The 116,832-nt window shown below is 43.1% G+C and overlaps 5 protein-coding genes across 10 annotated transcripts; all 5 read left to right on the top strand.

Moving 5' to 3' along the window:
• Nucleotides 1–25,858: 25,858 nt before the first annotated feature.
• Nucleotides 25,859–30,590, top strand: LOC120045559 (matrix Gla protein-like). Of its 2 annotated transcripts, none has more exons than XM_038990463.1 (5): nt 25,859–25,959; nt 27,963–28,057; nt 28,161–28,190; nt 28,427–28,529; nt 30,053–30,590. In XM_038990463.1, the coding sequence occupies exons 2-5, from the start codon at nt 27,997–27,999 to the stop codon at nt 30,201–30,203; spliced, it is 345 nt and encodes a 114-aa protein (XP_038846391.1). In that variant the 5' UTR covers nt 25,859–25,959; nt 27,963–27,996; the 3' UTR covers nt 30,204–30,590. The 2 variants fall into 2 exon arrangements, with proteins under 2 accessions (XP_038846391.1, XP_038846390.1); XM_038990462.1 differs by having other exon boundaries at nt 25,886–25,959; nt 27,966–28,057.
• Nucleotides 30,591–34,578: 3,988 nt separating this feature from the next.
• On the top strand, nt 34,579–36,340 carry LOC120045558 (osteocalcin-like). Its single transcript, XM_038990461.1, has 4 exons — nt 34,579–34,725; nt 34,948–34,995; nt 35,171–35,264; nt 36,008–36,340. Exons 1-4 carry the CDS (start codon nt 34,665–34,667, stop codon nt 36,108–36,110), a joined length of 306 nt encoding a protein of 101 aa, XP_038846389.1. The 5' UTR covers nt 34,579–34,664; the 3' UTR covers nt 36,111–36,340.
• Nucleotides 36,341–37,094: 754 nt separating this feature from the next.
• LOC120045557 (WW domain-binding protein 11-like) lies at nt 37,095–43,517 on the top strand. The gene is made up of 12 exons (XM_038990460.1): nt 37,095–37,263; nt 39,376–39,462; nt 39,720–39,751; nt 39,845–39,938; nt 40,056–40,252; nt 40,377–40,510; nt 40,608–40,759; nt 40,869–41,108; nt 41,264–41,386; nt 41,599–41,880; nt 42,005–42,190; nt 42,467–43,517. The coding sequence occupies exons 2-12, from the start codon at nt 39,399–39,401 to the stop codon at nt 43,114–43,116; spliced, it is 2,154 nt and encodes a 717-aa protein (XP_038846388.1). The 5' UTR covers nt 37,095–37,263; nt 39,376–39,398; the 3' UTR covers nt 43,117–43,517.
• Nucleotides 43,518–43,836: 319 nt separating this feature from the next.
• Nucleotides 43,837–46,909, top strand: LOC120045556 (probable ATP-dependent RNA helicase DDX47). Its single transcript, XM_038990459.1, has 11 exons — nt 43,837–43,985; nt 44,315–44,408; nt 44,561–44,749; nt 44,842–44,913; nt 45,007–45,197; nt 45,316–45,432; nt 45,532–45,678; nt 45,812–45,949; nt 46,075–46,145; nt 46,241–46,370; nt 46,458–46,909. The coding sequence occupies exons 1-11, from the start codon at nt 43,851–43,853 to the stop codon at nt 46,641–46,643; spliced, it is 1,470 nt and encodes a 489-aa protein (XP_038846387.1). The 5' UTR covers nt 43,837–43,850; the 3' UTR covers nt 46,644–46,909.
• A 2,118-nt stretch (nt 46,910–49,027) lies between these two features.
• On the top strand, nt 49,028–110,797 carry LOC120046403 (myosin-10-like). 5 transcript variants are annotated; one of them, XM_038991605.1, is made up of 40 exons: nt 49,028–49,374; nt 63,650–63,806; nt 82,672–82,699; nt 84,940–85,042; nt 85,428–85,460; nt 88,733–88,825; nt 89,228–89,291; nt 90,124–90,222; nt 90,449–90,592; nt 90,678–90,773; nt 91,724–91,842; nt 91,992–92,144; nt 92,276–92,449; nt 92,544–92,717; nt 93,518–93,632; nt 94,218–94,280; nt 98,559–98,752; nt 100,158–100,279; nt 100,570–100,639; nt 100,869–101,029; nt 101,187–101,295; nt 101,457–101,588; nt 101,944–102,150; nt 102,293–102,430; nt 102,543–102,666; nt 102,759–102,930; nt 103,826–104,183; nt 104,326–104,532; nt 104,618–104,722; nt 105,303–105,455; nt 105,606–105,854; nt 105,990–106,202; nt 106,381–106,593; nt 106,728–106,889; nt 107,001–107,129; nt 107,253–107,465; nt 107,659–107,867; nt 108,151–108,259; nt 108,790–108,962; nt 109,101–110,797. In XM_038991605.1, exons 1-40 carry the CDS (start codon nt 49,030–49,032, stop codon nt 109,255–109,257), a joined length of 6,039 nt encoding a protein of 2,012 aa, XP_038847533.1. In that variant the 5' UTR covers nt 49,028–49,029; the 3' UTR covers nt 109,258–110,797. The 5 variants fall into 5 exon arrangements, with proteins under 5 accessions (XP_038847533.1, XP_038847537.1, XP_038847535.1 ...); XM_038991609.1 differs by lacking the exons at nt 85,428–85,460; nt 94,218–94,280 and adding exons at nt 87,535–87,537; nt 87,596–87,613 and having other exon boundaries at nt 84,940–85,048; XM_038991607.1 differs by lacking the exon at nt 94,218–94,280.
• The last annotated feature ends 6,035 nt before the right edge of the window (nt 110,798–116,832 follow it).

Genomic DNA, 116,832 nt, shown 5'->3' with positions numbered 1-116,832 from the left:
TCTCCTTCCTGAGCGGTATGACGGCTGCGTGGTCGCATGGTGTTTATACCTGTGTACTATTGTTTGTACAGATGAACGTGGTACCTTCAGGCGTTTGGAAATTGCTCCCAAGGATGAACCAGACTTGGAGGTCTACAATTTGTTTTCTGAGGTCTTGAATAATTTATTTTGATTTTCCCATGATGTCAAGCAAAGAGGCACTGAGTTTGAAGGTAGGCCTTGAAATACATCCACAGGTACACCTCCAATTGACTCAAATTATGTCTATTAGCCTATCAGAAGCTTCTAAAGCCATGACATAATTTTCTGGAATTTTCCAAGCTGTTTAAAGGCACAGTCAACTTAGTGTATGTAAACTTCTGACCCACTGGAATTGTGATACAGTGAATTGTAAGTGAAGTAATCTGTGTGTAAACAATTGTTGGAAAAATTACTTGCGTCATGCACAAAGTAGATGTTCTAACCAACTTGCCAAAACTATAATTTGTTAACAAGAAATGTGTGGAGTGGTTGAAAAATAAGTTTAATGACTCCAACCTAAGTGTTTGTAAACTTCCTACTTCAACTGTATATGTATACAGATTGTGTGTTATGTTAAAGCCCTTTGTTTGCATACACGCATACACGCATACACGCATTCATTCAATATGTTTCTCCTCCCTCAGTTAGTTTTGATGGACGTCTGGAGTGTGTCTCCCAGACACTGAGAAGAACACACCATGTCTTAATATGGTCCAGACTGGGAGGACCTGACCTACGGCTGGGCGATATATTGAATGAATTCGATTAATTTGAATGTATGTTTTTGCGCGATATTCCAAATGCCTGTATCGCAGAATCGATATATATATATTTTTTTCGTTTTTATTAGCGTTTATGTTCGATAGTTCTCGTGTTGTGTTTTTGGTCTCGTCCCGTTCGCTCCTTCTGTGTTGAGCACCTTACCATTTAAACCAGAGATCTGTATATAATGACGAGATGCTAATGTCTCCACCCTAACAATGGGAGTCATTGTCCCAAAGGAGGGAAGGCAGGCGACAAGCTTGGTTAAAAATAAGCGCATATAAATTCATTGGAGTTATTTTGGACAGATTTTGGAGAGAGTGAAACCTATCGCTTCGCCTCTTTCTCTCACCCACAACAACGAAGATAAGAGATCACTTCCTACTCTCTGACACATAGTTTCAACTCGCTATTTGCATTTGAGGTTTGGTCCAACAGAATCGGTCATATTGACACTGAAACACATGGATACATTATTTTACTGTAATAAAGGAGTTAACCTTTCGAACCATACACTGTTTATGTTTAAACTCCTCAAATTTCGAGCAGAGCACGGATGTACCAGTGGACAGTTATTCTGGAAAAGTAATACTCAGTTTGTCGCGCGCGCATTACGGTACCATGTATCGCTAGCAGCATTTTTGTCAAATAAAGATTGTTATACTAGTTGTTTAGTATGTGTTTAAAAATGTACAATAATCATAAAACAATTATATTTGTCAACTCGTTCTCATTCTGAGAAATAAGGTAGGCCACTTGATTTCAACATCTGAATAAACTGGACAGGCTAGCATGCTGTTCAAACAGTTGGAGACGGACAGAAGGTTGTGTTCATAACAGTTCAACTGTTTAGCCTTGTTAGCTGAATTCAAAGCTTGTGATTATACCTAGATCCAATTTGGCTAAACTTGAAATAAACATATTAGCTGGCTACTCACTAACGCGTGGGCTTTTGCGTGAGAGATTGTTTATGAGACCGGTGTACATTTTCTATAATGCCTGCTGCATTATTAGTGAATGTGCAGTATGTATGGTTCTGGTTAAATTCTTAACAAAAAGGCACTTTTTATAGACAGACCTGAAAACCAGATCAGTGATTATTGCACAAAAAAGCAGGTACACTATTTTGATCAAATCAAATCAAGTTTATTTTATATAGCCCTTCGTACATCAGCTAATATCTCGAAGTGCTGTACAGAAACCCAGCCTAAAACCCCAAACAGCAAGCAATGCAGGTGTAGAAGCACGGCGTCTAGGAAAAACTCCCTAGAAAGGCCAAAACCTAGGAAGAAACCTAGAGAGGAACCAGGCTATGAGGGGTGGCCAGTCCTCTTCTGGCTGTGCAGGGTGGAGATTATAACAGAACATGGCCAAGATGTTCAAATGTTCATAAATGACCAGCATGGTCAAATAATAATCAGGAGTAAATGTCAGTTGGCTTTTCATAGCCGATCATTAAGAGTATCTCTACCGCTCCTGCGGTCTCTAGAGAGTTGAAAACAGCAGGTCTGGGACAGGTAGCACGTCCGGTGGACAGGTCAGGGTTCCATAGCCGCAGGCAGAACAGTTGAAACTGGAACAGCAGCAAGGCCAGGTGGACTGGGGACAGCAAGGAGTCATCATGCCCGGTAGTCCTGACGCATGGTCCTAGGGCTCAGGTCCTTCAAGAGAGAGAAAGAAAGAGAGAAGGAGAGAATAAAATTATTAGTGGGTTTTATGGTTGTGGAAGGCATATATTCAGCCTATGTATAATTTTACAAGCTCTGAATTCAAACATTATTGCTGACTGTTTTAAATGCAGTGTATTTGACATTTTAATTTTACAACAAAGCTTATTTAGAGAAAACACTTTTTTTTAAATGTAGATATACAGTACCAGTCAAAAGTTTGGACACACCTACTCATTTTTGGGTTTTTCTTTATTTTCACTATTTTCTACATTGTAGAATAATAGTGAAGACATCAAAACTATGAAATAACACATATGGAATCATGTAGTAACCAAAAGAAGTGTTAAACAAATCAAAATATGTTTTATATTTTAGATTCTTCAACGTAGCCACCCTTTGCCTTGATGAGAGATTTTTTACCCTCGTGGCATTCTCTCAACCAACTTCACCTGGAATGCTTTTCCAACAGTCTTGAAGGAGTTCCCACATATGCTGAGCACTTGTTGGCTGCTTTTCCTTCACTCTGCAGTCCATCTAATCCCAAACCATCTCAATTGGGTTGAGGTCGGGTGATTGTGGAGGCCAGGTCATTTGATGCAGCACTCCATCACTCTCCTCCTTGGTCAAATAGCCCTTACACAGCCTGGAGGTGTGTTGGGTCATTGTCCTGTCGAAAAAGCAAATGATAGCCCCACTAAGCGCAAACAAGATGGGATGGCATATCGCTGCAGAATACTGTGGTAGCCATACTGGTTAAGTGTGCCTTGAATTCTACATAAATCACAGACAGTGTCACCAGCAAAGCACCATCACCCCTCCTCCTCCATGCTTCACGGTGGGAACCACACATGCAGAGATTATCCGCTGTTTCTCACAAAGACACAGCGGTTGGAACCAAATATCTCAAATTTGGACTCATCAGACTAAAGGACAGATTTCATTCGGTCTAATGTCCATTGCTCGTATTTCTTGGCCCAAGCCAGTCTCTTCTTATTGTTGCTGTCCATTAGTAGTGGTTTCTTTGCAGCAATTCGACCATGAAGGCCTAATTCACGCAGTCTCATCTGAACAGTTAATGTTGAGATGTGTCTGTTACTTGAACTCTGTGAAGCATTTTTTGGGCTGCAATCTGAGGTGCAGTTAACTCTAATGAACTTATCCTCTGCAGCACAGGTAACTCTGGGTCTTCCTTTCCTGTGGCGGTCCTCATGAGAGCCAGTTTCATCATAGCGCTGGATGGTTTTTGCGACTGCACTTGAAGAAACTTTCAAAGTTCTTGACCTTTTCTGGATTGACTGACCTTCATGTCTTAAAGTAATGACGGACTGTCATTTCACTTGTCTTATTTGAGCTGTTCTTGCCATAATATGGACTTGGTCTTTAACCAAACAGGGCTATCTTCTGTATACCACCCCTACCTTGTCATAACACAACTGATTGGCTCAAATGCATCAAGAAATTGCATAAATGTACTTTTAACAAGTCACACATGTTAATTGAAATGCATTCCAGGTGACAACCTCATGAAGCTGTTTGAGAGAATGCCAAGAGTGTGCAAAGCTGTCATCAAGGCAAAGGGTGGCTACTTTGAAGAATCTTAATTTAAAATATATTTAGATTTGTTTGACACTTTTTTGGTTACTGCATGATTCCATATGTGTTATCTTCACTATTATTCTACAATGTAAAAAATTGTAAAAATAAAGAAAAACCCTTGAATGAGTTGGCGTGTCCAAACTTTTGACTGCTATTGTATATCGTTAATCGCCCAGAAGTTTGAAAAAACCAAGATATGAGTTTTTAAGCGATATTGCCCAGCCCTAACCTGACCACAAGCTAACATTTAAAAGCAGTCACAGGTGTCTCTAACTCATCTGCCGACATAGGTCTAGTGTAGTCAACCAGTTTATACTCTTGATATCCATTATCCTATACACCAATTTATATGGCACTAGTCAATTATAAGGCTGGAATCTTATGCCACTGTTCCTCTTTAGTGGAATTTTTTTGTGGAAGACAGTGTTGGCGCAACCTGCCGCACAAAACAAATGAAGAAGAGGAACTGGGTGCACTGGTTTGTTTTTATTTAGTCTCATGTTCATTATGTGTGTAGTGTATAACATTGCCAAATGGGACATAGAACCTTCATGGATTATGCCTTTTAAGTAAGCCCTGTATCATACAGTATATCCTTTTCAATAGGTATCAACTTCAACTGTATCAACCAATATCAACATATTAGACTGTCTGGAAGAGAGGAGCTTTGTTTCAGCTCACCCAGTTCTAGACTAAAGGTGTCTGGACAGATAGACCATGTGAGATGTGTGACACTGCATATAATCCTTCGCATTCCCCTTAATCGCCAAGCAACCCTGAAATAGAATACCAACACTGACCTGTCACCTTATTGACACATTTCGTAACTGGCACACTTCCTAGAGAGAGAAAGAGAGAATTGCCTTTAATAATGCTGACATTTTTTATCATATAAAAAGGAATTTAATACCGTGCCTTCAGAAAGTATTCATACACCTTGACTTATTCCACATTTTGTTATGCTACAGCCTATTTTCAAAATGGATTCAATAATTTTTTTTCTCACCCATCTACACACCATAATGACAAAGTAAAAAACATGTTTTTAGAAATGTTAGCAAATAATGAAATATATCATTTACATAAGTATTCGCACCTCTGAGTCAATACTTTGTAGAAGCAAATTAGGACGCAATTACAGCTGTGAGTCTATCTGGGTAAGTCTCTTCGAGCTTTCCACATCTGGATTGTGCAACATTTGCCCATTATTCTTTTCAAATTCTTCAAGCTTTGTCAAATTGGTTGTTGATCATTGCTAGACCGCCATTTTCAGGTCTTGTCATAGATTTTTAAGTAGATTTAAGTCAAAACTGTAACTTGGACATTCACTGTCTTCTTAGTAAGCAACCCCGTGTAGATTTGGCCTTGTGTTTATGGTTATTGTCCTGCTGAAAGATCAATTCATGAAAATATGGAGAGGGGTACTCAGTAATGTGTTGCATTTTTCACAAACATAACACTTTGTATTCAGGACAAAAAGTGAATTTCTTTGCCACATTTTTAGCAGTATTGTGCATTGTGCATTGTTGCAAACAGGATGCATGTTTTGGAATCTTTTTTATTTTGTACAGGCTTCCTTCTGTTCACTCTGTCAGTTATTTTAGTATTGTGGAGTAAGTACAATGTTGTTGATCCATCCTCAGTTTTCTCCTAACTCTGTAACTGTTTTAAAGTCACCATTGACCTCATGGTGAAATCCCTGAGCGGTTTCCTTCCTCTCCGGTGAATGAGTTAGGAACGACAACTGTATCTTTGTAGTGACTGGGTGTATTGATACGCCATCCAAAGTGTAATGAATAACTTCATCATCTACCAATAGGTGCCCTTCTTTGCGAGGCATTGGAAAACTGCTCGACTGAGGGACCTTATAGATAATTGTATGTGTGGGGAACAGAAATGAGGTTGTCAATCAAAGATCATGTTAAACACATATTACACATAGCGTGAGTCCATGCAATGTATTATATGACTTGTTAAGCAAATGTTTACTCCTGAACGTATTAAGGCTTGCCATAACAAAGGAGTTGAATACTTATTGACTCAAGACATTTCAGCTTTTAATTTTTTATTAATTTATAAACATTTCCAAAAACATAATTATGTGTTATTGTGTCTAGATCAGTGACACAACATCTCAATTTAATCCATTTAAAATTCAGGCTGTAACACAACAAATGTGGAAAAAGGTAAGGGGTGTGAATATTTCCTGGCACTTTATGTTTGAAGCTTTTAGGCTATTTTCATGTACATTTATCCCAATAAATATATAAAAGAAAATAACTAGCAATTTTTCATTCAAAAACTAGATTGTTTAAATATTTTATTAAATCAATGAAGCTCCTTTTCGCTTTGTAGTGTGGAATCCCAAAATCCTCACCCCCTTCAGTTCTGGACAAAATCTCTTGCTACCATGGCAACAACCAAATTATCAGGATTTGCTGTTTTAGTCCTAGAAGGTATATGTCCCTAGAGTTGGAAAATGTGCAGCAATGAGAGCTCGTTCTTTCATTCCTCCATCCCATACATTTTTCCAATAGGGATTTTAACCTATGAGAAACTATGTCAGTATACAACAAGTTATTGCTCACATAAACCCTTAAATCATATGTAATTTGAAAGAATTCTATGTAGTGAAGCAGATATAAGCTAAGGTTTCAACATCCTAATGTCAATGGCACAAAAAAATGTGTCTGATGGATAACTGTGGATCTAAACTTTCCAATGATATATGATTAAAAGGTATACGTGAGCAATAACTTGTTGTATACTGACATTGTCATAGGTTAAAATCCCTATGGGAGAAATGAATGGGATGGAGGGATGAAAGAAAGAGTGATAACACAGAGAAAGCTCCCATTGCTGCACTGCTATCACACATTTTCCAACTCAAAGGACATTTCAAGAAAATCACTATGAGATATCGTCAACCCAAGTGAGCCTGACCAACCCCCCTGGCTCATGGATTATTTGTCATTTGTTTGCATTATAATTTTAAGCACTGCAGTGCACCACAGCTCCAGAATTATACACATTGTTGTTAAAAATCACTTGTCGCGCAGACAGCGTCTTCACATCTTTTTCATTCTTATCACAATATTGGGCTGATTTGTATGTGGGCGTGGATCAGATATTGTGTTGCCTATATTTTGTCAGTAGTAGGCGAATCAACATAATTGTATCCAATTTAAAATCACTACAAACATGCTAGATGCAAGTCACCAATGCTTTAACCCCATTAGGATGACTTAAAAATATATATATATATAACTGAAAAATTAAAGATGCACTTTGTAGAAATCGCTCCGCCATTTCCTGGTTGCTAAAATTCTAATAGTCCGCCTAATTTCAGTTTGTGACAGAACAAGCAAGTATAGTGTAGAGAATCATTGTACCATCTAAACCGCTATAAAATATATTTTCCATAACCAAAAATATTGTATTTTCAGCTGTTTGAAGCTGGTGTACAAACCCGAAAGTAAAAGAAGTGAAAACAAAATTTAAGACTAGGAAGCAAAGAAATAGTGCACATAGAACAGATCTACCGCTTCTTAGACTTGCTTTCAAAGAGAATGACAGCTCTATAACTTACATTTCTATGTGAATTTGTTTGGGTTGCCCAAAAAGTGACATATTGCAGCTTTAAAAGCCACTGTTAGAGTTATTATTTAGCTTATGTTGATTATGAAGCTGTAGTATCAATATAAGTTATCACTATAGTGTCAATAATCCTCCCAAATGTATGTGTCTTGTCGTTATGTCATTCTTAATCGTGTCATTGAACCAGTTCAGACACCAGTGTAACAAGTTGACTCTATGGGAGAATCACAATAATTAATAATTAATTCATGACAGGGTCACAAATTATTTACAGAATGGTCATTCAAAAATGTTTAATTAGACTAAAACTGTATTTGACAAAATTCTGCACTTAAGTTGTTAGTTGCCAGTTGTGTTAATGTCCATATTAGGCTGTGTGAATGACACCTGCAATATTGAATTCATTCATTTGTCAGGGAGCATGTGACAGTTTTCACAAAAGTGCACACATTTCATACATTACACAGGATTTAGCGCAAGCTCATTTTGATCTGCAGCCCCTGTTGCTCAAATTACAGAATGACAAAGACATAGATCTACTGTGATTGATACAAGATACACTGGAACAATAGAAATAGCCCTACTGTGAATGATACAAGATACACTGGAACAATAGAAATAGATCTACTGTGAATGATACAAGATACACTGGAACAATAGAAATAGATCTACTGTGAATGATACAAGATACACTGGAAAAATAGAAATAGATCTACTGTGAATGATACAAGATACACTGGAACAATAGAAATAGATCTACTGTGAATGATACAAGATACACTGGAACAATAGAAATAGATCTACTGTGAACGATACAAGATACACTGGAACAATAGAAATAGATCTACTGTGAATGATACAAGATACACTGGAACAATAGAAATAGATCTACTGTGAATGATACAAGGTACACTGGAACAATAGAAATAGATCTACTGTGAATGATACAAGATACACTGGAACAATAGAAATAGATCTACTGTGAATGATACAAGGTACACTGGAACAATAGAAATAGATCTACTGTGAATGATACAAGGTACACTGGAACAATAGAAATAGGCCTACTGTGAATGATACAAGATACACTGGAACAATAGAAATAGGCCTACTGTGAATGATACAAGATACACTGGAACAATAGAAATAGGCCTACTGTGAATGATACAAGATACACTGGAACAATAGAAATAGGCCTACTGTGAATGATACAAGATACACTGGAACAATAGAAATAGGCCTACTGTGAATGATACAAGATACACTGGAACAATAGAACTAGATCTACTGTGAATGATACAAGATACACTGGAACAATAGAAATAGATCTACTGTGAATGATACAAGATACACTGGAACAATAGAAATACATCAACACAACCTTTAAAAAGGAATATATGCAAATAGATCGTTTCACATACGTTTTTATATCATCAATTTAGATTCAAATTGGAAACGGTTTCTGGCTGTGATTTTAAGGTACTGTATAGCCTTGCAGTTGCCCTTGTGATTCACATTGTGTCTTCAGATCTTACTTTGTCTCCTTACCGCATTGAAGGCCTAGCAGAAGAGATTCACTTGATGTATAAATACCACTTTTCTCTGACCAATTATAGCTACTAGGTACTTGGAGTCACAGAATCCTTTTGGGGTTTTAACTCTCCAGTGAGAGTGGACGTGTGTGACATGTTCATTTGTGTGCAGTAATGTGAGGGTTTGCAAATAGCTGTGCTGCTACCAACATTTTGAATTACAAACAGGGAAATCTACATTGAGATTCAGGTTGTCATACACTGAGATTTCATGAACGTGACCTTGGCTTTGAAGTTAGAAATCAACCGCAAATTGATAAAAAATTAGAGAGGGAAGAAGCGGGAGATTAAAGATACAGAGGGAGAAGATGAGAAATAGATAGGAGTGAGTCACTGCAGTATGTCGTTTGGATCAGCTTGGGATCTGATAGCATGCTTGTTTTAAAGGGCACTTCACAAGGGGACTGTCTTATCATTCAACGCCCAATCCATCTCCTACACTCCCAAAATAACAAGAACCACTTCTTAGCATCAACATGGTAACCATGACTGGTTGAACAGAAAGAACAATACTTAGGAAATCAGTGTGACCCTAATCTCAAGGGAAGTCACACAGTGCATGGATGAGGCAGCACAGAAAGGTGTCGATTCTAGAAACATGGAGAAGGGGAGAGAAAGGAAGAGAATTGAAGAGAAAGCGTGATGGAGGGGTGAAGTTGAAAAAGGTCAAGTTGAAGAGATGAGATAGAGCAAAATAGATAGAGAGCAGCAGTTGTAATCTGGGCTTTAAGGCTTTCTATGGGTATTAAAGCCAGGGCACTTATTAGATTGGACTGAGTGTTTCCCCTCAGCGCAGGCACTAATTGGATATGACAAAATCAGGGCCCTGACGTCAGATCAGTGGTGGAAAAAGTACCCAATTGTCATACTTGAGTAAAAGTAAAGATATCTTAATAAAAAAAGACTCAAGTAAAAGTGAGTCACCCAGTAAAATACTGCTTGAGTAAAAGTCTAAAAGTATTTTGTTGAAATATACTTAACTATCAAAAGTAAATGTAATTGCTAAAATATACTTAAGTATCAAAAGTAAAAGTAAAAGTATAAATCATTTCAAATTCTTTATATTAATTCTTTATATTATATATATTTTTAATTTACAGATAGCCAGGGGCACACTCCAACACTCAGACATAATTTACAAACAAAGGATTTGTGTCTAGTCAGTCCACCAGATCAGATGCAGTAGGGATGACCAGGGATTTTCTCTTTAAGTGCACAAATTAGACAATTTTCCTGTCCTCCTAAGCATTAAAAATGTAACAAGAACTTTTGCGTGTCAGGTAAAATGTGTGGAGTAAAAAGTACTTTAGGAATGTAGTGAAGTAAAAGTTGTCAAAAATATAAAAAGTAAAGTACAGTTACCCAAAAAAACTACTTAAGTAGTACTTCCAAGTATTTTTTACATAAGTACTTTACACCACTGTGTCTGAGAGCCTGGACCTGTGACAGAGAGATGATGTGCACACCATATGGAAATGATGCTAAGCCAAGCCATGTATACACGGTGGGCTAATGATGCTTTCTAGCCACAAATAGGCTCTTAATCCAAGCTATGAGAAGAATATGAGAGAAAGGGTTTCTCTGTGTGTCTGTGTGTATGTGTTTGTGTGTGTGTGTGTGTGTGTGTGTGTGTGTGTGTGTGTGTGTGTGTGTGTGTGTGTGTGTGTGTGTGTGTGTGTGTGTGTGTGTGTGTGTGTGTGTGTGTGTGTGTGTGTGTGTGTGTGTGTGTGCGCTCGCTTGTGCGTGCATGGATGAAGGTATGCATGCATGTTAATTCAATTAACGGCTCTCTGCAGAGCAAAGAACATTCAAGGTGAACAACACTAACACTGCATGTGCCTTGTAAATTGGTTCATTGGTTGTAACAAATATAGTAGGTATTTATGAGAGAGAAGAAAGAGAGAATAGAGAGAAAGAATGAAACAGAGAGAGAGAGTATAAAAGTGGGTAACTTTTGATGAGAACCAGAGAAATAAACAGCATGAAAGACGTTATTCAGTGTGGCAAAAGTTCAAAGGCAGCGCTGAGAGGCTTTCACAGTAACATACCCCAACATGAAGAAACAGAACACTGAGGGGGAAATTATGCCTTTCATTTGATCTGATATGATTTCTCATGTTGCAGTCTCATTTAATTTTATACACTTGAGGTTCCCCGTCGTCTCCTTACATTCTGCTTTTACATCTCTGAGGTTTTCTCATGTAGTCTAAGACTTTGGCTACCCTTTAAATGTGGTAAAAAATGCATTCATTTGGATTGAAATTAGAGATTTATACTAAAATCCTATTTCAGAGCCATATTCAGTTTAAACAGACCAACCTAACCCACCAATAAAATATAACTTTAATGAGAAATAACAGTTCATTTTGGTAACATTTCTGATCATTGAACATTACAGCAAATAGTCAATGTATTTACTTGCCATATGTAGACTTTTACTCTTCAATCTAATTGGTTACAGATTTTGTTATTTTCCATGGTACACATCCTCAGATGTTGGGTTCAAAACATAATGACTGGAACTGAATTGAACCCGCTATAGCATAAACACTGGGTATACAAAACATACTTTTTCATGACATAGACTGACCAAGTGAAAACTATGATCCCTTATTGATGTCACTTGTTAAATCCACTTCAATCAGTTTAGATTAAAGGGAGGAGACAGGTTAAAGAATAATTTTAAAGCCTTGAGACAATTGAGACATGGATTGTGTGTGTGCCATTCAGAGGGTGAATGGGCAAGACAAAAAATGTCAGTGCCTTTGAACGGGGTATGGTAGTAGGTGCCAGGAGCACCGGTTGGTGTCAAGACCTGCAACGCTGCTGGGTTTTTCCACACTCAACAGTTTCCCATGTGTATCAAGAAGGGACCACCACCCAAAGGACATCCAGCCAACTTGACACAACTGTGCAAAGCATTGGAGTCAACATGGGCCAGCATCCCTGTGGAACACTTTCGACACCTTGTGGAGGACATGCCCTGATGAATTGAGGCTGTTCTGAGGGCAAAAGGGGGTACAACTTAATATTAGGAAGGTGCTCTTAATGTTCGCTATACTCAGTGGATATAACCACGCCCACATGACTTATTCTGAAAACTGGAAGAGGGGGGTCTACCTGGAGGGAGTTTTACAGTACCCAAGACCATTACGTCATTTAATTTGATCAAGGGAAAAAATAGCTTTCACAAGTGGGTTCAGTTGAATTGTGAGAGCGTTAATGCATGCTCCTCCCTCAAACACAGACACACAGGTCATTGGATGACTATTCAAGCCCAACTCTTTGCAAAACAATTACACATACAATGTGCCATATGTCTAAATACTTTACATCAACAAAATATTTCTTAAAAGTCCACCTTTCGTTCTCCAGCTCAAAGTCCTTTAGATGGGTCTGTCTCTTTAAAAACAGAGGGAAATGGTTGACAGGACTTGTCAAGTGTCATTATCAAATCCTGTATCCAGGGTATTTCTTGGCTCGCCATTCACTCTTTCCTGGTAGTGTTGTCTGCTACAGCACAGGTTCTTTCTAATCCAAACAAAGAAGCTATAACGACCCAACAACTTCCACATTTAGGCTTCAATGTAATAAAAAATGCTATGTTTACTTTTAATCTGTGGCAGACAATACCTGCAGTGCAACAGTAAACAAATCATGAGAAAACAAACTCCGTGAACCTACAGCAAAGATTTTCTAAAGACCTTTGTAGGCACAGTAAGTCTTGCGTAATGTTTGCGAAGTCTGCCCACGAGAGATTATAGACACAGTCACAGCTAAGCATACCCTTAGCATACCCCTATTACACATGTATCTCTTACTGAATAGAACACACCAAGGAACGAATCATATATACAGATAATATTATGCTATTCTATTTACTTACTGCATATGTAATTTTTTATAAGCATGTCAGACAACACTGGGTATATTTATCCCCCTGTCATTCAGGCTTTTTGTGTGTTAAGTGCAGGGTTGGGTAGGTTACTTTCTAAATGTAATCGTTACAGTTACTAGTTACCTGTCCAAAATTGTAATCAGTAATTTAACTTGTGGATTACTCAAACTCAGTAATGTAATCTGATTACATTCAGTTACTTTTAAATTACTTTCCCCTTTAAGAGGCATTAGAAGAAGACAAAAAATGTATGTTACCAATTGAACCACATCTATTGCAGGATAAATGTTAAAGTTTACATAGCTGGCCATATATGGATGTTACATTTTACTTTATGGCTTGGTTATGTAGGCTTCTTCTAACCCATCACTTTCTACTATATATAATAATACGATTCAATTATATCCTTACATTAAAAACCAAAGTCTATCAGAATTCCTGTCATTCCAATAAATGTTATACCCCTTGATCTTCAAGAATAGGACTTGGAAATATGGAAGCATAGATTAGCCATAATGTTTTACCTGAGCACCAAAATGAAGGACTTATTAGCCAGCCCTACTCTGTTGTTTAGGATTTTGTTGTCATGGTGAACTGATTGGGCTCATTGATTCGAGTTGAAAAATGAATGCTGTGCTCATGGAATGGCATGCTTTGATCAATAATAAATTATATCCGTGTCACCTCAGACTACACCACTGCTGTCATCCTTACCTCCAAGTGTTTATTCAAATTGGATAATCTTTGGATGCTGACAGCAGTCGTACCATTGGAAGACATAGCTTGGACTGTTGTCTACAAAAGCCTATTCCTGCTCTTTTCCCACGATCCATCAAACACATTTGGTGTGTCATCATAGTGGTCTTCGACTTGTGGTCAGACTCGCTCGGGTGGAACAAACTTAAATGTGCGCCTTTTTTCAATGCTGATTTGAATGTCATTAACAAAGAAGTGTCAAAGATTTGTTTGTCATAAACATCCTTTCTGAATGTAATCCTTGAAGTAATCATCTAGTTTTTCAAAAGTATCTGTAATCCGATTACAATTTTTTTGCTTGTAACGTTACGGATTACAGTTACCGTGTTTTGCAATCCCTTACATGTAACGGACTCCCCAACCCTGGTTAAGTGGATGTTCAGACTGTTGGCTCATGGAGCGTAGAGTCTATATTGAACTTCCCCAGATTTCCTCCTCCTCCCATACTTCAGTCCAGCCTTGTGGTTCAGTGGTCTTGGTCTCACTCTCAGTGTCACATGCACACAGTTGAAAATGTACAGATAGATGGAGCGAGAGAGTGAGATAGAGGGTGTGTGTGTGTGTGTGTGTGTGTGTGAGAGGGAGAGAGAGAAAGAGAGAAATGTTGCTGAGAGATGAAATGAGGATAGAGAGAGAGAGAGAGAGAGAGAGAGAGAGAGAGAGAGAGAGAGAGAGAGAGAGAGAGAGAGAGAGAAAAACTAAAACGTGACAGGGAGTGATGGGAGGCAAAGCATCAGATGGTGAAAAGAGAGGAAAACGGGGAATAACCTTTAAGCCACTCTCAGATTGTCACTTACAGCTGTTTACTGATAGCTGAGAAAAGGATACACAGGCAATTAGGGAGAGGTTGGGAAACACTCATAGTGAAAGCGAGAGACTGGTATGGAAATACTCATAGGAAAACAGTGATATACAGTTCATTATTCCTAGTTGCTGTCATTATTATGTTGCTATACCATTCATCTCTATTCTGTTTCTCTCTCTGTAACCATATGTTTGGCACAGGACCTTTCTGTCGCTGTGGCAATGAGGCTATGTAGGCATGGGCCTCCAAGTGCCAAGCCCTGTTGGCTGGTGATCTTCTTGGCGAGGGTAGGGGAGTTGGAGCTGGAGGCTGGAGGGTGCATGCGGACAGGAAATGAGGCCGCAAGCGAGGAATTATGGGATTGGCAAGCACCCCAAAACCACCGTAAATGAAAGAGGCTCAGAGCAAAAGGGATGGTGTTGAAATAGCCTGCATACTGTACAAATCTGTTCTGTGTGTATCTGCCTAAGATCTGAGATCTGTCTGATCTAAATACATTTTATTTTACAACTAATTTATATTTCTCCCAAATTGTACTGTTATTCTATTTTTGTAAACATTGCTATACAATGTCCAAATGTTCATGTCCTTCATCGACTTTACTCATCTGTGGCATCCTTGTTCAAAGTAAAACCTGGTCAACAGAAGGACGCCATGGGACTGTTTGCAAAAAAGGTTCCACTGACCACATGCAGACACCTCCCACTATCCACCTGCAGAGGGCAGACTAACTCTACTGAGCAGGGACTGTAAACGGCGTTATACCGTACATTGACTACAGCTAAGAGATTAGGGAAAAGATGATCAGGGCTTTGCGGTGTCATATAGTTCAAATGCAGCCCATAGGTTTATGCTGTCTAATTCACAAGTGAATATGGCCTGAACATAGTTCATCTCCATGGGTTAACTAACTCACTGATTACATGTAAAAATGCTTGTGCTCTGTGCTCTGTGTATCTGTCTGTCTGTGGACTGGCTGTGTGTCACTTGCTGGTTCCATTCTGTGTTGGCGTGTTGTGTTAGTGGCTCAACACATGTTATTACACAGACCTCAACAAACCACAGACAGACAGAGGGAGTGAGGGGAGAGAGAGAGGGGTGAGAGAGAGGGGGTGAAAGGGAGAGGCGACAGAGAGGGGGCGAGAGAGAGTGTCAGAGGGCAGAGAGTGCACCAAAGGTGGGAGGTAAATTAAATTGAATCTGAGACTGATCAAATATAGATGAAAAGCAAGAAATCATAGGAAATATGAAAGCGCAAAAGTGTCCCAGTAAAAAGTACAGGTGTTTAACTCAGACATGATGAGGGGTAGAAGGACTAGGATTATTATAAAACCTGTTATACCCTACATAGACAGAGAAATTCAGCTATAAAGTTCAAGTATAGATTCCAAAAAAGAGAAGACAAACTGAGCTTAGAGTTGGTTGTGGATAATTAGTGGGGAGCCTATAGCCAAAGGAAAGGGACTCCACAGAAGAGAAAAGTACTGTTGTGCTGAGGCAGGAAAAAGAGAAAGAAAGAGAGAGGGAGTGAATAAGATTGAGAATTATTTATAGATGAGCAGACTGTTGCATTTAAGTCTTTGTGGTTATGCATAACAATCACTATGGGGATTTGGTTTGAGGAAATGCTTCTAAAACAGATTGCAAAGGGCAGAGTTTGCCTGTTCACTGCTTTCATGTCATTGCACTCAACACCCTTTTATGAAAGCCATGATTCTGTATGTGAATGTGCAATTTTATGTACAATACCAGTCAAAGGTTTGGACACACCTACTCATTGAAGGGTTTTCCTTTATTTTTATTATTTTCTACATTGTAGAATAATAGTGAAGACATCAAAACTATGAAATAACAAATATGGAATCATGTTGTAACCAAAAAAGTGTCAAACAAATCAAAATATATTTTATATTTGAGATTCTTCAAAGTAGCTACCCTTTGCCTTGAAAACAGCTTTGCACACTTTTGGCATTCTCTCAACCAGCTTCACCTGGAATGCTTTTCCAACAGTCTTGAAGGAGTTCCCACATATGCTGAGTACTTGTTGGCTGCTTTTCCTTCACTCTGCGGTCCAACTCATCCCAAACCATCTCAATTGGGTTGAGGTCGGGTGATTGTGGAGGCCAGGTCAATCTGATGCAGCACGCCATCATTCTCCTTCTTGGTCAAATAGCCCTTACTCAGCCTGGAGGTGTGTTTTGGGTCATTGTCCTGTTGAAAAACAAATGATAGTCCCACTAAGCGCAAACCAGATGGGATGGCATATCGCTGCAGAATGCTGTGGTAGCCATGCTGGTTAAGTGTGCCATGAATTCTAAATGAATCACAGACAGTGTCACCAGCAAAGCAACCCACACTATCACACCTCCTCCATGCTTCACGTGGGAAACACACTTGCATAGATCATCCGTTCACCTACTCTGCGTTTCACAAAGACATAGTGGTTGGAAACAAATATCTCAAATTTGGACTCATCAGACCAAAGGACAGATTTCCACCGGTCTAATGTCCATTGCTCATGTTTCTTGGCCCAAGCAAGTCTCTTCTTATTATTGGTGTCCTTTAGTAGTGTTTTTTTTGCAGCAATTCTACCACGAATGCCTGATTCATGCAGTCTCCTCTGAACACTTGATGTTCAGATGTGTCTGTTATTTGAACTCTGTGAAGCATTTATTTGGGCTGCAATCTGAGGTGTGCAGTTAACTCTAATGAACGTATCCTCTGCAGCAGAGGTAACTCTGGGTCTTCCTTTGCTGTGGCGGTCCTCATGAGAGCCAGTTTCGTCATAGCGCTGGATGATTTTTGCGACTGCACTTGAATAAACTTTAAAAGTTCTTGACATTTTCCGGATTGACTGACCTTCATGTCTTAAATAATGATGGACTGTTGTTTCTCTTTGCTTATTTGAGCTGTTCTTGCCATAATATGGACTTGGTCTTTTACCAAATAGGGCTACCTTCTGTATACCACCTCTACCTTGTCACAACACAACTGATTGGCTCAAACACATTAAGGAAAGAAATTTCACAAATTAACTTTTAACAAGGCACACCTGTTAATTGAAATGCATTCCAGGTGACAACCTCATGAAGCTGTTTGAGAGAATAAGAGAAATAAAAAAATCTTTGAATGAGTAGGTGTGTCCAAACTTCTCTGCATGTGTCTCTGTGTGTTTACTGTTCGCATTTTACACCATATGTTATCCTGTCTTGTGTCAGTGTATCTCTGTTACAGTGAATGTGTGTGTTTGTGAATGTACCAAACGTGTGATTAAATCCATGTACAGGATGTGGTTAAATATTCTTGTGACTGTACTGTCTGTTAGGTATTTGATATGTCTGAGTGTGTATGTACGTACCTCAAACTGCTGACAGGGTAGAATGAGTGTTGGCGTTGTGCAGGACAGTTTGTTGATATTGGTACTGAGGAAGTGTAGGGGAACTGAGGCAAGAGAGACTAAGATTACTTAAAAAGAGAAAGTTGGATAGTGATCTCAGACAAGGAATAGAATCAGATTAAACTGTGGAATGCAGACAGAACTATACTCGCACACACATACTGTATGCACACACACACGCACACACACACTTACTTTTCAAAGTCTACTTCTCTCCTTGACTGACCCCACTCATTGATACAATTAACCCCATCCTTGAATAAACCTTAACAGCTTGCACATGTATCCTATACACAGACATGCTGTCACGTTGACAAATCCAAACCGTTGTCTAGCGAGCCCAAACAGCCAGGAACACCACAATATTATGGTAAATATTATGAAAACAAGTATCATAATTGTTGACAAAGCTGCACAGAGATATTGCTGTAATAAAGAGTTTTTCCTCCTTGATTTTGTATAATTCACAAAGGGCGTATGCAAGAGAATGTAGAGCAATTAATTTCAAAGGGAATGGCAGACAAAACACAATGAATTAATTCAGGAAATAATTTATAATTGGTGTTTAAGTAATAATCCGTTGGGCGGTGGAGAGAGAGAGAGATGTTTGGATTTGGCAATGTTCAGCTAGCTGCCTGTTCCTCCTTCCCACTGACAATTAGAGGAGATGTGTTTGTTGCTGAGATGCGGGACTGAATAAACATACTTTATTGGCCAAGCAAGAGGAGAAATAGCACACACCAAAGAACAACTCTGGCATAACAAGTACCTGTCATGAATGCATATTCTACAAGAGCCAGCTGAAATGTTAAACCTGAAGAGCATATACTTTACAGTTCTGATGAACTGAAGAGGTAACTTACCAAACTTTCACTACACCCGGCACAAGGCCCACACAGGCTTGTCACAGGCCAGCTAGGGACAGGGACAGTAGTGGGACCATTGTTGGCTCATAGGGAGACGGTCTTGAGTAATGTCTGCATACGTCCAGTCTCGTAAAATCCCCCACTGGCTGACGTACTGGTGGAGCTACGACATGACATCACACTGTTGTTTACTGTTTGTATTTCCTCATTTTATTGAGTCATTTTCTAAATGTGTCTGCAGCTAAATGTGTCTACTGTCCTCTAATAACTTGAGACAGTGAATCATAGCAACGACTATTACAAAAATATGTTGGAAAAATAGCTGGAAAAACACAAGTGTTGGCCAAGATAGGCTTTACTATATAAGTTTGGTTATGGGTTTGGGTTTGGAGTGAATGTTAGCCAGTGTTTTCGTGGGTTCTGTTTTCCCACTAGCCAGCAAACCAGCTGATAGAGCCACAAAGTACACCTATACCTGTTAGACAGCTTCAAATAGAGAGAAGACTGTCTTGAGTGTGAATGTTTAGGGACCTGATGTTTTGGGTTACGGTAATCCAATTTCCACATTGAGTGTGTGGCATTGTCAAGAAAACAATTTCTCTCTCCCTCTCCCTATGCCTGTCACTGGGTCTTGGTCCAGACGCTGGCTTTAGAGCCAGACACACAGGTGCACTATGTTAGTCACAACTGGACCCGTCGGCTCGGGTGACTGTCTCTCATCCTGTTTTTCATTTATACAGTAATTTATCAGTGCAGCGTGCATCTGGCACAGTTTGTTTTGTGGCTTTTTTTAGGAATGACATCCAGAACATTTCTCCTGAGTTCCATACAACACTCCTTCCGTGGCCTCCAACGGCTCTTAAACGCTAGTAAAACCAAATGCATGCTTTTCAACCGTTCGCTGCCCGCACCCACCCGCCTGACTAGTATCACCCCCCGGACGGTTCCGACCTAGAATATGTGGACAACTATAAATACCTAGGTGTCTGGTTAGACTGTAAACTCTCCTTCCAGACTCATATTAAACATCTCCAATCCAAAATCAAATCTAGAATCGGCTTTCTATTTCGCAACAAAGCCTCCTTCACTCACGCCGCCAAACTTACCCTAGTAAAACTGACTATCCTACCGATCCTCGACTATAATTCTATGCTAGGTAAAGCTCCACCTTATCTCAGTTCACTGGTCATGATAACAGCACCCACCCGTAGCACACGTTCCAGCAGGTATATCTCACAGATCATCCCCAAAGCCAACACCTCATTTGGCCGCCTTTCCTTCCAGTTCTCTGCTGCCAGTAACTGGAACGAATTGCAAAAATTGCTGAAGTTGGAGACTTTTATTTCCCTCACCAACTTTAAACATCAGCTATCTGAGCACCTAACCGATCGCTGCAGCTGTACATAGTCCATCTGTAAATAGCCCACCCAATCTACCTACCTCATCCCCATACTGTTTTTATTTTATTTACTTTTCTGCTCTTTTGCACACCAGTATCTCTACTTGCACATCATCATCTGCTCATTTATCACTCCAGTGTTAATCTGCTAAATTGTAATTATTCGCTCCTATGGCCTATTTATTGCCTACCTCCTCATGCCTTTTGCACACATTGTATATAGACTTTCTTTTTTTCCTACTGTGTCATTGACTTGTTTATTGTGTTATTGGCTTGTTTATTGTTTATTCCATGTTATTCCATGTGTAACTCTGTGTTGTTGTCTGTGTCACACTGCTTTGCTTTATCTTGGCCAGGTCGCAGTTGTAAATGAGAACTTGTTCTCAACTAGCCTACCTGGTTAAATAAAGGTGAAAAAAAAAATATATATTTAGATTGTAAAAAGACAGAGGGTGATAGGTGAAAACAGGACAGCAATTGCGTAAGAGAGAGTAAAAGAGAGGGAGAGAGTAGAGAAAAGACAAGAGGAGAGAGGGGGAAATATACAGCTAGTTTAGAGTAAAGAAAGACAAAGGGAAAAAAGAGCGAGAGATGGTGAAAAAGCATGGACACCGCTGTCAATATTTCCATGCTCTCACTCTCTCCGTTTCTTTCCGTTTCCTGCCTACTCTCTCTTTCTGCCTCTGTCTTTCTGTCTCTCCCCTAGATGTTTTGAAAAAAATATCTAAATCAAACAAGACTATCTTGGCACTGTAATGAGCTGGCCGTGTTCCAAAGCTCTTAAATCCATATAAATACCAGTGAAAGCAAGACAAAAATAACATAAATACACATATATGCTCCCTCTCATGTTTGTCTTGTTGCATTCCTCTCTCTCTTATGATCCCTCTCCCTTTTCTTTCAATCTCTCTCCTTCCTGTTGATGTTTGTAGAAGGAAATAGGATCTTTAATATTACCATTAGATATTCAACTTCAGCACGACTGCACATGCCCAGTGTTGCAACCCTAATATGACCACATCACTAACCCTGTATGAACCAGAGCGCCAAACGTCTGTTTGACAACCTGTGCCTACGCCCCTGCCTTAATTTTGACTGTGCCTTCGGAAAGTATTCATACCCCTTGACTTATTCTACATTTTGTTGTGTTACAGCCTGAATTCAAAATGGATTAAATAGATGTTTTCTCTCTCGCCGATCTACACACAATACCTCACAATGACCGAGTGAAAATGTTTTAAGAAATGTTTGCAAATTTGTTGAAATTAAAATACAGAAATAGTCCATTTATATAAGTATTCACACCCCTGAGTCAATACTTTTTAGAAGCACATTTGGCAGTGATTACAGCTGAGTCTTTCTGGGAAAGTCTCTATTAAAGGGTGTTTCACACTTGGTCCCTTTCAGCCAATTGTTGTGAACTTAGTGCAGTTTGCTTAACTTCGTGTGCAGTGAAAACACTCCAAAGGAACTCAGACCACAAAAATGAGCCCCCGAAGAGAACCCAACTGAGAGTTCAGTTCGCTTGAATTCCGGGGTCCTGTTCTCCTTTTTAGGGAAATGTGAACACAAAGCTCCACAGGTTCGCTTGTAATTAATCCCGCATCACACACTAACCTACCCTGCCATAGCCACTCACATTGCTGCCACAAAAGAAAGAAAATAACGATGCGCATGTTCGCGGAAAATATGTGTGCTGTTTTTGGATATTGATTAGCGATTGTCAAGGATGCACAGATATTCCAAATATGTGTGGAGTTTTTAGTTCAGATTATTTGTTTTGGATATGTGATCTGTAGGTTAAGAGAGCTTCATAAACGGTTTGTTTGATTGCGGGGTTTGAATAGCATAAGAAGACAAAAACATAACGTTACTTGGTAAGAATCACAAGATTCAAAATCTATTCTAGCTCTTAAAGGGGCAGTAGCCTACATTGGGTGTACATTTTTCAATTATAGCATTATTTAATCTGCATTTATTATTCTGCTATTTATTCTGTTGCCAATAATATTTGCATATTAATAGTATCTTCTGATTACACTTATTATGTCTCACCTTTTAACAAAATGCAATCTATTAGCTTCCAAAATGTAAGTAGGTATATGGTAGAGTATATCTAGCTGTCCAATAACACATTCTGATGTGGAATGGCTTATCCTGCACTTTGTAAAACCCACAGTGCATTGAGGGAATGTTGGAAAAAGATCTTGGTTCCTTTCTAAACATAGCAATGAGAATGCAAAGAAGATTTGGACCACAAAATAGGTGAAGTGAACTGGAAAATAGTTCAAATCAAATCAAACTTTATTGGTCACATACACATGGTTAGCAGATGTTAATGTGAGTGTAGCGAAATGCTTGTGCTTCTAGTTCCGACAGTGCAGTAATACATAACAAGTAATCCAACAATTCCCCAACAACTACCTAATACACACAAATCTAAAGGGATGAAATAAAAATATGTACATATATGGATGAGCGATGCCGAGCGGCATAGGCAAGATGCAATAGATGGTATAAGATACAGTATATACATATCAGATGAGTAATGTAAGATATGTAAACATTATTAAAGTGGCATTGCTTAAAGGGACTAGTGAGTCTCTTTGTAGGCAGCAGCCTCTCTGAGTTAGTGATTGCTGTTTAGCAGTCTGATGGCCTTGAGATAGAAGCTGTTTTTCAGTCTCTCGGTCCCAGCTTTGATGCACCTGTACTGACCTCGCCTTCTGGATGATAGCGGGGTGAACAGGCAGTGAACAGGCAGTTGAGTCCTCATTCAAAGGCAAGGGCAGTGTGAATACAACGAGAACTGAGATCTAGCCCTTTTTTTACCCCAGAGTTCACTTTAAAGAGGGCTGAGATAGGTTATTTTAAAGAGGACTGATATAGGTTATTTTAAAGAGGACTATATGTGAAAACTCTAATTAGAGATTTCCACACCTGGATTGTGCAACATTTGCCCAATATTATTTTCAAAATGTTTCAAGCTCTGTCAAATTGGTTGTTTATCATTGCTAGACAACCATTTCCAGGTCTTGCCATAGATTTAAGTCAAAACTGGAACATTCACTGTCTTCTTGGTAAGCAACTCCAGTGTAGATTTGGCTTGTTTTAGGTTATTGTCTTGCTGAAAGGTGAATTGTTGGAAAGCAGACTGAACCAGGTTTTCTTCTTGGATTTTGCCTGTGCTTAGCTCCGTTCTGTTTCTTTTTTATCCTGAAAAACTCCTGTTATGAGAATTTTGTTATCAATGTTCATAAACTTCAATTGATCTACCCAGTCTGCAACCCAGAATTTGTAAGGTTCTGGTTTAAATGAAACAGATAGAGTTCCCAGCTTACAATAGTCAAAATGTTTATTCACGAGAGCACTCATCCATTTTATACCTTGCTCCTTACTTACGCACATACTTCCACACAAACAGTAGATATCCTACTGTTAAAAACGTAAAAAATGTAAGTGTTACTTACAGCTTAAAGTTTTTATTTTTTTTATTTTTTATTTCAATACTAAATGGAAATTAGTTCCCGGCTTTAGTGTTTAGTGTTTAGCATGAGCAGTAGGTGAGTTGTATCCTTCTCCAGAGTTCTCACCACTGTGTATCACTACCCAGCCGACAGTTCCATTCCCCCGAGATTAGGGAAACCTTGAGAAGTACTCCCTGTCCTATCATAAGTTTCTCAGAGTTCTAGCCAGGTCGGGTCAAACACAGTTTAATTGATCTCTGTATTTTCTTAGGCACACACATACACACACATTTCTCTCCCTCACAGGTATCTTCTGAGCCTAGTTGGACTTACGTTTAATACTTTAATTATTCCTTAAACATGCTACATAAACTATAACCCCTAATAGTTAGGTTTCAGGGTGGAATTATTTAATCATTATCTTTAAACATATAAATTATTTTATCAACTCCCCAGTCCTGAACGATTAGAAGCATACCCATAACATGATGCAGCCACCACTATGCTTGAACATTTGGAGAGTTGTACTCAGTAATGTGCCACGTTGTCTTGCAAACAGGATGTATGTTTTGGAATAATTGTGTTCTGTTCAGGCTTCCTTCTTTTCACTTTGTCAATTAGGTTAGTATTGTGGAGTAACTACAATGTTGTTGATCCATCCTCAGTTTTCTCCTATCACAACTGTTTTAAAGTTACCATTGGCCTCATGGTGAAATCCCTGAGCGGTTTCCTTCCTCTCCGGCAACTGAGTTAGGAAGGATGCCCGTATCTTTGTAGTGACTGGGTGTATGGATACACCATCCAAAGTGTAATTCATAACTTCACCATGCTCAAAGGGATATTTACCAATCTACCAATATGTGCCCTTCTTTGCGAGACATTGGAAAAAACGTCCCTGGTCATTGTGGTTGAACCGTTGTTTGAAATTCACTGCTCGACTGAGGGATCTTACAGGTAATTGTATGTGAGATGAGGCGATGAGGTAGTCATTCAAAAATCATGTTAACACTATTATTGCACACAGAGTGAGTCCATACAACTTATTACATGAGTTGTTAAGCACATTTTTATTCCTGAACTTATTTAGTCTTAGTTATTGACTCAAGACATTTCAGCTTTTCATTTTTTATTAATTTGTAAAAATGTTCAAAAACATAATTACACTTTGACATTGTGGGTATGGTGTGTAGGCCACTGACAAAACATCTACATTTGATACATTTTAAATTCAGGCTGTAACACAATCACATGTGGGAAAAGTCAAGGGGTGTGAATACTTTCTGAAGGCACTGTATCCGTCCGGCTCTTCACCTTCTGTTTGTTTCCCTTTGGGCAGGTCTGGTTTCACGGAGTTATTCCTAGAACATTCCAACTTAAGTGAGGTTACATAAGGAAACCTTAAGTGAGATTGCATAAGGGATTTATATTCTCATCTGAGCTGAAATCTAAAGAGGTTATTACATACAACCAACTATAGAACTATACTCAAATAGCCTTAGATATATGATTAGTATAATAAATGCATCACCCCACTATGCAGTTAAGAACAGTTTTGGCAGTCAAAAACATGAAAGGACAAGGACTGGTACTACAGTACAAATTCTACATTACATTTTTGTAAAGTGTTGATGATAAATAGTGGAGTCAGTCCGTGTGGAGTTTGTATGTTACTTGCTCTTTTCATACCATGCTGTCATGTTGGTAAACAGCAGTAAATATTGTCAGGTAGCTGTGATAGAGCAGGTAACTCCGCTACTGGCCTTCCTCTCTATTCCTCTCCTCCATCCCTCTCTCGTTCTCTGTTTACACCCTGTCTGTTTTGCTTCATTCCACTCCACCTTTCCATAATCTGTTTTTCAGCGAACGTGTGAGTATGTTTATAGAAGAGAGAGGGAGAGAGTGAGTTGTGTGGTCTGATTGAGGAGGTGGAATGGGCTGATAGTAAGAAGAAGGGAGGAGAAAGAGAGAGGGAGGGCTGAGAAAGAGGGAGTAGGGGGAAACAGACGGGTGGGGGGAGAAGAGGTATAAAAGCCTTGCTATACAGAATAAAGAAATATCCCCAGAGAGAAAGAGAGAGAGAGATTGTGAAAGAGACTTTACCAACAGAGTTGACACCATAACTACCTTCTTAGGGTAAGTACAACTATCTCATAGGTTTATAGCTACATAACAATATACTATCCACAATATACTAAAAACAAGATATACATTTGATATTGGTAACTTTGACATAACTCTAACAGAAATCCCATAAAGGAGGTTAATGTTTAGGTGTAAATACTGGCTGTCACTTTTTGCAGCCTAGAATTAAGTGTAACTGTAAATAACAAAACATACAGACTTTGATCCATTAAAATAGTGATACAGTGAGATGCATGGGTACAGCCTTCAGTTTGTTTGATGTGCTACTGAGTGCTGAGTGAATAGGGGTCATTAGCCTGGTGGTGCAGTTCTGTGGGTTCGTAGCATCCTGCATGGTAAAGTTTTTTTCCAGTGAGGTGAGCACATTCTGGCCTGGGGGGAGGTCTCAGGGCCTACTGTGTGCCCGCCAGGCTGCAGACGCGCATAAAAGGCTGCAGACGATGCTGTCAGCACCTCACTAACACAGACACACACCCACTCCTTGATATCCTCGTAACCGTTTTGCCTGTAAGGTCTGTGAGCGCCCTCCCTGTGGGCCAGCTGTGCCCCATGCCTGGGGGGTGACGTGTGCCGTTGGGTATGTAAAGGAGGGGCGTTGCACCAGGTTGTTATCCAAACCCTACAAACACAGGAGGCGACAGAGAGGGTCTGCCATGGGGCACATGGATGTGGGTGAATGTGGGGGTTTTTGTTCAGAAGGTTGGGGTCTTGTTGACATCTGGGATGGCTATTTGTACAGGTGTCAGAAACCTGGCAAGGTCACTGTGTGTGTGTGTGTGTGTGTGTGTGTGTGTGTGTGTGTGTGTGTGTGTGTGTGTGTGTGTGTGTGTGTGTGTGTGTGTGTGTGTGTGTGTGTGTGTGTGTGTGTGTGTGTGTGTGTGTGTGTGTGTGTGTGTGTGTGTGTGTGTTTGGTTTTCGCCAGACATAATGGGAACCATGCTGACACCAACGGTCAGCATGGTGGTGGTAGTGTGATGGTTTGGGGATGCCATGCTGCCTCAGGACCTGGATGAATTGCCTTAATAGAAGGAACCATGAATTCTGCTAAGTATCAGAGAATTCTACAGGAGAATGTCAGGCCATCCGCCTGTGAGCTGAAGCTGAAGTGCAGCTGCGTCAACACACAATCAAATCTACATGAAAATGGCTAAAAAGTAACACATTTGAAGTTTTGGAATGGCCTACTCAAAGTCCAGACCTAATCCCAATTGAGATGTTGTGGCAGGACTTGAAACGAGCAGTTCATGCTTGAAAACTCACAAATGTCGCTGAGTTAAAGCAGTTCTGCATGGAAGAGTGGGCCAAAATTCCTTCACAGCGACGTGAGAGACTGATCAACAACTACAGGAAGTGTTTGGTTGGAGTCATTGCAGCTAAAAGTGGCACAACCAGTTGTTGAGTGTAAGGGGGCAATTACTTTTTCACACAAGGGCACTCACTGGGTGTTGCATAACTTTATTTATGAAATAAATTAAATATGTATGTAAATGTTTTGTTATTTGTTCACTCAGGTTGCCTTTATCTAATATTAGGTTTTGGTTGAAGATCTGATAACATTCAGTAACATAAATATTCCAAAGTAGAGAAAATTAGAAAGGGGTAAATACTTTTTCACACCCTCGTATGCCCATAGAAACTCTGTCTGTACTTCCTGTCTGTACATCACGAGGGACCCTAAAATCCAGTCACACAAAAATAACATTGGTTTTGGGAATTTGTTTTGCCCTCTACTCTAGAAATACATAAATGTATAGGCCTATATATTACTATTTTTGTTGACATTGAGAAATAGTGTGTAGTCAATGGATTTATGGCTGCGTTAACATGTACATGAACCCACATACAGACCCATGTAGAATCTTTACCTCCAGTTCACTTGTTTATAGCTGTCACAGTCCCTAACGTACAGTAACGTCATGCGTTCCCTCCATGCCTTCTTTCTCTCATGGTGGTGGTGGTATTATGACACATTTTAACATCAGTCTTCTCTCCAGCAGACCAAAAGACCGACAGACAGCCAGAGTGAGGATGAGGACTCTCCTCCAGTGTGTGGCCCTGTGTGTCATTATCTCTCTCTGCATCTGCTACGGTACATTTCAACAAATCAACACTACGTCAATTCAGAATCTTTTTAGTAAACCTGGTGATCTACAGTGATAAGTCACTAATAACTTTCCTCTTATTTTCCACAGATTCTCAAGAAAGCACAGAATCCTTTGAAGGTGATTGACCTTCAGATTCTTATGGCAGTAAAACATTCCCACACATTTGATGTATTATAAAAGCACTATATTTGTACATTTTTTATTTTATTTCATCTGATTTAGAATTCCAGACTAACTAGGCCATTCAGTGAATTCAATATGATTTTGTCAATGAAATCTGTATGCCCGCCCCTGTTGAGATGGGGGTAATTTCTTCTAATAAAATGGTTTTATTTAATTCCATTGCATTCCAGATGTGTTTGTCAGTCCATACCGAGCCAACTCATTCATCAACCCACAGAGTCCACAGAGGGGAAGTGCCTACAACACTCCATCAAGAGGCAGCACTTACAGGAGGTACCACACACACGATCACTGGCCTACACACAATACCCCATAATGTCAAAGCTGAAATGTCTTGAATCAATAACTATTCAACCCCTTGTTATGTTAAGCCTAAATAAGTTTAGGAGTAAAAATGTGCTTAACAAGTCATGTAATAAGTTGCATGGACTCACTCTGTGTGCAATAATAGGTTTTAACATGATTTTTGAATGACTACCTCATCTCCTTACCTCACACATACAATTATCTGTAAGGTCCCTCAGTCGAGCAGTGAATTTCAAACCCAGATTCAACCACAAAGATCAGGGAGGTTTTCCAATGCCTCACAAAGAAGGGCACCTATTAGTAGATGTTGTTTTTCTGTTTTTAAAGTACACATTCAATATCCCTTTGAGCATGGTGAAGTTATTTATTACACCTTGGATGGTGTATCAATACACCCAGTCACTACAAAAGATACAGGCGTCCTTCCTAACTCAGTTGCCGGAGAGGAAGGAAACCGCTCAGGGATTTCACAATGAGGCCAATGGTAACTTTAAAACAGTTACAGAGTTTAATGGCTGTGATAGGAGTATCTGAGGATGGATCAACAACATTGTAGTTACTCCACAATACTAACCTAATTGACAAAGTGAAAAGAAGGAAGCCTGTACAGAATACAAGTATTCCAAAACATGCATCCTGTTTGCAATAAGGCACTAAAGTAATACTGAAAAACAAAGCAATTAACTTTTTGTCCTGAATACATAGTGTTATGTTTGGGGCAAATCCAATACAACACATTACTGAGTACCACTCTCTGTATTTTCAAGTATAGTGGTGGCTGCATCATGTTATGGTGCATGTAATCGTTAAGGACTGGGGAGTTTTTCAGGATAAAACATTTACGGAATGGAGCTAAGCACAGGAAAAAAATCCTAGAGGAAAACCTGGTTCAGTCTGCTTTCCACCAGACACTGAGCGATTAATTCACCTTTCAGCAGGACAACAACTTAAAACACAAGGCCAAATCTACACTGGAGTTGCTTACCAAGAAGACAGTGAATGTTCCTGAGTGACCAAGTTACAGTTTTGACTTAAATCTGCTTGAAAATCTATGGCAAGACTTGAAAATGGTTGTCTAGTAATGATCAATAACTCTTTTGACAAAGCTTGAAGACCTTTGAAAAGAATAATGGGCAAATATTGTACAATCCATGTGTGCAAAGCTCTTAGAGACTTACCCAGAAAGACTCACGGCTGTAATCGCTGCAAAAGCTGATTCTAACATGTTTTGACTCAAGGATGTGAATGCTTATGTAAATTGATATTTTTGTATTTAAATGCCAATATATTTGCTAACATTTCTAAAAACATGTTTTTAGAAAAAATATCAATTTAAACCATTTAAAATTCTGGCTGTAGCACAACACAATGTGTAAAAAGTCAAGGAATATGAATACTTTCTGAAGGCATTGTAGGCCTCTGTGTTCTTTGTTTATCTGTGTTTCATAATGGTTGACTGTGATTGTAGTTGACTTGTGTCTGTGTTTCAGAACAGTGAAGTCTCCAGCGGAAAGGCGCTCAGAGACATGTGAAGACTACTCTCCCTGTCGCTTCTTTGCCCATCGCTATGGTTACCAACTGGCCTATCAGAGATATTTTGGAGCCAGGAATCCAGGCACGACGGGGAGCCGTGGATTCTGATTCCCTGTCCATCTTATCATAGCAATTATTCCTGCTATTGATTTACTGTACGCTCATTCAACACACTCTGACATTACGTAACAGGATATTGGTTCGGTGATGTAACAGTAAAAGAGATGTGACAAATATATGAAAACATATCAGTAAATCAATTACGAATATAGTGAGCAATATTCTTGCGTATTTATATAATTCAAGCTCCATTTATTGTATAACTTTATGGCCTACTCACAATCACCACACCCTCAAAGAATAACTGCTTTCAGAAATCTGTTCGTGAAGATTAGCTTCACACCCAACTCCATTGTTCCCTTTTTCCATCCACACTAAGACAACAGTCTTTGTCTAACCCATATGTATTTATATGTATTAAAAAGTGTTTTTGAAGAGTTTCTTACATTCATTGTCTAAATCCTATGGGGTCACGATATTCCTCAGAGGGGATTAGTAACCTTACTTGTGGGCTACAGAATTCCACCTCATTTGGTTCCACGTGTTGTCAAATTTCAGCTGAATATGATTTTGAATAGGGAGCAGATGTGTGAACGCTAATAGCTGTCCCAGTTTGACTAGTGTGGTAGCAACAAATCAGAAAAATGTAGTGTGGAAACAATAAAAGCCAAGGGAAGCTACATTTTTGCACCAGCATGACAACGTTTGCACCTGTTTTTAAACTGTAAGTGTAAATGATGTTCAAAGTCAGTTACTATTTGTTTGATTATCCAGTAGTTTGTATGGCCTCATCTTCCACTTTTGGAATGTAAATTTATATATTTTTGGCCATTTTTTCCCTAACTTTTGTAAATGGGAGCATCAATGGTATCAATAGAAAATGTTCATTTCCAGGTCACATACAAAAATAAGTAGTCAGCTGGTCACTGTTTTTGTAGACAAGATGCAGCTCCTTAACCTACCATAAGAACCAGAGGTCATCTGAACACAGTGAATGTCAGTCTCTAGAAGAGGAGAGAGACACAAGCATCACACTGGATCTGGTCAGGCACACCCACGAACAGTGGTGTAACGTACTACTTAAGTCGTTTTTTGGGGTATCTGTACTTTACTTGACTATTTATATTTTTGACAACTTTTTATTTTACTTCACTACATTCCTAAAGATAATATTGTACTTTTTACTCCATAGATTTTCCCTGACAACCCAAAGTCCTCCCTACATTTTGAATGATTAGCAGAACAGGAAATTGTGAAACTCACTCACTTATCAAGAGAACACGTGGCCATCCCTACTGCCTATGGTCTGGCGGACTCACTAAACACAAATGCATATTTTGTAAATAACGTCTGAGATTTGGAGTGTGCCCCTGGCTATCCGTACAATTTAAAAACAAGAACATGGTGCCGTCCGCTTAGTTTATTATAAGGAATTTGAAATGATTTATACTTTTACATTTGATACTTAAGTATATTTTAGCAATTCAATTTACTTTTGATACTTAAATACATTTAAAACCAAATACTTTTAGACTTTTACTCAAGTAGTATTTTACTGGGTGACTTTCACTTTTACTTGCGTAACTTTCTATTAAGGTATCTATACTTTTACTCAAGTGTGACAATTGGGTACTTTTTCCACCACTGCCCACGAATGGGCAATCATATTGATGTTTTTTGTGTGATTCCGCAGAACCAAAATGTTCATAATTAAGGCTTTGCTAGGATAGATTTCTGAACTTTGTCCCTACATGGAGGAACGACACCAGCACTGACCCAGACGCTGAAATTACACCCCGAATTGTCAAGGCCACTTCAGTGGCCCAGAAGTCCGACATGGAAAGAAAGTGAGAGAGCAAAATATAGAGGGAGATTTCCCTTAAGGATTGAGGTCTATACATAACGCTACATTCTGCAATGCTGTCAAGCAATAATGTGCTACTTATTAAGAAGTGGAACATGAGTGAGGAAAAGGCAACGAGTAATAGAATAGAATGGAGCAGAATATAATAGAATGGAGCAGAATAGAATAGAATGAAGCAGAATAGAAAAGAATGGAGCAGAATAGAATGGAGCCGAATAGAATAGAATTTTGTTCTACTTCAGTAGTTGAACAATTTATGTGTTTTAGTTTTTATATGCCTATCAATGCTCCATACAGGCACTGGATATACCATACCATGTGTATTACTGGTGAATGAATATACAATCAACAATCAATCTAAAAATTGCTTTCAGTTTCTTCACTGTGGTTTGCTATAAAAAAGCAAAACCTCTGATCAAAAGTCTGTCACAAAATGACGGATGGCGTTTTCTCTTCTTGTTCAAATAGTATCATATGGTTTTATCAACCAGTAGTTAGTGGTTTGAATAGGATGTCGTGTGGGCATGCTGTAAAACTCGGACCTCTTGAGGTTGTTTGGTGGTACTGCACATTTAAAGGAGTGTTGTCTTTATACAGTGGGGTCTAAAATTATTGACACCCTTGACAAAGATGAGCAAAAATGACTATAAAATAAATAATTCAAATACTGAGCTATATTGTATGCTAAAAAAAATTGGGACATTTTCAATCTCTATTTTCATGTCATCCAACAAATGTAAACGCCTGGAGTTTGCTAAACAGCATTGTCACTTGTATTGGAATCAGTGCTATGGTCAGATGACATGAAAACAGAGCTCTTTGGCCACGTACACCAGTGGTGGGTTTGGCGTCGAATTGAGAATGCATTAGCAGAAAAGAACCCCATACCAACTGTAAAATATGGTGATGGATCTTGAAGGTTATGGGGCTATTTTGCTTCCACTGGTCCTGGGGCCCTTGCTGAGGTCAACGTCATCATGAACTTTACCCAGTACACAGACATTTTAGCCAAAAACTGGTTGCCTCTGCCAGGAGGTTGAAACTTGGCAGCAAGTGGATCTTCCAGCAAGATAATAACCCCAAGCACATGTCAACATCCACAAAGAAATGGTTAATTGGCTACAAAATCAACATTTTGGAATAGCCATCTCAGTCTCTAAACTTGAAATCCATAGAAAACCTGTGGTTTGAATAGAAGAGGGCCGTCTATAAGCACAGAGGAAGGATATCAAGGATCTGGAAGGATTATGTATGGAGGAATGGTCTAAGATCCCTCCCAACATGTTTTCCAACTCATAAAATAAAATGCCTCATTGCCATTATCCTAGCAAGGTGAGGTATTGAAAGGTATTGAAAACAGGGATGTCAATAGTTTTTAACCCTACCTTTTTGAGAAAAAAAGTATTACTTTAAACAAAATCTCTTTCTCTGAAGAATTGTATTAGCATTGGTGTAAAGTACTTAAGTAAAAATACTTTAAAGTACTACTTAAGCAGTTTTTTGGGGTATCTGTACTTTACTATTTACATTTTTGACAACTTTTACTTTTACTACATTCCTAAGGAAAATAATGGACTTTTTACTCCATACATTTCCCCTGACACCCTAAAGTACCTGTTACATTTCAAATGCTTAGCAGGACAGGAAAATTGTCCAATTCACACACTTATCAAGAGAACCCCCCTGGTCATCCCTACTGCATCTGATCTGGCAGACTCACTAAACACACATGCTATGTTTGTAAATGATGTCTGAGTGTTGGAGTGTGCCCCTAGTTTTCCGTAAAAAAAATCTAAATAGTGCCGTCTGGTTTGCTTCATAATATAAGGAATGTGAAATTATTCATACTTTTACTTTTGATACTTAAGTATATTTTAGTAATTACATTTACTTTTGATACTTAAGTATATTTAAAACCAAATACTTTAAGACTTTTACTCAAGTAGTATTTTACTGGATGACTTTCACTTTTACTTTAGTCATTTTCTATTAAGATATCTCTACTTGTACTCAAGTATTACAATTAGGTACTTTTTCCACCACTGTCTATTAGTATAAAATAATAGCATTTCCAAATTTTTTTTTGCATACAATTTAATTATTTATTTCATCTTAATCAAGGGTGTAAATTTCGGCCCCCACTGTAGGTGTGGGAGTTATTAGAGACATGTACATATGTTTTTACAACAGTTAAGTATAAAAGGTGTAACACAATTTTTTCATGGGGTTTTTAATTTTTTTTTTTTTAAAGCATGACCTCACCAAAAAATATGATGAAGCATAAATGTAGAATGTTTTTTTGAATGTTTAGAATATATGCAAAATGATTTGAGAATTCAGGGTGTGTGTGTGTGTGTGTGTGTGTGTGTGTGTGTGTGTGTGTGTGTGTGTGTGTGTGTGTGTGTGTGTGTGTGTGTGTGTGTGTGTGTGTGTGTGTCTGTTCACTCGTGCCAGTGTACATTTGCTGTTGTTGTGGGTGTATGATACATGATTCCTCAACCAATCACAAACTCAAGATATTGTGAGGGTCATAACTATAAACTGAGTGTGTGTTCATGTACTGGTGAGAGAGACAAGCAAGACAGAACAGTCTAAATCTTATACTTGTTGATCGTCCAGATCGTGAACCAACAGCAAAGAGAAAGATGAAGACCTTGGCCATCCTTGTCCTCTGTGCTCTGGCATGTGTGTGCCACTCTATTGGAGGTAAGAGCAGAGATAGAGCGACAGCGTTAGTCAAGGTTTTGCACCTTTGCAAAATGTGCAACTATTTTTTGAATTTCAGCATACATGGAATAAGGAAAATAATCAAATAAATAATGAAACTTCATATAAATGTTAAAGAATAAATAAAACATGTGCATGTTGTAATTGTGTTTTCAGATCGAGATGATTAATCATGTACAATACTGTTTCCTCTCTACACAGACTCCTCTACCTCCACTGCCTCAAAGCCTGCTAGTGACAAAAGAGTGGGTAAGAGACATCAGTAGGATAATTGGTACCAGAATGGCAGTGGTCTGATTGTGTGTACTGTAATGTTGATGACCAGTCGTAGATGCACTGAACATGGTTATTCTAAGTGCAGTGTGATTACACTTGTTTATATTTCTCTCGTTTTAAAAAGTGAATATGTTCTATGACCTTACAGGTGTGTTTGTTAAGAAGGACCTGGCCTCCACTTTGGTGCGACAGAAGAGAGCCGGCACTGCCCTTGCAGACTTGTCCCTGACTCAGCTGGAGAGGTACAGTACTGTTCTGTTGTCCCCCGTCTGTCATATGATAGCCTGGCACACAAGGTTGTTTTTCTACAAGGTGTCGAAAGCGTTCCACAGGGATGCTGGCCCATGTTGACTCCAATGCTTCCCACAGTTGTGTGAAGTTGACTGGATGTAATTTGGGGGGTGGACCCTTCTTAATACACACTGGAAACTATTGAGTGTGAAAAACCCTACAGTGTTGCCATTCTTGACACAAACCGTTGCGCCCGGTACCCTGTTCAAAGGCACTTAAATCTCTTGTGTTGCCCATTCACCCTCTGAATGGAACACATACACAATCCATGTCCCAATTGTCTCAAGGCTTAAAAATCCCTCTTCCCCTTCATCTGCACTGAATGAAGTGGCTTTAACAAGTGACATCAATAAGGGATCATAGCTCTCACCTGGATTCACCTGGTCAGTCTATATCATGGAAAGAGCAGGTGTTCTTAATGTTTTGTACACTCAGTGTATGTGTTTTGCTGTTAATCAATGTTTGTATGGGAACAAGCATAATTTCCACTTTATTTAAGATTCATTTAAGATTAAATGTGCTCAAATATTCAGGGAATTTGCTGTTGTTATCATGGAGTGAAATGTTAATTATATAAGCCTATTTCTTCACACTGGATAATATCCAGATTTTCATCTGGGGTTTTTTCTTCCCCCTTTCTTTTTTCACCTCTTCCTCTTATTTTATGGAAACTGCCCAACCCCTTCGTTCCCAGTCTGAGGGAGGTGTGCGAGCTTAACTACTGGTGTGAGAACATGATGGACACAGCTGGGATCATTGCTGCCTACACCGAATTCTATGGACCAATCCCATACTAGATGTCAACCCACTGCACAAACCAACTTCCATTCTGCAAGGCTTTTTGGAGAGAAATAGTTGTAATGTTCTGAGGATGAAACATCTGAATAAATCTAAATAAATGAAGTATAAATTGATACGGTGTTAGAGGGAGAGCGAGAGAGAAAGAGAAAGCGGACAATGAGAAGTTATTAAAATAACTATTTTGGTAATATTCTGTAGTGTAGTACGGTCAATAAAATTATCTAACCAATGTGTCTTTCATTAAATTATTTCATATTACATAACAATATTCTAACAATGTTATAACATGATACATTGTGTGAGATCTGTCATTTCCTTAAGGGAACAAATGAGAAACAGATTAGGCTACACACGAATGGCGACCTGAAGAAATGACCTCTGTGGTATCAAAGGCTGGTAAAGACCTTGATACAAAAATAGTGGAGCAAAAAGTTCCATTGGCTTGACATTACTGACTTTGTTTATTGAAATATTGAAAGAGAAAAGTTACATGTACAGATCTTCAGCACCTTCATGAATATGACAGCTGAAAACATTTAGACTACATTGAATTTGATATTGCATGAACAAACATATCTATCTATCTGTGGTGCCTCTGTCGAAACAAAGACAAGTTCAATTGCATAAATGATCCCAAGGCTGGAGCATTTAACTTGTCATCACTGTCAATAATGTTCGTATTTATGTAAGGTCATCTTGCCTTAAGATTAGTGTAACCTAGCCATTCTACCCAAAAAGATATGTGTAATACAATGCAAAAGGCACTCACCTGCAAGAGAACTTGGTTGAAGCGTAGGCTATTCGTAACAGTAGCAGTAGCAAAGGTAGAATGTTCACCCAAAACTGCAGACATGAAGCAAAGACTTTGAGTGCAAAACTGCAGTCTACTTGGTCAGCCACTGGGGGGGGCTGAGCGTATTTTGTTTGACCTTTTCTTTGGCGTTTTCGGTTTATCTCACACGAGACTTCCGCCCTAGCTCGCGGCATTCAAAACATGGCGGACTGCATTAATTAGCCAAAAGCGTTTATGTCTAAAAGGGTATTACATAAATTAGTTTGATACAGGCAACGACATTTATAGTTGACCATTTACCCGATTGGAAAGTAAGAGAGGGGAAAGCACTGCCCACAGTTTTCACGTGGATAAAGGTAGAGTCAATTCAAGTTCATCGAGCTAGTTGACTGTCTAATTTAGCTAGCTAACGTTATGCTGATGTGACATTTGCAGACTTTGGTGATATAGCTACCGTTGGTTACAACATTTGCCAGCTAACTAACTATTTAACATTTAAGTAAATTAATATTGGCGAGTATTTGCATCGTCTAAAGCTAGCTAACATTAGAACTTGTACAGCTTTGCTAGCTAATTTAGCTAATGTTGTTAGTTTGGACTAGTTAACGTATACTTCTGACTAACTGCTATTCAAACAATAATTGTCTTGTGACATTGTGCTGGGAGACGAACTTGTATGTACAAGTATGTTTCCCAGCACAATGTCAAAAGGCAATTCTTTATTGGTTTAATCGCAGCAAGAGAGTGAAAGTTATTTATAATAAGGACCTCTCTGAAATGGATGGCCCTCCCTAGAGCAAAATATATTTTACCTAAACCCTCCCTGAACGCAAAAAACGAGTGACCCTCCCCTATACCCAAAATAATAATTAAAACAAAGTGGATAGCAGAGAACATGTCTACCGTTTACTCTCACTTCTTGGACAGACCAGAGCATTAAAGATGAATATTTTTTAAATTACGGGCTAAGAATGAACATATGTGTTTATCTCATCATATTTCTCCAATGCCAAATCAATGTGTCTTGTTTGCAATGAAACTGCCCCCGTTTGCAAATAATAAAATCTGAGACCTCATTAGGAATCTGAGCATGGTGCTTTCCAAAGTTAGGCCTAATTTATGACCCCAGACAGAGTAGACCTACCGACTCAGAAAAATGGAAGCTTTAACTGCTCGCTACTCTTCTTCTGTAGCTCAACCCAACGAGAGGTCAGAAGTGTTTACCTAAAAGCTGTCTGGTTTTAAACATCTTATATTGTATAGAAAGTGAATAACTTAATCAATTGATAGTGACAGAATTAGATTACTTCCCAAGCAAAGGAATTTATTTGTGTTCTTTATGCTAGAAACAATGATATCCCCATATACATCGGAGTCACGTCTTTCCTGGATATTTTACAGCTTGTTTCTAACGTAAAGCATCGTGGACCAAAGCACTCGTATAGATCACTTTATATAATCATATTTGTTTTTTCTTTTCTGCCATTTTCTTTAATAAAAAGCAGGCCTATGGCATACCGTCTCATACCCCATCAATTCGAGTCTTGGTTTTAACTTAGCCTACCTCCGTGTCAGTGAAGTGCTGTTATTTAAAGAGTGGATGGAGGAATCGACCAACAAATCTATTGACATAGCAGCCTATAGCCTAAGTGAGTCTGCCAAACATGTAGGCCTACCTCTTATTTCTTAAATAGGCTCCAACACAAAGCCCTCTTGTTGTTATTAAACTAATTAAAATTAAGAATGTTGAAATGAATGCCTACTCGAATTTGCCTACTTTCAGCACAATGAGCTGTCCATTTTCCGATTGATTGTGCCGCTGCTTCGTTTCAGCACCACAATGTAAGTTACTCAAATCTGGCTTATTGTGAGGTCAATAACTCTGATAAATAGGCCTACTTCATCATTAATCAAATCAATTATAGTAGTAGCAAGCTATAAAGGTTGACCTCCGGTCCGCCTCATCTTCTCGCTCTCCTTCTCAAACTGAACTGAACATAGGCTATAGCAGTGTTTCCCAAACCTGGTCCTCTAATACTCCCAACAGTACACTGTTTCGTTGTGGCCCTTGACAAACGCACCTCATTGAGGGCTTGATGATTAGTTGACAAGTTGAATCAGGTATGCTTGTCCAGGGTTACAATATAAATGTGTACTGTTGGGGGTACCGGAGGACCAGGGTTGGGAAACACTGTTCATGCGCAAGAGTATGTTTTTTGGAAGAAGCTTCTGACTCTCCCTCTGAACTGCCACTGTAGGCCTACACAGCACAGCATTGGTTAGGCATCACACAAAACGTTTTTTGATCAGCAAGAGCAGAGCAGGCTGGGGCTCATGGTTGGAATATCCATTGCAGTGTGTAATGCAGCCTAGTTTTATTTACACCATCCCAGCAGCTATCTTATATAACTTATAGATTTTTATTTTCTCCTGATTCCAATAAGTTGATACTGTATCTTCCCTGGCAGGGTGAAGGAGACGCGCCATCACCATGGGGCGACGTTCAACCTCCTCCACCAAGAGTGGGAAGTTCATGAACCCCACCGACCAGGCCAGTAAGTAACGTCATACCCTTTCCGTCATCATGTGACCTCTCACATCATACGTTCACCTCAACTTGCGCATGAACACATCAGTGGACACCCATTGTTACTTAAGCTTCAGGGGATCTCATGTATGTGAAAGGAAAATCATTTCAGTGTCTGTTATTGAGCTCAGCAGCACTATGAACAATAGTAAATGCATCAACGTAGAGGAGCTGTCAGGTAACAGTTTCTACATCAAACTTAATGCGGTGCCTTTTCCTCTTCAGGGAAGGAGGCCAGGAAGCGGGAGCTGAAGAAGGTAAGACCTTGGCTGACAAGTTGAATGTCAATGACAGGTTGACTTTGTATTCTGTCTATAAAACTCACTGCGCTCTTCTTTGCTGCGCCACAGAACAAGAAGCAGAGGATGATGGTGAGAACAGCTGTACTGAAGATGAAGGACCCCAGACAGATCATCAAAGATATGGAGAAGCTGGATGAAATGGGTGAGCCATTGCAAACGGGTTTTAAACAAGGTTGTGCATTTATTTGTCTTCCAGAAAGATCTTGCTAATAATTTTATTTTCTCCTGTTCACATCTGTTCTGTTTTTTTCTGTGACAGAGTTCAACCCTGTGCAGCAGCCGCTGCTGAATGAGAAGGTGCTGAGGGACAAGAGGAAGAAGCTACGGGAGACGTTTGAGCGCATCGTACGTTTGTACGAAAGAGAGAACCCAGACACTTACAAGGAGCTACGCAAACTGGAGCTGGACTATGAGAGCAATCGCGGCAAGCTGTCACTCTACTTCGACTCAGTCAAGGTGTGTATGCTATGCTGATGAACATGTATAAATTGCACAGATAAACCGAGCAGTGCTGAGATCATGTCATAATTGTTGCTGTTGTTCACTACTCACTCTTTCTATTCCTCGCTCTGTCAACTAGAATGCTGAACTAGTGGAGGTGGATAGCATCCCACTCCCAGAGATGCCCCACGCCCCCTCCAGCATCCTGATCCAGGACATCCCCCTGCCTGGGGCCCAGCCTCCCTCCATCCTGAAGAAGGGCTCCTCGTTTAGGTGGGCAGTCCCCTGAATTTACAGTGCTGTCTCAGTATCATTCCTGTGAACCATACCACAACCCTACCAACTGTTCTGTAATCTCCCTCTTTCTCAGTAAGGGGATCAGTGCCTCCATGTCTGCAGCAGTGGCAGGCGTCCCTCGGTTACCCCCTGGTAGGAAACCCCCAGGTCCCCCACCTGGCCCCCCACCGTCTCAGGTCCTGGCGCTGTACGCCTCACGCAGGGCCCAATTCGCAGCAGATGCAGGTACTGCACACACACCTCACTACTGCATGTTTGTACATGGGATCAGGAGGAATAAATATGCTTCATTCTACTTTCTCATCCAAATCCACCTTTCTCTGCCTACAACCAGATCTGTCCAACCAGGCCTCTGACATGGAGAAAGCCATGGACACTATGCTGATGGGAGGAGAGAGGGACAGTGGGAGCGAGAGCGAGGGAGACGATGGCGAGGAAGACGACAGCGACTCTGAAGAGGACAGTGAAGGAGATAGGGATGAAGGAGACGAGGTTGACAAGAGGATGATGGTGGACCGGCAGGAGGTCGATAGAGAGAAGGGCAGAGAGGAGGACAGAGGGGACAGACATGCAGGTGAGAGGCGGAGCCTTGTCCGCATATGTGCTTGCTTGATCACCCCAAGTGTGTTGGGTTCTGTCTTCAAGTCTGTGCACTGCTTGGTGTTGTAGTTTAAAGAATGACAACACAGATATGGCGTTTTACACGAGGTTGTGTGATATGTTTTACAGGACGCAGTGTGCGGTTTGCAGACATGCCCCCCTCAGCACCCAGGGAGAAGAGCAAGAAGAAGAGGATTGTGAAGAAGAAAAAGGCCATCACTCCTCTGCAAGCTATGATGCTTAGGATGGCAGGTACTGTATCTTCTTCAGTCTGCACACAACACCACTACCACACTTCAGCAGGACTTGTGATGCAGATGAATGATTGGATTGTTGACACTATTTTGGAGAATGACCTTTAAAGAGGTTTGTATTCGCTTGAGGATGATTTCTCCATGGGAACTAGGTTATACTTTCTTCTTTCATCCCTTTCTCACTCATCCCCCTTTATTATTTGTCTACAGGGCAGTCCATCCCTGAAGATGAAGAGGAGGAAGAGGAAGTTGAGGAGGAGTACACTGACTCTGACTCAGACATCGAGGATAGGGGACCACCAGGCGACAACCAATCTCATCTTATACCCAATCAGCGCATGCCTCCACCCTCTGGACCAATGGGAGGACAGCAACCACCTCTACACATGCAGGGTCCACCAGGAACAGGGCCTCCACCGTTGGGACCACCCCCAGCTCCTCCAATGAGGCCTCCTGGTCCGCCCTCTGGCCTGCCTCCCGGCCCTCCACCCGGTTAGTTGGTTTTATGTGTAGTAATGATTGGAGTACAGTATCATCTTGTGTGACGTTGCTTCATTACTATTAAATTACTTAAACAAAGCACTATGATGTGATATGTCTTGTTTGCCATCCTAAGGTGCTCCCCCGTTTTTGAGGCCACCTGGTATGCTAGGTGGTCCAAGGGGACCGATGCCCCGCCTACTGCCCCCTGGACCCCCACCAGGTCGTCCCCCTGGCCCTCCCCCAGGCCCCCCTCCAGGTCTCCCTCCTGGTCCTCCACCCCGGGGACCCCCACCCAGACTGCCTCCCCCAGCTCCCCCAGGTATGTGTGGATGCGTGGATGTATTTTTGTGCCTTTTATAGGAATTACATATGACTTTGTCCCTTCTCCTTAAACACGGAACATTGTCAAAACATACATTTTTTTTTAACATAACTACAGTTCAGCAGTACGCAAAGTTAACAGTAATAAAAATATATGTCAGCATGGCACATACCTCAAGCTAAAATAAATGTAAAATGTATTTTGGGCCGCAAAGCATGGGAATAAAGCAGGATTTTCCCCCACTCTAATCTCCTCTCTTCTTCCTTTCTGTAGGTATCCCCCCTCCACCACGATCTGGCCCCCCACGCCAACTCGCCCCTCCCCTCTCTCTTTTCCCCCCGCCGCTTAACTCCAACATACTCAGCGCTCCCCCCAGCATCGTCCACCGCCAGAAACCAGGCTCCAACCCAGATGGCTCCCATAGCAACCCCAATGCCTCCATGCTGCCCCCTCCTTCCATGCCTATGTCCATGCGCCCAGGGATGCAGATGCCCCCTCCCCCGGGGACAAGTGCCCCGCCGTCGGGCACAAACCCCACCAGCCACCACCATGCACCAACCATCGAGAAGCGGGCCAACATCACCTCGGTCTCAGCCGGAGGCAGCAATCTGGCAACAGGCCCGGGGAGTGGCGGAGCCACCATCTCAGCCAAACCCCAGATCATCAACCCCAAGACAGAGGTCACCCGCTTCGTGCCCACGGCGCTGAGGGTGCGCAGGGATAAAGGGGCTGGGAGTGGAGGAGGGCCTATGGAAAAGAGAGGAAGAAGAGAGGAAAGGGTGGGAGGCCAGAAGCAGCAGTCGATGGCTGCCCCCATGGGGTCAGCCAACCCTACTCAGATGGGCCCAGTCTCTCAGCCCAACATGAAGACCAAGGACCAGATGTATGAGGCCTTCATGAGGGAGATGGAGGGACTCCTCTGAGACTGACAAGGGCTGCGGGGTGAAAAGGGTGGGTGTGTTGAGAAGGAATGAACAGTAGGGGCCATGAAGAAAGTGTTAGTGATACCGTCAAGCAGATGCTGTTCAGAAACACATTGGTTCCTCTAAATGAAGCAGAAAGGCTTTGTTTTTCACAATGAGACTAGAATCTCCTCCCTACCAACTTACTGTACATGGCTATGATAATTTGGCTCAATCTTTGTGAAAAAGCTAGTGTTTTTTTATGACTGTCAAATGTTTATTTTATTGTTGAACTGAGAAACGGGATGGATTTCATAGAAAGAAGGGGGGTTTTGTCGGGTGTTTGTAGGAAAATCCAAATGAGTGTGTATATGCTTGTCTGAAATGGTTAGACCTGCAACTAAATAAATACTTAAACTCAATTAACTATTTTCAGTCCAATATTTTTTAAAGCATATTTTCATAAATCAGACTACAAATTCATAAACCACCATGATGAACAGGCTCGTTCAGCAGGATGCAACGTTTTGGATCATTCAGATGGAAGAACTATGTAGGATAAGGAATCACATCAGCTCTATTCATGGAATTTCTATCTGCAACGTTCGACAACTGAATATAGTCTAAACATAGCAATTAATTTAATTGATTTATGAATTCAGCGGGGAACATCAAGTCCCAGAAATCTTAGCATTAAATCTTATCCATTTCCGTACATGCGCACTTTAGCGTAGACGGCACGTTGGCAAACAAGCATGGCGGACGACTCGGAGAAAAGTGTTGAGATAAAAACAGATGGTGCAAAGGATGAAGATTCGAGTAGAGATGATGATAACAGTAACGTCAATATCGCTGAAAAGAATGAGCCAGTGAAGACCTTCAAGGATCTGGTGAGTAACGTTAGCTAGCTAAATGGAAATGGTGGTTAAGCTTGCCGGCTTGGAAGCGAGCTAACGTTAGTTAACAGCACATCAACAAACCAACCTACCGCTGATAAGTTAGCAAGTTAACTGTCTTTCAACCACCAACATACAGTTCAACATCCTACGGTTCACCAGGTAGAGAGCTGGGTACAGCTGTGAGATGATGTGATGTCATTGACAGACATTTAAAAATGGGGCGCGCATTCAGCCATGCGATTTGTGTAGATGTGTAACATAAACTCCATATTCTAACGCGTTTACATATTTCTGCTATGGCATGCATCTGTTTAATATAGGGTGTAACTGAAGTGCTGTGTGAAGCTTGTGAACAGTTGGGGTGGAAGACTCCTACAAAGATCCAGGTAGAGGCTATACCTGTAGCCTTACAAGGTGAGTTAAGTTGGATGGAGGTGGTTGAATGTTCTTGTTTGTGCCATGTATAAAACGGTTGGTAAAGACCTGTCTTCTAGGCGGAAGGTCTCATGTCTGTCTGTACAATCACGATGCACTTTCACGATGCACTTTCTTCTCTCCTATCTCAGGAAAGGATGTAATTGGCTTAGCAGAGACCGGCTCAGGGAAGACCGGTGCGTTTGCTCTGCCCATCCTGCAGTCACTCCTCGCTTCCGCTCAGAGGCTGCACACACTCATACTCACCCCCACCAGAGAGCTGGCTTTCCAGATAGCAGAGCAGTTTGAGGCCCTGGGCTCCAGCATCGGAGTCAAGACTGGTACGTGGGCATTGGAAGGAGTAGAAACATATTTGAAGGAACTCAAGTGTCATGTGACTGTTTTAACTCGCTTGTCTTTTTTTCTGTTTCAGCTGTTATAGTTGGAGGAATTGACATGATGTCCCAATCCCTGGTCCTGGCCAAGAAACCTCACATTGTCATTGGTGAGAAAATAACTTAATCCCTTTCAGTTGCATAATATGGTACCCTCTTTTAAGTGCATTCCTGGTTGATACTAATCGTGTATGTCATAACAGCCACCCCCGGGCGGTTGATAGACCACTTAGAGAACACAAAAGGCTTCTCACTGCGAGCGCTGAAGTTCCTGGTGATGGATGAGGCAGACCGGATCCTCAACATGGACTTTGAGACTGAGGTGGACAAGATCCTAAAGGTTATTCCCAGAGACAGACGCACGTTTCTCTTCTCTGCCACCATGACCAAAAAGGTACCCACATAATAGCCCCTATTATCTATTCCTTTTAGTTCTTCATTTGAGACTTGTCAGAGTATCCCTAACACCTGGCCTGTCACACTAACCCTTCTATGTCTTTATATTTACCAAGGTCGCAAAGCTGCAGAGGGCAGCTCTGAAGGATCCAGTTAAATGTGCCGTTAACACCAAGTACTCAACAGTAGAAAAACTGCAGCAGTACTACGTCTTCATACCCTCCAAATACAAGGTACTTGAAGTTTGATGTTCTAATGGTAATTGTTCTTGGAGAAGTCAGAAGCTGTGTATGGTTAGTGTTGGATTGTAAGTTAACTGGCTGTGTCTCCAGGATTGTTACCTGGTATCCATCATCAACGAGCTGGCTGGGAACTCCTTCATGATCTTCTGCAGTACATGTAACAATGCCCAGCGGGTGGCGCTGCTGCTCAGGAACTTGGGCATCACTGCCATCCCCCTGCATGGGCAGATGAGTCAGGTACCCCCCTTATCCAAACACTACTGTCTACCAACATACTCACTCCAAATATCATACTCTAACACTTCCAAATGTTTTACACATCAGTGGAATCTGCATGTATAGATAATAAATGTCTTTCTCTGTTGGTCAGAACAAACGTCTAGGGTCGCTGAACAAGTTCAAGTCTAAGTCTCGCTCTGTGTTGCTGGCGACGGACGTGGCATCAAGAGGACTGGACATTCCACATGTAGACTGTGTTATTAACTACGACATCCCAACTCACTCAAAGGTATCAGTCTTGCTTGTGTGGATGTTTCTCCCTGGTCTGCAGTCTCTTCAATATTATCACAAATGAGGGACCCAACCGAGCAACTTTAGTGGCATTTTATCATGTGTGTGTGTGTTTGTACTCAGGACTACATCCACAGAGTGGGGCGAACTGCAAGAGCAGGACGGTCTGGAAAATCCATCACATTTGTCACACAGTAAGGGCCACCTTTATGCTCGCTCTCAACCAATCTTATTAAAATTGGTTACTTCGTCCAAAGATTTTCTTCTGGTTGACATATTGACCTCTCAGGTATGATGTGGAGCTGTTCCAGCGAATCGAAACTCTGATTGGCAAGAAGCTGCCTGCCTTCCCCACGCAGGAGGAGGAAGTGATGATGCTGGTGGAGAGAGTGAGCGAGGCGCAGCGATTCGCCAGAATTGTGAGTCTCAATCAGTGTCTTTTCAGCAATGTCGTCATCCATTGTAATAGCTCTAAAGTCAGTCACGATAACCTCTTTCCCTCTCAGGAAATGAAGGAACAAGGAGAAAAGAGGAAGAGGCCCAGAGGAGAAGAGGGGGATGACACAGAGCAGTCCAGCGGTGTGAGGAAGAAAGTAAGAGGTGGTGCTGGTAGTGGTGGCGGAGGGGGGGGAAGAGGTGGAGGAGGAGGAGGAAAAAACCGTGGCGGAGCAGCATGGAGAGGAGGACGTTAAAGTTGCCAGTAGAGTAACACAATACTGTACATATTGTCAGATACTATGTCATTTTCTCCTTGATATAAAACATCTATGGTTATTAACAGAGGCCGCTTTCTTTACAACCACCACATCATGGAGACAGGCTATTTAATTACCAATGACTTGTTCAATTTCCTAATCAATATTTCCATTTGTAATAAAATGTTTATGTAATATCAAGATCATGTTCAGTGAGTTGTGTTGTGTTCACAATTTGATAATAAAGCTTTGGTCAACATGAATGGAATCCTGATATGAGAATATCTTCATGAATTTGTATAAAACCTTTTGAAAGTAGATTAGCAATGCAAGTGACATGAACAGGGTTGAACTATATTTGTGGAATAATGGTGAAAATAGACTTTAAACCAACAATGACCTATATTTCCCGGAAGATAATGGTACAAATATGCCCCACCACTTTGAACACAAGATGGGGGTGTTGCATATCATGATATCTAACCAGTTACTCTGTGGTAGCTTATTGTAACATTTGTACCATGTCAAATATCACTCCATGCAATACCTAATGAACATACAAAACACTTTAGATCGTTATTTGCATCAACAGCGTGTTAATGACAGAAGGGACAAATACGTGCCCTGATCATAATGATTTAATTGAAAGGAAATTAATTAGAACACTTTTTTTTTTTTTCATGTTGAGGGTCCGGTTGAAGATGGTGTCAGGAACAGGTGGAACGATGGACCAGAAATCATTCCTCTGAAAATAGTTGGTTTTCTCTGGGGGTCGTTATTTTTAGCCAATAGGAGGCGAGGGTGCTAGAGACTGCAGTGTGAGAATCCAATTGTGTTTTAGCCGCATCTAGTAGGCGTGTGCAGTGCATAGACTTTCATAACTAGATATTATATTCACCACATGTGGCTTCAGAATAAAACATGATTTGTATTTGTTTATCATTAGACGTCTGTTTGTCAGAGGATATCAACACTGTAGAAAATACAGCACGTAAAGCGTCACAATGCGCTATTGGTCAATATTCATGTCTGCACAACCCATCGTAGGCGGAGTAACAGCGGTCAGATCTGTTCGGTTGAGGGGCCCAACCATAGGGGCAGTGTCTTTGGTGCATACCAAAGCCTAGACAGATGCCTGAATATCAATTGTGTTGTTGCACAAAGTGTTATTACAGAGGGAGGTCGGTCTATTCGTGTGAACAGTTGTCCTCGTTTCTTCCCTCACAGCACCAGGTAAATTACCAGCTCTTTTAGGAATAATTGTAATTCTACATGGTTACATTAGCAACTTGAAGACTGTGCGGCTGGATGGATTTAGGCTAAATAGCGTAACTGTGGAGGTACTAGCAATGATGTCGATATTTTACGTTCAGGACTATTACCCAGATACATTACCCAGATACGTTGAATTAAAATATGTTAAAGGCATATATTGCGTTATATTTATTGAAGATTTTAATTGAATGAAATTGAAATTATGACTTTAGAGATGTTGCTACACCAAAATTGACTCCCTTGACCAGTAGAGCTCTGCATGATTTCAGATGGTTTTTGTTATTATCAAAGTGGTTAAATGTCAGATAACGTGCAGCTATCTGAATCTATGTGATCTATAATAGCGATATAGGTTGTTCAGGGACCAGCTGATCTAATAAATACATGTTTATTGTCTATGTTGATTGTCATGTGTGGCAAGATTGCGTACCATTCACAACACCGTTACACCAGCGCGCGAGATGGCTCTAGTCAAGTCAGCGTAAGACTCGTGTTATTAAACGAGTCAACAATGTAGCCACCCTGTCAGGCAAATCAACAACAACAAAAATACAATTGATTCTGTTTGGCACTTACTTTATTCTGAATACATTTCTTCAACACGTTGAATACTCTACCTGAAGGTGAGGAATTGCTTTCCATGTTTGGCTGCAAACGTCTACTTGGATGAGGAACTTGTGATAAATTTTGCTGTAAATAACAATGATGTTGTAGGCCTATTTTGGCGTGTACAGATTCTTTACAATGTAGCAGTAGTTCAATCTTCTTGATGTAACAGTTGGGATAATGGGACAATTCTCAGAGTGCAATGCATTTCTCATCCCTGGATTGAGGTACGTTTTCCCGAGCCATATTCGTGCAGGCTCCACTGTGTCTTAATCTACACAGGAATGCTGTCCGACCCCAGTGCAGCTGTAAGCAAGTGGCTCGGATCTGCTGGCTACACCTAGACTTGAAAAGGAGGTAGCTTTAATGTCACAAAGGAATGCCACCTTGATAAGTGCCATGCCTGAGAGTGCTTAACATTTCATGACAAACATGTTGCTATACTGAGTCTCTGCCTGTCTCTGCCTCTTCCAGGTGCCACTCTTGCTCTGGTACCCCCAAAATGGCTCATCGAAGTGGGCAGGAGGACCCGGAGCGGTACTTGTTTGTGGACCGCGCTGTCGTCTACAACCCGGCCACACAGGCCGACTGGACAGCCAAGAAGGTGGTGTGGATCCCTTCAGAGCGTCATGGCTTTGAGGCGGCCAGCATCAAGGAGGAGCGGGGAGAGGAGGTGGTGGTGGAACTGTCAGAGAATGGCAAGAAGGCCGTTGTCAATAAGGACGACATCCAGAAGATGAACCCGCCCAAGTTCAGCAAGGTGGAAGACATGGCTGAGCTCACCTGCCTGAACGAGGCCTCGGTGCTGCACAACCTCAAGGACCGCTACTACTCTGGCCTCATCTACGTGAGTGGTTGTGTTGTTGTACACTGTTAGAAAAAAGGGTTGCAAAAGGGTTAGGATAACCCTTTTTGGTTCCAGGTAGAACCCTCTGTGGAAAGGGTTCTACCTGGAACGAAAAAGGATTCTACAAAGGGTTCTCCTATGGGGCCAGCTGAAGAACCCTGTTAGGTTCTAGATAGCACCTTTTTTCCCACAATTTTATTATACGTCTATTCACCTAGAAAGAAGATTTAACCATACTCACACATAGTGCACACAACAGACATTGCTCAATAGTTCAATATTTTAGCTGTTTTTCAGCAACTCTGGTGACGCATACCTTAAATGAGACCCAGACCACAGACCATGTATTGGACTCTTGATAATGTTATAATGTTGAGACAGGGTTGTTTGAGATTTTTAATTCTGTGTCCCTAACCCACTCCTTACCAAACACACCCCCTCACCTACCCCCCACACACTGACACAGCCACCGATGGATCGGAAAATAAAATATATTTTTTAATTACTCCTTCAAACTCCCTGTGTCTGTCTGCTCTGCACACATCAAATCATAAAGGCAGCGGGTATAAAATATACCATGACCTGGCTCACCTACAGAACCTAACCTCTGGGGAACTCTGAGGAAATAGGGTCTGACTCTGAATAAGTACTACATACTTAAACTGCATACTAATTTTGACATTTGATCTAGTAGAATTCACTTGTCTTTTCTGACTCACGTGTCTGACAACAGCTGATAATCAGATAAATTGACTCGCTGTACCAAAATGAACGAATGGCGGGAGTCAACGCAATCACGCATTAGATTACTAATTTAGAGTACTATTTTAGAAATTGCACATACTACAACACTTTCTTTTTTCGTGTACTATTTAGTACGCTAGTATGGGTATTCGGATACGACCACTGTCTTGTGGCTTGATTGAAGTAAAAAAACACATACTGATCACACTCTATAACCGTTTCCAGATAGTTCAGACCGATGGTAAATTCTCTCTCTGTATCTAGATTACCTGCCATCTTCTTTACTTTCACCTTTATAGGTGACATTTCTACCATAAACACTGGTGAGTCAGTTTGTTTGTACGACCCCATTCCTCGTGGTTGCCCTGTTTGATCTCTGAGCTGTCTATGGGGCTCTCTCAATGGGGTCCCTGGGTATTAAATCAAACACATTTGGCTCTGTGTGTGGACTGTGGAGCCCCAGGGCAGGGTGGCAGGCTGGGAGAGGCGCTGGCCCACCTCCTGTCACTGCTGCTGCTGTGCTCTATGGCCCAGACTGGCTGCATTAGGTCTGATTAATTTTTATACTCGTGAGCCTTTGTCCTCTCACACATGAGCCGTCAGTAGAAAAACCTCCTAAAATCCCAGAATTCCATTAGATGATAGCCAGTGTCAATGATGTATATGATGTCACGTATTTAGGGAGATTCTAAAGCTACCCTTTGCTGTTGGTACCCCTTCAATGTTTTCCATTCTGGAGTCCGTGAACTTTTTTTTATCTAAGCACACGTGCAATAAAATCCAACGTCCGAGTTTGCAATGGTTTAAACTGGGTGCTTTCACTGTGTGTGAGTTATCTGCAGCTATGTTTCAGTGCTGATGCGTCTAGTTAATGATGTCCTATATACAGTGTATCGTTGTGATCTTGACCCATTTAGTGACATGCGCTCCAGGAATAGAATGTGGATTGGTTATCACCAGAGACATGGTGAAGGGGATTCTGGAGGAACTGCAGTCTTTTTGATTTATCTTCTTTACCAGGCTTGATGACGAATTCCACTAGCTAGTAGCTTTATGTTTCTCCATGTTTCTTGAAGGCTCTCTTCATCTGTGTGTTGTTGAATATTGGCCGTAGTGAAAATTAAACTACGCTGACCAAAAATATAAACGCAACACGCAACAATTTCAAAGATTTTACTGAGTTACAGTTCATATAAGGAAATACGTCAATTGAAATAAATTCATTAGGCTCTAATCTATGGATTTCACATGGCTGGGAATACAGATATGCATCTGTTGGTCACAGATACCTTTAAAATAAATAGGGGCGTGGATCAGAAAATCTGTCAGTATCTGGTGTGACCACCTTTTAGCTCACGCAGCGTGACACATTTCCTTCGCAGAGATTTGATCAGGCTGTTGATTGTGGCCTGTGGAATGTTGTCCCACTCCTATTCAATGCCTGTGCAAAGTTGCTGGATATTGGCGGGAACTGAAACGCTCTTGATCGATGTGTACGACAGCGTATCTCAAACATGCTCAGTGGGTGACATGTCTGGTGAGTATGCAGGCCATGGAAGAACTGGGACATTTTCAGCTCCTGGAATTGTGTACAGATCCCTGCGACATGGGGCCGGGCATTATCATGCTGAAACATGAGGTGATGGCGGTGGATGAATGACACAACAATGGGCCTCAGGATCTCGTCACGGTATCTCTGTGCATTCAAACTGCCATCGATAAAATGCAACAAAAAAATGTGTTGTCCGTAGCTTATGCCTTCCCATACCATAACCCCACCTCCACCATGGGGCACTCTGTTCACAACATTGACATCAGCAAACTGCTCGTCATATGCCCGGGACATTTGAAATCGGGATTCATCCGTGAAGAGCACACTTATCTAGCGTGCCAGTGGCCGTCAAAGGTGAGCATTTGCCCACTGATGTCGGTTATGACGCCGAACTGCATTCAGGTTAAGACCCTGGTGAGGATGACGTGCATGCAGATGAGCTTCCCTGAGATGGTTTTTGACAGTTTGTGTAGAAATTCTGCGGTTGTGCAAACCCACATTTTCATCAGCTGTCTGGGTGGCTGGTTTCAGCCGATCCCGCAGGTGAAGAAGCCGGATGTGGAGGTCCTGGGCTGGCGTGGTTACACGTGTTGTGAGGCCAGTTGGACGAACTTTCCTCCCTGCTACACTAACTTCCTCGATGCATACAAAGTCCTTCCCCGCCCTCCCTTCGGCAAATCTGACCACGACGCCATCTTGCTCTTACCGTCTTCTAGACAGAAACTCAAACAGGATGTACCAGTGACTAGAACCATTCAACGCTGGTCTGACCAATCGGAACCCACGCTTCAAGATTCAAGAAAGGTCTGGGAATATGACTGAATATAAACAGTGTAGTTATTCCCTCCGCAAGGAAATCAAACAAGCAAAATGCCGTTGCAGGGACAAAGTGGAGTCTCAATTCAACAGCTCAGAAACGAGACGTATGTGGCAGGGTCTACAGGAAATCATGGACTATAAAAAGAAACCAGCCATGTCACGGGCACCGACGTCACGCTTCCAGACAAACTAAACACCTTCTTTGCCCGCTTTGAGGATAATACAGTGCCACCGTCTCGGCCCGCTAACAAGGACTGCGCCCCCTCTCCTTCTCCTTGGCCGACGTGAGTAAAATATTTAAACTTGTTAACCCTCGCAAGGCTGCTGGCCCAGACGGCATCCCTTGCCGCGTCCTCAGAGCATGCGCAGACCAGCTGGCTGGTGTGTTTACCAACTTATTCAATCGCTCCCTATCCCAGTCTGCTGTCCCCGCATGCTTCAAGATGGCCACCATTGTTCCTGTACCCAAGAAGGCAAAGATAACTGAACTAAATGACTTCTGCCCCATAGCACTCACTTCTATCATCATGAAGTGCTTTGAGAGACTAGTCAAGGATCATATCACCTCCACCTTACCGGCCACCCTAGACCCACTTCAGTTTGCATACCGCCCCAACAGGTCCACAGACGATGCAATCGCCATCACACTGCACACTGCCCTATCCCATCTGGACAAGAGGAATACCTATGTAAGAATGCTGTTCATTGACTACAGCTCAGCATTCAACACCATAGTACCCTAAAAGCTCATCATCAAGCTGGAGGCCCTGGGTCTCAACCTCGCCCTGTGCAATTGGGTCCTAGACTTTCTGGCGGGCCACCCCCAGGTGGTGAAGGTAGGAAACAACATTTCCACTTCGCTGACCCTCAACACTGGGGCCCCAGAAGGGTGCGTTCTCAGCCTCCTCCTGTACTCCCTGTTCACCCACGACTGCGTGGCCATGCACACCTCCAACTCAATCATAAAGTTTGCAGACTCGGAGTGGGGTGTCAGGAAAACCACCTCTCACTCAACGTAAACAAAACAAAGGAGATGATCGTGGACTTCAGGAAACAGCAGAGGGAGCACCCCCCTATCCACAGTGGAGAAGGTGGAAAGTTTTCAGTTCCTCGGCGTACACATCACAGACAAACTGAAATGGTGCACTCACACAGACAGTGTGGTGAAGAAGGTGCAACAGCGCCTCTTCAACCTCAGGAGGCTGGAGAAATTTGTCTTGTCACCCAAAACCCTGACAAACTTATACAGATGCACAATCAAGAGCATCCTGTCGGGCTGTATCACAGCCTGGTACGGCAACCGTAAAGCTCTCCAGAGGGTGGTGCGGTCTGCACAACAACTACCTGCCCTCCATGACACCTACAGCACCCAATGTCACAGGAAGGCCAAAAAGATCATCAAGGACAACAACCACCCGAGCCACTGCCTGTTCACACCGCTACCATCCAGAAGGCGAGGTCAGTACAGGTGCATCAAAGTTGAGACTGAAAAACAGCTTCTATCTCAAGGCCATCAGACTGTTAAACAGCAATCACTAACTCAGAGAGGCTGCTGTCTACATTGAGACCCAATTACTGGCCACTTTAATAAATGAATCACTAGTCACTTTAAACAATTCATCACAAGTTACTTTAAACAATGACACTTTAAATAATGCCACTTTAATAATGTTTACATATCTTACATTACTCATATCATATGTATATACTGTATTTATACCATCTATTCCACCTTGCCTATGCCGCTCGGCCATCGTGCATCCATATATTTATAGGTAGATATTCTCATTCACCCCTTTAGATTTGTGTGTATTAGGTAGTTGTTGGGGAATTGTTAGATTACTTGTTAGATATTACTGTACTGTCAGAACTAGAAGCACAAGTATTTTGCTACACTTGCATTAACATCTGCTAACCATGTGTATGTGACCAATAACATTTGATTTGATTTGGTTTTCCAGGAGTGCGTAATGCGGTTTGCCAGTACCCGTGGTTAGTAGAACGGCGATGTCGAGCACCGGAGAGAGGGAAGGGGAGTAGGCGTGATATAAATGAAGAACATGTTTGTGTCAGTGGGAGAGTGCCCCAGCCCCAGGAGGTGACCTCCCCCCACAGTGGGGCATAACCCATCCCCAGCTGTGCTGTACACTGCTGCCCCAGGCTTTGTGTCTCTGAGCTAGGGTTGGCGTGCAGAGGGAGCCCCCTGGGTAATGTGGCTCTGTGCGTTGTGGTCAGTCCCTCAGTGAGGCCCCAGTACGGCACGGTGGCATAGCCTTGGCTCCATGTGAAGTCAGGGAGTTGAGCCAGTCCAGTGGGTAACAGGCTAACCGGAACGCTAGCTAGCAACGCTACAACCAGGCCTTTGTGTCAGCATATAATCCCCAGCTGTCAGAAAGCCTCAGCATTCTTTCATGAAAAAGCGTCCGTCTGTCTCCCGCCCACTTCATTGCAATGTGTCTGACTGTCCTGTCTCCTTTCCCGCACTCACTCTCTAATTTACGATTTCTCTCTCTTCTCTGTCCTAATGCTCTGGCCAATGCCAATAACCTTATTCCTGCACTTCTTTAGGTGTTTCAAATGTTTGATTGTTCAAACATTTAATAAATGTAATGCAGTCTTGGCTGTGCTTCTGTACTTGTGAAGGCCAGCTGCCTCTTGGTTGACAGGATGTAGGTGGTATCACTAATGGAAAAACCCTACTAATTAGCTGTCTTGTCATTCTTGTTTGGCTGATATGTTTCTTTGAGGTTCGAGAACAAGCTTTCACTCGCTATGTGCATGCATAAAGGGTACATTAACTCTCTCTCAAGAGTGGCATTGTGTTCAGGCCTCCCACATAGTCATATCTTGAGTGCTTTGTTGTTGTCATGGCATTGCCATTGCTCCATGGAGAACTCTTTTGCATGTAAACAACTTAGGTGTTACCATGAACTTGGCAAACACACACACACACAAACACCATGGATACCAAACCAGCACCAGGCTTTTCATGGATCATCATGCAGTTATCAGTGGTTGTTTTTGAAATAAATTATCCAGAAAGAGTGAGCAACAGTTTCTTTATTTGATAAAAAATCTTCTGTTTTGAGAAGGTCTGAGTAGCTTTGTGTTTAAGCTGGTGGTTAAGGTCATGGGTTAAGAGCTATGCAACGTTAGTGCCATGCATTTACAGTATATGCCACAATTCCACTTAAGGCATAGCTCTCTTTCTTTCAGTTTCCCCAGGTATTATTAATATGATTATGTTAAAGCCCATTGCATTATCAAATCAAGATAGTTGAACACTCTGCTATTGGCTTGAAACTCTTTTTCATTCAATAGCTCTGCGCAAAGAGTATTGATCATATTTCAAAGCATACTTTGAAGGGTTATTAGCTTTTATGAATATGCACTGTCAAGGTCATTCTCCACAGATCAATGGACTAGGCCGTCCTCACCTTGCGGCAGTAGGGGTGCTATTAATTCCAAATGGCAGATGAAGGTGACTGTTATGTCTGCTGTTGCCTGTGTGTTTCTCAGCTGTTACTAAGCCACTGCATCCCTCCCCGGATCTGATTTCACAGTGGAAATATCCCCTTCCCTGGAGCATGGTGCCTGGAGAGCAGGATAACCTGACCCACTTCCTCCAGCGGCAGGCCTGGCCTACCACTCCGTCCTCCGCTGAAGAGGCTGCTGCCTCCAACCCCTCCTGAGAGGGAGGGAGAGTGGGGAGGGAAGGGGAGAGGGATTCACATTTTGGTGAGAGGGAGAAAGAGAGGCCTCCTGTGTAACGATCTTCGTCTTCATCGGATGAGGAGTAGGAAGGATCGGACCAAAATGCAGCGTTGTAAGCGTCCATGATAATTTATTATATCAGAACACGAAAAATACAAAATAACAGAGTGAATGAAAGAAATTAAAATCGAAACAGTTCTGTATGGTGAAAACACAGACACAGAAAACAACCACCCACAAACAAAAGTGGGAAAACAGGCTACCTAAGTATGGTTCTCAATCAGAGACAACGATTGACAGCTGCCTCTGATTGGGAACCATACCAGGCCTAAACATAGAAAACAACACCTAGACATACAACATAGAATACCCACCCACATCACACCCTGACCAAACAAAAAATAGAAACATACAAAGCAATCTACGGTCAGGGCGGGACATCCTGAGTAGACTGTACTGCAGAATGCATTTATTTGCGTTCTGCAACGTAGCTGAATTTGTAACTGGAGACAAATTATGCATCTATGTATAAGGTATTGTAGGTCTACCCAGAGTAATGGCAAAATGACACACAAAAACTCTCCTGCAATGTTGACAGTGTTAACTCGCTATTAACACACACTCACATTTAGCCTGAAAGTAAGCATAATCAGTATGTTAGGAAAGTGTTATTTTAAATCAATACTGTTGATTATGTTATTATAGAGTTATTATCAGGAATAAACAAGATAAACATTGTTGTTTCATCCTGGTCTGGTGTCTAACCATCTCGGCCCTGCTGCAGTCTGGTGGGATGCTACAGTAGGCTCTGAGACGATTGCTGTGGGTGCAGCCAGGTAGCTCTGCCTAGCCAGCTGCCTGGGTCCTGCACGTCACGGAGGCACTGCCACACTATTAATAGCTCCTGCTTTCAGATCAAGGGAATCCATTTTTAATTAGCTACAAAATGGAGCTTCAAGTTAGAGTTACAGAGGGCTGGCTTTTCCTATTCACCTCCTCTAAGGTTTAGAAGGAGTGAGAGGAGGCTGATATAATCATTATGCCCTGCTTCTCTACCAACAGGGATTCTTGTCAGCTCAGCTGCCTCACAGACCAGCTCCGATTTACTGAGACCACCTCTCTCTCTTTCCTTTCCCCTCTCTCTCTCTCCTTACAGCCTACTCTCTCTCTGTTTATCTCTCTTCCTCTCCCTATGTCATTGTCAGTGTTTGGCAAGGCATTCCCCTGAAAGGGCTGACTGGGCTCCTCTTACATCATGAGCATGCTCTCCAGGGCCGCTTGTCGGTGGCTGGGCTGCTGAGTCATTATCCTTCTGCCTTAATTGCTTGGCTGACTCCTGATTGTTAGACAGGGTTGCATCTTATGGCTCACAAATAGACAATCCATGGGCTTCACCCCTGGGGTTTAGGATAAGGTCTAGTATGCCATATATTTTGGTGGTCTCATAAAAGTATAACTATTTATTATTATATTTCTATTGTGGTCACCTCTGTCCATTGCCTTATCCAGACCCCTTGGAAGAGGTGAATGGAGCCACTGGGCCTCAGGCATGAAATGAGAGTTCTTAGAATTAGAAGCCTTTTAAACAGAGGCTCTGTCAGTCATGTTTGGTGTGTTATAGATACCTCTGTGTGTTCTATGAACTTAATCTCTCTCTCTCTCCCGCTCCCCAAAGGGGTTAATTGGCATGGCCAAAGCAGGTGAAATGGATAAGAGAAATAAACAATCAGAAATTAACAGTAAACATTGCACTCACAAAATATTATAGCCTTGTACAGTTAAAGTACAAAAGGGAAAATAAATAAACATAAATATGGGTTGTATTTACGATGGTGTTTGTTCTTCACTGGTTGCCCTTTTTTTGTGGCAACAGGTCACAAATCTTGCTGCTGTGATGGCACACTGTCGTATTTCACCTAATAGATATGGGAGTTTATCAAAATTTGATTTGTTTTCAAATTCTTTGTGGGTCTGTGTAATCTGAGGTAAATATGTTTCTCTAATATGGTCATACATTTGGCAGCTCAGCTTCCACCTCAAATCAAATTGTATTTGTCACATGCGCCGAATACAACAGGTGTAGGTAGACCTTACCGTGAATGCTTACTTACAAGCCCTTAACCAACAATGCAGTTTTGAGAAAAATAAGAGTTAAGAAAATATTTACTAAATAACTAAAGTAAAAAGAAAGCAACACAAAAAAAAGAACAAAAACGAGGCTATAATGTGCGGGGGTACAGGTTAGTCGAGGTAATTGAGGTAATATGTACATGTAGGTAGGGGTAAAGTGACAATGCATAGATAATAAACAGCAAGTGGCAGCAACGTTAAAAAAACGTGTGTCAATGCAAATAGTCCAGGTAGTCCTTTTATTAACTGTTCAGCAGTCTTATGGCTTGGGGGTAGAAGCTGTTCAGGAGCCTTTTGGACCTAGACTTGGCCCTCTGGTACCGCTTGCCCTAACCCTATGACTAGGGTGGCTGGAGTCTTTTACAATTTTTAGGGCCTTCCTCTGACACCGCCTTGTATAGATGTCCTGGATGTACTGGGCCATATGCACTACCCTCTAGAGCCTTGCGGTTGGATGCCGAGTAGTTGCCATACCAGGCTGTGATGCAACCAGTCAGGATGCTCTCGATGGTGTAGCTGTAGAACTTTTTGAGGATCTGTGGACCCATGCCAAATCTGCCTACGGCGCCATCTCTCAATAGCAATGCTTACTGGGTCTGTACATAGTCCAAGCTTTCCTTAATTTTTGGTCAGTCATAGTGGTCAGGTATTCTGCCACTGTGTACTCTCTCTTTAGGGCCAAATAGCATTCCAGTTTGCTCTGTTTTTAGTACATTTTTTCCAATCTGTCAAGTAATTATCTTTTTGTTTACTCATGATTTGTTTGGGTCTAATTGTGTTGCTGTCCTGGGGCTCTGTGGGGTCTGTTTGTGAACAGAGCCCCAGGACCAGCTTGCTTAGGGGACTCTTCTCTAGGTTAATCTCTCTATAGGTGATGGCTTTGTTTGTAGAAGGTTTGGCAATTGCTTCCTTTTAGGTGGTTGTAGAATTGAAGGGCTCTTTTTTGGATTTTGATAATCAGCAGGTATCGTCCTAATTCTGCTCTGCATTCTCTCTCTCTCCCCCTACTCTACTCTACTTGGCGTGTGTGACAAGGGCAGTAACATAATTGCGCTGATCTTTCACTTAAAATGTATGCCAAACAAAAACCATTGATTTCAAAGTTTAAGAAACCATAAAACTCTATGTTTGATAACAGAATTTTGGTAACATTTTCTTGTTTCCACGTTTTTCAAAAACCCTGTTATATCTCTGCTCAAAGTGTAAGATTCAATGATGTATGCAGAAAGAATGGGGTGTCAGCTAGGACATGACACATTGAGTTTGTTATTGAATAGTAGTAAGTGAAGTGTATCTACACCCAGTAACGGAATTGCGGGTCCCTGATACAGTATGTACTATACAGAAATGCATAATTATGGACATGAATGTCATTCTCTTCATGGTGATGTATCCTAAATAGGTACATACACGTATAAATATACAATATCCTTCTTTGCATATTTGGGTATTATTCTAAACACTGGCCATTTATTTTAATGAGCTCTGCCCCCATACAAGACCAAATGCGGTTGGTCCAAACCAGACCAAATCTGAACCAATCATAGACATCTATGTTTCACAAGTTTGGACATCAAAACACAGCACAGTAGAGCTCAGTACAGCACAGAACAGTACAATAGCATACAGAACATTATAGTGTACTCAACTCTAGTGTGCTGTAGTGTACTGAACTATACGCTACTTTTCTTTGCTGTGCTGTACAGTACTGTGCTGTCCAAACTTGTGAACCAAACTGTGCTTTGTGACTACTATGATTTCCCATTTTAGACAATTAAATTCCAGAATTTCGTTACCGATTTCTCTGAAATTCCGTTACAGATTTTGGTAATGGAATTTAGAGTTTTAATCACTTAGTAATTCATGGGGGAAAAAAGAATCATGAAAAACACTAACTAAATGCTAGTCAACCTTTACTTGTTACTTCTATGAACTTTCATTATCCTCCCTCCTCATGACGGAGAGAAAGGAGAACATATCTTAAAGATATGTGGGGGGTTTTGTAACGGAATTCCAAGGCACAAGGCAATGTTTCTTACAGAAGGCAGAACAAGTTCTCCAAAATGAAATATAAGTGTTGATATTAGTTGGCAGGGGTCTTTATCTCAACATTAGTGTGTTTTGATGTATTTCTAATACCTTAAGACTCTTTCTTGTTTGTTTTCTAGGACTCCTTTTCCATCTGTTTGACCAGAAATCTTAGCTTATTACAATTTGTTTGTATAGAAAATGGTTGAAAAATTGATATATGCCTTAATTTCCCAAAAATATAGACTCTTCGCTTTCATTTGACACCCAATTTGATGTGCTCCTGTGAACTTAGCAAGTTGGTGCTCATGGGTCCTTTTACATGGAAATGGCCTTGTGTCAAATCAAATCAAGCTTTATTTGTCACATGCGCCGAATACAACACCTTACCGTGAAATGCTTACTTACAATCCCTTAACCCGCAGTTCAAGAAAGAGTTAAGAAAATATTTACCAAATAAACTAATGTAAATAATAATAAAAAGTAACACAATAACAATAACGAGGCTATATTCAGGGGGTACCGGTACTGAGTCAATGTGTGGGGCTACATGTTAGTTGAGGTAATTTGTACATGTAGGTGGGGGTGAAGTGACTATGCAGATAATAAACAGCGAGTAGCAGCAGTGTAAAAAACAAATGGGGGGGGTTAATGTAAATAATCCGGTGGCCATTTGGTTAATTGTTCAGCTGTCTTATGGCTTGGGGGTAGAAGCTGTTAAGGAGCCTTTTGGTCCTAGACTTGGCGTTCCAGTACCGCTTGCCGTGTGGTAGCAGAGAATACAGTCTATGACTTGGGTGACTGGAGTCTTCCTCTGACACCGCCTAGTATAGAGATCCTGGATGGCAGGAAGCTTGGCCCCAGTGATGTACTGGGCCGTACGCACTACCCTCTGTAGCGCCTTACGGTCAGCTGCCGAGCAGTTACCATACCAGGTGGTGATGCAACCCGTCAGGATGACCTCCATGGTGCAGCTATATAACTTTTTGAGGATCTGGGGACCCATACCAAATCTTTTCAGTGTGTGAATTGGAGTGGGTCTAGGGTATCCGGGAGGATGCTGTCGATGTGAGCCATGACCAGCCTTTCAAAGCACTTCATGGCTACTGACGTGGGTGCTACGGGGCGGTAATCATTTAGGCAGGTTACCTTAATTTCCTTGGTCACAGGGACTATGGTGGTCTGCTTGAAACATGTCGGTATTACAGACTCGGTCAGGGAGAGGTTGAAAATGTCAGTGAAGACACTTGCCAGTTGATCCGAGCATGCTTTGAGTACACGTCCTGTTAATCAGTCTGGCCCCGCGGCTTTGTGAATGTTGACCTGTTTAAAGGTCTTGCTCACATCGGCTACCAAGAGCGTCATCACACAGTCATCCAGACAGCTGGTGCTCTCATGCATGCTTCAATGTTGCTTGCTTTGAAGCGAGCATAAAAGGTATTTAGCTCATCTGGTAGGCTCGTGTCACTAGGCAGTTCGCGGCTGGGTTTCCCTTTGTAGTCCGTAATAGTTTTCAAGCCCTGCCACATCCGACGAGCGTCAGAGCCGGTGTAGTAGGATTCAATCTTAATCCTGTATTGACGCTTTGCTTGTTTGATGGTTCATCTGGGGGCATAGCGGGATTTCTTATAAGCGTCCGGATTAGTGTCCAGCTCCTTGAAAGCGGCAGCTCTAGCCTTTAGCTCAGTGCGGATGTTGCCTGTAATCCATGGCTTCTGGTTGGGATATGTACATACGGTCACTGTGGGGATGACGTTGTCGATGCACTTATTGAGGAAGCCGATGACTGAGGTGGTGTACTTCTCAATGCCATTTGATGAATCCCGGAACATATTCCAGTCTGCGCTAGAAAAACAGTCCTGTATCATAGTATCCGCGTCATCTGACCACTTCCGTATTAAGCGAGTCACTGGTACTTCCTGCTTTAGTTTTTGCTTGTAAGCAGGAATCAGGAAGATAGAATGATGGTCAGATTTGCCAAATGGAAGGCGGGGGATAGCTTTGTATGCATCTCTGTGTATGGAGTAAAGGTGGTCTAGAGTTTTTTCCCCCCTCTGGTTGCACATGTGACATGCTGGTAGAAATGAGGTAAAACGAATTTAAGTTTGCCTGCATTAAAGTACCCGCCCACTAGGAGCGCCGCTTCCGGATGAGCATTTTCTTGTTTGCTTATGGCCTTATACAGCTGGTTGAGTGCGGTCTTAGTGCCAGCATCGGTTTGTGGTGGTAAATAGACGGCTACGAATAATATAGATGAGAACTCTCTTGGTAGATAGTGTGGTCTACAGTTTATCATAAGGTACTCTACCTCAGGTGAGCAATACCTCGAGACTTCTTTAATATTTGACATTGCGCACCAGCAGCTGTTATTGACAAATAGACACACACCCCCGCGCCTCGTCTTACCAGACGTAGCTTCTCTGTCCTGCCGGTGCATCCCACCAGCTCTATATTATCCTTTTCATCGTTCAGCCACGACTCGGTGAAACATAAGATATTACAGTTTTTAATATCCCGTTGGTAGTATAATCTTGATCGTAGGTCATCCATTTGATTTTCCACTGATGACATGTTGGAAAATATGTGTTATTGTATTATTCTAGCATGGCAGTGGTGAATGTGTGTGTGTGTGAGGGTAGGGAGGGATCATTCCACTCTTTAGTGGGAATGTCAAGCCCCAGTCACATGAGAATGAGCTAATGTCCCACCAAGGCCTCTGTCATTTCTCAGAACATTAACCACAGGGCTTGATAAGGAGGCACTCACTATGGCTGTGGAGTTCAAACTGTTTAATGGGGAGGCGTCACTGTAAGGAGCCGCCAGATCTTACAATCAACTGGATAGTTCATGATAAGCTAGTCTACCATTTGACTGCCTTTCCCACAACTATTTCTCTCACTTGATCTGTTTTCTACTATTGCCTCTATGCCATTGCATGCTCAGTCTGCCCACTATGGTGACGTAAGGGACCAAAATGTAGCATAATGATGACCGCTCAATTGCACTGACGTTTTGCAGACCACTTCAGAGCCCCTCTAGAGTTAGAAAATTATGATTGAGTAATTATTTTGAATTATGTATGATGATTGAGTTCAACCACATAGAGAGAGTTGATCACTTCTCAGACTAACAAGTGTTTATCCCCCTAGATCACAGTACAATGGAAACTCCTCTTGAAAAACCTTCGGTCCCATATTAACCTCTTCTAGAGATAAAATCTGCATTCATAACGTACTCTTATTTTGTGGATTTACTGTATTTGTGTTTTGTTTCTCTCTCCCCCCATAGACTTACTCTGGGCTGTTCTGTGTGGTGATAAACCCCTACAAAAACCTTCCCATCTACTCAGAGAACATCATAGAGATGTACAGAGGGAAGAAGCGTCATGAGATGCCACCACACATCTACGCCATTTCAGAGTCAGCATACCGCTGCATGCTCCAAGGTAAACCTCCTCTCTCACTCTGTTTTATGCAGTGTTTGGGAGGTATAGCTCCTTCCTCAGTGGTCTGTTTCCGTCTCTCTCTTTTGCTGCGACGCAACATGCATAAAGTGTGACTGGCAGGTGCCCTACTGAGTTGTGGATTGTGTGGGTTTTGCTGCATAATCCAGGAGATTAATGTGTGAAAGGTTCCAGAGTCAGGGAGGCAGTGGCATCATTAGTCATGGTTGAGCTGCCACCCTGCCTCTGCTAGCCATAGTGGTCTGACAGACTACTTATTGATGTGGATCTACTAAGACAGACAGACTATACTGTACCACTTACAGACTACCTAATGTGTAAAAGCTCAACAATAGGCTTGTAGTTTCACAAACCACAAAGAGTACTGTCTATCTGCAAGTTATGTACATTGTCTGCAAAACATGAATGCCTCAATTTCAGACCCTGGCATGTATTTGTTTGCGTTAAATCAAAAACCACTTGGCGCTCATAATTAGCCTTCCTTAATGGCCACCTGCAGTGTGTTAAGGGTCGTCCACTGCCCTGCCGACTGTCCTGTATCCCAGGTAGGGACCAAGACCTCACTGGCTCCTTTGCAGATAAGAACCAGTTTAATTAGAGGTGAAAGTTCAGCCTGTTAACATTGATGGCCACTGACTGAGGGATTTGGAGAGTGTGAGCCCAGGATCAAGACTTAGGATGCTATTAACTCAACCTGTGATCCTAGGGAAATGCACGACTCACTGTTAATCTTCCTCCTTCGGTGAGAAATTCCATCTATCTCTGGCTCCTTGGAAAGGGACACTTTTCAATAGATACAGTGTGTGTTCAGTTTCAATGAGTTCAGAGTAACGTCAGCCTTCTGAACAGTACAGTCTCTGTGGGTCTGGTTTTGCCTCCTCAGCTAAGTTAGATTTGATGGAGCCTGGAGCCTCTCTGTCATTACAGCTCCTCAGGCTGGCCCTAACTGGATATATCCAGAACTGTGGCCTGCTGCTCTGGCTGTTCTGGCTCTTAGTCTTCCACCCTACAGTACTGCTGTCACTATCACTGCTGCTGCAGCTCAGAGCTACAGGAAGAGAAAGAATCTCAGGTCTTTTCATCTTCAGGAAGAAGCTGCGCTATTCTCTTTGTACCGGGAAGGGTGCTGGACACATGCCCCCTTAGCAGCCTCGTCCCTGAGTTAGAATCTATACATTTTTCTTTATTTTTACTATTTTCTACATTGTAGAATAATAGTAAAGACATCAAAACTTGGAAATAAAATATAAACTCATGGAGTAACCCAAAAAGTGTAATTTAGAATTTAGATTCTTCACAGTAGCCACCCTTTCCCTTAATGACAGTTTTGTACACTTTTGGCATTCTTTCAACCAGCTTCACCTGGAATGCTTTTCCAACAGTCTTGTTCCCAGTCAGTTTCCACATATACTGAGCACTTGTTGGCTGCTTTTCCTTCATCTCAATTGGGTTGAGGTCGGGTGATTGTGGAGGCAAGGTCATCTGATGCAACACTCCATCACTCTCCTTCTTGGTCAAATAGCCCTTACACAGCCACATCATTGTCCTGTTGAAAAACAAATGATACTCCCACTAAGCGCAAACCAGATGGGATGGCGTATCGCTGCATAATGCTGTGGTAGCCATGCTGGTTAAGTGTGCCTTCAATTCTAAATAAATCACAACAATGTCACCAGCAAAGCACCATCACACCTCCTCCTCCATGCTTCAAGGTGGGAACCACACATGCAGAGATCATTCGTTCACCTACTCTGCGTCTTACAAAGACACAGCGGTTGGAACCAGAAATCTCAAATTTGGACTCATCAGACCAAAGGACAGATTTCCACCGGTCTAATGTCCATTGCTCATGTTTCTTGGCCCAAGCAAGTCTCTTCATCTTATTGGTGTCCTTTAATAGTGGTTTCTTTGCAGCAATTCGACCATGAAGGCCTGATTTTCACGCAGTCTCCTCTGAACAGTTGATGTTGAGATGTCTGTTACTTGAACTGTGAAGCATTTATTTAGAATGCAATTTCTGAGGCTGGTAACTCTAATTAACTTATCCTCTGCAGCAGAGGTGACTATGGGTCTTCCTTTCCTCATGAGAGCCAGTTTCATCATAGCACTTGATGGTTTTTGCGACTGCACTTGAAGAACTGTTCAAAGTTCTTGAAATGTCTCTTTGCTTATTTGAGCTGTTCTTGCCATAATATGGACGTGGTATTTTACCAAATAGTGCTATCTTCTGTATACCACCCATACCTTGTCACAACACAACTGAACACAAAGAAATTCCACAAATTAACTTTTAACAAGGCACACTTGTTAATTGAAATGCATTCCAGGTGACTACCTCATGAAGCTGGTTGAGAGAATGCCAAGAGGGTGCAAAGCTGTCATCAAGGCAAAGGGTGGCTACTTTGAATAATTTGTTTAACACTTTGTTTTGGTTATTACATGATTCCATGTGTCATTTCATAGTTTTGATGTCTTCACTATTATTCTACAATGTAGAAAATAGTAAAAATAAAGTAAAACCCTAGAATGAGTAGGTGTGTCCTAACTTTTGACTGGTACTGTCTGTGTCTGTATTTTTTTTTAGCCAGAGCTTGAAGCGATGAGCAGTAATCCTTCCTGGTTCTTAGTTCTGTTGAGTAGTGTTATGATATTGGCCAGTGGCCACACGTATACAGTAGGTCAAGTGCTTTACTGGTTGGTCCAACTCCAACACCTCTATCCCCCCACCTCACCCAACGTCTCATCACTTACTTCCTTTTGTGACCCCCAACCCCATATTATGGTGTCTTAACCAGTGATAGCCATGAAACCCTTGTGACGATCACCCCCCCCCTCATCATACTTTCCATGAACTAAATATAGGCTAAGTCCCTGCACAGAGCCCTCACCCATTGTGGCCAGCCTGCTTTTCAGTTTCAACATGAGAGGTGTTTGAATTGGGGCCCCATGTCAAATCTACCCCTCTCATTGCCCCACTGCCCACAGTCCTGCCACATAGTGGTCATTGTGTACACTCCCTAGGGGGTCTACTGTGGAATGAGGTCATCCCTTGTCTTAGCGATCCGCAGCATGCTAAGTACTGAGTCATTGTGGTAGTGTCATGGCCCTCAGATCACTGCGGAGTGCAGACTGTCCGGCTGCCTGAAGAGGGATGCCTCACTATGGATATGAGTGTGACCAAAATAACATTCCCGCACTGGCACATCACACAGAGGAGTTACAGTGTGTCAGCTCACTTTCTGAGTAGCTGACCTTATATTGACAGTATATTGTATCTTGCACAGTTGAATAACTTATGATCTGCGTAGTGCTTACAGTGTGTTATACAGATTATTTCATTTGGGAGTGGAAAGACTGCCTCTATTGATGTTTCAAAAGCCATTTCAGGCTTTTAGGGATCTCCCACTGTTCTGTAATGGCTCTCTTTCTTCTGCTCTCAGGAACTAAACAAGCCAACCTATCTCATTTCCACTCTTCTTTTCTTTCATTCCTTATTTTGTTCTGTCTTTTTTTTCTCCCCTTCTTTCCAAAATGATCTTGCTCAGAGGACGTTGAAGGAAAAATTCCACTCATCCCGCCAGGGCTTTTCTGGGACCCTTTCACTTATGGCACTGTTAACTGAAAAATACGACCGGGTGGCTTTGTGCGGTCTCTTTCCCCAACGTGGTTCCTTCCTTTTCCTGCTTTGTGAGGAGAACACAGGAGGACTGTGACTTCTGACTTCAGCCCAGACTATGGCTCTAGCATTGCTATGGAAGGTTCACAGACCATTCTACAGTTTATTTTCTGCCTCAAACAATGACCATCCCTCTCTCTCCAGTCCTATTCTCTTCTTCCCTCATTTACAGTAACAGCGTCCCTGTCTCTGGCCCTCTGGCTTCAGTCAGGGGGTTAGTCAACCGAACCGTACCGAGGCCTCACTGCACCTAAGCTGTCAGCAGGAGCAGAGCTTGAATAGTTCTAGGTGCTTATTATGGGCTGTAGCCTTTTCCTCAGGTCATTTGTTTGTGTTTAACACTCTCTGTCTCTCTCCGACACATGTTTGAGTCTTAGGAACTGCTACAGACGAGGCTCCCTCTCTCTGCTCTGACCCCCTAGCCGAAGCACGCCCTGCTGCTGACATGTAGGTCTGGACGTGCTCCTGCACTCCAGAGCAGACGGGAGAGAAATGGGGTGGCCTGTATTGTGCCTCACAATGGGGGCTTTGTGTTGCCTGGAGAAGGGGCCAGGGTGCAGTATGGGGAGGCCCGGACCGACAGGGCTCTTCCCTAGGAATAGGGGGTCTTGTGTTGGGGCAGAGAGTGTTGACTGCAGGGAAGAGGTCAGGTCTGAGTGACAGGACATGTGTGAAGGGCCAGGCGGGACGGGGGTATGGTGGAAGGGGGGCACCCCAGGGGAGATAGGGGTGTGTCTGTTAGGGACCCTCTCTCTATAGTGAAAATAACTCTGTGTTCCTTGGTGAATGTACTAGAGTTTCAGACAAATGGCAGTGTACACACACACACAATCCCACTCATATAGACACATGTTGGCAGATGCTCCCCTAATGGCAGACAGCTGTGGAGTTCATTCAGTATAAAATGGTATTTCTGTTGGCGGGCTCTTGTCATAGATCTCTGATCTCAGACAGCCATGAACTGTTGAGTCTCCAATAGGGGGAAAGAATGCACCCTTAATAAACCAGAGACATGAACATGTTATCCTCAGTTCACTGGTTTTTAGAGGTTTCACTGGTGGGAGGGATCAGAGTCTGAGATTACAGACCGGGGTTGAATGGAGACCCCATGAAAGCCCTTGACGATGTGGGGAGTTTGCTCAACATATAGTTGAAGTCAGAAGTTTACATACATATACCTTAGTCAAATACATTTAAACTCAGTTCTACACAATTCCTGACATTTAATCCGAGTAAAAATTCCCTGTCTTAGGTCAGTTAGAATCACCACTTTATTTTAAGAATGTGAAATGTCAGAATAATAGTAGAGAGAATGATTTATTTCAGCTTTTATTTCTTTCATCACATTCCCACTGGGTCAGAAGTTTACATACACTCAATTAGTATTTGGTAGCATTGCCTTTAAATTGTTTAACTTGGGTCAAACATTTCGGGTAGCCTTCCACAAGCTTCCCACAATAGGTTGGGTGAATTTTGGCCCATTCCTCCTTACAGAGCTGGTGTAACTGAGTCAGGTTTGTAGGCCTCCTTGCTCGCACACACTTTTTCAGTTCTGCCCATAAATGTTCTATAGGATTGAGGTCAGGGCTTTGTGATGGCCACTCCAATACCTTGACTTTGTTGTCCTTCAGCCATTTTGCCACAACTTTGGAAGTATGCTTGTGGTCATTGTCCATATGGGAGACCCATTTGCGACCAAGCTTTAACTTTCTGACTGATGTCTTGAGATGTTTCTTCAATATATCCATATCATTTTCCATCCTCATGAAGTCATCTATTTTGTGAAGTGCACCAGTCCCTCCTGCAGCAAAGCACCCCCACAACATGATGCTGCCACCCCCGTGCGTCACGGTTGGGATGGTGTTCTTTGGCTTACAAGCATCCCCCTTTTTCCTCCAAACATAACGATGTTCATTATGGCCAAACAGTTCTATTTTTGTTTCATCAGACCAGAGGACATTTCTCCAAAAAGTATGATCTTTGTCCCCATGTGCAGTTGCAAACCGAAGTCTGGCTTTTTTAATGATTTTGGGGGAGTGGCTTCTTCCTTGCTGAGTGGCCTTTCAGGTTATGTCGATATAGGACTCGTTTTACTGTGCATATAGATACGTTTGTACCTGTTTCCTCCAGCATCTTCACAAGGTCCTTTGCTGTTGTTCTGGGATTGATTTGCACTTTTCGCACCAAAGTACATTCATCTCTAGGAGACAGAATGCGTCTCCTTCCTGAGCGGTATGACGGCTGCGTGGTCCCATGGTGTTTGTACTTGCGTACTATTGTTTGTACAGATGAACGTGGTACCTTCAGGCGTTTGGAAATTGCTCCCAAGGATGAACCAGGCTTATGGAGGTCTACAATTTGTTTTCTGAAGTCTTGGCTGATTTCTTTTGATTTTCCCATGATGTCAAGCAAAGAGGCACTGAGTTTGAAGGTAGGCCTTGAAATACATCCACAGGTACACCTCCAATTGACTCAAATGATGTCAATTAGCCTTTCAGAAGCTTCTAAAGCCATGACATAATTTTCTGGAATTTTCCAAGCTGTTTAAAGGCACAGTCAACTTAGTGTATGTAAACTTCTGTGAAGTGAAATAATCTGTCTGTAAACAATTGTTGGAAAAATGACTTGTGTCATGCACAAAGTAGATTTCCTAATCGACTTGCCAAAACTATAGTTTGTTAACAAGAAATTTGTGGAGCTGTTGAAAAACGAGTTTTAATGATTCCAACCTAAGTGTATGTAAACTTCTGACTTCAAATGTACATGCATGGCTATGAGTGACAGTCCTGTTATGAAATAAATTATTATCATAGGTGCTTTATTACTTTATATGTTAGAGGTTATCGGGCTGTTATAAGTACCTTATAACTTATTTTCCATGAAATTTCACGTGTATTAATGTGAAAACATGTTTTTTGGAAAACTTCACATGATCACATGTTTTCAATTGTAGTTTCATGTTATCACATGTTGCCACATTATCGTATTAACTTCACATAAGATCACATGGAAATGTGTTTTTGGAACACTTCACGTGAAATTCATGTATTTTTTCCGTAAGGGTAGAGAGGGAAGCTCAACCACCTCTGGTAGAATGGCAGCTTCCCCAGCGCTGCAGGTCTGTCCAATCTCGTACTGGGGCCTGTGTCTTGGGTGGCCACACAATGCCACCTATCCACCCACGGTCTGGGCATGCAGGGCACCACTGGAGACATGGTGCTGGGTGGGTGGGTGAAGAGCGAGAACCACCGTCATCCGTCTAGAAGTGTTTTCATTGGTCACACATAGCTGGGATAGCTGCAGTCTGAGCCAGGGAGATGAGGTTACCTGAAGCTGCTGCCCCTCACTCCCTCCCTCCCTCCCTGGAGCTGGAGGGCAAGGAGGGACATGTAGGACAGTACACAACCAACTCTTTCCAACAAACACACATTTAGTGGACCTCTGGGGAAATGTGGAAAACGGCCTGGATTGTCTGGATAAACTAGCAGCAGTGCCTGAATGTAAATATGCTCCATAAAATGAGAGCATGGGATATGTCTTGGGACTATTTGAAAGTGACATACATGGAAAGTGGGCAGATGAACACTGACAACCAGGTCACTTGGTAATGTGATACATTCTGACATGGAGGATCTCTGTGGAAGTAGGGAGTGTTTGGATCGCTGTCTGGAGAATGTAGCAGTGACTACACACTTAGAATGTAGATATACGGACAGGGCTGGACTGCATGATTTTGCCTCATGGTACACTGCAATAGATCCCTTGGAATATCTGAAGCTGCAATTCAAGGAATTCAGATCAACTACCTGGGTGTACAGTATTACCCCTGATGGCAGCAGGTGTTCTATGCTCGGACTCAACCTGTTTTCAGCATATTTAAAAGTGGAGACAGGGTTGAGTCATTCTGTAGTTCTCACAGTGATGACTGTAGGGTGGGGCTCTGCCAGACTGGGCTCTGTAGGTAAGAGCTTGGATGAATAACAGTCTGTTTTACAGGTGACTGCATTCTAAACAGCATGAGGTGCATCCATGTTTAAATCAGTGATGGCTTTCTGTTGTGAGTTAGTGAATGGGTCCAAACAGGGATGAGCTGTATCAGACGTAGGGATTGGGTCTGAACAGGGACTGTATCAGGAGCAGGGCAGGGCGGCTCCCCCTCTCTATTGTGACTAGCCTAAGCATTGAGAACATGAGTGTGTGTCTCCTGCTATTTTGGTGCTGCTGGATGTCTGTCAGGGCAATGGGCTTCGTGAACCAAAAGGAACATTGAGTCTTGCTATTGTTCTGTCTGTCCCACTGTGTGTGTGTGTGTGTGTGTGTGTGTGTGTGTGTGTGTGTGTGTGTGTGTGTGTGTGTGTGTGTGTGTGTGTGTGTGTGTGTGTGTGTGTGTGTGTGTGTGTGTGTGTGTGTACAACACTGCTCAGAAACATAATTTCTAATGCAGGTCCCTTGCATGGGTCTCTATTTTGTCTGACCCACCTAACCCTCCATTGACCAGTAATACGTCTCTACTCCTCCTTTGAAGTGAGACCATGACTTCTCATTCCACTCTCCTGTACCTCTATATCTCCTCTCAGAGCAGCTTGTGGTGAATTCAGTGGAATAGAGACATTATATTCCAGTTTCCAATAAGCCCTAGGATGTTGACACCAGCAGCAGGGCTACATTAGAACCCCATGATGGGCCTCTGTTACTGCTGTTACACATTCACAGGTGTTTCTCATTTCACCCCGCATCAGAAGCATGTGGAAAATGTGCTTTGTGAGGTATGAGCAAAGTGTGTGTGTGTGTGTGTGTGTGTGAAGGAAGTCATTTGTGTGTGTGTGTGTGTGTGTGTGTGTGTGTGTGTGTGAGGCCGATACCCTCTGTGGGGGTCAACAGGCTTAGGTGTGGGAGGAAGGAAGCCTTGCTAGGTGTGAGGGAGAACAATGACTTCCTTCCTTTAATGTGCAGGATCTCTCTCTCTCTCTAGTCCCACTGGTCACTTTACACAGCCTCCCCTGTCATATCCACTACACAGGGAACAGTCCTTCTTTCTGACCCTTATTCCGTTCCTGCCAATGATCTCAATTTCCACTGTAATTGAGTCAAACCAATAAAGTAGTCTCTCTCATAGGATGGGAAGCTATTTATTGTAGCTACAGTAGTTACTGCAACACATTCCATTCCGGCCTACAATACCACATCTAGAATGCCGTCATCTGTGTATCCGAGTTGACTGACGCCGTCCTACCTTGCCCACTGCATGCCCATGTCTGGCCCACCACGCTGCTCTCTATGCATTACTGTCAGTGGGTTTCCATGGCCTTGAAGGGTGCAGTCTACAGCTCTCCTCCCCCCTCTGCCCCCTCACCTCCTCCCCTTTACCCCTACCAGTTGCTGTGGGCCAGGAAGCCTGGCCACCCTCTGTGATATCACAGGAATGTCCTCGCCCCCGGACCCCAGCGTTGATGGTGAGGGGAACCATGGGCATCCGAATTCCAACAGTCATAACTGATTATTGACTGCAGTCCACAATGCACTGCTAGCCGGCAGAACTGGAGGGTCTTCTTCTGATCTGTCACACTTCTCAGCTTTGTGTCAAACTGGTCTCAAAATATCACTTTGTAGGTATTTTAATGAGACAAAACCTGGTAAAATACGTTTAAAAAAGGAGAGAAATGACCCAGTCTCCGTTCCAACATTCATCAGGCTTGGCGAGCTCTTCATTACCACCAGGATATATGACCAGATTCCCTCCCTGAGTCATACTGTGTTGTGACTGCTTTAATGAACGGTGCATGTCAGCCTATTCCTCTGGCCCAGTCACTCCACAGTGTTAGTGTGGGTTATCATAACAGCTCAGAAGCCCAGAGGTGACAGTTACACAGAGCAGGTACAGAGAGGACTGGCCAGATCTAATTGTGTGTTTACCAGTTCACCCGTCTGAAAATGCAGGCTGGCGGGGAGTGTGTTTTGTGTGTGTGTGTGTGTGGATTGGTTATTGAGATTGGGCTAGGCTCCCTGCGTCGCAGCATTGACAATACAGCAGTGAGAAACCCCAGACATGGCAGGGACCTCACACACTCTCACACAGACACTTAGTCTTTTGTTCCTCTGGCTTTAAGTACCCCTGGAATCCATCCTGACTGCTCTATATGAGTAAACAGGCCACAGCTCTTTCTATTGCTACTGCTCTAATGACCAGTCCTAGTAGATGATCCATGCCTCTGCTCTACTATGACTGATGAGTGTCTGTGTCTGTGTACAGGGTGGGTAGGCCTGGGTAGTGCTATACCCTTAGAGTTTATGGAGAATACTGGCCATCACTCAGGATTTCTGATGTGTGCAAAGTGGTAACCATGGCTCTAGAATTAGCACTGCGTTTGTTAGGGTTTTATGACTTCTTTTAATGAAGCTAATTTAGAGAGCAGGAAGAAGGATGTGGAAAAAGAGTATTGTATCCAGTTGAAGTGGTGGTGAGGCTGTTTTCTCATACCAGCTCTCACCCTGCCTCCCCTAGTCTGTGATCATATTTCACTAACTACAGAGCCCATGAAGTCAGAATATAACCATTATTTTCTCTGCCTCTTTGACTTGTTTGAATTTGGAGTGGTCCAGCAGGAAGCGTGGAATGGAGTAGACTACAATCCATACTTGGGCTCCACTGTACTCCTACGTTTCAAGATTAGAGAGGCTTGGACATGTTTTGGGGAGTAGATGGGAATGTTGAGAGATTAGGGGGCTAGTTGAGGGAGGAGGGGAGAGGTTGAGGGGGTAAAAGGGGTGGCCTGAGGGGGGTCTGGAATGTGTGGAATGAGTAGATGAATCCGTCTTGGGAATAAATTATTAGTGGAAAATGGATCCCCAGTCTGTCTCGTGGCCCAGGGGGGAGACGAGGAGAGTGTTGTTTGTCTATGTAGCCCTAGATGTAGACCTATGTACACCTACGCAGACGACACCATTCTGTATACTTCTGGCCCTTCTTTGGACACTGTGTTAACAAACCTCCAGACGAGCTTCAATGCCATACAACTCTCCTTCCGTGGCCTCCAACTACTCTTAAATGCAAGTAAAACTAGATTCCGCACCCACCCGCCTGCCTAGCATCACTAATCTGGACGTTCTGACTTAGAATATGTGGACAACTACAAATACCTAGGTGTCTGGTTAGACTGTAAACTCTCCTTCCAGACTCACATTAAGCATCTCCAATCCAAAATTAAATCTAGAATCGGCTTCCTATTTCGCAGCAAAGCATCCTTCACTCATGCTGCAAAACATACCCTCGTAAAACTAACTATCCTACCGATCCTTGACTTCGGCGATGTCATTTACAAAATAGCCTCAAACTCTACTCAGCAAATTGGATGCAGTCTATCACAGTGCCACCCGTTTTGTCACCAAAGCCCCATATACTACCCACCACTGCAACCCTGTATGCTCTCGTTGGCTGGCCCTCGCTTCATATCTGTCGCCAAACCCACTGGCTCCAGGTCATCTTTAAGTCTTTGCTAGGTAAAGCCCCGCCTTATCTCAGCTCACTGGTCACCATAGTAGCACCCACCCGCAGCACGTGCTCCAGCAGGTATATTTCACTGGTCACCCCCAAAGCCAACTCCTCATTTGGCCGCCTTTCCTTCCAGTTCTCTGCTGCCAATGATTGGAACGAATTGCAAAAATCACTGAAGCTGGAGACTCATATCTCCCTCACTAACTGTAAGCATCAGCTGTCAGAGCAGCTTACAGATCATTGCACCTGTACATAGCCCATCTGTAAATAGCCCACCCAACTACCTCATCCCCATATTGTTATTTATTTATTTATTGCTCTTTTGCACCCAGTATCTCTACTTGCACATTCATCTTCTGCACATCTATCACTCCAGTGTTTAATTGCTAAATTGTAATTATTTCACCACTATGGCCTCTTTATTGCCTTACCTCCCTAATCTTACTTCATTTGCACACACTGTATATAGATTATTCTATTGTGTTATTAACTGTACGTTTGTTTATTCCATGTGTAACCCTGTGTTGTTTGTGTTGCACTGCTTTGCTTTATCTTGGCCAGGTCGCAGTTGTAAATGAGAACTTGTTCTCAACTGGCCTACCTGGTTAAATAAAGGTAAAATTAAAAATTAAAAAATGCGTTGTTTATGTGTGCCACCTTCCATCTCTTTCATTCCCGTAGTTGTTGTATGCTGTGTGGAGCAATAGACAACAAGGCCAAGGACATGTTTGTGTCTGCCCAACCATTATCTGAACTGTTGTATTTCGTTGGTGGGGGTATAGGTTCTCCCCTGGTTATAGTGAACTGTTCACTCTGAATTGATGGCAGGAGACTGCCAGCTTGATTGTACTGAGATCAGCCTTCCTGAGCCTTCAGAAAGGGTTTTTCAGTCGTCCACAGCTTGATGAATGTATGGACTGATTTGACCCTGTCCTCTTGTTAGGCCCAGGATAATGGTGGCTTGTATTGGGAGGAAACAAAAACTGTGCTGGAATTGCTGATTTAATCGATCAAATCAAGGACCTGTGGGTCGAAAAAAAACTTTTGTTTTATTTCTGAATAATCTGAGTAATACTTTGGCTCTGTGCCATGGCTGCAGAGGGAGAGGGAGAGAAGGACTCTGTCAGAGGAGAGAGAGAATAAGAGATGAGAGCAACAGTCAGGACAGAGGGAGAGAGATGAGCCAATAGAGTGTGAAATTGGTAGAACAATTTTCATTGGCCCCGCCCTGGGTATGTGAAACTGGTACTCTAGGAAACGGCCAGGGACAGAGCGTATATGGGCAGAACAGATGGATACAGTCAGACAGCCCTCTGTGCATGGAAACAAGAGAGACAAAGTCAATGGTTTGATCAATATGTGATGGCTGTTCAGAATGGAGGAGCTACTGGCTCACTTCACCAGGCAATGGGTTTGGATCAGTTAGTTGATTGATATGAATGTATGGAGCCAATAGATTTCTCTTTCATATGATAATATTTGGATAATATCATTATTAGCCCTATAGTGAGTATAATAACACAATGTATACTAAATGAATGATTTTGTGGTAGGTATAAAGTATCTATCCTATGTAATAAAGCTAACTTTCCCAATGCACATAATGACATTTAGCTAGCGGGCTTTCTGAGAACGTGGAGATCATATGAGCCATAGAGAATCAGGCTTTGATATGTATTACAGAATGACTTTAGCTTATTGGGTGTCTGGCTCTGTGCTCTGAGTGTGAAATGCCTTTTGATAAATGGCCCACAGACGGGTAATTGAAGTCAATATCCTCTTTATTTATTTATTTGGCTTTAGAAGAGAATTAAAGATGATAAATGACAGTTTGAATGCCTAACTCTTCATCAGTGGAGAGGGAGTAAGGCAGGTGTCAAGGAGAGAATATTAGAACAAGAGAAAACAGAGGAAGTAGGTAGAGACCAGCGTACCATTTTATATCAGTGACTGGATCGATGAATCAGTGGCTGAGGTCATCATTATCGCTGACTACCAACAATCAGCTGCCATTTTGAAAAACGCGATTGGTCTCTGATGTGAATCATATTCTGATCATGTACTGTATATCTGAGTTGATGTAGCTCGGTGTTGGGTGCTTCGATTCAAAGCGATCACAGTTACAATCAACATGATGTGGATGATAACCATCTGAGTTTCATAGAAAGTTATTCTCATGAAAACCCAGTGAAAAGCTCTGTCACAGAGAGGAAGAGTAATCAAACTTTGACCTGTGGAGCTCTGGAGTCTGGTGTGTAGTCAGGAACCTGGCCAGTTCTACTCAGCAACCATCGATCATCCCTCCTGTTTTGCTATTCTCATCAGACGCATACAAGTAGAAACAGACAGTGTGTCTCTGGGAGGGAAAAAAGAGCACCACAGGTCAGAGAAATAGGAGCGCTGAACGATATGTTCATTTATCAGTGCCAGACTGACTAGTCACCAACAGCAGTTCACACTATAGTGACATAACAAAAGGTCATGCCTATAACACCTGGTAGACATTCAGGTAGCCAGTCAGTCCTCTGATGAAAGTTGACCAACATGAACGATTTATCATTCCAACCATCATTTGAGTTTAAAGATGATCATCCGTAGAGTTATATTTGTTCCAGGGACTCATTGTTCAAATCTGTCATGAGGTCACAGTCCCAGATCTGTGGGCTTAATAAAACCATGTAAGCTCTTTATCTTCTGATCAATTATGGGCTTGGGCTGGGGAGCAATGTACCCATGACGCAGGGTCCAGCAGTGACAGCTGCCCTCGTGGCTGTCCAGTCTGTTAGTCAGAGGGACATGGGGCTGGTAAGGTAAACACAGTGACCTTAAAGGGTATCCAATGGTGACCTTCAGTGTGGCTGAGTCACCCCCAGGCCTCCACAGGCCCCCTCACACTGACAACACCTCATACCATGGGCCACCAGGGTGAGTCTGAATGGAGCTGAGGCACAATGAGCTTTTAGGGAGTGAGCACAGAGCTACGACAGAGACACAGAGAGGGAGGGGGTTGCTATAGGACCAGACTTGTAACCAACACATACAAGCTCGTGTCCCTCTGATCCCTTCTGAGAGTGCTCTGACTGTTTCATCTATAACCATCCACTGTGGCTGTCATGATGGCAGTTTTCACCGTTTGCGACATGCCTTTTCTCTTTTAAAACTTGCAGTGGATTCATGAGCTATTCATGATGCACATGCACACAAAGAATCGGTGTGTCCTCACTTCACCCCTCTCCCACTCTCTCCCTGGCTCAAAGCGTCGTCCCCAGGGTGGGTAGATTTAGGGGCGTCAGGCAGGCTGCTGGTTCAGCAGACAGTGGATACGCTCTGCTGGCGACAGAGACCACTCACAGCGTGGTTGTTTGTAATGCCGGGGCTACACAGACATAAAGTTGGCTTGTCACATTCAAATATCAGTGTAACCTACAGCAGCGGGGCTGTGAAATCAAACCCATTCAGAGATTGGGGAGCACAGCAATACTGGTTAGATATAGATGGAGGTGGTAAGAGGTGTTGGTATTAGTGGAGGGGTCATTCCTCCCAGTGATATTGATGTTTAGGAATTCAAGGTACAGTTGAAGTCGGAAGTTTACATACACCTTAGCCAAATACATTTAAACTCAGTTTTTCACAATTCCAGACATTTAATCCTAGTAAAAATTCCCTGTCTTAGGTCAGTTAGAATCACCACTTTATTTTAAGAATGTGAAATGTCAGAATAATAGTAGAGAGTGATTTATTTCAGCTTTTATTTCTTTCATCACATTCCCAGTGGGTCAGAAGTTTACATACACACTCAATTAGTATTTGGTAGCATTGCCTTTAAATTGTTAAACTTAGGTCAAACGTTTCGGGTAGCCTTCCACAATAGGTTGGGTGAATTTTGGCCCATTCCTCCTGACAGAGCTGGTGTAACTGAGTCAGGTTTGTAGGCCTCCTTGCTCACACACGCTTTTTCAGTTCTGCCCACAAATTTTCTATAGGATTGAGGTCAGGGCTTTGTGATGGCCACTCCAATACCTTGACTTTGTTGTCCTTAAGCATTTTGCCACAACTTTGGAAGTATGCTTGTGGTCATTGTCCATATGGAAGACCCATTTGCGACCAAGCTTTAACTCCCTGATGTCACGGCTGTTGAAAGGAGAGGACCAAGGTGCAGCGTGCCTTGGTCTACATTTTCTGTTTATTTTAGAAATGACGCCGACAAAACAATAAACAATACAAAACAAACCGTGAAGCTCAAAGGCTATGTGCCCTAAACAAAGTCAACTTCCCACCAAGAACGGTGGGGGAAAAAGCTACCTAAGTATGGTTCCCAATCAGAGACAACGATAGACAGCTGTCCCTGATTGAGAACCATACCCGGCCAAAACATAGAAATAGAAAATCATAGAAACACAAAACATAGAATGCCCACCCCAACTCACGCCCTGACCAAACCAAAATAGAGACATAAAAAGGATCTCTAAGGTCAGGGCGTGACATCTGACTGATGTCTTGAGATGTTTCTTCAATATATCCACATAATTTTCCACCCTCATGATGCCATCTATTTTGTGAAGTGCACCAGTCCCTCCTGCAGCAAAGCACCCCCACAACATGATACTGCCACCCCTGTGCTTCACGGTTGGGATGGTGTTCTTCGGCTTGCAAGCCTCCCCCTTTTCCCTCCAAACATAACAATGGTCATTATGGCCAAACAGTTCTATTTGTTTCATCAGACCAGAGGACATTTCTCCAAAAAGTATGATCTTTGTCTCCATGTGCAGTTGCAAACCGTAGTCTGTCTTTTTTATGGCAGTTTTGGAACAGTGGCTTCTTCCTTGCTGAGCGACCTTTCAGGTTATGTCGATATAGGACTTGTTTTACTGTGGATATAGATACGTTTGTACCTGTTTCCTCCAGCATCTTCACAAGGTCCTTTGCTGTTGTACTGGGATTGATTTGCACTTTTCGCACCAAAGTACATTCATCTCTAGGAGACAGAATGCGTCTCCTTCCTGAGCGGTATGGCGGCTGCGTGGTCCCATGGTGTTTATACTTGCGTACTATTGTTTGTACAGATGAACGTGGTACCTTCAGGCATTTGGAAATTGCTTCCAAGGATGAACTAGACTTGTGGAGGTCTACAATTATTTTTCTGAAGTCTTGGCTGATTTCTTTTGATTTTCCCATGATGTCAAGCAAAGAGGCAATGAGTTTGAAGGTAGGCCTTGAAATACATCCACAGGTACACCTCCAATAGACTCAAATGATGTCAATTAGCCTTTCAGAAGCTTCTAAAGCCATGACATCATTTTCTGGAATTTTCCAAGCTGTTTAAAGGCACAGTCAACTTAGTGTATGTACTTCTGACCCACTGGACTTGTGATACAGTGAATTATAAGTGAAATAATCTGTCTGTAAACAATTGTTGGAGAAATGACTTGTGTCATGCACAAAGTAGATGTCCTAACCGACTTGCCAAAACTATAGTTTGTTAAAAATACATTTGTGGAGTGGTTGAAAAACAAGTTTTAATGACTCCAACCTAAGTGTATGTAAACTTCTGACTGTACGTTTGGAGGATTTCCACAGGAAATTAAACAACCTCTGTATCATAACTCAAGGCGAGACCCAGATGTAGACACAGGAGGCAGATGGTTGGAGTTTTAGATGTTTAATAATCAAAAAGGAGTAGGCAAGAGAATGATCGTGGACAGGCAAAAGGTCAAAACCAGATCAGAGTCCAGGAGGTACAGAGAGGCAGGCAGGCTCGAGGTCAAGGCAGGCAGAATGGTCAGGTAGGCGGGTACAGAGTCCAGAAACAGGCAAAGAACAAAACCGGGAGGACTAGAAGAAGGAGAAATAGCAAAAGCAGGAGAACGGGAAAAACCGCTGGTTGACTTGGACATACAAGATGAACTGGCACAGAGAGACAGTAAACACAGGGATAAATACACTGGGGAAAACAAGCGACACCTGGAGGGAGTGGAGACAATAACGAGGACAGGTGAAACAGATCAGGGTGTGACACTGTCTATCTTCCACAGGAATGTCGAGGACTCCGTCCTTACAGCGTCAGAATGTTGTCTGCATTTTAGGAGAAAAGGTTATCCAAACACAGAGGTGCCTCAGTGGCTATAATGTTTGTCCACATTACAAGATGTTTCCATCTGAACTCAAATAGCTTTCTACCCAGAGACCCTCATTGTGTTGACTCTGTGTGTTACATCCCTCCGGATGATATACCTTCTGGTGTCACTGTGTCATGTCAGCTATGTCACCTATCCCCAAATAACTTTGTGATTTAATTTCCCATACATTCAAGGGTTGAGAGAGTGCCTGTCACATCATTCCGACAGGTGCTGTTCCATTACATTTTTGGGGCTGATAGCCACTCAGATAAACTGGCATGCCTCCACAACACCCACTAAAGAGATTCATCAGATTCAATCTATAGAGTTGAGTTACTGTGTGTCCAGTCCACAGAGCATGTTCTTGTTAGAGGAGATGGTGAATAGATGCTGAGTCATGAGTGGGCTGAGGGGGTGAATAATGAGAGGCAGAAGGAGAATCATGAGGACAGCAGCTGCAGCAGGTATTTCTCTGGCAGAGCACTGATCTATCTACCATCTGTCTCTATCTATGCTTCTAACCAGGGGTGTCCGACCCTGTTCCTGGAGAGCTACCCTCCTGTAGGTTTTTACTCCAACCTCAGTTGTAACCTCGCTGTTTCAGCTTATCAACCAGGTAATTATTAGAATCAGGTGCGCTTGATTAGGGTTGGAGCAAAAACCTAGACGCTGGCTCTCCAGGAACAGGGTTGGAACAGGGCCTTTGGTCTAATGCTTTAATTTTTCATCATTTATGCCCGCTGAATTCATATTCATTAATAAATAGGCCTGTTTAATTTTGTCTGGCTTGCCGTTCCAAATTAAATGGAATATTGATTTAATTTAGTAGCCCCCAATTGTAGCTAGCTAGGGATCTTATCATACCACCGTCGGCAGAATAAAAGGTTATGGAAACATTATTATGCACTAGTTTCAGAGCACCTGTATACACTCAGTGATATCCAGCTACATCTGAGACTCCGTTGCTTGTGTTTACTGGGTTAAACACTTGCCTTGCAGCGTGGAGGAAGACGCTTGCCAAATTGGCGGCTTTCATCTGGGAATTTCCTGTAACTGGGTGTTCAACTTTAGTAGTTCTGTCGTATTGAATATCTTGTTTTTCAATATATGGATGAAATTGGGGCATGATTTGATAATATCAAACACCTCCTCAAACACAGAGCCAGGGTGTCAGAGCAGTCCTCTGTGGATCCTAGGATTTGTAGTCTACATGGCTGCCGTCAGAGTTTAGGACTAGGCATGTCCAATCTGCTATGGATCTAAATCTCGTTTGAAATGAAAGACGTGTTTAGATCTGACCCTGACACAGCGTGACTGTCTCTCATACAGCTAGAGTCTTTATGAATGGGCTGTAAGGCTGATCTGATCACAGTCCTCATTGTCTGCTGGGGCAGAGCAGGATCCCACTGTTACTGCAGGCCAGGGGACTCCTGTTGACACAAACACTTTATGGGGGGTGTTCCTTTCTTGTCTGGATGTCATGAAATTGTGTGTGTGTGTGTGCACATGATCTGTAGTGGAATAGGCTGATTCTGACTCTGTCTTTTTGTTTTTTCCCCACAGATCGTGAAGACCAATCAATCCTTTGCACGTGAGTATCCTACTACTCTGTTGGGATCATTTTTCTTGACATCCTTTTCACTCACATTTCAGTGAAACGTTTTACATTATTGAAAACAGCTTGCTTTTCAAATCAAATCAAATTGTATTTGTCACATGCGCCGAATACAACAGGTGTAGACCTTACTTTACCGTACCGAGCCCTTAACCAACAATGCAGTTCAAGAAATAGAGTAAAGACAATATTTCCTCAATAAAGTAAAGTATACAATAAAAAGTAACACAATAAGATTACATAACAATAACGAGGCTATAATACAGGGGGTACCGGTACCGAGTCAATGTGCAGGGGCACAGGTTAGTCGAGGTAATCAAATAGGGGTAATGACATTGACTAAATTTAACATATCAAAAAATGTGTTATGTGTATGTTTCAGTGTTCAACGTCAGAGGTGTATTATCAGCCCAATCCTTTATCTAAACTGCATTATGCTAATGCCCCTGATGACGCCTGAGGATGTTCTCAGAGGCCTCTGCTCTTCTCCGTCAGTATGCTAGCTGTCCTGCTCCTGAAACATTACCTCATTAAACTGCCCAGTAAGGTAACAGATCGCCTCAGCCTGCCAAGTCCTGCTCTGACACCATCTCTCAAAGAGGACTCAGAGGGTAGAGGTTGTTTTTTTAAGGTGGGCCGATTCCAGAAGAGACTCAGCAGCTTTATGAGCTGGAAAAGTAACCTGTCTGGCGCTGAGACTGATGTGGCTGCACCTTAAGTAGGATCGCAGTGACGTACCCCCTCTTGTCCTTGAGTTCACTTTTGGAGATTTCCTCCATGCAGAGCAGCATTAGCATCTGTTAGTTGGTCAGAATGGAGTTATACTGACGTGATTAGCAAGGTCCTGCCATCCTGCTGGTTTTCAATTATGGACTATATCTAAAACAGCTTTATGATGTAGTTATGGAACTAAGTTGGCCTTTGAGAAACTTTATGCAGAGTAGAGGGAGTTATGAGTGTGGTTTGGTACACAGTCTTCAAACAATTACACCCCCTGTTGGCTAGGATGCTACCTGCCGAGTGCTTGAGTGCTATATGCCAATGATCTCATTTAGACCCTCCCATTATCACAGAAATAAGCACACCAATCTTACACCATCTTATAAAGCTGTCATGTCTGATCAGAAACCTACTCTGTTGTACTATCTGATAGAGAATCCAGTCTCCTTGTCATTGAAAACCAGTGAGAACTGGTTTACATGCCAGTCCACATGATGAGTAAGTAATTTGGTTTACAGAACAGGAAGTGATCCACTGGGCCACAGACCTGTGGAATCTCTCACCTTAAGAGTGTGACACACTGATGCAAGAGTCACAGGCCTCACACACTGATGTCCTGGCTACCTTGTGCTTGAACAAGAAGAGTGACTAATACAGAAAGTCAGTCTGCTTGGAATGAAGAAAAGTATGTCCCATGCCCAAATCTGATGTTGTCATTTCAACCTAAAACATCTCACTGTTCTCACAATTGTAATGTGACATCAAATTAATCTGAAATGGCATTTGATTAACATATATTACACTATACCCCCACACCACACATATACAAAGTGTAGAGGAGGAGACTCGCATTGAGTTGCACTCTGGCCATTTATCCATTAAGCCAGCATTCTCTGTAGAGAGCTAATAGCTGGCTATGGTAAAGCCACGGGTGTGTGGCTGTGTGCTGGGTCTGGAGGGGAGTGAGAGTTGGGTCCTGGCGGAGCTGTGGACGTCCCTGTCATTAGAGCCGGGCCAAAAGCAGAGCCTAGAAACCCTGGAGACCTGCCCACCCAACCACAGGACCCTGGAGTTAAAATCAGACAGAGCAGAGCAGGCAAAACAAACAACAGTATCAGACTCTCTCTAGTCTATAGTATGTCCCAGGGCTGAGCAGAGCCATCCCATCCCAGCCTATGGGCTGGGCTGGGTCGTTTATGTGTTTTGACTGTATTTGGTTGAGATTATATGTGGAAGCCTTCCAGGAAGCTTGGCTCTGTCTGGCATCTAAAGGCACAGTTATAACAGTAGACAAAGGGTTATATAAGTATTTGCTGGAAGTGTTCAACAGTGCTGAAATGTTATTTATTTTATGAGGCCTGCTTGGTAGTAGATTAGACCAGTTTCTTTGCTCTCCCTCATCCCTCCACTCCCCCCTCCTCTCTCTCTCCCCATCCTCTCTTCCTCCTCTGTTTAATCTTATATGTATTGGTCCTGTCTGTCTCCTCCTCACACAGAGGCGAGTCGGGTGCCGGCAAGACAGAAAACACCAAAAAGGTCATCCAGTACCTGGCCCACGTCGCCTCGTCACACAAAGGACGCAAAGACCACAACATTCCTGTGAGTGTTTCCATTCCCTCCTTCCCTGTTCCCTTACTGAACTCCTCCTGTTAAACCCTCCAATGTGTCCATGCTGGACCCAAAGGCAGAGGCTTTACCACAGTGTGTACTCAACTGACTTCTAAACAATGTGTTCTAGTTTAATGGCCCCTGATGCTAATGGCTAACGCAGCTCCTCTAATAGAGTCTAATCAGCTTGTTGTAGTGTACCACCTTAACCTGAACGGTCTCAGCTCTAGCTCTGTGGTGCTCAGTGCCATTCTGTCAGAGCCAAATGTTAGCAGGATAATGTTAGCCACCAGTAGATTCACTGCTTATGGCTTGTGTTTGACATAAGCACCTCCAGGTCTAACCCTTCCCTTTGTTTATTACCTGAAACAAACAGCCCGAATCCCCTAAAGCGTTGAACAAGCTCCAGGCAAGTGTTTCCCCACTTTCTAAAACAGTTGTGCTCAGTTTGGATGTTTTTGCATGCCCTTCCGAATTCAAACTGTACTGTCTTTTCCCATGAACTTCTCTCTGCTGGCTACAGTATATGTGGTATTTGTTTGTGCTGGCAAAACGTTTAAGTCTGCTATCAAACCGACAGACTTGTATTATATCATGTTTTATCAGTTGTTTTAGGTTTATTTTAAGGAAATGCCCAACAGTGTCAACATACAGTAAGCCTTAAAAAGTGAAACAAATATTTTGTCATTTGAAACACAGTGGCTGTTCATTTTCAGTGACCTTAGAACAACAACTAACCCCATATGCATGTGCTGTTTGTGGTTTGGTTCCAGTCATATTTATCTTTGTCATTCCCACTTTGAATGTCCATGGCAATGAGAGGATTTGGTGTGAACTGTAAAATCACATCAGACTGTGGCTCTCCAAACCCTCTGCCACAACAACCCTCTAATATCTCAACCATTCTCCTTTATTCATGCTAGCTTTTCATTTGATTAGCATTTGATTAGCCTTTGGCATAACTTCCTTTCATGCACGGTTAATGCCCACGGCCACACTAATACTGTTTGTGTCCATAATAACACCTGACTACTCATTCACACACACTGGATTCCTGTCCTACAGTACAGTCTGATAGTAGCTGTTGCTTTTGATTGTTCCTAATCAATAAGCACATGGTGGGTCAGTGATGTGGGAATGCTGTGACCTTCCTATCTCCATCGCGATCCTCACCTGGACATCTTGGGGAATGAAATGAAGCTACTATTGTCTCTCTGCTGCATAACATGGGCATGCTTCAGTAACAATGGAGGCTCACCTGGGACTAATACACCGCGCAGAATGTTTCAGCTTGATTCATGATCCACTGTTCCCCCACAGAGACTTCTAACATTACAGCATTCTTTCCAACTGAATACTCCACTGTGGATACTTCTGAGTGTAAATTAGATATTTACTGGCCCTCATTGTTCCCCTACTCAGTTTGCCCAGGAGCATTTATTTTCCCCCAAAACCTTTTTTTCTCCCCTCAGTAAAGCTATGCTTTGCTGAAGCAGATGCTGCTACGATTAAACACCCCCCCCCAAAAAGTTACACTCACCCAGGTTGTGTATATGTACTACACAGTGTTGATGTGTGGCGTTATCCTGGCTGTAACTCTGTACCTGGGTCCCTGTGGCAGAATACACCAGTCCACTACAGCCCACTGCCCTCCCACACCACGCTGCCTCTGTGTCCAGTTAGGATCCCTATGAGCACGGGCCAGAGGAATGTGGAGCGAGGGGATGATGGGAGGGAGGAGAGGGGAGGCTGGGGGCCAAGTAGCAGCTCTGATAGAAGAGTGGGCCCCAGACACCCAGTAGCCAGGAACTTGGGGCTTTTTCAGTGGGGCAGAGCAGTGGAAGTATTGCATCGCTCTGATCCAATGTGTGTGCATTAGGGAGGTAGGGAGGTATTGTGCAGTGTAGTAGGTAAAGGATAAGAGTGGGAGTGAAAATGTACACATGGCCCCTCCCTAGCGTCCAGCCATCAGGAGAGAGAGGTTTGACTGGAGCAGCTCTCTGACTCTGATCCAGACAGTGGGAGGAGGAACTCAATACCCCCATGTGATCTGTACAGTTCAGATCTGATTTCCACCCTGAGTTGAGCTCCTGAAAGAGAAATAGTCCTCACGTTCTGCCCCGCCAGGCACCCCGCCTCCAGTCTCATTCCACTGGAAATTATATATGTGGAGTCATTGGGGCTAATTAAACACAAGCTACCCCGGTGATGCTCCCTTCTCTTACATTGACATGTTTAACTATTCAGAAAACATTTTGGCAAGAATGTGTCTTGTCTGGAACCAGGGGTTTAGTGTATGTATGCTCTGTAGTGCATTTCTCAAACTCTAGAAACCTGAGTTATAGGATGTGCTTCAGGGTTGGCTGGGACACATCTACACGGTAGAGGCTGCAGTATGTTTAAGTGGGCCAGACCCCAGTCCTTCTGGCAGCAGCCCTACTTCTCTCTGCACCACTCTCTCACTCACCCGTATGTAGGCTGAGCCTGTCCCACATATCTGTGGTGGGGCTGGGCAGCGCTACCCCCCAACCTTTAAAATCACAGAAAACTCTGGCCCACCAGGTCAACAAAAACCAGGCCCCAGTGTCCCATCCCCGAAGAGAAACCAGGGCGGTACAGGCTGGCTGGTTGCAGTGCTATTTCTGTTGTGCCCACAGAGCCAGCGCCCTGGTTAGAGCGGGTAAAGTGGGCGAGGTGCGTGGTGGTGGAATGCCCCCACCGCTCGAGGATTTGGGAAGTAGCCACCGCCCCGTCACAGCAGTGCCTCCTGGAAGTGGAGGGTGCATGTGAGCATCGTCACAACCACAGGAATGTTCTCACCACCCCAAATGTCTCACTTTAGTTACTGCAGGCAGTACTGCTTTTGACCCTCTGTCCTCTCTGTTTGTGGTGAAGAAGTAGACTAGTGGCCTCTCAAACCCTGTGAGACAGTTGGCTATGCCCTGTGGTTGGCTATGTCCTGTGGTTGGCTATGCCCTGTGGTTGGCTATGCCCTCCAACCTGTGATGGACATGACCAGCAAATAAACAGCATATAAACCTCTGTCTACATGATTCATATAGTAGGCTTGTATTCGCTCTGCTCAATAGCTTGAATTGATCAGTTGGTGTATATTTGGACATAATATTATTAAACTGTATATTATTATAAACTGAATAATATTTAGTCCCAGATGTTAATATGAGCATAACACGACCGCCACATCTGATTTAAGAGCATTATGATCAGGCCCTTTGAGGAGGATTCTAGTGCTGCACCATTTTGTGTTCAGTCAAACAAAAAGTATTTTTTCTCTCCAAAGACTGGTATTGATATTTAGGAATGCTTTATTAAAGAAAGTCTCAGTCAAGACTGCACAGAATTTTCGGCTTTGCAGATGAGCAGAACCATATGGTTTACATTTAGTGTTTCTCAACATTGTATGAAATAATTGGGTACAATGTCATCTTACTGACATCATACTTTTAATGGGTTATTCATTCAGTAGAAATATAGCAGATGCCTACTGCATAACAGAGGTTCCATTCTCACACTCTTAACTTCCCATGTCCACCCTGTGGTGAAAGCAAAGGCACTTGTCCATACCGATTTAATACATCTTTCATTAGCGGTTCATGGCTGGTTTAGGTGGTGGTGGTATTAACTGGCTCTGTATCACTCAGTTTCTCCCTCACTTTACAGGGCGAGCTGGAACGGCAGCTTCTGCAAGCCAACCCCATCCTTGAATCCTTTGGCAATGCCAAGACGGTGAAAAACGACAACTCGTCACGTTTCGTAAGTTTAAAAAGCTACACTTGGATACAAATAGTCTTGAATGTGATAGCTGTACTGTATGTTTTATGTACACATTTGTAGACGGTCTATAAACAGTCCCTCTGTGTAAATAGGCATTGTAGGACCTGGCTCTCCAGAATACAGTGAAAAAGTGTGTGAAGGAGAACACTGTCTGCTAAAGAGCACGGAAATGTGCTTTCCATGTTCCATAATCCTGGCATGCATACACACACACACACAGTGTATCCCCACTTCCGACCAGACCTGACATTATACGTCACTGATGTCTGCAGAAGTGATACTGTTGACTCAGTGGGGACTGTGTTTTGGGCTCACAGAGGCCTACAATGTCACACAATGTTTAGAACTGCTGCCTTACACATTTTGTATCCTTCCCTACAGGGCAAGTTCATCAGAGTCAACTTTGACGTGACCGGCTACATTGTTGGGGCCAACATCGAGACCTGTATCCTCAGAGATGGGAGACTGGGAAGTGAAGGGGGAGGGGATGTAGGAGTCTGCAGATGTACATGCATAGTCGTGGTTTGGCTCAAGGGGCTCTGGGATTTGTGCCACACTTCAATGCAGAGTGCTCACCAGATAGTGGATAGACTTAGGTTCTTAGAGCTAGATATATTCATACACAGCCTTTGTTTATTCATGTTTAGGTTGACTTTGGAGAATACTGGTTTTCGTTTTCTAAGATTGAATTATATCTGGTCGTTATGCTTGTGAGAAATGTCAAATTTGTGTCCCTCAAGAATAGCATGTTGTGCAAGATTTGGCGTTGCAGAAAGTATGATTTATAAAGCAGTGTGATTTGTGCTATACAGGCATTCCTCTTTCTGAGATGGTGGTAGTCAAGGTTTCTGGAAACACTGACTAAATAGCAACCCACTCGGTGGGTATTTCAGTCTCCTGTAAAAACTAAGGTCCAGTGATGTGCACAGTTGAGCTCTTGCCTGAAGTCCAAAATGGTCGCTCTTTAGACAAAACATCCTGTACTCAGACACAAGTGACCAGAAACACATGACTTTACCGTTTTAGGGCCAGCAAATTATGCCCAGTATCTCTAGATTGGGATCGCATTTAATATATTAAAGTCTATTGAGATTGGCGTTAACAGAAATAAACACATTATTTTACAGTATATCATACGAGTATAGCAAGAAGCAGCAATTCATACCAATCCATTGTATGTTTGAGAAGATTCTGCTAGGCATGGCACAATAACCAGTAAGCCATTTACCAGCACAGGAATAATGGCATTGCTCCTTTGGACCTTGACTCCCTACCAGACCTGCTGGAGAAGTCCAGGGCCGTTCGCCAGGCCAAAGACGAGAGGACCTTCCATGTCTTCTACCAGCTTCTGGCAGGAGCCGGGGAGCACCTCAAAAGTCAGTATCTTATACCCCATTCCAATTATAATGGTTGTCAGTAGTGTCTCCTGCAAGAAGAATCACAACTATGTCTATTCTTTTCAGTTTTTCAGTGTTCTGTGCCAGAAATGGCTCGTTCAATACTTTATATACCATTTCATTATTTATCCTCATGTTATAAGTCTTGGCTGTTCTGTTATACTACTGGTTTTTGATTTGTCTCCCCCTACTCCTCTCCTCTCAGCTGACCTGCTCCTGGAGGGCTTCAAAAACTACCGCTTCCTGTCCAACGGCAACATTACCATCCCTGGCCAGCAGGACAAGGACAACTTCCAGGAGACCATGGATGCCATGCACATCATGAGCTTCTCCCATGAGGAGATCGTATGTGAGTACACACACGCTAGACCATACATGTAGTATCAATGTCTTTCCTTGCCTCTTGTCTGATTCCCTCTCCCTTGTGGTTTCAGGCATGCTGAAGGTGGTGTCTGCAGTACTACAGTTTGGTAACGTTGTCTTCAAGAAGGAGAGGAACACAGACCAGGCCTCCATGCCTGAGAACACAGGTAATGCTATACCCTCAGAGGCCATACTTAATCCAACCAACACTCCAGGACTTTGAAATCATCCAGCTTAAGTTTGACCATTTCTCACCACACAGCTGAAAATACATTGTCCCAGTTTACAGTGAGCTTACTCTCTGGGCTGCAAGTCTTCAACATTGATCATCCTCCCACAATATGCTGCTCAGTCTCAAAAACAGTCCACTCACTTGGTCCACATAACTTACTGCAGAACAGCTTCATTAACATTCTGCTGTAATCAGTATTGGGTCTTAGTGTGAGTCAGCTGGAATCACAACACTAGCAGAGTAGAGTCATCCTTCACCGTTGTGGCTGAGACAAGGATAGCAAAGCGTCAGCAGCTCCAGATGTCTGTCCTTAGTACAGTATGAAGTCTGGCAGCACAGAGACACTTCACTGAACAGAGGTCAGATTCCTCAGAACTCCTGCAGTGAGAGTGTGGCTGGAGCTCTTTGTCCGGTTTTTGTTAATATAAAGACATATGTTATACCCCGGGGCTTATGCTGCGTGTCTGTATTTTACTTCAGAAGGAGATGGCTAGTAGGAATAAATGTGTAATTTTTCATTTCTTTCTGGCACGTTGCTCTGCATTAATGGTCAGTTTATAACGGTAAGCCATGAGGTTTGGTTGTCATTAGGGAAATGGATGTGTCTCTGCTGAGATTTATCCTTGGTGATTTTAACTGATGAATCATACATCAGACTGTGGCCATATCCTTGGGTAGCTGGGGTGAAATGAAGCGGTAGTGCTTTACTGAGGTCTTTCATTACATATTCCTGTCTGACATTTCCCCAACTGTTTTGAATTGAGACTGGTTAGGCTGCAAACAAAGCTCTCTATTTATACTGTGTAGAAGGCTCTGACTGTGCCCATCTCCAGGTTGCAACACTGATGGGTCACTAGTAACCCAATGTCCTGTCTCTCCTCCCAGTGGCTCAGAAGCTGTGTCACCTGCTGGGGCTGAATGTGATGGAGTTTACCAGGGCTATTCTGTCCCCCCGCATCAAAGTGGGCCGAGACTACGTCCAGAAGGCCCAGACCAAAGAACAGGTAGGAGCTGTTCTCCAGTTGTCATTAGTTGTACACTCCTGTTTATGAATTCACTAACACTGATCTATGCAGGTCCATGAAGTTGGCCTAAGCAGAAACAGATGGTACCCAGCAGACTGTCGTCTATCTCTCTCTGGTTTTCTCCTCAGGCTGACTTTGCAGTGGAAGCCCTGGCCAAGGCCACATATGAGCGTCTGTTCCGCTGGCTCGTCCACCGCATCAACAAGGCCCTGGACAGGACCAAGAGACAGGGAGCCTCCTTCATCGGCATCCTGGACATCGCTGGCTTTGAGATCTTTGAGGTAAATTTATTTTCAAGATTATTAATCTCTTGTTGCAGACATATAATCATGTCCAAGAGGGACTGTCTTGTCTTATTGATCTGTAATACTCATCTCTCACATCTCTTTCTCTCCCCATATCCCTCCTCTAGCTGAACTCATTTGAGCAGATGTGCATCAACTACACCAACGAGAAGCTGCAGCAGCTGTTCAACCACACCATGTTCATCCTGGAGCAGGAGGAGTACCAGAGGGAGGGCATCGAGTGGAGCTTCATCGACTTCGGCCTGGACCTGCAGCCCTGCATTGACCTCATTGAGAGACCGGTCAGCTTTTCATCTTTACACATATAGGTGTATTTTACTCAATATTATGTCTGAGGAACTTCATCAGATTATTCTCCTTTCTCTCTGTCTGCAGACCAACCCTCCAGGAGTTCTGGCCCTGTTGGATGAAGAGTGCTGGTTCCCCAAGGCCACTGATAAGACATTTGTAGACAAGGTGCTCCAGGAGCAGGGCACCCACCCCAAGTTCCAGAAACCCCGGCAGCTGAAGGACAAAGCCGACTTCTGCATCATTCACTACGCTGGCAGGGTACGTCCACGCAGAGCCTGGGTCTCAATACACTGTAATTACTTCCTCAGCTCGTCCTCTCATATCGTATCATTGATTGGTGAAAACAAGGTTATTTCTGCCATATGAGCTCCCTTTTTCTGGTGAGGGCCTCATTCATTTGAAGAAACTGATTTGCCATTGACATTTTTGTTGCTTTGCCTGGTTAGGGGTTGGAGTGTTGGACAGATGAAGCAGTGTTTTTGAAATTAGAATTATTGTTCAGCTCCATAATGTCTTGAGAAACATTTTCTTTCTGAATGACGTTGTAACCAGTCAATGTTAAAGTGCTGCCTTTGAGGCAGCGGACATGTCTCCACTAAAGCTCTAGTTAACAGGTAATTGCCTTAGCACAAAAGCCCAGTTGTGCTCCCAATCTCCACATCTGGTTCACGTTGGTGTGAGACCGATTTTACACTGTTACGTAATCAAGGATTTTTCAACTTTCAGCTCAGTGGTCTCCCATCTGTAGAGGGCCTGTGTATATTCCAGGCCAGACTCCACATGAAATAAAGTTTATATAATCTTCATCCATTTTCTTATTAAATTTGTCACACAAGGTTCAGATGTACATTTTGTTCACAGCACCAGTAGTCCTAATGCATGTTAAGACTTAATAAATAGGTTTTGTTTACAGCGCATAAACTCATTTTCTCTTGACCAGGTATCTATTTAATTTGATCAGACATGAAAGTCAGTGAGACAAGATAAAAGGAAGCTATTTAACACTATGTACCGGTACATATAGCCTGTTTAGCTTAAGTCTGTCTGTCTCTCCTCAGGTGGACTACAAGGCTGACGAGTGGCTGATGAAGAACATGGACCCTCTGAACGACAACGTGGCCACACTGCTCAACCAGTCCACTGACAAGTTTGTGGCTGACCTCTGGAAGGACGGTGAGTCCCCCATACTCTCTTCCTGTTTGGACCATGTAGTTGTCACTTTGTTTGAGTCTTGGTTGTTCAGTGACAGTATTGAAGAATCCCCTTAAAACCTGGAACTTAGGACTGACTATGGTGGGAGTATTTGTACGCGCTCTCATCCATTAGACTTCTTGTCTGGTTCATATTCAACTGCTTGCTTCTCTGTGATGAGTATTGTCAGCCAAAACATTGTGCATTTGTGAGGTAACCTGAAATATCCCCTCGTAAATCTCCTCCCGATCTTTTATTTTCCCATTTGGCACATCCACTTGTTTTAAAAGCGATTGAGTTTCATTATGAGTCATTGGACATCTACAATGTATACAGAAACAACTAATAGAAAGGAAAGGACTGAATTGCTTTGTTTTTGTGCATGGAATATTCTACTAGACCAGTAACAGCAATATGTCTCTGTCATTTACAATGTACATAACTAATCATTGTTTGTGTGAGTGTCTATGCGGTAACATAATAAGAATAAATCTGTATCTGCATGGATGTTTATGTAAAGCTGAGTTGTCCTTCACATCCTCCCCTCTCTCTGTTTCTGAGCTATAGACATTCAGACCTTTCAGAGAGCCTCTTTCTATGATAAGTCCTCTGATCTCCTTGAGCCTCCAGGTGAATGCACACGTTGCTGCTGCTCTGTAGGGTTCTTCCTGCTCGCTCACGGCTGCACTCTGCACCCTTAGATGCACCCACCGCCTCTAGGCTTTGCATGACCCGTAATGCATTGTTGCTAACCAAGACAGTACCTTTCAGCGATGCTTGTTTGTCTGGCGCCATTCTGTCTCAGTCAAATCTCAGGTCAGATTGTTTATTTGAGATACCTGCACAAGGAAGCACCAGGATTGTTATAATTTGTTTGGAAGAGCCATCGTAGGTAGGACCATGAAGAATACTAGCATGGAGACATCTGCCGGTGTGGAGTAAATGTATGAGAAAAAGCCTGGACATTGCCAGGGCCATGGCTGTTTAATGTATTCAACACTCACCTGTAAACTGACGTCAGTAAGGCTTGGAGCTGACTGGAGAGTGATGGATAGAGACCAACTTCCTCCACCACCTCTTTCTCAGGATATTTTAGCTACAGATCACACTGACTTTGCTGGAATTCATAATCCCTTTGGCATGGGCTAAGCCTGTTTTTTGAGGGTACATTTTTTAGCAATCTTAACCTGCATGCCAGATCACTGATCTGATTTCCATAATCTTTTATTTAAAAATATAGATTGTGAAATTAAGCTTTGCTTAAATATCACCTTGTAGATATCGGTGAAGCTGATGTGGAATGACAATGATTGAAGGAGAAAAAATTCATCAGTCAGTGTCACTTAACCTTCGCACACACTCCTTAAACTTCTGCCACCCTTGGTTATTGAAGTAAATCAGAGCAGTCACTAAGAGAGTTAAGGGGAGAATATGATTCAAAGAGTTGTAATGATTCAGCACTGTTCCTGTTCCAATCAGTTGTCAGTCTTGACCATTGCCCTATGGTTAGAAGCCTGGTTCTGTCACGCCCTGACCTTAGAGATCCTTTTTATGTCTCTATTTTGGTTGGTCAGGGCGTGAGTTTGGGTGGGCATTCTATGTCTGGTGTTCTATGTTGTCCTTGTTTTGTATTTCTATGTGTTTGGCCTGGTATGGTTCCCAATCAGAGGCAGCTGTCTATCGTTGTCTCTGATTGAGAACCATACTTAGGTAGCCTGTTCCCACCTGTGTTTGTGAGTAGTTGTTTTCTGTTTTGTGTGTCGTCACCTTACAGAACTGTTCGTTTGTCATTTTTGTTGTTTTGTTCAGTGTTCAGTTTATTGATTAAAATATGAACACTTACCACGCTGCACCTTGGTCCTCTTCTCCTTCTCCCGACGACGTTCGTTACAGGTTCTGGTTCTCCAAACGGATCAGGGCCCTTTTCATCTGATGACCTTATCCTTTGACCATCTATAAAGAATGTGTATGCATATGTCCAGATCCTTTCATAATAAGGCAAATGAAGCTTACCATGCCAATGAAGCGTACCATGCCAATGAAGCTTACCATGCCAATGAAGCTTACCATGCCAATGAAGGTTACCATGCCAATGAAGCTTACCATGCTAATGAAGCTTACCATGCCACATTTAAGGACAGCCGACTACACTGTGAAACCATGGTTTCCTAATAAGCCTCTAAAATCACATCAAAGAGGCATGATGTGTCCCTGCCAAGGGAAATACTGACTGACCCCAACAGAGGATTTCTGAAAGATATTTCAGTACAGTATATAGATTCAGTAGTATAGCTCTGATTTATAGCCCATTGCAACACTGTCTGTATATGTTCACCCTCGTTCACCAAACAGGTCAATTTCAGCTCAGCTGTGTACCTCATGGAAGGAGAGATGGCAATTACATGTGTTCATAATTGGAATTGGTGGATGAAAGATATATTACTTTTGGGTTTTGTTGTGCTCTTTGTGACATATCCTTCTCTCTGAATACAGAAAGTAATTTATCCCCCAATGTGTTTGCTCTAGTGTATGATAATTCACACTTATCCTTCGGTAGCAGTATTTCTCCTTTTATGTTTTTGTTAAATCAAATGCATTAGATTGTGTCATTTAATAACATTGAGACACCCAGTAGGTGCTCCATTTCCATTTAGTTCTTGTTTTGAAAATTATATCGCTTCTTAACTATACAGTGCCTTTGGAAAGTATTCAGACCCCTTGACTTCAAGCCTTATTCTAAAATTGATTACATTTTTTTTTTTAATTCTCAGCAATCTACACACAATACCACATAATGACAAAGCAAAAACAGTTTTTTTAATATTTATTAAAAATAGAAAACATAATTTTTTAAACTTAAGTATTCAGACCCTTTGCTAAGAGACTCGAAATTAAGCTCAGGTGCATCCTGTTTCTATTGATCATCTTTGAGATGATTCTACAACTTGATTGGAGTCCACCTGTGGTAAATTCAATTGATTGGACATGATTTGGAAAGGCACACACCTGTCTATATAAGGTCCCACAAATGACAGTGCATCTCAGAGCAAAAATCAAGCCATGAGGTCGAAGGAATTATATGTAGAGCTCCGAGACAGAATTGTGTCGACACAGATCTGGTGAAAGGTACCAAAAAAATTCTGCAGCATTGAAGGTCCCCAAGAACACAGTGGCCTCCATCATTCTTAAATGGAAGAAGTTTGGAACCACCAAGACTCTTCCTAGAGCTGGCTGCCTGGGCAAACTCAGCAATTGGTGAGAGAGGGCCTTGGTAAGGGAGGTGACCAAGAACCCAATGGTCACACTGACAGAGATCTAGAGTACCTCTGTGGATATGGGAGAACCTTACAGAAGGACAATCATCTCTAAAGCACTCCACCAATCAGGCCTTTATGGTAGAGTGGCGAGATGGAAGCCACTCCTCAGTATAAGGCACATGACAGGCCGCTTGGAGTTTGCCAAAAGCCACCAATAGACTCTCAGATCATGAGAAAAAAGATTCTCTAGTCTGATGTAACCAAGATTCATCTCTTTGACCTGAATGCCAAGCGTCACATCTGGAGGAAACCTGGCACCATCCCTACGGTGAAGCATGGTGGTGGCAACATCATGCTGTGTGGATGTTTTTCAGTGGAAGGATCGAGGCAAAGATGAACGGCGCAAAGTACAAAGAGATTCTTAATGAAAACCTGCTCCAGAGTGCTCAGGACTTCAGACTGGGGCAAAGGTTCACCTTCCAACAGGACAACGACCCTAAGCACACAGCCAAGACAACGCAGGAGTGGCTTCAGGACAGGTCTCTGAATATCCTTGAGTGGCCCAGCCAGAGCCCGGACTTGAACCCGATCTAACATCTCTGGAGAGACCTGAAAATAGCTGTGCAGCAATGCTCCCCATCCAACCTGACAGAGCTTGGGAGGATCTGCAGAGAAGAATGTGAGAAACTCCCCAAATACGGGTGTGCCAAGCTTGTAGCGTCATACCCAAGAAGACTCGAGGCTGTAATTGCTGCCAAAGGTGCTTCAGCAAAGTACTGAGTAAAGGGTCTGAATACTTATGTAAATGTGATATTTCAGTTTTTTATTTTTTATAAATTAGCAAACATTTCTAAAAACCTGTTTTTGCTTTGTTATTATGGGGTATTGTGTGTAGATTGATGAGGGGGGAAAAACTATGTAATCCATTTTAGATTAAGGCTGTAAAGTCAAGGGGTCTGAATACTTTCCAAAGGCACTATATTAGTAATACTCTGAGGAATGCCTTTTTAGCCTGGAGGTTGTTTTGTCTGTCCTAAATGGAGACAGCCAACTGGTCTCTAAATGAAGGTGAGCTGACACATACCACATTGAATAGTAACGTCTCTTCCCTTCCGTTCCCCTTGATCTCTGCAAAGAACATTGCCTCATATATTGATGCTATCTGAATATGCAAACAAGATGGTATTGTTGATCTTTTTTCTCTGTATTCCATGGCAAGAACAACCACTGATCTAGCTAGTCTAATTACATTCAAATAAAACCAATTGATTGCAGTTTATGTAACGGTGGGGGTGGAAAGGTCAAATAAAATGGCTGTGCTGTTCTTGGAAAAACAGCTGTATTATGAACATGTTTTGAGTTAAGTTGGATTAGGTTTTGCAATAGCTTGGTTCAGTCTTGTTTCCTTTGTCTGCTTTTAATGAACATGTAGTCATGCTAGGGCCAACCGCCCATCCCACCCACTCTGGCTGTCAGTCATGTTGTTTACATGTTGTTGCGCTTAGAAGCCCTCATCTGTCCTGGTCATGCCTCTAGTCCTTTGCTGCTTGATTATACAGTATATATGTTCAGTTCACGCACCAGTCACCCCTCTACCAGCGTCTACCCATCTAACTCTGCCCTTGACTCATGTCCCTCTTTCTTCTGTCAGTGGACCGTATCGTGGGTCTGGACCAGGTAGCAGGGATGAACGAGACGGCCTTCGGCGCAGCCTATAAGACCAAGAAGGGCATGTTCCGTACGGTGGGCCAGCTCTACAAGGAGTCTCTCACCAAGCTCATGGCCACGCTGAGGAACACCAACCCCAATTTTGTCCGCTGCATCATCCCCAACCACGAGAAGAGGGTGAGCAATGAGCAGCACACTAACCTCCCCCTTTCACTGACCACCAGTCCCTCCCCCCTCTGCCCACTGTAGCCCAGACTACAGCCCCTCCACCACCCACCAGAACCCCTCCACAACCATCCACCAGAACCCCTGCAGCCCAGACTATAGCCCCTCCACCACTCACCAGAACCACTGTAGCCCAGGCTACAGCCCCTCCACAACCATCCACCAGAACCCCCGCAGCCCAGACTACAGCCCCTCCACAACCATCCACCAGAACCCCTGTAGCCCAGACTGCAGCCCCTCCACCACCCACCAGAACCACTGTAGCCCAGACTACAGCCCCCACACCAGCCATCAGAACCCCTGTAGCCCAGACTACAGCCCCTACACCACACACCAGAACCACTGTAGCCCAGGCTACAGCCCCTCCACAACCATCCACCAGAACCCTTGCAGCCCAGACTACAGCCCCTCCACAAACATCCACCAGAACCCCTGTAGCCCAGACTGCAGCCCCTCCACCACCCACCAGAACCACTGTAGCCCATACTACAACCCCCACACCAGCCATCAGAACCCCTGTAGCCCAGACTACAGCCCCTACACCACACACCAGAACCACTGTAGCCCAGACTACAGCCCCCACACCAGCCATCAGAACCACTGTAGCCCAGACTACAGCCCCTCCACCACCCACCAGAACCACGGTAGCCCAGACTACAGCCCCTCCACCACCCACCAGAACCACGGTAGCCCAGACTACAGCCCCCACACTACCCACAAGAACCACTGTAGCCCAGACTACAGCCCCTCCACCACCCACCAGAACCACTGTAGCCCAGACTACAGCCCCTCCACCACCCACCAGAACCACGGTAGCCCAGAATACAGCCCCCACACCACCCACCAGAACCCCTGGAGACACACTCTGCTACCAGGCCTCAGTGGGCCCTCTGCCTCCATATACAACAGCTCAGATGGAAGGCTGGAAATGAAACAATAGCAGAGTGGAGAGTTATGGGCTATGTGGGCCTGTAAAGTGTTCCCTAGTCTAAATCCCCTGGAATACATGAGACACGCTTGTTTCTGCAGCGCAACCACAAATGACTGTCATAAATGGATGGTATGGATGGAGAAGAGGATATAAACACCGGTTGTTTTGGTGTGAATGTATTCAAGGAGTTAGTCTAGTCCCTATGCAATCCTAATTGTAGAATGGCATTTTGCATAATATTACACAAATATATTTGAAGTAACATTGTTTCCCTATAAAACATTTTCTGGATGAAATTTTAAAAGCTGAATGAACAGTAACAGCATTTAGTTGCTATTAGTTTAGAATAATCTTCTTTACATGAAGTTTGGTACTGTACTGTACCTCTCTCAAACCTCTCATCTCAAAGCCCCTCCCTCCCTACAGGCTGGTAAGCTAGACCCCCACCTGGTTCTGGACCAGCTACGGTGTAATGGTGTTCTGGAGGGGATCCGTATCTGCAGACAGGGCTTCCCCAACCGTATCGTCTTCCAGGAGTTCAGACAGAGGTACTGTACTCACTGTACACGCACCTCATACAGCCTATCTATTTATTTCAACCCAATTGATAAGTTATTGTGTTTACTTTTGAGAGATAGATTATAGAGGACAAAGTGGCATTGCTTTCCCATTGCCCTGGGTGTTGTGCTTTGATTATCTCATGGAGCTGTTCTATTTCTGAACAGTGAGGCTTCTGTAAGATCTGAGGCCTCTCACGTCTCTCCTCACACCCTGGTCCTAGTCAACATGGAGGTGTTGACCCAGGGCCTTTACACACTCATGTCCACTCTGTTGCCAGGTATGAGATCCTCACCCCCAACGCCATCCCCAAGGGCTTCATGGATGGCAAACAAGCCTGTGAGAGAATGGTGAGGATTTGTGTGTCACTATTTTACTGTGTTAATTGAATACTTGGGAGAGGCTCTTTGTCCTTTTACAAGCTAGAGCACGGTAAGCATGTTAAATGTATATCCACTTCATAAACACCCATGACATGATTTTTCCTTAGTATTTATAGGGCATCACTTAAATTACACTGTTTATTATGATTTTGCCTTCCTTCCCTGGATTTAAATCTATGACCCATTTTCACTCCAGATCCGAGCCTTGGAGCTGGATCCCAACCTGTTCAGGATTGGTCAGAGTAAGGTGTTCTTCAGGGCTGGAGTGCTGGCTCACCTGGAGGAGGAGAGAGACCTGAAGATCACTGACATCATCATCTACTTCCAGTCTGTCTGCCGGGGATACCTGGCCCGCAAGTGAGTTCTCTATATGTAATGGCCTTACCTTTCCTCAATTCCTTCCTTTCGTGACCAATACAACACTTCTTAGGACAGAAAGATGCCACAGATATATGTTTCCTTTGACTTTCTTGGTCAGTATGTCTGACCATGTCTACCCTCTCTCTCCTGACAGGGCGTTTGCTAAGAAGCAGCAGCAACTGAATTGTCTGAAGGTGCTTCAGAGGAACTGTTCTGCCTACCTGAAGCTGAAGCATTGGCAGTGGTGGAGACTCTTTACCAAGGTGGGCATGTCTCCATTACAGTACACTATATCTACTGTGTATGGCTAATCTGTCTTTGTAACACCAGCATTGTCAAGTCTCTCTATATAGCTATATGATAAGGCTCCTAGTCATCTACTTTTGAATAGTGGCTGACCCCAGGTCTGTGTTCTGTCCCCCAGGTGAAGCCCCTGCTGCAGGTGACCAGGCAGGAGGAGGAGATGCAGGCCAAGGATGATGAGCTTGTCAAGGTGAAGGAGAAGCAGACCAAGGTGGAGGGAGAACTGGTGGAGATGGAGAGAAAGCACTCACAGGTCAGTGTCCAGTCCACACCAACTATAGTACTATCTAGAATGTAAAATGGTTATTTGGCTGTTCCCATAGGATAACCCTTTGAATAACCCTTTTTGGTTCCAGGTAGAACCCTTTTGAGTTCCATGTAGAACCCTTTCCACAGAGGGATCTACCTGGAACCCAAAAGAGTTCTACCTGAAACCAAAAAGGGTTCTACCTGAAATCAAAAAGGGTTCTACCTGAAACCAAAAAGGGTTCTACCTACCTTTTGGAACACGTTTTTCTAAGAGTGTAGACCCTAAGGATCATCCCTTTATGAACTTCAATTCCGCATTGTACCATTCATTCCATTATGCCCATGTTTGCATTGTGTAGCTGATCGAGGAGAAGAACATCCTAGCGGAGCAGCTGCAGGCCGAGACGGAGCTGTTTGCCGAGGCTGAGGAGATGAGAGCCCGTCTGGCCGCTAAGAAGCAGGAGCTGGAGGAGATCCTTCATGACCTGGAGTCTAGAGTGGAGGAGGAGGAGGAGAGAACCCAGGGCCTGCAAAGTGAGAAGAAGAAGATGCAGTCTCACATCCAGGTACTGATGAGACATGGAGACTGCAGAGTGGAAGCTTGAGAAGATTGAACATGGAAGTGGTTGCACGTGTTTTATGACAGTGGACCCAAAACATTTCTACCAGTTACCTTCTTAATAAATGCTGTGATTTTTCTTCTTCCAGGACCTGGAAGAGCAGTTGGATGAGGAGGAGGCTGCCAGGCAGAAGCTGCAGCTGGAGAAGGTGACAGCCGAGGCCAAGATGAAGAAATTTGAGGAGGACATCTTGCTCCTGGAGGACCAAAACTCCAAGTTCCTGAAGGTGAGTGGAAATGAAAGGCAGTCTAGGGTTGAGAAATATTGGACCTTACTAACATTATGCTGCTGGACTTTACTATCATTATCAACAACCTGACTCCTCTTTCCCCCTTCAGGAGAAGAAGCTCCTGGATGACCGTGTGAATGAGATGATGTCCCAGCTGACTGAGGAGGAGGAGAAGGCCAAGAACCTGGGCAAGACAAAGAACAAGCAGGAGGTGATGATGGTGGACCTGGAAGGTAGGTGTCCTCTTACCTACAAGGTCTCACTAGTTATAGGTAGTGAGTCCAGACACTTTAACACCATCCGTCTCCTTCCCTTCTTCCTTCAGAGCGTTTGAAGAAGGAGGAGAAGACTCGTCAGGAGCTGGAGAAGGCCAAGAGGAAGCTGGATGGAGAGACCACAGACCTGCAGGACCAGATAGCTGAGCTGCAGGCCCAGATAGAGGAGCTCAGGGTGCAGCTGGCCAAGAAGGAGGAGGAGCTACAGGCTATACAGGCCAGGTCAGACAGACAGACAGACAGACAGACAGACAGACAGACAGACAGACAGACAGACAGACAGACAGACAGACAGACAGACAGACAGACAGACAGACAGACAGACAGACAGACAGACAGACAGACAGACAGACAGACAGACAGACAGACAGACAGACAGACAGACAGACAGACAGACAGACAGACAGACAGACAGACAGACAGACAGACAGACAGACAGACAGACAGACAGACAGACAGACAGACAGAGCTGGATGGATGGATGGATGGATGGATGGATGCCACCTGGAGATGTAGTTCAGCTGTCTTTTGCCATTGGAAGGTGTTTGACTGCGAGGAAGTCTGATTCTTTGACTGTCTTAGACTGAAGTAATTATCGTAGCGCCGTCATCAAATTCCCTCCTATTTTAATTGTCTCAACACCTGTCTTTTATATGCCATATTTAACAATGGTAGGTCTACAGTTTGCCAGACTTGCACCGGTAATCTTGTAATCTGACTATTAAAACCCAATGAGCATTTACCATTTTTATGCCCTCTCGTCATGATACGGTGCTGACCAGACCACCCAGCAGACCATTCAGCAGATTTCACTGGGTTGGAATGTGTAAATGTTGGCCCCACGTCTAGTCTGTGTTGATCACTGGCCATTAAAAACACTCTGCTCTTTCAGGACCAACTCACATACTCGATGGTAGTGACAGAAACAAGGTATCTGTGTTTATTTCAGGATATATTGTCTGAATCTGCCACCCAGTGGAAAATACATGCATAGCAACTTAGTTCAACTGTCCTACCATAGGCCTGACTATTTGGGGTCCTTTGCACTTGTACGACAACTTGTACGACAAGTTTTCATCCTAATAAAGAATTTAAAATGTGTGTGTGTGTGTGTCAGGGGAGACGAGGAGGTGACCCAGAAGAACAACGCCCTGAAGCAGGTACGGGAGCTACAGGCCCAGTTGGCAGAGCTGCAGGAAGACCTGGAATCAGAGAAGGTCTCTAGGAACAAGGCTGAGAAGCTCAAGAGAGATCTGAGTGAGGAGCTGGAGGCCTTAAAGACTGAGCTGGAGGACACCCTGGACACCACCGCAGCCCAGCAGGAGCTCAGGACCAAGCGTGAGCAGGAGGTGACAGAGCTGAAGAAGGCCATCGACGAGGAGACCAAGAACCACGAGGCCCAGATCCAGGAGATGAGACAGAGACACTCCACGGCCCTGGAAGAGCTGTCTGAGCAGCTAGAGCAGACCAAAAGGGTGGGTGGCTTCACAACAACCGCATGGTCATGTTTAGTCAGAGAAAATGTTTCACTTGGTTGAGGTAGTACTTCCTCTGTTTTAAATGTTTTGTGTTGTCTGAGCATGATTCCTATTGTAATATCTCTTGGTCTGTGTCCAGTTCAAGGTCAACCTGGAGAAGAACAAGCAGAGCACAGAGAGTGCCAACAAGGAGCTGGTCAGTGAGGTAAAGGGGCTGCAGCAGGCCAAGACTGAGTCAGAACACAAGAAGAAGAAGCTGGAGGCCCAGCTCCAGGAGTTCATGGCCCGGGTCACAGAGGGAGAGAAGGGCAAGGGAGAGCTGGCCGACCGCTCCCACAAACTACAGGTGAGAGAGGGCCATTTGCAGCACACACACACGTTATCCTCTGCTGGTGATGGTCTCTCAACTGTGCTGTGTGCTGTGTGTGCAGACGGAGCTGGATAATGTGTCTGCTCTGCTGGAAGATGCAGAGAGGAAGGGAATCAAGCTGGTTAAAGACACCACTGTCCTGGAGAGCGCTTTGCAGGACACACAGGTGAGCTAGACTGGACAACCTCTCAACGGAGAGGAATACATCATGTTTATCTTAAAGGCCCAGTGCAGACAAAATCTTGTTTTCCTGTCTTTTATATCATATTGTACAACAGCTGATGAAACTAACACTGAACAAATTTGATCTGTGTTATTTCCTGATAGTTGCATAAATTGTATTTTCAACCAGCAAGTCCTTCTAATCAGCAGGTTTGCATGCGTGGGAGTTTCGGCTTTCCATGGTGACATCGCCATGCGGTAAACTGATTAATAGACCAATAATAAAGGGAGATCCAAACCTATCTGCCAATAGCATCTAGTTTTCAGTTTCCCCCTCCCCACTCCCAGACAGTCCTAGTGAAATTGTTGCTTGAAAAATATTTTTTTGCTAAAAGCTATTTTTGCCCATTTTAATGGAAATCTATTACAATAAAGTACTTAACTGTTACCTAAAAATGATTTGATATAAAAATGGCTGTATTGGGCATTTTACATTAAGAGGAGGTGGCATTCTGTTTCCATGTCAATGTCTCATCTTTGGGATATGGGATGGTATCTGTGTCTCTCTCTGTCTGTATGTGTAGGAGCTTCTCCAGGAAGAGACACGTCAGAAGCTGAACATGAGCAGTCATATCCGCCAGCTGGAGGAGGAGAAGAGCACCCTGCAGGAGCAGCAGGAGGAGGATGAGGTGGCGTGCAGAAACCTGGAGAAACAGCTGTGCACACTGCAGGCCCAGGTCAGAACAGCGCCTTACAGCTTAATTGTATCTATTCAAATAATATTACACATTAACTGCAACACAGATGATATCACCATAACAAGCTACCACCTACTGTAGCCATCCTTCAGTGAGCATCATATCATTATAAACTTTATGTATGTGTAGCTGGTTGAGACCAAGAAGAAGCTGGAGGATGACGTGGGGATGGTGGAGGGTCTGGAGGAGGTGAAGAGGAAGCTGCAGAAGGACATGGAGCTGGCCACCCTGAGACTGGAGGAGAAGGGCATCGCCTTTGAGAAGATGGAGAAGACCAAGACCCGCCTGCAGCAGGAGCTGGACGACCTCATGGTGGATCTGGACCACCAGAGAACCATCGTCTCCAACCTGGAGAAGAAGCAGAAGAAGTTTGACCAGGTTTGACTGATCACTCTAAGCCATCCATAATGGTAGCTAAATTAGCTTGGTCTTAGAGCACAGTATGGAATGGCGTTGTGTGGATAGATGGTGGACATTTTCCCTCTGTAAGTCAGTTTTTACCCTGTGTTGTAGTTGCTGGCTGAGGAGAAGAACATCTCTGCACGCTACGCTGAGGAGAGGGACAAGGCTGAGGCAGAGGCCAGGGAGAAGGAGACCAAGTCCCTGTCTCTGGCCCGGGCTCTGGATGAGGCTCTGGAGGCCAAGGAGGAGTTTGAGAGACTCAACAAGCAGCTGAGGAGTGAGATGGAGGACCTGATGAGCTCCAAGGACGACGTGGGCAAGAACGTGAGTGTTGCACTGAATACCGGTGTTTTGTTCAGCTGAGGGCAGAACGGTTTGCTTCTGTTGTTTTCAGATGGACTGCTCTGCATCCTACAGAAATAAATTAGGTTAACCCTAAACTTTAAAAGCCAGTTCATTCCAAATAGCATCACCTCAAAGTATCTTCTCTACCACCGTCCAGGTCCATGAGTTGGAGAAGTCCAAGAGGACTCTGGATCAGCAGCTGGAGGAGATGAGGACTCAGCTGGAGGAGCTGGAGGACGAGCTGCAGGCCACGGAGGACGCCAAGCTGCGTCTGGAGGTCAACATGCAGGCCATGAAAGCCCAGTACGAGAGAGACCTGCAGGGGCGAGACGACCAGAACGACGAGAAGAAAAGGGCGCTTGTCAAACAGGTGCATAGAGGACACATCACTTCCATACAAACAAGAATTGTGTGAAAAAATTCCAGGAACAATATGTTGTCATACTCTCAGAGAATGTACACCACCCCCTTCCCCTCTGACCTGGTCTGTCCTGGTCTCCTCAGGTGCGTGAGATGGAGGCAGAGCTGGAGGATGAGAGGAAGCAGAGAGCCCTGGCCGTGGCTGCTAAGAAGAAGCTGGAGATGGACCTGATGGACATGGTGGGACAGATAGAGGGCGCCAACAAGGCCCGTGACGAGGCCATCAAGCAGCTACGCAAATTGCAGGTAATAAACTCACACCGTCTGTAGAACAGACAAGACAAATAAAAATAAATTAAGAAATATATTTTTTTATTTGGGTCAATAATGGGATTCGATCTCCACTTTCTCCCTCAGTCCCAGATGAAAGACTACCAGAGGGAGTTGGAGGATGCCCGGGCCTCTCGAGACGAGATATTCTCCCAATCCAAGGAGAACGAGAAGAAGCTGAAGAGCCTGGAGGCCGAGGTTCTCCAGCTGCATGAGGTACAGTGGGCTGTAGCATTGCTCCTGTCATAACTCTGTGTTTTGGTCTGCTATTTCCTGTAGTCTAGACTGGCTCGTCTTACTGTGAGAAATGGTGACCTGTGTTTGACCTCTGCCCTGTAGGACCTGGCGGCGTCAGAGAGGGCGCGGCGCCACGCAGAGCAGGAACGAGATGAGCTAGCGGACGAGATCTCCAACAGCACCTCGGGCAAGTCTGCCTTGATGGATGAGAAAAGGAGGCTGGAGGCTCGCATTGCTCAGCTGGAGGAGGAACTAGAGGAGGAACAGGGCAACATGGAGCTGCTCAATGACCGCTTCCGCAAGACCACCATTCAGGTATGAGCCAGGAGGAAACCTTTTCAGGTTGGAGACTTGATCATTGTAATCATATTACCCTTGTTCTTCTGACTTTTAGGGAACAATCCATTATTCAGCCCCTACCATAAAAAGTACTCTTATCTCTCTCTCACTTTCCCCTCATTCCCTGTTTTCCTCCCTCCACCTCTCTCTTCCCCCTCTCCTCCCCCAGGTGGACACTCTGACCCTGGAGCTTGTGGCAGAGCGCAGCATGGCCCAGAAGAGTGAGAATGCGCGCCAGCAGCTGGAGAGGCAGAACAAGGACTTGCGGGCCAAGCTGGGCGAGCTGGAGGGCTCCGTGAAGAGCCGGTTCAAGGCCTCCATCACCGCCCTGGAGGCCAAGATACTGCAGCTGGAAGAGCAGCTGGAGCAGGAGGCTAAGTGAGAAACACAGCAACTCTCTTATTACATCTCCATACCTTATTAGACAGGGTGAAATAGGAGACCAAGACTCAGGAGGAGTTCATGAGGGTTTTAGAACAAGCTCAGCCCGTTGGAAGAGAGGTTCTTGAATGTGATCTAAATGTTAATGTGATCAATGTAATGAGTCAAAAGCAATCTTAAGAGTTGTACTTGAAGATCTATGACTGACAGCCTTTGTTACAGTGCGGTTCCTGTGGTGCTCTAACTGTCCTATGACCTCATTCTTCTGTCCTCCTATCAGGGAGCGAGCAGCGGCCAATAAGCTTGTGAGACGGACAGAGAAGAAGCTGAAGGAGGTGTGCATGCAGGTGGAGGACGAGCGCCGCCATTCCGACCAGTACAAGGAACAGGTGAGGAGCTTGTCATGGATGTTTGGACGTCCCAGATCTTAAAGCTACAATATGTAACTTTTTGGGAGACTTAACCAAATTAACATAGAAATTTGAGTTATAGATATTTAATTCTCATTGAAAACAAGTCTAAGAAACGATAGATCTGTTCTATGTGCTCTATTTCAATGCTTTCCGTTCTTAAGTTTAGTTTTTGCGTCTTTTACTTTCGGTTTTGTACAACAGCTGAAAATATATAGATTTTTGGTTATGGATTCTCTACACAATGACGGCTTATTTTCACACAAACAAAACTAATTCTGCATAGTGCATTTTTAAGATGTACACAGCTAAAGAAGGAATTCTATCCAATTCAGTACAACTTGCAAAGGTGGGACAGGATTGGATAGGTGTGAAGATTTAGGATTGGAGTCTTTCCTACAGTAGGCTATTTCCAGTAACCATTGGACCACAGGACTGCTGAGTATTGTAAGTATTAGTATTGACTGTTCATCATTGTTGAGGTCTGTTGTGACTCCTTGCTGAGTCAGATGGAGAAGGCCAACTCTCGCATGAAGCAGCTGAAGAGGCAGCTTGAGGAGGCTGAGGAGGAGGCCACACGTGCCAACGCCTACCGCAGGAAGCTGCAGAGGGAGCTGGATGATGCCACTGAGGCCAGCGAAGGTCTCAGCCGTGAGGTCAACACACTCAAGAGCCGCCTCAGGTATTTAGAGCCCCACACACACACACACACAAACTCTAAGATGATATTTTTCACACAAACAGTTGTGTATATTGGCCAAATTGTGGTCCTCGTTACTAATACCTCTCCACCTCTCCTGGCCCCCTCTGTCCCCTGCAGGCGTGGAGGCCCCATCAGTTTCTCCTCCAGCCGCTCGGGCAGGCGTCAGCTGCAGGTGGAGGGAACATCGCTCGACCTCCTATCCGACGACGAGGTGGAAAACAAGCCCACGGACGCCAATGCCAACGAGACACCAGCAGCTCCCCAACCAGAGTAGAAGCTCTCCCTCCAGCCCACACGCAGCATGGCCTCCGCCCCCACAACCCTTACCCCTGTCCTCCTAACCCCAGACACCAGCAGTGGACCCCACTACTCTGCCTTACCCCTCTATGGCAAGCTGCAGGGCCAAGCAAATCCATAATCTCCTCCATATGAATATACTGCACATCAAGCCTTGGATTCGTTTTTAACATCAATTGCAGATAAAAGTGCATTTAAATTGCATAGGAGTCTGAGTGTGTATAGGCACTCGAAAACAAATAACAGGAAAACAAATAATTATGTTAAGCTACTTCCCTGGAACAGCCATTAGAATCAAACAGCCCTCTAGCTAGAATTTGACCACTGTCATTTCAGCTGGTTTACTGGCACACAGGTGGACGACTGCACACAAGTCGGTAAAAACATGTGTCTTTGATGATTGGACCAGGATATGTAAAACAAAGCACAGCATAAGCGAGGGAATTCTTTTTAAATGGTAGCCTAAATGACGATCCCACTGAATCATCAAAACCACCACTGTCATAGAGATACTGCAATCCATTTAGTTTAGTATAAAAATAACTATGTAAATAACTATTTGGTAGCAGGTTTGTAGTAAATTAGATTGTACCACGCCATGTTGCCTCAGCATTCCCCCTATATATATGACCAGCAAAAGCCCCTGTTAACTTGACCAATGTAACCTTGTCCAATAACCCACCATTTTATATTTGACATATCAGTCTACTTTAAGTGGTGTACGATAATGTGTGGAATTAGGTTTGTCAGACTTGGAGCAAAGGCCCTTTTTTTAGGAAGACAGCCCAAATGTGTGCTTGACATACTACAATATTACTATGTATAATTCTGCCTATTCAGTTATGTTTTCTGTACCATGTACAAAATACTTAACTCAAAATGCATAAGGTTTCTTGGACATCTCGTGTCACCTTAATTTCAATGCATTACAAATGGCTGAATAATATCAGCATGATTTACAGAAGGGTAATTCATGTTTATTGAAGTTTTATTGAGTGTTAGAGAGTTGGTTTTAATTCAGTGGTTCAGGGTAGAGTAATCGATCAATTTGAATATGCACACTTGTTGATGCCTTGATTGTTAAACATAAATTACAATTTTGTAAATTAGTAAATACATATGAGGCCTTTATTAATAATTTTAAACCATAACAAATTGGGTGGAAAAAAGGTTTATCTGTTTCTTTTGAAAGACACTTCTCAATGAAGACATGAGGGGGGAAAAAGTGTGTAGTGTTTGAACCAGTTTTATAGCTTTAGTGTCATATACCATAAGCACCTCTCCCATCGTGTTGGTGTGAACCAGTGTTATAACAGAATGATTTATGGAGCCTTCTGTCTGCCAGGCAGAAAGTAGGATTTCATTGGGTTCAAAGCTTTAACATCCTGAAGGTTGTTATTATTAGTGGACTGGCTGTTGACGACCAGGTATTCATCATCTCCTTGTATTCCTGTATTTCTAGTCTTTTTTTGTTATTGTTGTAAAAGACCAATAAACATATCCATTATAGAAAAATATTTTTTTTCTTCTGTATTTCTTGTGCAACACGTTGATGTCCTCTTAGTCTTTCCCACAGTAGTTGTGGGTCAAGACTGTCTTCCAAACTGATATGTGATGTATGGTCTATGTTACATTGCCATTCATTGTTCCATTACTTCATTGTATTTGTGGTTACATTAAAACCCCGAGGGAGTGCGTAGATACACAATATTGTTGTAATATTAACTTTTTCCACTTTTTACCCAACATGAATGAATGATAGAGATTGCCTCTTATACAGTGCATTCGGAAAGTATTCACACCCCTTGACTTTTTCCACATTTTGTTACGTTACAGCCTTATTCAAAATGGATTAAAAAAATAAAACATCCTCATCAATCTACACACAATACCCCATAATGACAAAGTGAAGACAGGTTTTTAGACATTCTAGCAAATTTATACAAAATAAAAAACAGAAATACTTGTACATGATTGTACATGATTTGGAAAGGTACACACCTGTCTATATAAGGTCCCGCAGTTGACAGTGCATGTCAGAACAAAAACCAAGCCATGAGGTCAAAGGAATTGTCCTCCATCGTTCCTAAATGGAAGAAGTTTGGAACCTCAAAGACTCCTAGAGCTGGCCGCCTGGCCAAACTGAGCAATCAGGTGAGAAGGGCTTTGGTCAGGGAGGTGAACAAGAACAAGATCTATCTGTGGAGATTAGAGAAACCTCCAGAAGGACAACCATCTCTGCAGCACTCCACCAATCGGGTCTTTATGGTAGAGTGGCCAGACGGAAGCCACTTCTCAGTAAAAGGCACATGACAGCACGCTTGGAGTTAGCCAAAAGCCCCCTAAAGACTCTCAGACCATGAGAAACAAGATTCTCTGGTCTGATGAAACCAAGATTGAACTCTTTGGCCTGAATGCCAAGTGTCACATCTGGAGGAAACCTGGCATCATTTCTACGGTGAAGCATAGTGGTGGCAGCATCATGCTGTGGGGATGTTTTTCAGCAGCAGGGACTGGTAGACTAGTCAGAATCGAGGGAAAGATGAACGGCACAAAGTACAGAGAGATGCTTGATGAAAACCAGCTCCAGAGCATTCAGGATCTCAGACTGGGGCGAAGGGGTCACCTTCCCACAGGACAACGACCATAAGCACACAGCCAAGACAACGCAGGGTTGGCTTGGGGACAAGTCTCTGAATGTCCTTGAGTGGCCCAGGCAGAGCCCGGACTAGAACCTGATTGAACATATCTGGAGACCTGAAAATAGCTGTGCAGCGATGCTCCCCATCCAACCTGACAGAGCTTGAGAGGATCTGCAGAGAAGAATGGGAGAAACTCCCCAAATACAGGTGTGCTAAGCTTGTAGCGTCATACGCAAGAATCCTCGAGACTGTAATCGCTGCCAAAGGTGCTTCAACAAAGTACTGAGTAAAGGGTCTGAATACTTATGTAAATGTGATAGTTCAGCTTTTTGTTTTCTTTATAAATTTGCAAAAAATTCAGAAAAACCTGTTTTTGCTGTCATGGGGTAGATTGATGAGAAGAAGAAAAAAACAATTTAATCCATTTTAGAATAAGGCTGTAACTTAACAAAATGTGGAAAAAGTCAAGAGATCTGAATACTTTCTGAATGCACTGCAGGTACATTTATTCACTACCATGTACAGTAAAGGAAAATTAATTGCACTAGGTCAGTGAGATGTTTAATATTTATACAATTGTAAACATACAGTAGATGGCCTAGAGTGGGTACATGCTTTGTGGTGTAGGCTGTTTCTTCTGGTGGTCTAGGGCAGCCTGGTGTCCAGGTGGTCTAAGGCAGCCTGATGTCCTGGTGGTCTAGGGCAGCCTGATGTCCTGGTGGTCTAGGGCAGCCTGATGTCCTGGTGGTCTAGGGCAGCCTGATGTCCTGGTGGTCTAGGATAGTCTGATGGTGGTGTAGGGCAGCTTGATGGTGGTGTAGGGCAGCTTGATGGTGGTCTAGGGCAGCTTGATGGTGGTCTAGATCAGCTTGATTGTGGTCTAGGGCAGCTTGATGGTGGTCCAGGGCAGCTTGATGGTGGTCTAGGGCAGTTGATTGTGGTCTAGGGTAGCCTGATGGTGGTCTAGGGTAGCCTGATGGTGGTCTAGGGCAGCCTGATGGTGGTCTAGGGCAGCTTGATGGTGGTCTAGGGCAGTTGATGGTGGTCTAGGGCAGTTGATGGTGGTGTTGGGCAGCCTAATTCGATTAATCTGATATTTCTTGGTGTGTGGTAGGTGCTACCCCAGGTGGTCCCTGAGAGCTGTGCCTCTCCCTGAGTTTAATGATGGGTTCTCCTGGTGCTTTTCCGGGTAGTGAGGTGCCTGGTCTCCTTCACCTGCTCCACTACAATGAGAAATGACAGGGAGATCTTACATGTACATACAATGTCTGGAAAATAACACATACAGAGGGATTACAGGTTAAAGGGATAACTCTTAATGTGTGGTCAATGAATCATCTTTCTAGCTTTGGTAAACACTTTCTTTTTTCTTGATGACTCATTGTCGTCATTGACTCCATTTGTGACATTCTTCTCAAATGTGTGGGCTAGAGCCTTACCTGCAGACATAGAACAGGATGTAGGCAGTCTGTGCAATCGCCCTCAGCACAGTGGCCTCATCTGTTCTCAAGACATGTGCGTCATCCAGGCAGAGCCACCCACTGCCACGGCTGTCCAAAACATCACTGATGTAGTGGCCTAGGGAACAAGGGAAACAGAATAGAGTGTACATTAAGCTTTCATAATTGTATGTGCGTGCCTGCATACCTGCGTGCATTTTACCTGTATACATGTTGTCTCCCAGATGTGAGATCACACTTGACAATTTGTAGATCTTGTCTGGCTGGTGTCTCTGTAAGGAAACACATTTAATAATAGGATTGTTATTTTGTTTACAGGATAGGGGTGCCTTCTATAACTGCCTTATCTTGATCCGCCCACTATCTCAACTGGATCTAATTATCTGTTATTTATTTTTCTCTCTCTCTCTCTCCCTCTCTCTCTCCTCACCACAGTGGCTGCCTGCTGCTTTTTCTCACTGTCAGCTGGTTTCTCTAGCTGGTCAGAGGAATTTGAAGCTGGTGGGGGTATATCAAATATAGTGTAAATACAAACCAGAAAGTGAAGTGGAAACCTATCCACAAATATACTCTTAACTTCAGCTTCCGACTTGCTTTTCTCAACAGTCCTGTTTCATGAGAGGGTGTTCTGCATGATGTCAGTAACACAATGTCCTACCTGGTCTATCAAGGGTGCCTTTTGGGGAGTTTGCAGGTGTGCTGTCCATGTTGTTTTTCCCCAGGGAGCTTGCCCTGTGTAAATTGATGGCATTGAAAGTAAATATCTAGTGTGTGAAAATCATGGTGTGTGTTGGCTATTCAATGTGCAATGTCCCCAAACAGAGTGTAAACCAACCTGGCTCCATGCTGGACATTGGCTGTCTCCCCACATACGGCTGGGAGGGTCATTTCTGCAGGGATGGACATGGGATCATCCACCTTCTCTGGCTCCCAGTTGCCTGCAGTAAATCGCTTGATATGAAGCATTAGGACCCTGCTCAGAGAGAGAGAGAGACACACACACACACAGACAGACAGACAGAGAGACAGAGAGACAGAGAGACAGACAGAGGAATCAGTCTTGTACTCAAATCAATAACCCAGTTTGGTGAGTTAGATCAGGACTGTCAATTGTAATCTGAGATGATGATGGGGGGACTCACCGTGGCAGCGTGAGGAAGTGCCTAGTCACAGATGCCATGCTGCCTGAGCACACCCTGCATGCACACTCTAACGCAGATGGCTAGGTGACAAAGCATAGCAATATAATTATGAACATTATGACATTAATGATAGTGTTCCTTGACATACTCACTAACTCTTGGTTGAAGCTAAGTGCTGACCTTAAAGTAGAGGTCCAGGCTGTGTGTCAGGTAATGGCTCAGGCTCAGTGACAAGTGATTGTAATCCTCCTGACCATACACTATAACTCCACAGCTTCAGAAGTACGGAGAGAAATGCATCAGCTCTCCAACACAAACCTTTTGATCCCTCTACACACTAACTATCTTAATGCTTTACCTCTGTATCCTGCATGTTATGCTGACATTAAACCTCCTCACAAATGTGATGAAGACATCAAGGTACACCGTATACAAATGACAGCTGTTACCTGGTGCAGGTACGGGAAGTCTTCAGCTTGAATTCTAACTGCTTCACGGGGCAGGTGTACGGCTCTGGTGAGCCCTTTAATGCCATACCCTCCGCCTTCAGCTGAAAGAGGAGGAGCAACACACATTCATGGGCATCCTAAGGGAAGAATGGGAAAGAAACAGAAAATACATCAACAACTACAACTGAAACAGAGCTGAGCAAAAAGACTGTCACGTGTCCCAGGTTTATTGTTATGTGAGTCTTTTAACATATAATATCTTACCTGTTCATCGTCGTCTTCATAGACCTCATTGACAACGGAGAGACAGCGCTTGACTGTTTGAAGGATTTTCTTCTTTTCCTTTGTCTTAGCATTGACAGTGCCTCCAGAAAGCCTTGCCTGATGTAACTCGGCAAAGCAGCTGTGGAGGGAGACAAAGAGCATGCATTCAGGTTTCACTCTCTCACTTTGGCCACAGATTAGCTCTGTGCTTCTACTTTAGCCTCTGATCAAATATGATTCAACTGATTCCTGATTGTGACAGAAAATCATCTCTGGTGTTAATCAGAAGCTGAGTTGGGTGTGGTTTTATCTTAAAAATCATATGAGGCACTAAGAGTGTACGAAAGACAGTATACATACATACATACATACATACATACATACATACATACATACATACATACATACATACATACATACATACAGTATACTGAACAAAAATATAAATGCAACATGTGAAGTGTTGGTCCCATGTTTCATGAGCTGAAATAAAAGATCCCATACATTTTCCATATGCACAAAAAGCTTATTTCTCTCAAATTTTGTGTACAAATTTGTTTGCATACCTGTTAGTGAGCATTTATCCTTTGCCAAGATAATCCATCCACCTGACAGGTGGCATATCAAGAAGCTGATTAAACACCATGATCATTACACAGGTGCAACTTGTGCTGAGGACAATAAAAGGCCACTCTTAAATGTTCAGTTTTGTTACACAACACAATACCACAGATGTCTCAGGTTTTGAGGGAGTGTGCAATTGGCATGCTGACAGCAGGAATGTCCACCAGAGCTTTTGCCAGAGAATTGGATGTTCAATTCTATACCATAAGCCATCTCCAACATTGTTCTAGAGAATTTGGCAGTATGTCCAACCGGCCTCCCAACCGCAGACCACGTGTAACCACACAAGCCCAGGACCTCCACATCCAGCTTCTTCACCTGCGGCATCTTTTGAGGGGGTGCTGAGGAGTATTTCTGTCTGTAATAGAGCCCTTTTGTGGGGAAATGTCATTCTGATTGTCTGGGCCTAACTCCCCAGTGGGTGGGCCTATGCCCTCCCAGCCCCACCCATGGCCGCACCCTTGCTCAGTCGTGAAATTCATAGATTATGGCCTAATGAATTTTTTTCAATAGACTAATTTCCTTATATGAATTGTAACTGAGTAAAATCTTTGAAATTGTTGTGTTTATATTTGTAATGGCTTTCGTCGGTAGAAGGAGAGGAGGACCAAAGCGCAGCGTGGTTCGTATCCATAATTTATTAGAATACTTCTCAATATGAACAAAAACAATAAACAGACGAAAAACCAACGAAGCTACAGTCCCGAACTAGTGAACACAGAAAAACCAGGAACACACGAACAGGAACAGTCACTCACAAACCAACAGTGAAAACAGACTACCTTAATATGGTTCCCAATCAGAGACAATGCAAAACACCTGCCTCTGATTGAGAACCATATCAGGCCAATTGACAAACCTCAACATAGAAACACATAACATAGACTGCCCACCCCAACTCACGCCCTGACCATACTAACTAAAGACAAAAACAAAGGAAAATAAAGGTCAGAACGTGACAATATTTTTGT

This window comes from Salvelinus namaycush, chromosome 4 (assembly GCF_016432855.1).
Source record: "Salvelinus namaycush isolate Seneca chromosome 4, SaNama_1.0, whole genome shotgun sequence".
In the NCBI taxonomy this organism is placed as follows: Eukaryota; Metazoa; Chordata; class Actinopteri; order Salmoniformes; family Salmonidae; genus Salvelinus; species Salvelinus namaycush.
The sequence above is the reverse complement of the archived record's forward strand: the minus strand, read 5'-3'. Positions and strand labels throughout refer to the sequence as shown.

What these genes read in the sequence shown, in the direction of transcription:
- LOC120045558 (XM_038990461.1), top strand. Translation starts at nt 34,665, where the DNA reads ATGAAGACCTTGGCCATCCTTGTCCTCTGTGCTCTGGCATGTGTGTGC. An exon ending in TGTGTGCCACTCTATTGGAG is followed by an intron (nt 34,726 to 34,947) that starts GTAAGAGCAGAG and finishes CTCTCTACACAG; the next exon opens with ACTCCTCTACCTCCACTGCC. An exon ending in TGCTAGTGACAAAAGAGTGG is followed by an intron (nt 34,996 to 35,170) that starts GTAAGAGACATC and finishes ATGACCTTACAG; the next exon opens with GTGTGTTTGTTAAGAAGGAC.
- LOC120046403 (XM_038991605.1), top strand. Translation starts at nt 49,030, where the DNA reads ATGGCTCATCGAAGTGGGCAGGAGGACCCGGAGCGGTACTTGTTTGTG. An exon ending in CTCCCATGAGGAGATCGTAT is followed by an intron (nt 90,593 to 90,677) that starts GTGAGTACACAC and finishes TTGTGGTTTCAG; the next exon opens with GCATGCTGAAGGTGGTGTCT. An exon ending in CAGCTGGAGCAGGAGGCTAA is followed by an intron (nt 107,868 to 108,150) that starts GTGAGAAACACA and finishes TCCTCCTATCAG; the next exon opens with GGAGCGAGCAGCGGCCAATA.
- LOC120045556 (XM_038990459.1), top strand. Translation starts at nt 43,851, where the DNA reads ATGGCGGACGACTCGGAGAAAAGTGTTGAGATAAAAACAGATGGTGCA. An exon ending in TGCATGGGCAGATGAGTCAG is followed by an intron (nt 45,679 to 45,811) that starts GTACCCCCCTTA and finishes TCTGTTGGTCAG; the next exon opens with AACAAACGTCTAGGGTCGCT. An exon ending in TCCATCACATTTGTCACACA is followed by an intron (nt 46,146 to 46,240) that starts GTAAGGGCCACC and finishes TTGACCTCTCAG; the next exon opens with GTATGATGTGGAGCTGTTCC.
- LOC120045559 (XM_038990463.1), top strand. Translation starts at nt 27,997, where the DNA reads ATGAGGACTCTCCTCCAGTGTGTGGCCCTGTGTGTCATTATCTCTCTC. An exon ending in CTCTCTCTGCATCTGCTACG is followed by an intron (nt 28,058 to 28,160) that starts GTACATTTCAAC and finishes TATTTTCCACAG; the next exon opens with ATTCTCAAGAAAGCACAGAA. An exon ending in AAGCACAGAATCCTTTGAAG is followed by an intron (nt 28,191 to 28,426) that starts GTGATTGACCTT and finishes ATTGCATTCCAG; the next exon opens with ATGTGTTTGTCAGTCCATAC.
- LOC120045557 (XM_038990460.1), top strand. Translation starts at nt 39,399, where the DNA reads ATGGGGCGACGTTCAACCTCCTCCACCAAGAGTGGGAAGTTCATGAAC. An exon ending in GGAAGCGGGAGCTGAAGAAG is followed by an intron (nt 39,752 to 39,844) that starts GTAAGACCTTGG and finishes GCTGCGCCACAG; the next exon opens with AACAAGAAGCAGAGGATGAT. An exon ending in TATGATGCTTAGGATGGCAG is followed by an intron (nt 41,387 to 41,598) that starts GTACTGTATCTT and finishes ATTTGTCTACAG; the next exon opens with GGCAGTCCATCCCTGAAGAT.